The sequence below is a fragment of the Artemia franciscana genome, chromosome 12 (assembly GCF_032884065.1).
Source record: "Artemia franciscana chromosome 12, ASM3288406v1, whole genome shotgun sequence".
Lineage (NCBI taxonomy): Eukaryota > Metazoa > Arthropoda > Branchiopoda > Anostraca > Artemiidae > Artemia > Artemia franciscana.
In genome coordinates this window covers 40,329,034-40,473,212 of record NC_088874.1, presented here as the reverse complement: position 1 = coordinate 40,473,212, position 144,179 = coordinate 40,329,034, and the positions used below count along the sequence as shown (strand labels likewise).

The 144,179-nt window shown below is 35.3% G+C and overlaps 3 protein-coding genes across 6 annotated transcripts; 2 read left to right on the top strand and 1 right to left on the bottom strand.

Annotated features, from left to right (window-relative positions):
* Nucleotides 1-1,221: 1,221 nt before the first annotated feature.
* LOC136034125 (uncharacterized) lies at nucleotides 1,222-13,649 on the top strand. Its single transcript, XM_065715285.1, has 3 exons — nucleotides 1,222-1,354; nucleotides 9,625-9,898; nucleotides 13,396-13,649. Exons 1-3 carry the CDS (start codon nucleotides 1,352-1,354, stop codon nucleotides 13,578-13,580), a joined length of 462 nt encoding a protein of 153 aa, XP_065571357.1. The 5' UTR covers nucleotides 1,222-1,351; the 3' UTR covers nucleotides 13,581-13,649.
* Nucleotides 13,650-17,394: 3,745 nt separating this feature from the next.
* On the bottom strand, nucleotides 17,395-44,912 carry LOC136034126 (NEDD8). Its single transcript, XM_065715286.1, has 3 exons — nucleotides 44,798-44,912; nucleotides 19,500-19,612; nucleotides 17,395-17,546 (listed from the first exon to the last, which is right to left on the bottom strand). The coding sequence occupies exons 1-3, from the start codon at nucleotides 44,831-44,833 to the stop codon at nucleotides 17,432-17,434; spliced, it is 264 nt and encodes an 87-aa protein (XP_065571358.1). The 5' UTR covers nucleotides 44,834-44,912; the 3' UTR covers nucleotides 17,395-17,431.
* Nucleotides 44,913-55,002: 10,090 nt separating this feature from the next.
* LOC136034124 (cytosolic 5'-nucleotidase 3-like) lies at nucleotides 55,003-114,252 on the top strand. Of its 4 annotated transcripts, none has more exons than XM_065715284.1 (7): nucleotides 55,003-55,134; nucleotides 88,163-88,409; nucleotides 91,911-92,133; nucleotides 98,977-99,152; nucleotides 102,109-102,296; nucleotides 107,428-107,466; nucleotides 114,067-114,252. In XM_065715284.1, the coding sequence occupies exons 2-7, from the start codon at nucleotides 88,205-88,207 to the stop codon at nucleotides 114,172-114,174; spliced, it is 939 nt and encodes a 312-aa protein (XP_065571356.1). In that variant the 5' UTR covers nucleotides 55,003-55,134; nucleotides 88,163-88,204; the 3' UTR covers nucleotides 114,175-114,252. The 4 variants fall into 4 exon arrangements, with proteins under 4 accessions (XP_065571356.1, XP_065571353.1, XP_065571354.1 ...); XM_065715282.1 differs by having other exon boundaries at nucleotides 55,027-55,134; nucleotides 87,993-88,409; XM_065715283.1 differs by lacking the exon at nucleotides 107,428-107,466 and having other exon boundaries at nucleotides 55,029-55,134; nucleotides 87,993-88,409.
* Nucleotides 114,253-144,179: the final 29,927 nt, after the last annotated feature.

Sequence of the window (144,179 nt, the reverse complement as noted above, 5' to 3'; positions counted from 1 at the left end):
GCGCTAGTTTTCTGTAATTCTGCAAACATATGGAAATATCATCAGTTGATTCATTCGCATTAGTTTTATTGATATATGTTAGATAAGCTGTGAAGTTTTTAATTTTTGTTCGTTTTAAGTTCCAACTTTGCTCTTTACTTCCCTCGGAAAAACGTTGTTTTTAAAAATTAATCTCATTAAAAGGTGGATATTATGCTTCAGCCGAAGAGTTTAAAACAAAAATTCCCCCCAAAACTTCGGAAAAGAGAGTTCAAGACGTTTGGAAAGAAACCGCGCAAAAGAGAAAATATAACAATGAGCACGAAGGATGTATATCTCTTCCAGTTCTATCTCCAATACTTGAAATCGTTAAGAAATTTGGCAATAGTCCTTAACCTGAGTTGAGGTTTGTCCTCCTCCCTCTTTCCCTCAGTGGCGTAATTTTGTCAAACTCCTGGAGGTGAGGGGGAAAGTTGGAACCAATTTTCTCAAATCAAATGAAAATGACCGTGAAAACTTAAGATAGGCATAAATTTTAGCTGAGGCGGAGGGGCAAGCTGGTGACTGGGGGAGCAGTTGTCTCCCCTGCTCCATAGCAAATTACGCGCCTGCTTGCCCTGTTATGAAAATTACAATCATAGAAGCTACGTATCTTGTAAAGCCAAATCTTGATTGGCCTTACAATACTTGACTGGCTTTGGAATTGACATGGAAGACCTCCATGTGACATTTATGATTGCCCAAAAATTCGGTTTTCCAGAAAAACCCGTAGGTCGACATGTTTTCACCGTTCTACTTATTCGAGACAGTACAACCGCGTTTGAAGAGGTTTTGAACATTTTCATTTTTTTCAGAATAGAAGCCCTACCCCCTCCCCAACCGTATTTTTACATCACTGATCGAGTCTCTCCAAAATAGGGAACGTCAATGCATAAAATACTTTCGGTGAACAAGACCACCTTATTTTTTCAAAATTCCAAGTAGAGTAATTTTGGAATCTCAAAATAATTCTGAAAAAGCCCAATTTAAAGGGTCTAGTGTCGTCATTACCGTGGGTCCCGCCTTTGATGACCATGCTCTAAAACCTAGTTAATTAAACCAGCTGAAATTTTTAATTTGTTTGTGAAATTTAACGGATTAATGCTAAATCAAATAACTTGCATGTGTTAATTGAATCAAGCCCCAGCAATAAACTTGTTTTCGGCACCGCTTTTAAACAAGGTATCACGCAAATTACCGTTACAACCATTAAATATAACCCTAACTCTATACCGCATTGCAAAGATTGTTTCACATAGTCCCCTACCAGTCACTGGATAAACACAATTTGATAAGTTAAAGCGTTTTACACAGTAGAAACTGAAAAAATACCATGGTAAGTTTTATACTTTTATTCCTGCATTTCTTAGCTTGTTACTATTTACGTTGGTTAGTCAAAAGTTGCGACTTGAAACTTACATTTTGAGCAAATGGAACAAAGATATCTGCTTCTGAGGATATAGCCACCTTCTTCTAATTTCAAAGTGGGTACGTAAACAGGAGTTTCTTCGCCTTGTCCCTTCCAAGCAAAAATTTATAAGATTTTCTCAATGTTTTCTTATATCTTTCGTATTATTTGCCTAGTTTTGATGTGCTCTAAGATTTATGTCCCCTCCCTCTAAACCGTTAGTCCCCACGCATTACTCCAAACAGTACCATCACATCTATAATATAAGGTGTTCTGCACAGCATAAAGTGAAAGAATTCTTTAAAAATATTTCTATTACTCCATTTATTTTTGGTTTGTTATTATTTGCGTTGGTTAGAATCCAAAGATATGTTTTTGATTTTTATATTTTAGCAAAACAAAATAGGATCTCTTGTCACCAGATCTTAATTTCAAAGCTGGCACGGATACAGGGGTTCTTTTACTCTGTCCCCCTCAAAATTTGATTTTACGACTTCCATTATGTTTGCTTAAATCTTTCGTAAAGTTGCCTATTTTTAAATGTGCTTTAGGGTTTTTACCCCCCCCCCCTTCAGCTTCCGTTCCCCCCGGTCAACCTCAAACAGATTTTTGTGTTTGAGCATATTTCAAAACTAAGATAATAATGCCTTTATATATTCATCTCTTTATATTTTATGGATTCTATTAAAGAACAAAGGCGAACTTTACTTAGCTTATTGCAAAATAGAAAATTCTCTTCTTTTGGCTCTTATTAAACAGCGGGAGTTAAGGAGGGGGCAGCTCGTAACTCACTTCATACTTGAAATGATTTTTGTTCGTTCTGTTTTGACATAACTCTTTACTTTCCACTGATATTTTTGTATTTTATTTTTGTTCGTTTTCAAAACCATTTCCTAAGTTACTCTAAAAGATATAACAAAGCCTACTGCCCCCCGCCCGAAAAAAAATTCTTTAAATCAAAGCTTAAGTCTTGCAGAACAATGCTTGGAGAAGAGAAGCCTATTTAGAAAATAAAGCGCATTTTTCTAAAAGAATATGTTGTCTCTGCAATAAGTAACTCTTTTCTGCAAAGAAAGTATTAATTGGTAAACCCAGCTGGAGTTATTGAGAAGCGCATTTGTGATTTCACTACCGAATGCCAGAAGTCTTTCATCTTTGGTCATTTCTGTTTTTCCCTTGTTTGTAGTTGTCAAAGTGTGTTTTTATTTCTGTTGCCACTTTTTCGTTTTTTTCTTTTCTTGATTTTTACTCTGTCTTTTTCTGGGCTTTCTGCCAAGTTTTTAGTGATGGGTTATAAATAAAATGACGATGATGACTTATATATATATATATATATATATATATATATATATATATATATATATATATATATATATATATATATATATATATATATATATGTGTTGTATATATATATTAAATAAAAAAAACAAGTTTTTTTTAACTAAAAGTAAGGAGCGACATTAAAACTTAAAACGACCAGAAATTACTTCGTATATGAAAGAGGCTGCTTCCTCATCAACGCCTCGCTCTTTACGCTAAAGTTTGGCTCTTTCTCTCAATTCTTCTTTTTAAAACAGTAAAAAACTTTAGCGTAAAGAGTGGGGCGTTGATGAGGAAGCAGCCTCTTTCATATACGAAGTAATTTCTGGTCGTTTTAAGTTTTAATGTCGCTCCTTACTTTTAGTTAAAAAAACTTGTTTTTTTTTATTTAATTTCTGGACGTTTTTGAATCAAAGCATGTTTTGGCTCTCCGCAGAGGAATAATTAAAACAAAATTTGCATTTTTTTTTTTTGGCTAAATGGCTTTCTCATAATTTTGATCGAATGATTTTGAGAAAAAAAGAGCGGGGGAGGAAGCCTAGTTGCCCTCCAATTTTTTGGTTAATTAAAAAGGCAACTAGAATTTTTAATTTTTTACGAATATTTTTATTAGTAAAAGATCTACGTAACTTATAAATTAGCTTACGTAAAGAACTTTTGTATTCTCATATTTTTATTACATATATGAGGGGGTTGGCCCCCTTGTCAGATCCTCGCTCTTTACACTAAAGCTTAAATTTTGTCCCAATTCATTAAGAATGACCCCAGAATTACAAAAGCCGTAGAATAAATAGTTGAAATTACTAAAAATACTTTAGCGTAAAGAGCGAGGTATTAGGAGGAGGTGAGCCCCTCAAAGTGGTAATAATTTCTGTTTGTTTTAAGTTTTAATGCTGCTCCTTACTTCCAGCTGAAAGAACTTTTTCATATTTATTTTTTCATTGTTTTTCTTTTTAAATAATGCTAGTAAATCCTACACTCCCTTCATGGAGATTTTCTTCCCCCATGACAAACTATCGATGAAAAGTTCCCCCAGAATACCCCCCTCTTCTCAACCCCTCCCCCAACCAAAAAAATCCTCCTGAAAACGCCTGTACACTTCCCAATAACCATTACTATATGTAAGCACCTGTCAAAGTTTGTAACTTGTTGCCCCTCCCACGGGGACTGTGGGGGAGTAAGTCGTCCCCAAAGACAAAGTTATAAGGGTTTTTCAACTACGGTGAATAAAATGGCTATCTCAGAATTTTGATCCGTTGACTTTGGTAAAATAATTAGCGTGGGAGGGGACCTAGGTGCCCTCCAATTTTTTTGGCCACTTAAAAAGGGCACTAGAACTTCTCATTTCCGTTAGAATGAGCCCTCTTGTAACATTCTAGGACAACTGGGTCGATACGATCACCCCTGGGAAAAAAAACAAAAAAAAAACAACAAATAAACAAATAAACACGCATCCGTGATCTGCCTTCTGGCAAAAAATACAAAATTCCACATTTTTGTAGATAGGAGCTTGAAAATTCTACAGGAGGGTTCTCTGATACGCTGAATCTGATGGTGTGATTTTCGTCAAGATTCTATGACTTCTAGGGGGCGTTTCCCCCTATTTTCTAAAATAACGCAAATTTTCTCAGGCTCGTAACTTCTGATGGGTAAGACTAAACTTGATGAAACTTATATATTTAAAATCAGCATTAAAATGCGATTCTTTTGATGTAGGTATTGGTATCAAAATTCCATTTTTTAGAGTTTTGGTTACTATTGAGCCGGGTCGCTCCTTACTACAGTTCGTTACCACGAACTGTTTGATATATATTGTGTTTGTGTGTGTGAGTGTTTGTGCTGTGTTTACTGCGAATGTCGACATTCACCAGTGAATGTCCGAAATACCTTTTCTTCTTCTTGGATTCAGTCAGCGTTGCCAGTCAACTTTTTCAATTTATTGCAAGGTTTGATAATGACAGGTTAGGTAGATTTAGGTTATCTTGGGTTAGGTTTTTACCCCAATTCTGAGATTTATAGCCAAATTTAACCTAATTTTATCTTACCTAATCTAAGCTAACATAATCTAACCTCACTTTAACTTTTACTAGTATAGGTTGCATTACACTAAAAAAGCTGACTCGTGAAGCTAATTGAATCCAAGCAGAGTAAAAGGAATGTCGGTAATCCACCGGTGAATGTCATTATTACCCAGTGTTTGGATATTCACGGTAACATAGATAGATATATAGATATCTATGGGAACAAAATCCACTTAGGGGCCATGGTAAAAAACAACTAATAACACAAAATAATGCCACAAGATACTAGCTCACGTAACAGGGTATATAATAATAACTATGAAGAAGCATAAAAAAAGCAGATAATACCGTAAAACTCACACAATTACACAAAATGTCACACATAGGATCATATTTAAAATATGAAAAAAAAACATATTTTAAATGTTTTAAAGCTACATGGATCATGGCTACAAAAAAGAACAAAGAAAACGCTTGAAGCACACCATATAAAATAACCTCCAACATTCTTTTCTTGTCCCACCTATCGTCCATCCTCCAAAAATCTCTCTCTGTTCTGCATGGCTACACGCACGTACCTACCCACATTCTTAATATCAACTTTACACTTGCTTTTTAAAATTCCGATCATCCAATTTTTACCATTTATCCCAATCCAAAAAATTCCTACCCTTAAATCCTTTAACTCCTTACAATTGCACATAAAGAAAAACATATATACATATATGTCAGAGGCTAAATCCGTAATTATGTGCTCTTCGTAGATCCCCCTATAGGGGACCAGGAGTGACGTCTCCGGGGACACAGGAGACTTCTACTGATTTCAAAGATATACTATTATTAGTTTAAACCTACCCAAAGCTACGAACCTGAGAAAATTTACCCTATTTTCAAAAAAGGGATAAACAAAGGGTTTAAAAGCTATGATCCTGAGGAAATTTGCCTAATTTCCAAAAAGTGGATAAACACAAAAAGAGAAATATTGATCAAAATAAAACTATAAAATTCATAATATCAGAGAACTCTGTTGTTAAAGTTTCTAGCTCCTATCTGCAAAAATGTATTTTTCTTTTTTCAATAAGAATGATCATATATGCGTCTTTATTTGTTGTTGCTTTTTCAGGGATGCTACTATCAAACCAATGGTCCTAGAAAATCAGGACATGGCTCATTTGTACAAAAATTAAAGGTTCTATCCTTTTGAAGTGGCCAAAAAAATTTGCCACGGTAAAGTGGCGTTTTCTGCCATTTTCTTGTATCAAACAACGATTTTGTCCAAAAGAGGGCCAAATTGCTGTTGATGAAAAATCGTGCAATAGCTAATCGACCTAATGTATGAAAATACCGTATATTGAGGTTCCCAATCTCAAACCAATTAAAACCGCACGGTAGCGCATTCGTTCCTCAAAATTTACGAAGTCAAACAGTTCGTGGTAACGAACTGTAGTAAGGAGCGACCCGGCTCAATAGTAACCAAAACTCTAAAAAATGGGATTTTGATACCAATAGCTACATAAAAAGAATCGCATTTTAATGCTGATTTGAAATATATAAGTTTCATCAAGTTTATTTAGTCTTACCCATCAAAAGTTACGAGCCTGAGAAAATTTGCGTTATTTTAGAAAATAGGGGAAAACACCCCCTAAAAGTCATAGAATCTTAACGAAAATCACACCATCAGATTCAGCGTATCAGAGAACCCTACTGTAGAAGTTTCAAGCTCCTATCTACAAATGTGGAATTTTGTATGTTTGCCAGAAGGCAGATCACGGATGCGTGTTTCTTTTTTTTTCCAGGGGTGATTGTATCGACCCAGTTGTCCTAGAATGTTGCGAGAGGGCTCATTCTAACGGAAATGAAAAGTTCTAGTGCCCTTTTTAAGTGACCAAAAAAATTGGAGGGCACCTAGGCCCCCTCCCACGCTAATTATTTTCCCAAAGTCAATGGATCAAAATTCTGAGATAGCCATTTTATTCAGCGTAGTCGAAAAACCTTATAACTATGTCTTTGGGGACGACTTACTCCCCCACAGTCCTCGTGGGAGGGGCTACAAATTACAAACTTTGACCAGTGCTTACATGTAGTAATGGTTATTGGGAAGTGTACAGGCGTTTTCAGGAGGATTTTTCGGTTTGGGGGAGGGGTTGAGAAGAGGGGGATATGCTGGGGGAACTTTCCATCGAGGAATTTGTCATGGTGGAAGAAAATTTCCATGTAGGGAGCGCAGGATTTACTAGCATTATTTAAAAAAAAAATGAAAAAATAAATATGAAAAAGTATTTTTTTTTTTCAGTTGGAAGTAAGGAGCAGCATTAAAACTTAAAATGAACAGAAATTATTACCCATTTTAGGGGCTCACCTCCTCCTAATACCTCACTCTTTACGCTAAAGTATTTTTAGTAAAATCAACTATTTATTCTACGGCTTTTGTGATTCAGGGGTCATTCTTAATGAATTGGGACGAAATTCAAGCTTTAGTGTAAAGAGCGAGGTACTGACGAGGGGGCGAACCCCCTCATATATGTAATAAAAACATGAGCATACAAAAGTTCTTTACGTAAGCTAATTTATAAGTTACGTATATCTTTTACTAATAAAAAGATTCGTAAAAAATGAAAAGTTCTAGTTGCCTTTTTAATTAACCAAAAAATCGGAGGGCAACTAGGCTTCCTCCCCCACTGTTTTTTCTCAAAATCATTCGATCAAAATTATGAGAAAGCCATTTAGCCAAAAAAAAATATGCAAATTTTGTTTTAATTATTCCTCTGCGGAGAGCCAAAATCAAAACATGCATTGATTCAAAAACGTTCAGAAATTAAATAAAAAAAAACAAGTTTTTTAACTGAAAGTAAGGAGTGACATTAAAACTTCAAACGAACAGAAATTACTCCGTATATGAAATGGGTTTTCCCCTCCGCAATCCCTCGCTCTTTACGCTAAAGTTTGACTCTTTGCCACAATTCTAATTTTTAAAACAATTAAAATTTTTAGCGTAAAGAGCGAGGGATTGCGGAGGGGAAAACCCATTTCATATAAGGAGTAATTTCTGTTCGTTTTAATGTCGCTTCTTACTTTCAGTTAAAAAAAAAACTTGTTTTTTTTTAATTATTTAATTCATACAAGATCTATGGTTAATATGGACATTTATTTTAAAGCTTTATTTAACTAAGGTGATTCACTTGATATTTCACAAAATTACATAGAGTGGCATATCAGCTCTTATAATAGGCTGGTGGGTCATTGAAAACGGAGGGAGGGGTCCCCGTAAATTGTCTGACTCACAATTGTCCTTCAGGTAAATATGGAAAAGGTTCTGGGAGGGGGGGAGTATTTTTTTAATCTCTTATCTTCATTTTAACTTAGCCTAATAAGGGTGTTGTGGGGTGATAGCTTCCATCTCACGTATAAAAATGTTTCCTTTTGTCGCATAGGCCTACAAGAGTTCATTCGTATTCTTGCTGACAAAAAGAATAGAGGAAGACAATTTTTGGGGAGGTCAGGAGGAGGGGGACAAATTTTGAGCAAAATCAGTGATGTTTAAATTGAGGGAAATCAGGTAACTCTTTGTTTTTATTTATGTTTAGATAGAAATATCAGGCTTTATTTCTTAATTTTTAATTTTAATTTAATTTTATTTTTTAATTTTTTTATATATTAGACAGTTGGTGGTAACGAAGTGTAAGAAAGGAGCAACTCGTGCTGATCGTAATCAAAACTAAAAAAAAACAAAAAAAAGCAAAGGAGTTTTGGCTAAGAGCCTTAGAAAATACGCACAATTTCTGTAAAAGAGTGAAAGCAATCCAAAAAGGGCGAGTGATTTTAATGAAAATTACACTATCAAATTCATTATATAAGAGAAGAATATTGTAATAGTTTCAAGCCCTCGTCTACAAAAATACAAATTCTATTTATTTTTTTCTTTGAAAAGAATGTTCATGGATGCCTACTCATTAAAAAAAAGGACCGTTCTACTAACCTTTTTAATTACCAGAAAAGATCGTGCCGAAACAAAATATGATTTTCTGGTAATTTGTGGCGTAAAACAGCCCCCCTCTCAATGTGACAATCTTTCAAATGTAACATAAAGAAATATATTCACATGCCTTCCAGCACAGAGGTTAAAAAGTGGGGTGGCACATCATGAGCGTCACCAGGAAATTTTTAAGGTGGGTTTTAGTTGGGAGGTGCTACCAGGAGCTTTGTTTCTACAGAGTCTAAATGGTAATATTCCTCATCCTTATAAATATCCCAGGGATGCATTTTTTTTAAGGAATGAATGCCATTGCTAAAGAACAGTTTTGCAGATATTAAACTTGAATGTAAAAAACAAGAGTAATAACCCTCCTTCACATTTGAGTAAGCTCTGAACAGGTACGGGCAATAAACTAGAAGTGAAGAGTGACCCTCGTCAATTAAAATTGAAAGCGTCAGAAACTTTTGATTTCCGCATGTACAGCAATAAAATTTTTCTTATTCATACTGATTCTAAATATACAAAATGTATCAATTTTAAAATTACGCATAAAACCTATTAGCATTTCAAATTTACATAATTTTAGAAACAGGAAATAAACTCCCACAACAGCGGTATATGGCATAATGAATACTAAAGGTCCTATACCCCTCTCCAATTTCCAGACTGGACACTATGGGTACATTAGATTTGTTTCTCTTTGTTGAAAACACCAAAGGTGTAGAATCGAAATCCAGAATACAAAACAGTAGTTGGACACGCTCCAAGTGAAATTGCCTTGCTTCAAGTCCTATTCGGGCTATGATGGTTCATTCTGTACTTTTTCCGTTTTATTTCTTTTATCAAATCTTGGTATACTTACCTGCAATCATTTCTTTTAGGAAAGATATTTCTTCCTGTTATGTTTATCCGTTTTTATGGTAGCTGTTCTAGCAAAAAAAGAGGATGATGATTCCAAGGATTATAAGAAGACATTTTTCAAGAAACCTGACATGAGAGTTAATCCTTTCTTTGGTTACAATAAATACAAAGTCGTCAAATATACACCTCCCCTTTTACCCCCTACCCCATTGGTTGCATCTGTGGCTTACCCTGCATATACTTCAGATCAGGGGTATGATGACGAGTCAAGGTACTATGACTATCAAGGACAAGGTAAATCTTTTAATACATACCAGTAGATACTAAAATAACCTTGAAATATAAATATAACCTAGATATAATAACACTGCTTTTTAAATTGCAGTAAAATTCTGAATCCAAAAAGGTAAATTTTTTTTCGGGCTATTCTTTCATCAACATCATCATTTGAGTCTGTTTTACGGATATTAAGTTTGGTTTAGAAGATTCCACGGAACACTAAATTTACAGAAGATTCACAAAAGTAGATGCAACTAGCATTTAGGCAATGTCAGGAAATATACTTTTGGAATTACTTGTGTGATCAACAAAGTGCTTGAGGGAATTGTCGCTTCCGTATTCGTGTCTTGCCACCTTGAATTTCAGTTTTTTTCTTTATTTTTACAGCATCCTTTTTGAAAAAAGAACTAACACAATTACTGGAAAAGTACTTGGAAATTTATTGCCCCTTGCGAGGCCTAATACATGGTCTCTTCATTTCTTCTTTTCAACCAAACTAGTTACGAAAAAAGTATTTCAAGGAAATTATACTTTGGTATTTCCTTAATGCTTTAATTCTAGACTAAGATATTACAATAAATACGCTTACTTTAGATTGATGCTATCTTATCATATTTCAACTGTGGATAATTTTTTATTTCCAATATTTTTGTTGATAACTATTGATATTTTTCGTTGGGTGTCTATATATCCAACGAATATTGGATTTACAGAATATGTTCTGTAAATACATTAAAAAAAAATCTATCTACATTCAGAAAATATTGTTATGTTCACGATTAAATAATAAGATATTAGCACACGACCGCCAGGCTCGCGTAACCGTTGTGCAGAGCTGTCTGTGTTTCTTGGCTAATTTCACCTCGAGGGTCGCCTACAAAGAATATTGGAAACTAATGGCTGACAAATTTCAGTTTCAAATCTACGATTCATATCAAATTTCCTATTTTCTCAAGAAATTTAAAACTTGCCCAAATGTTTCTGACTTATTTTCTATTTATAACCATAAGGGAATAAAGCTTCGACTTAAATCTTTCTGATGAAAGTAAATAGCGAAGATGAAGCTCTAAACGAAATATTTCAGCGCACTTTTCATATAACTCCTTAAATAAATTACTTGTATTTTACTTGCATAAAGAACTATGAATTCTGTGAATTGTCATCCACAGAATTTATAAAATTACGTTTGTATAAATAGTTAGATATTAATAGGTAGGTGACTGAAAATGCGCAACACGTTTACATTTTTAGAAATTTTTTTACAAGATTGATGAAAAGAGTCCACAACATTTAAAATATTCAAAAAATTTTGGAGTAAGTACATCAAAAGTATTCATTAGAACCAAAAAATTAATTTTCCCCATTTTAGTCCATTTGTAAAATGTGCTTTTTAAAAGTTTTTTTTTATAAAGTATTTATTTATACAATTCTGAAAAAGGATTTTGCCAGCTTTGCCCCTCACTGAGACTATCTGTCTTGGCTTTACTCCAATTACCCATGGCTCTCAAGTCTTTCATCACTTCCATCAAGTTGATTTTAATTCAAAAATCAACAGACTCGGTCCAGGCCTTCGGCCCTCGACCTCGTTATTAGCCATCTCTAATTATTAACGGCATTTTTATATAGGGATTCAAGTACAATTCCCTTTTAATTGACACAAAAATTTAACTACTCAAATAGCTTTCAAAACGTTAAACTCATTTTGAGTCCTTCATTTGTATTGAGAATTATTTGATTAATTATTTATTCCAGGTTATTTTTTTTATTTATTTTAAAGTTAAGATAGTAGATCTTGAAAAGTGTTCACGTTGAACATTGCCCTCAAAAAGTACATTAGGCATCAGGGCCATATCCAAGGTGTGGAGGGGGGTTTACAACCCCTCCCCCCAAAAAAAGTTTGTCCAACTCGTGATAAAGTAACAAAATGCACATAAACCAATTTTGGATGTTTTGTAAAGTTAATTTTTGTACCCCCCCCCCGAACAAAATTTCTGGATTTGGCCTTGTTAGGCATGCATATCATTATTATCTTACGGCTTTAGGTTTTTTCAAACTAAATGATTTTTTACAAGTGATTCTTGTGATACTATTGAAATAAGTGACACCTCTATACTTTTCATAGTATAGACCTATGTGGTGCCAGGGTACTATTACACTTTTCCCAGATATGTTCAATCAATTAAGATTAAAAAAAAAAGGGCCTAAAAGGCACTGCTCTGTAACTAAGCAGACGTTAAGGTCCATAAACATATAAGATTCTTCACTAACATGAATTACGGCTTCATCAACTTAACAATAGGGCTCCTCCCTAGATGTACAACCACGTTATTCATTAAAAAAAAAATCAATTAATATTCAAAGACGAAAAACTTTGAAAACACATTTCTTAAAATAGAACTTAAAACAAAATTATTCCTTTGCAGTTTAATATATTTACAAAGCTAGTTCAACCAAACTGACTCATGATATTTCCTTAAATTCAAGAAATTCTGAAGAACTAGTACTTTAATAAAACTAAGTTTACTTGATTTACTTAGAGAATCTTAATTGCATACTAAAATTCACTGACATCACGGCTGGTAAAAGACTATTGGGAGCCTCATAAACTAGTGTTTTATTTTATGTAGGTTAGTCAAGACTTTCCTAATCTTTAGAAAATATCGTATTTCGGGTTTTTAGTAAAGTGCTAATTCTAAAAGGCGCTAATTTTACTAAGGAGCAGAATTCTAAGAATCTGGAGACTGTTTAACAATAATTTTTATTCGTTTTCAACTTAGCTCTTGGTAAATTTATGACAGTTCATATAACTGACTTACCAAAAAAGTTAACATACCATTCGATGCCTTTTTTTTGTTCTTTACGAATATAATAATCTCTTCTACCGCAAATTCAAATTTAAGCATTTTTTAGCCTAACCTAAACTAACCTTATTACAAATAATTTTAGCACTGAGAAAACGTAGCATTACTTTGTCGAAAACGACCAAGAAAACGGCGCTGAGAAAACGTAGTATTAATTTGTCGAAAACGAGCGATAACTCATACTTTAATTGAAAACTAGTCATTTTTAAGAGCTCGGAAAGTGCTTAAATTTGAATTTGCGGTAGAAGCGATTGTTATCGCTTCTAGTGCAAACTAGTTTTTTTGTAGAAACTAAACTTCAGCTGGGGGAGGGAGAAAAATAAGGTCTGGAGGGGGCAGTTGCCCCCTTCCCTCCTGCCCCATAGCAAATTACGCTCCTGAATATCACCTCATTATAATACACAAAAAATGACCACTTGTTTGCTGGAGTTATTATATAAAAGTAACAAATCATACTAGCCTATTTTAATACCAATAAAATAGATTTTACAGCAAAATTTGCCTATTTTTCTTTTTATATTCTGTTTTCCCGAATGATATATTAATAAAATCCAAGCCCTACTCCAATTAGCGTTTCTCATTCAGTGAATTAAAAAATTGAAGAGCGAGAAATTTTAAACCGCCTTAACTATTCGTAAATTTCTGTTCTAGTACCATATGTCCCTCCATCTACAAGCTACATCACCCCTGAGCAGGTGCCATATGAGGACACAAACTTGCGCTCTAATCAAGAAATGGGACAGCCAAGCTATAGAAGACATGCGATGGATCATATAGTGCTGGGCAAAAAAGCATATCCTGATATATCAAGCTTTATAAGAGGCAGCACAGTTTAATTTTGTTTCTTTAATATTTATTTATATTTTTCAGATTAAATAAAAACACAATTTTTCAGATTATTAAAATTGCTAGAGTAAAGAGCGACATTGAAATTTAAAACGAACAGAAATTATTCCATAGATGAGGGCATTGCCCCTTCCCCAAATCCTCGATCGTTACGCTTAGTTTTCATAGTGTTTTAAGAAAGCTTCTTATTCCAACTCAACGGCCCTCGTGTTTAAGCAGTCGTTCTTAATAAATACGGACAAAAAGTCAAACTTTAGCGTAAAGAGCGAAGAATTTATAAGGACAACACCCTCGTATATAGGAAAAAAATGTTTCCGAATTAAAGTTTAATTTTTCTCTTACTTTCAGTTTTGAAACTTTTTTTTAAAAGTGATTTTTGATCGTTTTTCAAATCATTTCCAGGCCTAATCGAGAAATAAATTGAGGCACCGGCCCCATAACTCCGATTTCCTGCTGATAAATTGCATATACAAATAATTTTAGATAGATTGCCAGTGTCCCACTCTTTCATTTTTCTGGCATAAGAACTTAAATTCCAGGTTGTAATTACAGTTTTGGACAAAATTTGAATGTTTAGTCAAAATTTTCGATGAATAGTAGATTTGTTGAAAAAGTCCTCAAAGCTATTTTTAATATTGAATTTTGGGTATACGAGAACGGGTATTATTGTTTTTATGGATAAAAATTCTGCGTGACTTCTGATCTTCTACGTCACTAAAGCCATCGCAACCTCTACAATAGGGTTCTCTGATGCTTAAATGCATAACATTGTATACATACGTTTAAATACACTGAAACATTGTATGCAAAAACGAAAAGAGAAATACAGCTATTTGAAATCACTGAAAACCAAACTTCTGACAGCACCCCCCCCCCCCTAGCAGCAATAATAGCATTTCCAGGAATCAAGTGGCAGAACATTTCAATTTCTATCGCCTCGTTTCCCAAAATTCATTTTATATTTGTCTGAAACCTCGGTGAGAAGTAGGATATTTAGGCGTTGAAATGCACTTTTTAAGGCACCTCCCCCCTAAAATGACCAAGCACCCATCCTTCATATTAGCTGATGCGCACTTACACATAATTGTTTAAAATTTTATGAAATATAAAGCAAATCAGTTTAGTTAAATGCAGCTTTAAAATAAATGTCAAAAAAATATATTTTTCTGGAATAAGAAAGGAGGTATCACTCCGTAGAACCCTTATTCAGGGTCCTAGAACCCTTGGTTCCCCAAACACACTACCATGGACAACGTGACTTTTCAGGAACGAATGCGCGACCGTGCGGTATTTCTTCCTCTACAATTAGGAAGCTCAAAACATAGTTCTTGATATTTTTAAATAGATTGGCTATCTCAGAATTTGCAATACAAAGCAAATTAGTCGTTTTTGGGGCAAAATTATAGTTTAGCGCCACAAATAATCAGACAGCGTCAATTTCCCATAGCATGATCTGTTAGGTCACTTAAAATCGGTATTAGAACTTATTAAATCCCGTCCGGTTGAGCCCAAACTCGATTTTCTAGGATCATTGGTTCGAGAAGATCGCTCCTCGGAATTTTTTTTTGAATTTAGCTAAAAAAACAACAACTAATTGTGCGATATTCACTAAGATCACTTGACCTTTAAGGGGTGCCCCCCTTCTGTGAAAATCAGGCGAATTTTCTCCAGCTCTCAGGTTTTGATAATAATATTAAACATAGTGAATTTTAAGTACCACATTTGGAATCTGAATAAAAAACTAGTTTTTAAAAAAATATTAATTATTGCCGTTTTTTAGAGCTTCGGTTACTGTTGGCCCGAGTTGCTCCTTACTTATTTCGTTACCACAAACTGTTTGACAGTAGAAATATGAGAATCTATCCTGCCCAGAACTAATGGAGCTCAGTGGCACAAATTTATACAAATATAAGGGGGAATTTATTTTTCAAAATCTAGGGGAACAGTCACTTCTTGTTTTTTCGATAGAAATACCAAAAAAAGAATTACTTAAAAAGAAAAAACATTTTTTTTAATCCAAGGGGCGAAGGAAAATCTCGTGGAGAAGGACTATATATCCCCCTCCCTTACATCCACCAAGTTGGCGCCACTGATGGAGCCTGGAACAATTTCGGAAAACAACTTTACTGACAACAATAGCTTATCTAAAAGTCTGCAAACTGCCTCTGTGCCCACAATGGTTATACCCAAGGAAAACACTCCATGGTTTAGGTCTAGTTTGATGTTCTACTAGAAATACTGAAAACTATGGCAAAACGATAGTTGTGACAAACCATGCTGGAGTCCAGAAAAAAAGAAGAAAAAACTATTATGCAACACTAATTTGCCAAATCTCAAGAGAGATTAACTCTTCCTAATTTTACTCTATACCAGTAGCTGCATTCGACAGCAAAGGTGATGCTTATATGGCTTTTGTTGTAGGCCAAGACATCTGAAAATATCGTCTTCAAATGGTATATTTAAAGCGATCTCCGTGGATTTGTCAAAATACGTCCAGAAAACGTTTAAAAAAAACAGATTTTTTTTTTTGAAATGACAAAATGAGTAGCTACATACTTTTGTCCTTGTGCTGGAACCTTATTTACGACATGTTTACCTATATTTAAAGAAAGCCTTTTGATAGGCGCTATTTCATAAAGGTCAATGTAGCATGGAGCCAAAAAGCTTATATAGAATGCTAGGGTTTTCTTCTTTAAGGGTAAAATGAGTAGCATCATATTGTGCTTCTTCTTTGCTCAAATTCAAGCGACAGTTTGGTACAATTTAATAAAGATTTCATTCATATGGAATAAATTAGTGAAGGAATTCAATTATTTAGAGAAGGCCAATTTCATGTGTAGCCAAAAAGATACCAGGGAAGTAATCGTTTGCTTAAAGGAGATACACATCGCGGTGCTCCTCAAGACACCCTGGATGTGACATTTTGGGCAACATTTAGTTTCCATACTTCCCTATAGAATTTCTCAAACTGCGTCCAAAATTCTTCCGAAACGAATACACAAGAACAAGGCAGTATCCACGGGGATTAAAGGATATGAACCTCCCCCTCCCCAAAATGTTTTTCCGACTCATAAAAATGTAACAAAATGAATAGAAACAAATTTTTGATTCGTTTTTTAAGTTTTATTGTAACCCCCATCCCGGAAATTTTTTTTTGTAAAACATCTGCGATAAAAAAAAATCTTGATACGACCCTGCAAAAGAAAATAATTTACTGCAATATTTTTTCTACATTTCTAAAAGCCTTTTTTTGTATACATAAAAAAAAATGTGTACACACTGCGTGAACTTCTTTTGCATATGTTCATTCTTTTCTATTTTCGCTTAACTGACATATCCAATCTATAATCTTTTTTATAAAGTACTAGGCACGTACGCTTTTTTTTACACCTATGTGCAATTATCTTGAGGCTGGCAAGCCAAAAACCCAAAACCAGAACACTAGGAAAACAGCCCATCGATCTGGAATGATTTCCTGAGGAAGTTATCTCCAAAAGATTCTTTACTGGTTCTTTCACAAGAAGATTCAATAGTCATCTAAAAAACCTCAATAAAAGACTAGCGACAAATCAGATATTTTATTGTACCTGGCACTGCAAATTTAGGGGAAAAAATTAATGAGAAATTCGAGTAAACTTAGGATTTTCGGGAACTGCCTTCCCCCCTTCTTATGTCCCTGCAATGGATCAGTAATATTTATGACCAAAAAATAAGCTCTGAAATGAGTATTCCCTTCTCCTAGAAAGTAAACTTTTACAAACAACCTATTTACTATCATTGACAATAGGCTGTAAAACAGTAAAGTATTATAAAAGAATGTATTATATTAAAGACTTTTAAATCACAGTAGCTCTTTGAAATAGATGAAATCAATATTTCCTCCTCTTAAAGCTAAAACTAGATGAAGAACAGATCCTCCTGTGACCTTATACTCCGCAACCGTCTTATCGTCATTCCTGAAATAAAAGGAGCTATAATTTTCATCATATACGTTTTAAAATAGGCACAAGCGGCTTATACTAATAGGGGAGGGGGAGAAAATATTTGGTACTTGTGTATCATTCAGAACAGACTCAATAAGTGAAGTTAGGTTCTTTCGTGAAACAAACTACAATGGAGGTACATTTTAATTAAATATTTGGTACTTGTTCATTATTCAATTGATTATTCAGAACATACTCAAGAATTTTCTGAGAGAATCCGGTTTCACAGCCACAAAGACAAAACTCACTTTAGTCTGCTACGCATAGTGATAGAAGGCAGTGTCTGAACATGGATTTTGAAATGAAAATTTGGGATTTGTCACCAAAGACTGAAAAAGAGGCAATTATATTTTTCCAGGATAAGGGGTTGTTGCCCACAACAAAACAGTGCGTCAATGGACACAACATGACTTTATACTCTTACAAAGAAACCTCCTTTTAACGCAATTCTTAACAACATTTCTGCGTTCTGGGTACATAATTCTAAGTTGTAATTTTACAATATTCCTAATAAAGTATTATATTTCATCATATTTTGTTTTATTTCATTAGTTTCATCAAAAGTTTGGGCTATATATTTGCACATTAAGGGGGGGTGGGGTGCATTATATTAAATACCTAACTTAACCTAACCTAACCACCTTTATATATAAAATATTTCATTAAAGTGTACCTGCATTGTAGTTTGTTTCATGAAAGAACCTAACTTCACTTATTGAGTGTGTTCTGAATAATACACAAATGCCAAATATTTTTCCCGCGTAGCGCTTTGTTGCTGCAAGGCAAGTACATTTTTGCGCTAAAATATTTTGGCTTCTGCATCTTTCATTTTTTATCACTCTTTTTTTTAACGAACAGGCAATTTGTTCTTGGAAGGGGATGCCCCGCTCCCCTCAAAGCCTATAAAACCCAATGGACAAAGAATGTGGGCTTGGTTTAATCCTTAAAGTATTCAGATTAATAAGCATGACTAATTCAGATATTGCAATTTTCACAGGTGATTAAGATATATTTTTTACAGATACACACTGAATTCATTATTCTTTGCAGTTGTGTCGAACAATAACTGTAGGCAAAGTTTACTCCGTTTTTTTTTTTACCAAAATAGGGATTGTTGTTTCTAATTCTAACCTTAAACCTAAACTTACCAAGGCCCCTGAATATTACAGATCATTGTAACGTCCTTGCTTTCCTAATTAGACACATTAATCTCTTCTTCTAACAGAAAAAAGTAAATTCAACTTCCTAATAAATTTCAAAATTTGTCAGTGTGAACTTAGAAGTGGGGAATAATTTTCACCGGATTAATTTTCTACACCGGAATAATTTTCCGGTGTAGGACTACATGAGAAAAAAACCCTGCAATTTTAACCACTTTTACTTTAGTTCGTCTGTTTAGGGCATCATGTTTTCACGTAAATCACATAACCGTTTAGAGTTATGATAGGCTATGTAGATGTTGGTTGTTTGGAATAGAGATAGACGTTGTAGCAGCAGTAAGTTTAGGGAGTAAAATTATCAAAGATGATTCCAATAGGGAATTTTGTAAATTTTGTAAATTCCCAATAGGGAATTTTGTAAATTTTGTAAATTCCCAATAGGGAATTTGTGTTAATTTATATAACTAAACTACTAAAACTAGAAATGCACTATCAACCTTATTATTATAGCACAGATACAAAATACACATATGCAATATATTATATTTACCTTTGCTTTCCAAAACATTAGATAACTCTTGCAGATCTTGGAAAAGAGTCACAAAGTATTTCCAATAATAGTCCCAACTGAAAATTGGTTTCAAATATTGGTACACCCTAATTTAAGAAGTAATTGGGGCAGACATGTTGTTCACTATGACTACTAAAATCATAAATGTACTATAGAGCTTGTTGTAGCAGATATACAATATATTATTATACTTACATTTGCTTTCCCGAAAATATTAGACGCTGTTGTTGGGGAGGAATCCCCTCTTTTTCTTCCACCCTTTCCTTGATTCTTTCCACTTTATCAGTGGGTTCGATATCAATCTCAATCTAAAAGATGTAACTTAAATTAGAACCGTCCTCACTTATATACTTTGACATATGAAGGGAGAGCACAATAATTAGTTCGCCTATGTGAGTATAAAAAATCACTTGGGCTGATGATTTCCAAATGACTATGCTTCCATAATCAACCTTCATCTTTAAGGAAATGTTGAGAGTGATGCCGAACACAGTCAAACATACTTTGTCCTTGTTGGTTCTGAAAAAGGAATATCAGCAATATCTAAGCGACGGCTAACGGTATTAGGTTGAAACTTTCAATGTGTGCTAAGAGAAAGTTGACGAGTGATTGGAAAGCAAAACCCCCCGGAAGAAATTGATACATAACCCTTATTGATTTCTGGCAATATTTCTGGTCTATATTGTTATTATGAAAGTAGAGAGTAACATTAAACCTAAAAATGGGTAGAATTTATTCTGAATAGGAAGCGGCTAGGCCTTTCCCATCCCCAACCTGTCCCTCATGGTCGTAGAAACCTCACAGGATGCTCATTCGACCAGAAATTAAAATTTCAAGACCTTTTTTTTAAATCTAAGCCGACTGGAGACCAGCCAGTCTGTCCTAGAACCGTTTTGATTTCTGACCCTTTTTGATACCCGGAAAGTAATCACACATCCAGGATTTTTCTTTGGTCAAAAACAAACAATTCCAAACATATGTAGATGAGTTTTAAAACATCTAGAGTACAGATCTCTAATTGTTTTGTTGTTAGGAATGGGGACAAATGCCCCAAAGGGTACATTTTAATGCTAATACATCCTAACTCTCATTGAACCTTCAGTTAAATACATAATTAGTTAAGGAAAGGGCAAAGGGGGAATGGTGGATGTAGAAATTGTTATATAATCCCTCCAGAATTTTCAAAATATTTCTGGTCGACGCTGTTCTTATGAAAGTAAACAGTAACATTAAATTCCAAAATGAGCAGAATTTAGTCCGTATGGGAGGAGGCTGACCCTTCCTCATCCCTAACCTCATGGTCATAAAAACTTCGGAGGACGCTCGTTTGATTGAAGATTGAGGCTTCTAGTCCTTTTTTTATAAGTCCAAAGTGATAGAAGACCAGCCAACCCCTTTCCCGAAACTGTTTTTGATATTTGGCCCTTTTGTTACCCCTTAGGGAATCTCATCAACATTTTGAGGTACCTATTTTTGTACTTTCTCTGTGGCTGCACAATTATGCGTGTGGGGGATTTCCTGGGAGAACTTTCCGCGGGGGGTGCCGGCTCTCATATCTACAGCCATCAGAGGAGATGACGGTGCATTGTCAGAAAGAACAACCGTAATATCTGGAAAGAGCGTGAAATGACAAATATTCAATTGTACTACTCTTTTTGTTTTGAAATTTTTTCAAGGCAGAATGGTTTCCATAGTTGAAGCATATAACAAACTTGTTTTAATAAAGGAGACATGATGCATCATAAGATGATACATACAATGAAAAAAAAATCATATGCAAAAAGAGTATGAAACAAGGAATATAATGGTAGACCTATTTATATTATTTTATTAAGATATTTCCTTGTATAGGACCACTAATCTAGGATGTCACCCTCAATTTTGCTAGTAAATTACAAATTAAGGCAACAGTCTAGAAGCAATACTCTTCTGAAGAAAAAATCTGAATAAAATTAAATTTATACTATTAAATACCTTGGTACTTATGTATTATACCGTAAACACTCAAGTTTACGATGTATAAAACTCGAGAAAAAACCGGTTTCATCTGTCTGTAATTAGCTACACTTAGCTTATGCTCAGTGGAAAATATGTAGTGGGTAAACGGATACATTTGAATTATACAATTTTGGCTAGACATTTTCACACTGGGGGAGGGGGGGTATTTAGACAGTGTGTAGTTAGGAAACAATTCTTACTTCATAATAGGCAGAACAATTGTAGCTAACACATTTTGCATACACACCCGCTATACTCCCCCCTAATACGTAAATATACACACCGAATTTGTTTCTAAAATATTATATTTCCATCAGCTTTTGGTGTTTTTTGGGATTGACCTAACTTCACTTCTTGAGTGTTTGCAATATAATATATAAGCCCTTGTTTTATTCTCTTTCCAAATATCAAGGTTGCTTTTCTGACAATACAAACCCCTCCCCAGCCCAACCCACTGATAGTCCTCAGGTTAGCCCTAGGATATACAAAAAAACCTCTAGAACAATGAAACTTTTACTTTATGATATACACCACATATCTTTTGATCAGATTATCCTGTTTTCTTTCATTGTTATCCAGTCCTTAAAATCATTTCAAATAAAATTTGGTGAACATAATACTTACAATAAAGATAGATTTCAGGCTGCATTAAACCAGTTTTGACATAGGACTTATGCTGTTTGACTGGATTGAATTAATTGAGAAATTTATTATTAAGGCTATATATAGGACCATCAGGGAGAGGATGCATTGTCAGGATAATGACTATTATATTGAAAAGTACCATAAAATAAGGAGTATAATGGTTCTACTTTTATTTGTTCAGATGTCTCCATCAGAAGAGTAGTACTCCTAGACTCTTACCCACATTAAGGTAAATAAGGTAGACCTGGTAGGCCTATGGTATACCATGCTTGAGAGAACATTCTCCAGTGAAAAAGTTTTCATAAAATTGGTAACAACCTAGAAGTATTAATCTTCTGAAGCCAACATCCTAATAAAATAAAAGTAGGCTAGCCCAGTACCAATGGATCCCTAAGTTTATGTTCCTTTTTAATATAACTTTCATTACCTTGACAATGCACCCCCCCCCCTGCTGGCTCTATACATAGCTATAATAATATACTTCTCCATTAATTAAATCTAGTCATACATCGTTAATCTTTAGTTGAACAGGTTTTTCTGCAGTTTGGAAACAATCTTTATCTGTGATTAAATAAAAAAACAAGTATTTTTTAATGAAAATAAGGAGCAACATTAAAACTAAAAACAAACAGAAATTACTCCGTATATGAAAGGGGATTTTCCTCCGCAACCTCTTGCTCTTTACGCTAAAGTTTGACTCTTTCTCACAACTCTACTTTTTAAAACAATAAAAAACTTTAGTGTAAAGAGCGAGAGGCTGCAGAGGAAAAGCCCCTTTTATATATGAGCGATTTCTGGACGTTTTTGAATTAATGCATGTTTTGATCTTGGCTCTCTGCACATAAATAATTAAAACGAAATTTGCATGTCAAGATTTTGAGAAAAAAGGAGCGAGGGAGGAGGCCTAGTTGCCCTCCAATTTTTTGATTACATAAAAAGGTAACTAGAACTTTTAATTTTTTTTACAACCGTTTTCATTCGTAAAAAATGTACATAACTTACAAATTAACTTGCGTAACAATCTTCTATATTCATATGTTTTTATTGTGTATATGAAGGGGTTCATCCCTTGTCGATACCTCGCTCTTTATACTAAAGCTTAAATTTTGTCTTAATTCCTTAAGAATGACCTCTGAATCACAAAGGCCATAGAATAAATAGTTGAAATTACTAAAAATACTTTAGCGTAAAGAGTGAAGTATTACGAGGAGGTATACCTCTCGTATGCGTAATTAATTTTTGTCGTTTTAAGTTTTAATGCTGCTCCTTACTTTCAGTAGAAAAAACTTTTCATATTTGTTTTTTCATTATTTTTTCAAATAATTCTGGGAAACCCTGCTTCATTGAAATTCTCTTCCCCCACGAGAAGTTCCTGCATGGAAATATCCCCCCACGTAAACCCCCTAAACCAAAAAAATCACCCTGAAAATGTCTGTACACTTCCCAGTAACCATTATTATATGTAAATACTGGTCAAAGTTTGTAACTTGCAGACCCTCCCACAGGGACTCAGGGGAGTAAGTTGTCCCCAAAACATAGTTATTAGGTTATTCAACTATGGTGAATAAAATGGCTATCTCAGAATTTTGATCTGGTGACTTCGGGGAAAAAATGAGCGTGGGAGGGGGCCTAGGTGCCCTCCAATTTTTTGGTCACTTATAAAGGGCACTAGAACTTTTAATTTCCGTTAGAATGAGCCATCTCGCGACATTCTAGGACCACTGAGTCGATACAATCACCCCTGGGAAAAAAAACAAACATAAAACAAATAAAACTCACATCCATGACCTGTCTTCTGGCAAAAAAAGCGAAATTCCACTTTTTTGTAGATTGAAACTTCTACAATAAGTTTCTCTGATATGCTGAATCTGATGGTGTGATTTTTGTTAAGATTGTATGACCTTTAGGGGGTGTTTCCCCCTATTTTCTAAAATGAGGCAAATTTTCTCAGACTCTCAGACTTAAAATGCTGATTTTAAATATATTTGAAATCAGCATTAAAATGTGATTTTTTTTATGTAACTATTGGTATCAAAATTCCATTTTTTTTGAGTTTCGGTTACTATTGAGCCAAGTCGCTCCTTACTACAGTTTGTTACCATAAACTGTTTGATTAATTAAAAAAACTTTCTCACAAAAGAGGTTTTTCAAAGAACAATAAAGAGCTACATGAAATCAAAGATGAGGAGAAAGAAAGTAAATAGTTTTTTCAAGTGTTAAACGACTATAAATTACCATCATCAAAAAATAAATTTAATAAGGATATCCCTGACTGAAAACTCTGACGAGGATAGGCTGGGTCTAAAACGTTGGAGCTGTGCCAGTAGTGTAAGATGGTTTTGGGTCTCTGCTCTGTCATAAACTCCTTTCTCCATCCCTTCCCAAACAGAGAAATCCTGCTTGTGTAGCCTCAGAGTGGCATCAGGGTGGACCCTTCATGAGTGTTCTTAACCAAAACTGTGACTGCTAATAGCAATGCAGGGTAACTTTAAGGAGTGGCATCCCTCAAGGAAATTATAGTCTAGTAAACGACACAACATTTGCACTGTATTCTGATGAATGGATAATCCTTTTGGGTTTGGGCTTTTTTTAGCGTTTTGGTGGGCATTTTTAAGCTGAAAAACCTCTTCCTAGCAAAGTTATCTATTATGGGTTGCCTCTCTGTAGTAGAATAATATTTGTAGGCATGAATATATGATGAGTTGGGGGTAATAAACTTGAGATTGTCTGTTTAGTATTTTGCCTCTTGGAGATACAAGAGCATTACCAGATGTGAGATACCATGTTGTGACCAAGATGGGCCCAGTGTTTTACAAAGCTTCCATTGAACTGGAGGTCTCAGGGAGTTCTTGCTGTCCAGTTCTAAGCCAGCTTAAGTGCTTTGTGCAGACTTGAAAAGATGTGTTAGTCCCTATCCTCCACTGTCTCTGAGACCATTACTTTTTCTGAGGCCATAATCATTTCAATGATTAAAAGAATATGAAATTTCCAAATTGAAAAGTTACATAGTTAAAAACAACTATTGTAGCAGCATTTTGACTGACAAATTAAGAAGCTTCAGACTTACTAGGAGTTACTTACTAGGACTTACTAGGAGTTAGAAGACAAATTAAGAAGCTTCAAGCTTACTAGGAGTTACTTACTAGGACTTACTAGGAGTTACTTACTAGGAGTTAGAAGACAAATTAAGAAGCTTCAAGCTTACTAGGACTTACTAGGAGTTACAAGACAAATTAAGAAGCTTCAAGCTTACTAGGAGTTACTTACTAGGACTTACTAGGAGTTAGAAGACAAATTAAGAAGCTTCAAGCTTACTAGGAGTTACTTACTAGGACTTACTAGGAGTTACTTACTAGAAGTTAGAAGACAAATTAAGAAGCTTCAAGCTTACTAGGAGTTACTTACTAGGACTTACTAGGAGTTAGAAGACAAATTAAGAAGCTTCAAGCTTACTAGGAGTTACTTACTAGGACTTACTAGGAGTTAGAAGACAAATTAAGAAGCTTCAAGCTTACTAGGAGTTACTTACTAGGACTTACTAGGAGTTACTTACTAGAAGTTAGAAGACAAATTAAGAAGCTTCAAGCTTACTAGGAGTTACTTACTAGGACTTACTAGGAGTTAGAAGACAAATTAAGAAGCTTCAAGCTTACTAGGAGTTTCAGAAACTAATATCCCAATGGTAGAAAACAAGAAACTAGGTGATATAGTATTTCTATTAGGTTCTGATATTATTATGCCTTTACAAAATGGTTCTGATATGGGCGTATTATCACTTTGAATCTGATATACCCATTCCAGTAATGCTGCATCCTAAACTTCAAATGTTGAGCCTATCATTGTCTTCTATTTTCTCATTGCAGATGAACTGTCTGATGATGATGCAAATGAAATTAGTTTGTCCTTTGGTTTATCAATATCCTGTACAGTTGTTCTACTGATCCCATATTCAAGATACAACTGTTTATTTGAGATGTCACTGTCAATCTTTTTTTTTTACAATTTTTAACTTCCTTGAATAAGCCTAGGTAAAATGACTCTTTTCTATTTAGCAGATATTCTTTTGTGATTGCACATAATAACAAAGCACAAGGAGAAACTAGAAGCCACCTCAAACAACTGCTTTTGCATGACTGATAAGATAAGAAAAATGAGAATAAAACAGAGTACAAAGTACAAAAATAGGTACCTCGAAATGTTGATGAGATTCCCTAATGAAGGAAGGAAGGAAGAAGGAAAAATGAGTGGGAATTTTGCAGAGAGGACCATTGATAAAACTACACCTGCTGCTGTCAGAACAACACAAGAATCTTCTCTGCTCTGACAGACAAATAATCCCAAGGTACATTCACAGCCAAGATGTATTTTTTTGTGAAATATGTAGTAAGTAGGACATACAGTTTTATTATAAGCAAAGTGCCTTAACATGATTTTAAAACTATTATTCCTTTAAAAGTAAAACAAATATGTTTTCTTTGTACTGTATTTTTTTGCAATTTTAGTATTAATAACTTTTTTTTATTTACATTGCTGTGGTTCATACACATTGTGGATAATCAAACCATATATAATTGGGAGTTGACTGAACAACAATTTTAGATTGTTAATTTTATTCCTTCCTCTGTGACTATACACCCTATCCCCTTCAAATGGTCCTAGATATATCCATAGATTATATACAAAATAAGAATTTAAACTGATGGAACTCGTACTTTATAATATGCAACAAGTCTTCATTAAACACATTAACATCCTTTTTGATTTTCATGCATATTTCTAGATTATTTTTTGATAATATAATTTCATTTGACTTTATACAAAACATAGCTGTCAGATTTTTTTTTTTAAATGATGCTCTGTTATAAATTTTTAATAGTCTATATCTTCTGGAACATTTCAAAAATGGTGTTATGATTAGACCACAAATAATTTTGTAGATATGTCAAATGTGATATTTGTCTTGTATTTTGTATAAAATGAAATTACCAAAAATGACCTAAAAATTTCTACAAAAAGGTAAGAAATATTAAAATGTAATCAATTGAAACTTGCTACCAGGGCTATATGCTGAATTTTGTTTGGGGGCTGGGGGGGGGGTACAACAAAATTAAAAAAGTTTATCCAAGATTTGCTTATATGAATTTTTGTTATGCTTTTACAAGTTTGACAAACATTGGGGAGTATGTTGAGGCCCCCCCTGGGATACAGTCTTGCTTGGTACATCTTGTAAAGTCAGAACTTCATCATTTTTGTAACTAGCCTGTAACTAACTGATAAATATATATGAGACCCATAGCTGACATATTGACAAGGTAAATATGCTACTCAATTTCTTGTTTTATGGTCTTTCCATATCAAATAATCAATTCACTTATAATGCCCCTCATCTCCCAATGCTCATGCATATAATCTAAGGAAGAATAAAAAATTAATAAAAAAAACTAAAATAAAGAAATTCTTACTTCATAATTCACAGCATGTTTTACTAATCAGTCCATCATTATACACTTTTAAAATCAAACAAAAAATAATTTTGTAAATTATTTACTCAACTCAATTGCACAAGAAGGTAAATTACAGACTGAGAACATAATTGGTTTAACACATGAGCCATAACTTACAACACACCAATATAATAAAGAAATATATTATTTGGGCTATATATGAGACTATTAGAAGTGGAGGGGTTCATTTACAAGTGAATTCATTAGTATATTTGGAAAGAGAATAAAAAAGGAATCAAGTAGTGTGTTCACATTGTTCCTATATTAATGGTGGAATCTTCAATATTAACTCTTTAACAATATTAAATAAAAAAAACTAATTTTTTTAGCTGAAAGTAAGGAGCAACATTAAAACTTAAAACGAACAGAAATTACTCTGTATATGAAATGAGTTGTCCCCTCTGCAATCCCTCGCTCTTTACGCTAAAGCTTTTAATTGTTTTAAAAAGTAGAATTGTGGCAGAGTCAAACTTTAGTGTAAAGAGCGAGGGATTGCAGAGGGGACAACTCATTTCATATACGGAGTAATTTCTGTTCGTTTTAAGTTTTAATGTTGCTCCTTACTTTTAGCTAAAAAAATTAGTTTTTTTTTATTTAATTTCTGAACGTTTTTGAATTAATCCATGTTTGGTTTTGGCTCTCCACACATAAATTATTAAAATGAGATTTGTATATTATTTCTTTTTTTGGCTAAATGGCTTTCTCTTAGTTTTGATCAGACGATTTTGAGAAATAAGGGGAGGAGAAGGAGGCCTAGTTGCCCTCCAATTTTTCGGTTACTTAAAAAGGCAACTAGGACTTTTAATTTTTAACAAACGTTTTTATTAGTAAAAAATATAAGTAACTTAAGAATTAACTTACGTAACAAACTTTCATAACCTTATATTTTTATTATGTATACAAGGGGGTTTGTACCCTCGTTAATACCTCGCTCTTTACACAAAATCGTAAGTTTTGTCCCAATTCTTTAAGAATGACCCCTGAATCAGAAAGACCATAGAATAAATAGTTGAAATTACTAAAAATACTTCAGCATAAAGAGCAAGGTATTTATCTCCTCCTAAATACCTCGCTCTTTATACTAAAGTATTTTTAGAACCCCTCATATGCGTAATAATCTCTGTTCGTTTTAAGTTTCAATGCTACTTCTTTCTTTCATTTGAAAAAACGTTTTCATGTTAATTTTTCATTGTTTTCTTATAGTAATGCTAGAGAATCCTGCGCCCTTGTCATTAAGTTTTTCTTCCCCCATGACAGATTCCTTGAAGGAAAGATCCTCCAGGATAGCCCCCTCTCCTCAGCCCCGCCCCCAAACAAAATAAAATCCCCCTGAAAACGTCTGTACACTTCCCAATAATCATTACTATATGTAAACACTGGTCAAAGTTTGTAACTTGCAGCCCCTCCCCCAGGGATTGTGGGGGAGTAGGTCACCCCCAAAGACATAGTTATTATGGTTTTCGACTATGCTGAACAAAATGGCTATCTCAAAATTCTGATCCGTTGACTTTGGGAAAAAAATGAGCGTGGGAGGGGGCCTAGATGCCCTCCAATTTTTTTGGTCACTTAAAAAGGGCACTAGAACTTTTCATTTCCGTTAGAATGAGCCCTCTTTGCGACATTCTAGGACCACTTGGTCGATACAATGACCCCTGGGGAAAAGAAAAAAAAAACAAACAAATAAACACACACCCATGATTTGTCTTCTGGCAAAAAATACAAAATTCCACATTTTTGTAGATAGGAGCTTGAAACTTCTACAGTAGGGTTCTCTGATACGCTGAATCTGATGGTGTCATTTTCGTTAAGATCCTACGACTTTTAGGGGGTGTTTCCCCCTGTTTTCCTAAATAAGGCAAATTTTCTCAGGCTCATAACTTTTGATGGGTAAGACTAAACTTGATGAAATTTATATATTTTAAATCAGCATTAAAATGCAATTCTTTTGATGTAGCTATTGATATCAAAATTCAATTTTTTAGAATTTTCAAAATATTATTGTATTTTCCAAATACATTTTTTTCAAAATACTACTGAGCCGGGTCGCTCCTTACTACAGTTTGTTACCACAAACTGTTTGAAAAAAAGGATATAAAATTAGTAATTTAAAAATTGCTACTGTGTTTGACTTGGCCTGATTCTTTCTGGACAGTCATAACTATTAAGTTTCACCAGAATGTTTCAAAAAGTTGGTAATTGCAACAGAATTACTGATGTTAGGTTTAATTTAACAAAATCTGTCTGCATCTGGTCAATTTATTTCACACCTATCCATGTCATACCAGTCATAACTATTAGGTCTCACCAAAATGTTTCAAAAAGTTGGTAATTGCAACAGAATTACTTATGTTAGGTTTAATTTAACAAAATCTGCCTGCATCTGGTCAATTTATTTCACACCTATCCATGTCTTACCTATAGTCCAAAGTTACTTCACATGATCATTCAATTATTTTTCTATTTAGAGATTTCAACATGTATAATGTTGATTGGGTTGAAGGATTATCAACCTCCTGTATATCCTCATAAATATCTTATCATACTGCTCTTGGAAATAGTGACCATGTCTGTATCTTGACTGAGATACAAGTAAACAAGATGAGCAATAAGATAACGAGATCTTTCACTGATTATGAGCAGATAAGGTCAGACCTATGTAAAGTTAAATGGGAGGATGTACTTGATAGTGAGGGGATAGGCAAATCTGGCAAGTGCCTGAGAGACAGAAATGAGTTTAAACCCTCAGTAAATTGGTCTTTACCACCCAAAACATTTCCATACCTGCCAAAAGAAGTAAAAATAGCAATGAGAGAAAAAGAAAAGAATGTGTAAGCATGTAAAATTTAAATGTGATAACCACCATGACAGGTTCAAGAAATATAGAAACAGACTAAGAAATTTGACTTGGAAGATTGTGAGGGACCATGAAGAGGTATTTGAAGCCAACTCTAAACAAAACCCAAAAATATTTTGGTGTTATATCTCTGTAGCTAACATGTCTAGACAGGAGATACCTGATCTAATGAAAGAAGATGATAAAAAAGGGTAAAATTCTAGTTAAGTGACTTCTTGCTATCTCAGAAAGGGGTTAGGTTAAAAAAAATGAAACTTTTGAGGATGGGTCTACAGGCTAAAGTATATCCCAAAAAGGTATTTTAGAGTACCCACCTCTACTCCTTCTCCCTCTAGAGGGTACTGAAATTTGCCTACATGACAGGTCTATACCTATTGAAATTTTGACAAAACAACATTTTACCTTAATTTTCAGTTATCAGTTGCTTTTTCTCTGCCATTAGTTCTGAAAATACAATTCCTGTATTAGAGTAGAATTCTGAGTCATACTGATGTTTTTTTCAAAATTTAGGAAATGTATTTGCATATCTTTAAAACCTTATAAATTAGGATTGAGCAAAGTTTTGAAGCTGAAAATTGTAAAATTTTGTGAAGCTGAAAATCTTGTTGTAGGGTAAGACGACCGGTACTCGGTCACTTTGTTCACTCTTCACAGTTTTTGACATTCAATCTACTATAACTACTTTATTATACCACCTAGAAATTTGATTTTTCTACTGTTAGAATTGTCTCTGTTTTTTGAACAAGTAGGTCATTAATTTGAATAGTTTTGCTTATACAGCGCTACATATTTTTGAATTTAGCAAAAGCTATCAGTTCAGCTAATACTCGTCATATAGTTTCTCCTATTGACAAAGATATTACGCAATAATACAGTATCTAAGTCAGAGCCTTGCTATTTCTCGGTCACTTCCAAAAAACCCGTTTAGACATTCTTTGCTGAGATCTATGACTCAGGCCCTTTGTCTCGTTATTAGACATTTTAATGTTTTGAAATTTGTTATTTCAAATTGGATTTTCAGAGCGAAAATAGTGGATCCAGGATTTACTTTGGGGGGATGGGGCACATAATAGGTGCTTTGATAAACTTGCGAACAAAGAAATACCTGCAATTAAAAGGGAATCTTGACAATTATGCGTCATACATAGGCCTAGGTAGTGGAAATGGTCTAAAGTGGTAAGGAGTTTGGCCTTTATTTTAATACAACCGGTTATATTTAATACATTATTTAATACAAACCGTTCAAACTGCTCAATGCATCAGCTCTTTGTCTCAATACATATTAATTTTTAAAAGGTTAATTATTTTTGGATAAATTTGAGAAATATGTTATTTTAAATTGGATTTTTAGAGAAAAAATAGTGGATTCCGGAATTTTTTTTGGGGGCGGGGGGGGGGGCGCATAATAGGCTGCTTGGATAAACAAAATTTTTTTAAATTTTCTCAAACTCGTAACTTTTGATGGGTAAGTCTAAACTTGATAAAACTTATGTATTTAAAATCAGCATTAAAATGCAATTCTTTTGATGTAACTATTGTTATAAAAATTCAGTTTTTTAGTTTCGGCTACTATTGACCCGGGTCACTCCTTACTACAGTTCGTTACCACGAACTGTTTGATTAGCCATGGTTTGACGTCAGCAACTATTCGATTTTAATTCATTGGATCTCTTGAATTCTCTTGAAATTTTTTCTTGAATTTACTGGTCATTTTGGGATACACATGAAAACAAGAGCTAAGAGCTCATATGGCACTTGTGACAAGGTCGGAAGAGCCAAGAGCTCATATCGCATGAGCTCTAGCAAAAGTCTAAGAATCAATAGATTGTTTTAAAAGGAAAATCAGAGGCTTAATGCCGGTTGGGATTTAAAATAAGAGCTCTGAGTCACGAGGTCCTAAATATCAAAATTCATTAAGATCCTATCACCTACTCGTACGTTAAAAATACCTCAATTTTTCTAATTTTTCCCCTCCCTTCAGCCTCCATATGGCCGAATCGGGGAATCAAGGAAATCAAATCAATTTGTACTGTTCCCTGACGCGCCTACCAATTTTCATCGTCCTAGCATGTCCAGAAGCACCAAACTCGCCAAAGCACTGAACCCCACCACCTAACTCCCCCAAAGAGAGTGGATCCAGTCCGGTCACGTCAGTCACGTATCTACGACATTTATAAGCGTTTTCCAAGAATTCCGGTCTCCCCCTAATATCAACAGATTTGGTCAGGATTTGAAATAAGAGCTCTAGGACATGAGTTCCTTCTAAATATCAAATTTCACTAAGATCCAGTTAAAAATACCTCAATTTTTCTAATTTTTCCAAATTAATAATCCCCAGCTCCCCCAAAGAGAACGTATCCGTACCAATTATGTCAATCTCGTATCTATAACTTGTGCATATTCTTTCCACCAAGTTTTATCCTGATCTCTCCGCTTTAATCGTTTTCCAAGATTTCCACCCCCCCCCAATGACACTGGATCCGGTCGGGATATAAAATAAGAGAATTTGAGTTTCAAGGTCCTTCTAAATATGAAATTTCATTAAGATACGATCACTCTTTCGTAAGTTAAAAATACCTCATTTTTTCTAATATTTTACAATTAAATCTCCCCCCCCAACTCCCTCAAAGAGAGCAGATCCGTCCCAGTTATATCAATCCCGTATTTAATACTTGTGCTTATTTTTCCCACCAAGTTTCATCCTGATCCCTCCACTCTAAGCATTTTCAAAGATTTTAGGTTCCGCCCCCCAACTTCCCCTTCCCCGGATCCGGTCAGAATGTGAAATGAGATCTCTGAGACATGATATCCTTCCAAATATAAAATTTCATTAAGATCCGATCACTCCTTCGTAAGTTAAAAATAATTCATTTTTCTAATTTTTCAGAACTAGCCTCCCCCCCCCCCCGCAGCTCCCCGAAAGAGAGTGGGCCCATTTAGGTTATGTCAATCATGTTTCTAGGACTTGTGCTTATTTTTCCCACCAAGTTTCACCCCAATCCCTCCACACTAAGCGTTTTGCAAGATTTTAAGTTCCCCTCTCAATTCCCCCCAATGTCATCGGATCCAGTCGGGATTTAAAATAAGAGCTCTGAGACACGATATCCTTCTAAACTTCAAATTTCATTAAGATCCGATCACTCCTTCGTAAGTAAAAAATACCTCATTTTTTCTATTTTTTTTAGAATTAACCCTCCCTCCCAACTCACCCAAACAGAGCAGATCTGTGCCGGTTATGTCAATAACGTATCTTGGAGTTCTGCTTATTTTTCCCACCAAGTTTCATCCCGAACCCTCCACACTAAGCGTGTTCCCAGATTTTAGGTTCCCCCCTCCAACTCCACCGGATCTGGTCAGGATTTAAAATAAGAGCTCTGAGACACAATATCCTTCCAAACATCAAATTTCATTAAGATCCCATCACACGTTCGTAAGTTAAAAATACTTCATTTTTTTCTATTTTTTACGAATTAACCGGCCCCCACTCCCCCCCCCCAGATGGTCAAATTGGGAAAACGACTATTTCTAATTTAATCTGGTCTGGTCTCTGATACGTCTGCCAAATATCATCGTCCTAACTTACCTGGAAGTGCCTAAAGTAGCAAAACCGCGACAGACCGACAGAATTTGCTATTGCTATATGTCACTTGGTTAATACAAAGTGCCATAAAAATATAGGCTATCAATGATAGCAAGACCGAACCCAGGAACCAGGACTAGGTCCCCTCCCTCTCCCTCCAAAAAATGTTTATCCAACACAAAAAGATGTTTAAAGCATAAAACGTGTGAAATCCAACATTTTATGTATAAAACATTTTATGGTCGGGTGGAGGGGGATACGTGGGAGGATCCTTCTAAGGGGTGGATTTATCACGGGGAAGCGCATTTCCAAAAAGGGGATGCTGGATTTTCCAGCTTTATTTGAAAAAAAAAAAACATTTTTGGTTACTTTTTAAGTAACCAAAAAATTCGAGGGAAATTAGGCCACCTCCCCCGCCCCTTATTGATCAAAATTGTCCGATCAAAAGTTTGAAAACACAATTTAGCCATACAAAAATAATATGCAAATTTCGTTTTAATTATTCAGTTACGATGAGCCAAAATCAAAATCTACATTAATTCAAATGCGTTCAGAAATTAAATAAAAAAAGTTTGTTTCCGTGAAAGTAAGGAGCGGCATTAAAACTTAAAACGGATAGAAATGACTCCGTATATAAAAGGGGCTGTCCCCTCCTCAACGCCCCGCTCTCTATGCTAAAGTTTTCTATTGTTTTAAAAAGTACAACTGTGACAAAGAGATAAATTTTAGCGTAAGGAGTGGGGGCGTTGATGAGGAGACAGCCCCTTTCATATACTGAACCCATAAAGGAGGATGAAGGGATTAGACCTTCCTGCTCCCCCAAAAAAAATTTCTCCAACACAAGAGACGTATTAAAAATACATTTGTTTTTTAAGGATTCTTTTTGCAACCCCTCCCCCCAGCAAGCCTTAAATGGTATTAAAGTTAAAATAAACCAACCCAAGTTTTTTTTTAAACTTTTAATAGACTTCTAAATTGCATTTTGAGATCCGATGACAGGTTATGGTTTTAAACCGACAAGACCGGAAAGATAACGAATAAAGTTTGTGCGTAATGTATCAAGAAATAATAAATATTAGGGTGGCATTTCGGGTTTGGTCAAAGCACCTGCTATTGAAAGTTGTGAGAGAATTAATAGTAGATCTGAAAACGCTTTGACTGTGTAATTGTTTTGAATATGGGAAGCAATTAATTTTGGGTTTACTCCCAAAGCAATTAATTTACGTGCACGGAATAGTTCGTACAGTCGAGAAAATACTAGGGAAATTATTGAAGAAAAATTATCGTTAATACAGGAAAGTTCGAGAGATCTGGAGTGCGTGTTGATGGGGGATTTTAATGCGAATACCGGTATGGAGGCTGAGATCTTAGATGTGTTGATCCCAGATTTAGGTGATTTTGTCCCAATTTGTTGTAGAATACCACGAAGTAACAAGGATGAAAAAACAAAAATAAATATATGGCGAAGAAAGCTCCTGGCGCTTTGTGGGGAACATGATCTGATGATTACTTGCCTTTCGGGACCAACTCCTAGTGTTGTAGATTATGCGCTAATTAAAACGCAATTTGTACCTGAATCAATTAATATGGGAACATTAGCTTTAGTTAGATCTGATCGTAGAGCTATTAAGCTTCAGCTGAAGGTTGGGCAGTTTCAGGACCGCGTCCCACGAGTAAGAAATTTCTACAATGTGGGGTTTAGAAAAGTAGGTTTAGAAAAACGAATTAGAAATTATTTAACAGATAAGATATTGAGGCATTTAAAAGAGAGCTCTTGGAATCGCATGTAAAAAATAAGTTGAAAGCGTTAGAGGACAATGAAAAAGATGCACATGGTGTAATTATGCAGTTAAATGAAATAAATGAGCAGTTGTGTAGAGTCGTGTGGCCTGCCAAAAAAATATAAAAAAGAATGAGCCATATTTTGATTTGAATTGCAAGTTAATTAAATTAAAAAAAAAACTATTTTTTAGTAACTGAAAGGAAGGAGCCACATTAAAAGTTAAAACGAGCAGAAATTAGTCCGTGAATAACAGGGGCTGTTCCCTTCTCAACGCCCCGCTCTTTACGCTAAAGTTTGACTCTTTCTCTCAATTCTGCTTTATTAAACAGTAAAAAACTTTAGCGTAAAGAGCGGGGCGTTGAGAAAGGAACAAACTAGTTTTTTATATTTAATTTTTGAACATTTTTGAATTAATGCATGTTTGATTTTGGCTCTCCGCACATAAATTATGAAAATGAAATTTGTATATTAATTCTTTTTTTGGCTAAATGACTTTCTCTTAGTTTTGATCAGACAATTTTGAGAAATAAGGGGTGGGGGAGGAGGCCTAATTACCCTCCAATTTTTTGGCAACTAGAACTTTTAATTTTTATCGAACATTTTTATTAATAAAAAATATACGTAACTTAAGAATTAACTTGCATAATGAACTTTTATATTCTTATATTTTTATTCCGTATATGAGGGGGTTTATCCCTTCGTTAATACCTCACTCTTTACACTAAAGCTTAGATTTTGTCCCAACTCTTTAAGAATGACCCCTGAATCAGAAAGGCCGTAAAATAAATAGTTGAAATTACTAAAAATACTTTAGCGTAAAGAGCGAGGTATCTAGGAGGAGATGAACCCCTCATATATGTAATAATCTCTGTTCGTTTTAATGCTATCCCTTACTTTCAGTTGAAAAAACTTCTTCATATTTATTTTTTCATTGATTTTTTATAATAATACTAGAAAATCCTGCGCCCCCTTCATTGAATTCAACGAATTCAATGAAATACAAAGTGATGAAATAATGCATGCAAAATTCAAAGATGAAAAGTACAATATATGGAAAACAACCGACATTGCTACAAAGTACCCTTTGCTTTTCCTATGTCTTATCTTGTTGAAGCGGCATTTAGTCGTGTTTCTCAAATGTTATCAAAAGATCGCAATAGACTTGACATTGTGAAAAGGGGTGATCTTCGACTATCATTAACATCAATAGAACCAAATATAAATAAACTCGCCGAGAAGAATCGACCACTGGGATCTCATTGAATATTAAATTAAAAAAAAGTTTATTGTAACGGTAAGTAAGGAGCGACATTAAAACTTAAAACGAACCGAAATTACTCCGCATATGAAAGGGCTTTTTCTCCTCAATGCCTCGCTCTTTACGCTGAAGTTTGACCCTTTCTCTTAACTCTACTTTTTAAAACAGTAAGAAACCTTAGCGTAAAGAGCGGGGCGTTGAGGAGGAAAAGTCCCTTTCATATACGGAGTAATTTCTGTTCGTTTTAAGTTTTAATGTCGATCCTTACTTACCGTTACAAAAACTTGTTTTTTTGTATTTAATTTCTGGACGTTTTTGAATTAATGCATTTTTTGATCTTGGCTCTCCGCACATAAATAATTAAAACGAAATTTGCATATTAATTAATTGCAATTAATCGGAAGATTTTGAGAAAAAAGAAGCGAAGGAGAAGGCCTAGTTGCCCTCCAAGTTTTTGACTACTCAAAAAAGCAACTAGAACTTTTAATTTTTTACAAACGTTTTCATTGGTAAAAAATATACGTAACTTACGAATTAACTTACGTAACAAACTTCTATATTCGTATGTTTTAATTGCGTATATGAGGGGGTTCAACACTCGTCGATACCTCGCTCTTTACACTAAAGCTTAGATTGTGTCCCAATTCCTTAAGAATGACCTCTGAAACACAAAGGCCGTAGAATAAATAGTTGAAATTACTAATTTACTTTAGCGGAAAGAGTGAGGTATAACGAGGTTTTAATGCTGCTCCTTATAGACATATCTGCATGAGCCCCTCAACGAAATACAAAGTGATGAAATAATGCATGCAAAATTCAAAGGTGAAAAGTACAATATATGGAAAACAACCGACATTGCTACAAAGTACCCTTTGCTCTGGGATAAAGCGCAGTTCTACGTTATTGCTTTTCCTACGTCTTATCTTGTTGAAGCGGCATTTAGTCGTGTTTCTCAAATGTTATCAAAAGATCGCAATAGACTTGACATTGTGAAAAGGGGTGATCTTCGACTATCATTAACATCAATATAACCAAATATAAATAAACTCGCCGAGAAGAATCGACCACTGGGATCTCATTGAATATTAAATTAAAAAAAAAAAGTTTATTGTAACGGTAAGTAAGGAGCGACATTAAAACTTAAAACGAACAGAAATTACTCCGCATATGAAAGGGCTTTTTCTCCTCAATGCCTCGCTCTTTACGCTGAAGTTTGACCCTTTCTCTTAACTCTACTTTTTAAAACAGTAAGAAACCTTAGCGTAAAGAGCGGGGCGTTGAGGAGGAAAAGTCCCTTTCATATACGGAGTAATTTCTGTTCGTTTTAAGTTTTAATGTCGCTCCTTACTTTCATTTCAAAAAACTTATTTTTTTTTTATTTAATTTCTGAAAGTTTTGAATTGATGCATGTCTGAATTTGGCTCTCCATACATAAATTATTAAAATATAATTTGCATATTAATTTTTTTTTTGCTAAATGGCTTTCTCTTAGTTTTGATCAGACGATTTTGAGAAATGAGGGGTGGGGAAGGAGGCCTAGTTGCCCTCCAATTTTTCGGTTACTTAAAAAGGCAACTAGAACTTTTAATTTTTAACGAACGTTTTTATTTGTAAAACATATACGTAACTTAAAAATTAACTTACGTAACAAACTTTTATATTCTTATATTTTTGATTATATATATGAGGGGATTTGTCCCCTCGTTAATACCTCGCTCTTCACACTAAATCTTAAGTTTTGTCCCAATTCTTTAAGAATAACCCCTGAATCAGAAAGGCCGTAGAATAAATAGTTGAAATTACTAAAAATAATTTAGCATAAAGAGCGAAGTATTTATCTCCTCCTAAATACCTCGCTCTTTGTGGTAAAGTATTTTTAGAACCCCTAATATGCGTAATAATCTCTGTTCGTTTTAAGTTTTAATGCTTCTCCTTACTTTCAATTGAAAAAAAATTTTCATGTTTATATTTTCATTGCTGTTTTTTTTTAATAGTAATGCTAGAAAATAATGCGCCATTTTCATTGAATTTCTCTTCCCCAATGAAATATTCCTCCAAGGAAAGATCCTCCTATATAGCCCCCTCCCCTGAACCCCACACCCAAACCAAAAAAATTCCCCTGAAAATGTCGGTACACTTCCCAATAACCATTACTGTATGTAAACATTGGTCAAAGTTTGTAACTTGCAGCCCCTCCCCAAAGACGTAGATATGGTAAGTCATCCCCAAAGACATAGTTATTATGGTTTTCGACTATGCGGAACAAAATGGCTATCTCAAAATTTTTATCCGTTGACTTTGGGAGAAAAATGAGCGTGGAAGATTCCCTCCGATTTTTTTTTGGTTACTTAAAAAGTAACCAAAAATGTTTTTTTTTTTTTTTTTAAATAATGCTGTAAAATCCAGCAACTCTTCATGAAAATGCTCTTCCCTGTGGTAAATTCACCCATAGAAACATCCTCTCACGTATCCCACTTCCCCTGACCATAAAATTTTTTATACATTAAACGTTGGATCTCACACGTTTTATACTTTAAACGTCTTTGTGTTGGAGAAATTTTTGGAGGGAGGGGACTGTTTTTCTAACTTGTTTTTCTAAGAAAATTTTTTTTCTAGCTTGTAATTCGATTTCCCGAAAATATTTGTCGCACGTTGGGATCCCTCATGATCTTAAAAAGGATCACAACTTAAGTGAAAACAGATCTTTCTTCAAATATAAGTATGCTACAAGAGTAGCCTATGTTTGAGTTGGAATCGTAGCCTATGCAAAAAAAAAATATGGAAGGAATTAACAGCTAGAATTTTTTTATCAGAATGTTTCAATCCAAAATTTGAGATAGCATCCTGCTTTCTATGGCTGTAATGAGAGAAAGGTTAAGATGGCTAGGGCACGCTTTGTGGAAAAAGGATGAATTATTACCAAATACAGTCCTTTTTGGCTGGCCGTCTAGGGCTAAACAGAAAGCTGGTCATCCGCGGTTGGTGTGGGAGGATTTCATGAAGAAATATGGGGATTCATGGGGAATATGGGGAGGATTTATATATATATATATATATATATATATATATATATATATATATATATATATATATATATATATATATATATATATATATATATATAGCAGGCACGTACGCAAGAAATTTTTTTCGGGGGGGGGGGGGGAACCTCGAAACAGCAGATATAAAGTAGCAATTTTTTATTTAGTAATGCAAAAAGCACGTATATCGGAAAATACAGATTAACTTTAATTTGTAGTATTGTAGCGGATGGGGGGAAGAAGACTGGAGCCTCAAAAGTACGTTTTAGGCTCAGGTTGTGTTCATAGCGATTTAGAATCAGTGATTAATCTATTATATCCCACTGAAAGGGAAATTTTAGGGTTAACAGTGCGATATGGGTGTTGCAGGGGGTAGTTCTCCTAATGCAAAAACGTAGATTTTAATGAAAAATAATAGTTTCCAAAATTGATCCATAAAAGCTGTACTTTATCCTGAAAAGGGGGGATAAACGCCCTAGTATCAAGGATAATTCTATTTTGCCGTGGAAAGCAAACTCTCTTTACAAAAAAACAACAACAGTACAATTGCTAATTACTTCAAAGAGGGTAAAAAGTTGGACAGAAAACGTATTAATAATTGGGCAGTGACTTGACCGGATAATTGCATGCTGTAAAATCCCCCAAAAAAGGCTTCACAAATGTATCTAATTCTTAATAAACGTCCTATTTTTGCCAGAAATCCCAAGAAACCATTGGGAAATTAAAAATTTTACAAAGTTTCAGGCTAAACAAATGAATTTCAATTAACCTAGGAAATGACAACAAGCTACTGTTGTCATTTCATGTGCAATTATTTGGTTCCTTGTTGGGTTTAAAATATTCAATTAGCATATCACCCGCGAGGCGATTAGTTATCTGATTGTTTCGTACTTAGACAGGGAGATGATTTACAACAGTGCATTTTAATGTCAAAACATCCCAGCTCTCATTGAACCGTCAGATAAATAAATAGGGTAATTAACTTGAGTGAAAACAGATCTTTCTTCAAATATAAGTAGGCTATTTTTGAGGTGGATTCGTAGCCTATGCAAAAAGAATTCTGGAAGGAATCCACAACTAGAATTTTTTTTATCTGAATAGTCCAATCAAAATTTTGAGATAGCATCCTGCTTTCTATGGCTCTAATGAGAGAAAGGTTAAGATGGCTAGGGCACGCTTTGCGGATGAAGGATGACAGATTACCGACGATTGTCCTTTTTGACCAGCGGTCTAGGGCTAAGCAGAAAGCTGGTCATCCACGGTTGGGGTGGGAGGATTTCATAAAGAAAGCTTTAAATGAAATGGGAATTTTCTGGGAGAGTGTAAAGAGGGAAGTTTTGAATATATTGGATTGGAAGAGGACTGAGCTTAGCCGTGTTGGCCTCAGAGGGCTTGGTGCTGCGGTAATTTGTTAGTAGTAGAAGTATTTTTTTGTTCAGAATAGTTGAAAGGCCGAACAATTATACCTTTCGAGATACCACGATCCTTCTGGGAATAGGTCTAAGTTATTAAATTTGCCCGTCGCTTACGTAGCCTATTACAGGGAAGTATACATACATTTTTTGAATGCGGGAGTATTTTCTGCAAGTGAAATTTTTTACAAGGAGAATTTCCCATGGCAGGTAAGTTACTAGGGGGTAAATTTCTCATGACAAAATTTTACACCAGGGGAATTTGCTAGAATTCTTACACGACGTTTTGCCGTAACACCACGATCCTCCTGGGAATATGTCTAAGTCATACCTTTTGTCTGTTTCTTACGTATTCTATTATAGGGAAGTATACATACATTTTATGAGTGGGGGAGATTTTCTGCTAGTAAAATTTTTCACGGGGAGAATTTCCAATGAGAGGGAAGTTTCTAGGGGGTGAAATTTTCAGGAGAAATTTAACACCAAGGGAATTTGCTAGAATTCTTATACGAAGTTTTACCGTAAAAAGCAGGGCGATGAGGGAGGGACAATCCCTTTCATATACAGAATATTTTCTGTTCTTTTTAAGTTGGAAGATATACTATCAACCATAAGTTGTCGAGCCAGCTCTTACTAGGTTTTATTTCTCGTTTAAATCTCTTTAATTGCATCTTCAAGATAGATCATTGGCAGGTGGTGAGAACTCCTTGATGTGGCTGAATTAGCGCATTGGATGTTTCCTAAATTTGTGAAGATACATTTGTTATATGGTTTTAAGATATATTAAATAAAAAAACATTTTTTTTTACTGAAAGTAAAGAGCGACATTAAAACTTAAAACGAACAGAAATTACTCCATATATGAAAGGGGCTGTTCTCTCTTCAATATCCCGCTCTTTACGCTAAAGTTTGACGCTTTCTCTCCACTCCATTTTTTAAAACATTAAAAAGCTTTAGCGTAAAGAGCGGGGTGTTGAAGAGAGAACAGCCCCTTTCATATACAGAGTAATTTCTGTCCGTTTTAAGTTTTAATGTCGCTCCTTACTTTTGGTTAAAAAAAACTTGTTTTTTATTTATTTAATTTCTGAACGTTTTTGAATTACATCATGTTTTGATTTTGGCTCTCCACACTGGAATAATTAAAACGAAATTTGCCTATATATTTTTTTTTTTGGCTAAATGTTTTTCTCATAGTTTTGATCAGATAATTTTAGAGAAAAAGGAGCAGAGGAGGCCTAGTTACCCTCCAATTTGCGGCTACTTAAAAAGGCAACTAGAACTTTTAATTATTTACGAACGTTTTTGTAACTTAGGAATTAACTTACGTAACGAACTTCTATATTCGTATGTTTTTACTACTTATATGAGGGGGTTCGCCCCCTCGTGAATACCTCGCTCTTCATACTAAAGCTTATATTGTGTCCCAATTCCTTAAGAATGGCCCCTGAATCACAAAGACCGTAGAATAAATAGTTGAAAATACTAAAAATACTTTAGCGTAAAGAGCGAGGTATTAGAAGGAAGTGAACCCCTCATATGCGTAATAATTTCTGTTCGTTTTAAGTTTTAATGCTCCTCATTACTTTCAGTTGAAAAGTCCTTCAGTCTTTGTTAAGTTTTACTAATGTCGCATACCGCCAAAAATTATTTAATTAAATTTAGGTTTATCAACGGAATCTGTCCGTATTACTACAAAAGCCAACTGCAAGGCAAAGATCTTCATTTTGTAGTAACAAGGAGGAGAAATTAAAATCATAACTTCTTTTTACTGTCAAAAATTTGTTTTTGAGTCTGTCTTGCTATGGCACTAAGGCAAAGAAATTGATAGGCCTATCATTACTTTTTTGGTAGTCTGTTTTGGTTTTTTGGGTTTGCTTGTTTTGCAAAGAGGGATGGCTTTTACAACACAGCCTAGTAGTTTTTTATCGAATTTGTATAATAGAAAATAAATGCACGAGAAGCGCAAAATTTATTAATTTAAGTTTTTGTGAGAAATGATGGCCACTTTACTGCCTATTTTCATCTAATCAAAGCTCCGCATTATACAACATATCACCTCCTCTGTTCATCTTAAAACATTAAAATAAAGGCCAAACTCTTTAATACTTTAGACTATTTCTCTACCCTACAACGCATAATTGTTGAGGTTCCCTTTATTTTGCGGGCATTTTTTTGTTTGCAAGTTTATCTAAGCAACCTATTATGCCCTCCCCCAAAGAAAATCCTGGATCCACTATTTTCTCTCTGAAAATCGAATTTAAAATAACAAATTTCAAGACATTAAAATGTCTAATAACCAGACAAAGAGCCTGAGTCATAGATCTCAGCAAAGAATATCTAAACAGGTTTTTCGGAAGTGACTCAGAAATAGCAAGTCTCTGACTTGAGAGACCGAGTATTGGGTGCTCAGAGACCGAGTATTGGGCATGTTGCAATCCAATCAAAGATTCTGCCCGGGATTTAGTCTGTGACCGACAACCGGTGGGTTTACCCTACTTCATTCAAGCAGAAGATCTATTTTGCAAGGTTTCACTTTTGTAACACACATATATTTTTAAAGGTCAGGGCCCTCTAGAGGGAGAAGGAGTGGAGGTATGTACTTCAAAATACCTTCCCTAGACATACTTTAGTCTGTAGACGCATCCCTGAAAGTTTCATTTTTTTCCTAACCTAACCCCTTTCTAAGATAGCTAAAAGTCACTAAACTATAATTTTATCTAAAAAACATCCAAAACATCTTGAATGGAATGACTAAAAAACAAAAAATGAAAACCATAATTTGTAGTCTTACAATTTGGCAGTAGACCCATCCCTGAAAGTTTCATTTTCCTAACCCAACCCCTTTCCAAGATAGCAAGAAGTTACTTAACTAGAATTTTACCCAGTTAATCTCTGAACCAATGTGCAAACAGTTCCTCTTAGTCTCTTTTGTCTAGTTGTTGTTGTAGAGAAAATATAGTTGGCTTTCACTCTCTACCTCTGCATCCCCTGTTCTGTCCTACTCTAAAACTAGGCTACCTATCTGTAGCTGTCCAGTCTCACACCCTAGAAGCCTTCAAGAAAGGAGTCAATAAAGACTGAGACAATGTTGAATGGAGGGTGAATTGGGATGTCTAATCATAGCCTAGAAACAACACCACCAAGATTTTTACAGGAGCTTCAACACTACCTTATCTTGCTGAACACATGATTTAAAGTTATTTAGGAATAATAATAAAAGGAAACATGATAGCCTATTCAAGTTATAAAAACATCCTTCAGTTAAAAAGTAAGGATTTCCTTATTTTAGTGTAGCCTATTTTTTACACTAATCATAATTAGGCTGCTTAATCATATACACCTAGCCCACGCCAAAATTTCAGGTCCATGGCCTAAAAATCAATTTTAGACTGATATTTTAATCAGATTTAATACTCACCTCTTTGCCAGTTAATGTTTTCACTTTGATAAGCATTTTAAATTTCAGGGAATATGCTTACTTTCAAAATGCTTATGGAGTTTCTTCCAAGGAGACATCACGGGCGTTATCCAGGTTTACCGAGGATTCAAGGGATTGGGTAATTGATGCCGAAAAGAATGACTTTCGCTATGAAAACTGTGAAGTGAATAATTTGCGCACACCCTATCCCTCCCACTCTTTACTTCTGGCCACTGATATTTCATCTAGGAATTGCCGAAACTTTTCTTATCATCAATACATGTTAAAAAACTTACTTTAAACTTTAGTTAACTTTACTCTGGTCAACTCAATAACCGGAGTTCCCCGCACTCCCCGCGTCCTGCCGTAAATAATTTTGGACAACTTAGTAACCTCTTATTACATTTTCGAAGTGAATTTGGTTGTTTTTGGTGGGAAATTTTATTGAGAGGAGATCTATTAAATCAAAAAAATTGTGTGCAATATTTGGTTTGTATGTTTATTCTAATTTCTCTTGGAGACGGCACACCAATTTATTTGTTTCAAAAGTAGCTGTAGAAGTTGGACCATTTGTCGTTATAAATAATTTCCTCCAAATATATTACACTTCTTTTAGATCATGCAATAGTTAGTCCTTATATTTTTTATAGTTCTGTTTTATGGGCAAGTAATTTTTGCTCTAAGTACTAACGTAAGCTGAAACCAATTTTGTTGTACTCCATTCAAGCAGAAGATCTATTTTGCAAGGTTTCGCTTTTATAAAACACATATTTTTAAAGGTCATCAAAGGTCAGGACCTCTTAGAGGGAGAGGGAGTGGAGATAGGTACTTCAAAATACCTTCCCGGGACATACTTTAGCCTGTAGACCCATCCCTGATTTTCCGAATCAGTTTCAATTTCCTAATCTTACCCCTTTCTAAGATAGCTAAAAGTCACTAAACTGGAATTTTACCTAAAAAATATCCAAAGCATCTTGAATGGAATGACTAAAAAACGAAGAATAAAAACCACAATTTGCTATCTTAAAATTAAACTTCTGGCCACACAAATTGTATTAGGCTACCCAGATCTAAAATAATTGCTAAAGGTGTTTTTGCATGTACAACTAGACACAGGCCCGAAGTCCCAGCCTTTTCCTTTTCAGAACTTCACATAGCATTCAAACAATACAATATATTTTACATGTGATAATCTGAAAAAAGTAAATAATGTAAATAATCTGAAAAAAGTGTCCATACCAGGATACAAATGCTATCGAAAAGATAGAGATTCTGGCAGAAAAGGAGGTGGAGTGCTCATTTTTATAGCTGATAAAATAGTTCACTATCCATTACCATTAAAGCAACATGACCATGAAATAGATGTGGTAGGAGTATCAATCACTTTAAGCTCAGGAGACACTTTAATAATTAAATCTATGTATAACCCAAAGGGGGATACTGATATATATAATATTTTATCAACAGAAGCAGAGGGTCACAACTCCTTTATTTTTGGTGACCTAAATGCTCATAGCACTCATTGGGAAGATATTGAACAATCAAACCGAGCTGGGAAAAATGTTGAAAGATTACTGTTAGAAAATAATCATATAGCAGTTCTAGCACCATATAATTTGCCAACTTATTATAATATAAAAAATAAAAAATTTTCAACCATTGATATTCAACTAGGTCCTGCTGCTGCTGTTGACCAGGTTTCAATAAGTAGAGTAACAGATCTACAGAGTGACCACTACGCTATTAAGACTACAATCTCTAATATGTCTCACCAAACTAAACCTGGAAAAAGGAAATTTATCAACAAGAAAGGTAATTGGCCAATGTTCAAGCAAATCCTGCAAGAAGGCAATTATAATTCACTTGAAGATTTTTCCCGAATTGATGATAAAGTAAAAATACTTAACAAAATTATGATGGACGCTGCTCACAAAGCAATTCCCAAGACAAGCACCAACATTTGGACTCCAACTGGCAATAAGAGAATTAAAAATTGGTGGAATGAACTATGCTCTACTGCAGTGGAAGCTAAGACTGTAGCAAAAAAGGCATTTCAAAGACATCCATCAATGAGCACAGCAATTGAATATAAGCGTAGCTCAGCAAAAGTAAAAAAAAAACATGTTTACAGGCCAAAAGAGAGGCATGGGAAAAATTTATGACTAACATAGATCATCAAACTGCAGTATCTAAGATTCACCAATACGTAAGCAAGATGAACGGCAAGAGAATGAGACTTGATGATCGCAAATATGAAATAAAATACCAGGGTCAACTAATAACTTCTGATTTCCTAAAAGCTGATATTTTTGCAAACACATTCATGAAAAAACCTCTAGACACTGTTTTGCCAAATCCACCTGTATGTGTCCTCCCTTCTGTAGCACAACATAAGAAGTCGTTAATGTTACCCTTTTCTTTATCTGAGTTACAGACAGCTATTGAAAGATGCAACTTAAATTCAGCCCCAGGATATGATGAGATACACATCAAATGGTTGATTGAAACACCTGACATTTTTCGAGCTAAGCTCCTGGAAGTATGTAACAACTCATGGAGAGAAGGGAAATTTCCTACCCCCTGGAAAATTGCACTTATTTACTCAATCCTCAAACCTGGAAAACAACCAGAAGATCCTATATCTTACAGACCAATATCAGTTCTCCCCACAATGGGCAAAATATTTGAGCGAATGATTTTAAGGAGATTAGAATGGTTTGCAGAGGTAAATCAAATAATACCCCAATCTCAGACAGGTTTTAGAAAGAGTCATAGTGCAATGGACAACATAACTAGAATAGAAACAGATATGACAGATGCTTTACAGGAGGGCGAAGTTGGTATTGCTGTATTGTTTGATTGGACAGATGCATATGGGAATGTAAAACGTAAAAAGTTACAAGAAATTATGCATAATAAAAATTTTCCACCTCTGGCGATCTCAATTATAATGGATTTATTATGTGATCGTTCCTTTCAAGTACAGATTAATGAAATACTGTCTGTAAGAAAACAAGTTGAAGATGGTCTCCCACAAGGAACTGTCATAAGCCCTCTTTTATTTACACTATATATTTCTAAACTAAAACTTAGAAGCCAGTCAAAATATGGAGAATTTGCTGACGATCTCCTTGTGTGGAACAGACATAAGAACATAACTTTACTCCAAAACATCATTCAGGAAGATATATATGATGTGTGCCTGCTTTCTAAAGCTTTTGGACTGCCCATTTCTATACCAAAAACAAAAGCAATTGTGTTCCATAAACGACAAGTAACCCTTCCGAAACCCTTAAGGATAGAGGAGAGTGAGATAATCTATGAGCCGTCAGTTCGGCTACTGGGCATGATTCTTGATTCTTGTTTAAAATGGCAACCATATTTAATGATGTTAAGAATGACAATTTTAAAACGGCTAACCATCCTCAAACGACTTGCAGGATCTAAATGGGGATCTTCACCAAAGTTGATTATTGACTTTTACAAAATGTATATTCGGTCATACAATTTCTTACAAATATCCCGGTTACTTTGTTCAATACCCTTGAGACACTCCAAAATTCAGCCATCAGAATTGCTTTGGGGCTCCACAAACATACTGCAGTGGTTAAGCTCAAAGAACTTTCTGGACTACCTGCTCTGAAAGACAGGGCTACTATGCAGAGAAACTGCTACTTCACCAAAATACAAACATATGGCAAAATCCATGCAGTTTTTCCTTCCACTTTTGGAAATCCTGCTAAGCCCCAACACCTACTATCTTCTTTTAGCCAGTATCTAAAAGATTACCCAAATTGGAAAAATGAACAGGCGGATAGTTACCCTTTTCCAAAATCTCCACCATGGGAAATGGTGGCTCCTGATTGTCATCTTCAGTTAGTTTCTAAAGACAAGTCACATTATTCAGATCAGTATGTCTGTCAACTCTTTGCTAATAAGATATTCTCACACTTTCCTGAACATATTCTAGCTTTCAGGGATGGTTCAGTAAAAGGATCAAGAGCAGGAGCAGGGGTGTGTATTCCTCATGTTTCCTTGAATATATCAGCAACTCTTCCATCCCACACTTCAATTCTGTCAGCAGAGTTATTTGCTATACATAAAGCACTTGAAACTATGGCCAGACTAAACCTTTCGTCAAAGAATGTGTTAATCCTTACAGATTCAAATTCTGCAATTCAATTAATAAGAAAAATAAATTATGAGGCTGCTGATTCAGATTTAAAATTAATAAGAGATGATCTACAAAGATTAAATAAATGTGGTATTTTTGTTTGCTTCCAGCATATTCCTAGTCATAAAGGACTGATTCATAACGTGACTGCTGATAGGCTAGCAAATGAAGCAGTAAATATTGACCCCCAACCAGAATCAAAATTGGGGAACCTACGAGATATTATGAAACGCCGTGGACAAATAAAGTGTCTACCATTTCGAAATTCCCCATTTCGTTCTAGAGAAGACACAGTGTGGTACTATAGACTGAAAGCAGGATATATTTTTTTGAATTCTGTCCGATTTCAATGGAATTTGTATCATTCTCCACTATGCAGGTGGTGTTTAACAACAGAGGAAACTCCCCAACACATATTTTTTGATTGCCATATACTTGCACCCGAAACTAATAAGATTAAGATAATTTGTAAAAAACTAAAGATTGAAGAAATGTTTGACTCCATCATTAGTTTTCAACTACCTCCTAATACTGAAAGGCCGATCTATAGGGTGATGATCCAAATTATGAAAAAGACAATGGAAAACGAGCTAATTTAGTAATGAAGATCTACTGTGCAGAAGAGAGCGAGAATGAGTAGGAAGAGCCGTATTGGTACCGGCCGGCCTCTTGGCCTTAAACTGCTGGGGACAGGTAGCTCAAGTACTCGCACTTCCCACAAACCAAACAGAAGAGAAGAAAGGATGAAAAAAAAGGATTGCTAGTGCCATCTTGAAGTCAAAGGGGTGAAAGGACTGTATGCAGTCTGTATACCCTCATACAAATTATGGAATGGAAATGTGAAAAATGTTGTTATTCTCGTAGTTATACATAGCGTTTCAAGTGAAACGTGATTGGATAAGTATTTGTTGTTATCTTTTAGGGGTTAGACCCAGATAAGTGCAAAAGTAATCGGACAAGTAAAAGAAAACGGGGTATATCGCTGGTTTTTTTCAAGGGCTATGACTTTTTTCTCGCTTATTTATATTATTTCTGGCTTACTGGGGCAAAACATTGTCTGGTTTATTTGGCTTGAGTCTTCAAAGGCTCTAATTTGCGCACACCCTATCCCTCCCACTCTTTACTTCTGGCCACTGTTATTTCATCTAGGAATTGCCGAAACTTTTCTTATCAGCAATACATGTTAAAAAACTTCCTTTAAACTTTAGTTAACTTTACTCTGGTCAACTCAATAACCGGAGTTCCCCGCACTCCCCACGTCCTGCCGTAAATAATTTTGGACAACTTAGTAACCTCTTATTACATTTTTGAAGTGAATTTGGTTGTTTTTGGTGGGAAATTTTATTGAGAGAAGATCCATTAAATCAAATAAATTGTGTCCAATATTTGGTTTGTATGTTTATTCTAATTTCTCTTGGAGACGGCACACCAATTTATTTGTTTCTAAAGTAACTGTAGAAATTGGACCATTTGTCGTTATAAATAATTTCCTCCAAATATATTATGCTTCTTTTAGATCATGCAATAGTTAGTCCTTATATTTTTTATAGTTCTGTTTTATGGGCAAGTAATTTTTGCTCTAAGTACTAACGTAAGCTGAAACCAATTTTGTTGTACTTTATTCAAGCAGAAGATCTATTTTGCAAGGTTTCGCTTTTATAACACACATATTTTTAAAGGTCATCAAAGATCAGGACCTCTTAGAGGGAGAGGGAGTGGAGATAGGTACTTCAAAATACCTTCCCGGGACATACTTTAGCCTGTAGACCCATCCCTGATTTTCCCAATCAGTTTCAATTTCCTAATCTTACCCCTTTCTAAGATAGCTAAAAGTCACTAAACTAGAATTTTACCTAAAAAATATCCAAAGCATCTTGAATGGAATGACTAAAAAACGAAGAATAAAAACCACAATTTGCTATCGTAAAATTCAACTTCTGGCCACACAAATTATATTAGGCTACCCAGATCTAAAATAATTGCTAAAGGTGTTTTTGCATGTACAACTAGACACAGGCCCGAAGTCCCAGCCTTTTCCTTTTCAGAACTTCACATAGCATTCAAACATTACAACATATTTTAGATGTGATAATCTGAAAAAAGTAACCATCTTGCCATAAAATCCTTTTATAATCCATGTGGGAGTAAGGACATCCAAAGTATCTTGGAAACAGAATTATCAGGTAATAATACCTTTATTTTTGGTGATTTTAATGCCCACAGTCCTCTCTGGGAACAATCAGCAGGTAGCAACAAAGCAGGAAGAGGAATAGAGTATATATTGTCCAATTTTCCTGACACCTTGATTTTCACTCCATTTGACTTTCAGACCAGGTATAATATTTCTTCTAACTCTTTCTCAACTATAGATTTGCTTCTAGGTCCTTCTTCATATTATGATTTAGTTCAGATGGTAAAGGTATCGTCTCTTCAATCTGATCATTGTGCAATTCTTACATCATTTCAAGATTTATGCTACACTCCCAAACCCTACGTCCCTACATTTATCAACTCCAAAGGTAATTGGTCCCTTTTTCGTGAGATATTAAACGAAGTAGATTTTTCCTTTGTTTCTCCTAATTATGATATTAATACCATTGAGTCTAAGTTGAGATCAATCCTGCTGGAGTCAGCTAAATCGGCAATTCCAATGACTAGGGTACGTTTTACAATGGCTCCAAAAGACCCAAGAATTGGTGGAATGATGAGTGTAGGGTTGCAGTTCTGGCAAAAAGAAAGGCTCGTAAAATGTTTCAAAAGCACCCATCTCAGTCAACAGCAATCCTTTATAAGCAGTCATGTGCTAAGGTGAAACTAATTTGCAGGAGAGCTAAACAGAGTACATGGCTGAATTTCAGCTCAAGTATCAGTTTTAGAACCCCAATTTCAAAGGTCCATAATTTCATTAGCCAACTAAATAGTGGAAAGCAGCCTAATGATGACCGTAGATATGATATCATTCAGGATGGATATCCAATTGTATCAGATAAAAAGAAGGCAGATCTGTTTACCAATGTTTTTAAAAACGATTGCTCAGATTTTCATCCCAGCCGACCTCCTTTTTGTAATCTCCCTCTTACCTATTCTTATAAGGGTACTCTGATGAAACCTTTTTCCCAAGATGAATTTTGTGTAGCACTTAATTCTCTTAACATCAAGTCTTCCCCAGGTTATGATGGTATTTTATGAAGTGGATTCTTGAGTCCCCAAAGGTGTTTCATACAGCCCTCTTAAGTCTTTATAATCTTATTTGGTCAAGTCAAAAGTTCCCAGATGTCTGGAAGATTACTCAGGTATTCCCAGCTTTAAAACCTTCTTATTCATCTAATGATCTCAAGTCTTACCGTCCTATATCAGTATTACCTTCCTTTAGTAAAGTTCTGGAAAGGCTTGTCAAATCAAGAATTGAGTGGTTTTCTGAAGTCAACAATCTCTTTCCTAGTGAACAAACAGGTTTCAGAAATGGACATAGCTCTTTAGATAACATTACCCGGCTAGAAATTGATGTTTGTAACTCTCTCAAAAAAAGACATGTCACAATGGCTGTTCTGTTTGACTGGTCAAATGCCTATGGAAATGTTGTTCACAGTAAATTATTGGAAATCCTAATAAATCTTGACTTCCCGTATCCTTTTATAAGGTTTATAAAGTCTTTTCTAACTGATAGATATTTTACGTTCAAGTAAATCAGTCTAGAAGTGAGCAATGCCCCATTACGAGAGGACTTCCTCAAGGTGCAATATTGAGTCCTCTTTTATTCAACTTGTATGTTTCTGAATTTCAAGTATCTCATGCATCATTTGGCCTTTATGCAGATGATTTGATCATTTGGAAGTCAGGAAAGGATATTAGCCTTCTTCAATGCCTTATTCAACAGGATATAAGTCTAGTCCAGAGATTCTCTTTAGCATTTGGCTTCCCAATATCAATCAGTAAAACTAAAGCCATTATATTTACTAATGGTACTCTAGATCCTCCTAATCCACTGACAATTTTCTCAAGGGAGATCCCATATTGCAATTCAGTGAAGTTACTTGGTTTATTAATGGATTCTAAAATGCAGTGGCATGAACATCTTAATTCTCTGAAATCTCTGATTATTCAGAGACTTTGTATTCTAAAAAGACTTGCTGGAAGTAAGTGGGGATGTCACCCAAAAATTACTTTGGATTTTTACGAATTATATATTCGTTCAAATATAGAATATGGGATTCAAATATTTTCAGCTCGCCCCCCATCCTCATTCAAAATCCTTGAATCTTTACAAAATTCTGCTATTCGAATAGCTTTGGGTGTGCTTAAGCATACTCCTCTGTCAAAGTTAAGAACACTGTCGGGGTTGGTGTACCTAAGTGAAAGAGCATCTAGCCTAAGGATAAAGTATTTCTCGCAAATCCAGGCTTATGGAGCCAAGCATGCTGTATATGCACATACCTTTGCTGAGAAGTCAGCCTGTCCCAATGCCCATTCATCATGGAATCAGTTTCAACTGGAGGTCCCAAACTGGAATCAACATTCGCTTTATGCATATCCCTTTACTGAGTCCCCCCCCCATGGGAAATGAGTCCTCCAAGCTGTCAAGTAGAACTTATCTCTATTAGTAAAGATTTGATTCCTAATTATGAGATCCAGACTATTTTGGCTGAACACATCTCAAAGGCTTACCCCAACTATAGAAAAATATATACAGATGGATCTGTCCAGAGGGAAAAATCTGGAGCAGGAGCATGTATCCCATCCCTGAATTTGAATATTTATTCTCCTCTCCCATTAGGATCTTCTATCTTGTCTGCTGAATTATGTGCCATCCGCCTGGCCTTGGATGCTCTTATAAATTATAACATTGAATCTGAAAATATACTCTGTCTCTCCGACTCTAAATCAGCATTACTACTGATCCAAAATATTAATAGAATTGCTAATGACAAAGATTTATATAATATTAGAAGACAGCTTCTTAATCTTAAGATCAAGGAAAATGAAGTTTACTTTCAACATGTTCCTAGTCATAAAGGTATAAAATATAATGATATGGCTGACTCTCTAGCAGCAAAGGCTTCCATGTTATCTCCTAGTCCTTCCTCTGTCCTCAATTCACGAGATATAATCAGGCAAAGATCCAAAGTTAATCACAGTACATTAATGTTATCTCCATTTCATACAAGATTAAATACAGTGCTATATTACCGGCTGAAATCAGGTACCCTACTTCTAAATAGCTTTTTATTTAATTGGAAGCTACATCATTCCCCTTTATGCCGAATCTGCTTTTCAACAGAGGAAACAATCCAGCATATTTTATTTGATTGCCAGGCTCAGAGTGAGGAGACTGTTGCTCTTAAGCGTCTCTGCTCCTTGGATAAGATTCCAAATACTTATACAGCTATCCTGGATTCTAACCTGCCATGGGAAATTGATCGTAAGATATTTAAGGCAGCAATTGATACCTTAAAGAAGAGAAATATTGTTTAATAAAGATTAAAGCTTGAAGAAGTCAATTTTAAAGGGACGCGATTTATCCATAGTTTTTGATTGTGCAGAAGAGAGCGGGAATGAGTAGGAAGAGCCGTATTGGTACCGGCCGGCCTAGTGCCTTAAACTGCTGGGGACAGGTAGCTCAGGTACTCGCACTTCCCACAATCAATAACAGTGTAATATTGTTTCATAATCGTATATAGCCATTGCTCGCAGACTGGAGGAGAATAGCGCTTCCAGTAGCTAGTTTTTTTTTCTGAAGAAGAAGTCAAAGAGGTGAAAGGACTTGTTGTTAGTCCATATACCTCCCTACAATTTTTGGAACTGGAACTGGATGTGAAAAATGTTGTTATTCTCGTAGTTATACATAGCGTTTCAAGTGAAACGTGGTTGGATAAGAATTTGTTGTTATCTTTTAGGGGTTAGACCCGGATAAGTTGAAAAGTAATCGGACAAGTAAAAGAAAACGGGGTATATCGCTTGTTTTCTTCAAGGGCTATGACTTTTTTCTCGCTTATTTATATTATTTCTGGCTTACTGGGGCAAAACATTGTCTGGTTTATTTGGCTTGAGTCTTCAAAGGCTCTGGGTTTTTTTGGCTTGTTTTTAAGGCCCTGGCATATTTTTTCTTCATTTGGCAACACTGTATGGTATTGGATTAAAAAATAATAACCTAGGACTTAAAAATGTATGTTATTTGCTTCTTTTTTTAAATTGCTATTAAAGAAAAAAGTACCGAGATAATAATGGTTTTCTCTTATTATTTAAAAAGGTGATATGGCTTCAAAACTATATAACCTAGCCCAACTTATATATATACATTTATATATATATATGTATATATATATATAGGCCTATATATATATATATATATATATATATATATATTTATATTATATGGTGAAATTCTAGTTGAGTGACTTCTTGCTATCTTGGAAAGGGGTTAGGTCACAAACAAGAAACATCCAGGGATGTGTCTACAGGCTAAAGTATGTCCCAGGAAGGTATTTTAAAGTACCCAACTCCACTCTTTCTCCCTCTGGAGGGCCCTGAAATTTGACTACATCACAGGTCTACACCTATTGAAATTTTGACAAAACAACATTTTACCTTAATTTTCAGTTACTAGTTGCTTTTTCTCTGCCTTTAGTTCTGAAAATGCATTTCTTTTTATTTGAATAGACTTTTGAGCCATATCAATTTTTTTTTTTTCAAAATTTAGGAAATGTATTTGAATATCATTAAAACCTTATAAATTAGGATTGAGCAAAATTATGAAGCTGAAAACAATTTTATTGTACTTCATTTAAGCAGAAGAACTATTTTGCAAGGTTTCACTTTTATAACACATACTTTTAAAGGTCTGGGTCCTCTAGAGGGAGAAGGAGTGGAGGTAGGTACTTCATAATACCTTCCCCAGACATACTTTAGCTTGTAGACACATCCCTGAAAGTTTCATTTTTGTAACCTAACCCCTTTCTGAGATAGCAAGAAGTCACTTAGGTAGAATTTTACCATAACCTCCATTACTTGATATTTATTCTAGGCTATATGTCATAAATATTTGAATTGCCTATTTTTTTTCTTTTCAATGGCTTGTCAAAACAAAGATCACATTTAGAATCTATGATTGCAAGCTATTATTGAAAATTTCACCAAGAAGGCAGGGATTCTTGGCAGATTTTCTGCCAAAGAAAAGCAGACTTTCTCCAAAAGAGATCTATACCCTACTCTTTACTTCTTACTAATCTAACAGTAGAATTAAATATCAGCAGAAAACAAAGAGTTGCACTTCAGAAACTACAGTTAATTTTCAGAATTTGGGCTGTATATTTGTTCATTGAGGATTGGAGGTATATAAAGTGGTGCAGGGCCAGTACAGACTTAGGAATGAGAAAAATAAGTGAAATATATTGTTTCAACATAGGATAGTTTCCAAATTTTTATAGTGTTTCCATTGTAAAGGTAATATACAGTAGCAAAAAGTCCTATACTATCCATTGAAAATTTTTGACACAGACCTAAAACCACACAAGCTTCATTTACATGCAATAAAAATGTTTCCAGTAGAAAATCAAGCAGCAACTGAAACCATAGCTCTGACATATATGCTTAGAGCTTAAATATGTACTAGGAAATATGTAGCATGTTGGAAAAAAAATTGCTGCTGGTATATACTTATGCTGTGGGTGTTTCCTTCTGAATGTTAAAAGTACTAAACTGATACCCATTTTTATGACCTCCCCTGATGGTCCCAGATATGACCATTAGATAGCAAAGGCCTATATACACAAATAAAAGAAAGTAATGCTTTTCTCATAAAATTACTACTTTAGCTACTTTTTGCTGTCTTGGAAAGTGGTAGGTTAGGAAAATGAAACTTTCAGGGATGGTCTGAAGATTGAAGTATGTCCTGGGAAGGTATTTTGAAGTACCTATTTCTACTCTTTCTTCCTCTAGAGGGTGGTGATCTTTAATGACCTTTAAAAATTATTGTATTATAAAAGTGAAACCTTGCAAAATTAATTCTTTGTTAAATGAAGTACAAAAAAACTGTTTTCAGCTTAACAACATTGCTCAATTCGAATTGTTGAGGTTTCAAAGATCTGCAAATACATTCTGTAAATTTAGAAAAAAAACTCACTGATATGGCTTAGAATTCTCCTCAAACAACAGGAATTGCATTTCCAGAACTAAAACCAGAGAAAAAAAGACTTATAGCCTAAATGAAAACTAAGTTGAAATGTTTTTTTGTCAAGTTTTCAAAAGGTATACAGATAAGTCAAGCAGGCAAATTTCTAAGACTTAGAAATAAGAAGAGTCTTAATATGGAAGCTTGGCAATAGCTTCCCAGAGTATGTTTTTGGCCCTGGATTCAGTAATGAAAGTTTCATTTTCTTAACCTAACCCTTTTCAAGCTAGCAAAAAGTAGCTAAACTAGAATTTTATTGCAATTCCTACTTTATAATATGTAGTATGTGTCTATTATTCAGATTGTAATGTTTCATTCCGTTATACTCATTCTTAAAATAATTTATGAAATATTTTTATCCAATAGCCTCTTAGGAAGATAAGTCTGTGAACCAAACTTAGAATATTGGAAGTTATAGTCATGACTATGGTCAAATACAATTGTCAAGCATGGTAAAGGATACAGCATTAGACTTTACAGTACATACCAGTGGTGCTGATCTCCGTTTCTTGGCCCTTCAGCCAGGAAGTGCAATGGGGGGTTGGGGGCCAGCCATCCTGTGCTTTCGCACACCCTTCCTGTTTACCTTCCTCAGATTTCTCCAGGTACCCATTTAGAGCTGGGTCGACTCTGGCTAAGCTTACAGAGTCACGCCACTGACACCCATCCTAAACTGAAGAATTGGGTACACTGGGATTCGAACCTGCATCCTCTCAGACAAGGGATCTCGAATCCATCACACCAACCCACTCGGCCAGGATGGCAATTGTCCCACTCGGCAATTGTCAAGCATGGGTGCTCCTAAAATGGGGATACAACTGACTGACCACTTTTCAAACAGTAAGCTGTTCAAAAATTGTGGCTCAACCCTGCTTTCTAGGCCTATAAAGAGAGAAAGGTTGAGATGGCTTGGGCTAGTTATGCAGATGAAGGAAAACAAATTGCCAAATATTGTCCTTTTGGCCAACTGTCTAGGGTTAAACACAAAGCAGGTTGTACACAGTTTGGGTGGTATGGCATTGTAAAGAAAGACTTAAGGGAAATGGAAATTCCTTGGAAGGATGTAAAGAGGGATGCTTTGAATAGATTAGGATGGTGGTGGAGAATGGATACCTGTTCTGGCAGCTTGGTGCTCTGGTGAATTGTTAGTAGTAGTAGTAGTAGTAGTAGTAATATTACAAATAGTAACTCAGGTAAAACTGCATTTTACCAGGTCAATAGCATGACAAATCCATTTGACAGAGGAAAATGTGATTTATCATAAGATGCAAAGGAACAGAGTTACACATTGTGAAGGCTGTATTTAGAATTGTCAAGGGGGCTAGTGTCCCCCCTTGTAGAAAATAGCCATGATATTTGGAAAGAATGGAAAAGAAGGAATCTGATAGCATTATTCTTTTGTTTTCTAATGCTTGCCTTAGAAGATATACTAAGCTGCAGTTTTACCAATGCAATTGCCCCCCCCCTGAATAGGGCCAGATATAACCCTGGATTTTTTTCTTAAAATATGCTGATTAAAAAAAAAAAAAAAACCAGGAACAGTGAACCTACCATTGATGAGACATGAGCACAAACTGTAATTGTTATGACCCATGGCACATTCAAAGGAAGCTCTTTAAATGTTCTGAAAACTTCAGAAAAAGTACTACTTTAAATCAATCATAAATGCCTATTTATTTTCTTCATGGGAGCATATTGCTTTACTTCACTCTCCCCCCCCCTAACAGAGAAACTTGAAGCCCATCATAGGCTATAAAACCCCATTAGAAATACCAACTAAAATATTGTATGAATTTTAAGTTCTGCTCTAGCCAGATTCAGCAAAAATTTGTAACATTTTTTTGTTTTTTTTTGCTTCTGGTTATGGCACTTGGTATATACCAAGTGACATATAGGAATTGCAAATTCTGTCTGTGGGTCTGTCTGTCTGTCTTTCCTGATTTTGCTAGTTTAGGCACTTCCAGATAAGCTAGGATGACGAAATTTGGCAGGCGTATCAGGGACCATACCAGATTAAATTAGAAATAGTTGTTTCCTCAATTTGATCATCTGGGGGGTGGTGGAGGGAAGGCTAATTAGGAAAAATTAGAAAAAATGAGGTATTTTTTTAAACTTAGGAACGGGGGATTGGATCCCAATAAAATTTGACATTTAGAAGAATGTAGTGTTTCAGAGCTCTTACTTCAAATCCCGACCGGATTCGGTGACATTGGGGGGAGTTGGAGAGGAAAACCTAAAATCTTGGAAAACGGTTAGAGGGGAGGGATTGGGATGAAACTTGGTTGGAAAAATAAGCACAAATCCTAGATACATGGTTGACATATAACTGGAACGGATCCGCTCTCTTTGGGGGAGTTGGGGGGAGGGTTAATTGTGAAAAATTAGATAGAATGAGGTATTTTTAACTTATGAAGTAGTGATTGGATCTTACAGGAATTTCATATTTAGAAGGGATTTGTAACTCAAAAGCTCTTACTTTAAATCCCAACAGGATCCGGTGACATTAGGGGGAGAAACCTAAAATCTTGGAAAACGCTTAGAGTGGAGGGATTGGGGTTGAAACTGGGTGGGAAAGATAAGCAAATATCCTAGCTACATGATTGACATAACTGGAACGGATCTGCTCTCTCTGGGGGAGTTGGGGGGAGGGTTAATTCTGAAAAGTTAGAAAAAATGAGGTATTTTTAACTTGTGAAGGAGTGATTGGATCTTAAAGAAATTTCTTATTTAGAAGGAACCTGTAACTCAGATGTCTTACTCTAAATTTCGACTGCATCCAGTGTCATTGCATGGAGTTAAAGGGGGGGGGGACCGGAAGTCTTGGAAAACCCTTAGAGTGGAGAGATCAGGATGAAACTTAGTGGAAAGAATAAGCATAAGTCCTAGATACATGACTGACATAACCGGACCGGATCTGAGCTCTTTGGGGGAGTGGGGGGGGGTAATTCAGAAAAATTAGGAAAAATGAGGTATCTGTAACTTACAAATGGATGATCAGATCATAATGAAATTTGATATTTAGAAAGATCTTGTGATTCAGAGCTTTTATTTTAAATTCTGACCTAGATTCAGTGATATTGGGAGGAGTTGGGGGGAAAACCGGAAATCTTGGAAAATGTGAAAATTGAGGTATCTTTATCTTATGAATGGGTGATCGAATCTCATTGAAACTTGATGTATAGAAAGTTCTTATGTCTCAGATGCTCCATTTTCAATTCGAATTGGATTCAGGAACATAGGGGGTTGGAGGGGGAAAACAGAAATCATGGAAACCAGACATCTTGGAAAAGGCTTAGAGTGGCGAGATCGGGATGTAACTTGTTGGGAAGAATAAACACAAGTTCTAGATACGTGACTGACATAACTGGACCATATCTGCTCTCTTTGGGGGAGTTGGGGGGGGATTTCCACTGCTTTGGCGAGTTTGGTGCTTCTCGAAGTGCTGGACAATGAAAATTAGTTGGCGTGTCAGGGACCTGCACACATTGACTTGATAACAGTCGGTTTTCCGATTCGACCATCTGGAGGGCTGGAGGGAGAGGCGAAAATGAAAAAAATGAGGTATTTTTAACTTACGAATGGGGTGATTGGATCTTGATAAAATTTGATATTTAGATGGACCTTGTGTCTCAGAGTTCTCATTTTAAATCCCGACTGTATCCGTTGATATTGGTGGAGCTGGAGGGGGAAACGGGAAATCTTGGAAAACGCTCACAGTGGAGAGATCGGGATGAAACTTGGTGGGAAGAATAAGCACAAGTCCTAGATATGTGATTGAAATAACCGGACTGAATCCGCTCTCTTTGGGAAATTTGGGGAGTGGTGTTAATTTGGAAAAATTAGAAAAGTTGATATAGCACTTGTGACAAGGTATGAAGAGCCAAGAACTCATATGGTATAAGCTCTAGCAAAATTATTAGAATCAACGGATTGATTATAAAAAAAAAATCAGAGGCTCAATGCTGGTACGGGATTTAAAACAAGAGCTCTAAGACACTAGGTCCTTCTAAATATAAAAATTCACTAAGACCCAGTTACCCACTCCTAAGTTAAAAATACGTCTTTTTTTTTAATTTTTCTTCTCCCTTCAGCCCCCCAGATGGTCAAATTGGGCAAAACGACTTTATCAAGTCAATCTGTACAGGTCCCTGACACGCCTACCACTTTTCATCGTCCTAGCACGTCCAGAAGCACCAAACTCGCCAAAGCACTGGACCCCCCTCTAACTCCCCCAAAGAGAGTGGATCCATTCCATTTACGTCAGTCACGTATCTACGACATTTGTTTATTCTACCCACCAAGTTTCATCCCGATATTCGTTTTCCATGGTTTCCGGTTTCCCCCTCCAACTCCCCCTAATGTCATCAGATCTGGTTGGGATTTAAAATAAGAGCTCTGAGACATGAGTTCCTTCTAAATATCAAATTTCATTAAGATCTGGTCACCAGTTCTTAAGTTAAAAATGCCTCAATTTTTCTAATTTTTTCTGAATTGCCCCCTTCCCCCAATTCTGCCAAAGAGAGCCAATCTGGTCTGGTAATGTCAATCACGTATCTAGGAATTGTGCTTATTCTTCCCACCAAATATCATCACGATCTCTCCACTCGAAGTGTTTTTCAAGATTTTCGGTTTCCTCCTCCAACTCCCCCCATTGTCACTGGATCCGGTCAGGGTTTAAAATAAGAGCTTTGAGACACGAGGTCCTTCTAAACATCATAGGTCCTTCTAAACATCAAATCTCATTAGAATTCAATCACCCATTCTTAAGTTAAAAATACCTATTTTTTTTAATTTTTCAAAATTACCAAATTAGGTACCTCCCCTCCCAACTCCCCTAAAGAAAGCGTATCCGGTCCAGTTATGTCAATCACGTATGTAGGACTTGTGCTTATTTTTTCCACCAAGTTTCATCCTGATACCTCCTCTCTAAGTGCTTTCTGATTTCAGGTTTCCAAGATTTCATTAAGATCCTATCACCCATTTGTAAGTTAAAATACTTCATTTTTTCTAATATTTCCGAATTAACCGTCCCCCCACTCTCCCCCAGATGGTCGAATCAGGGAAACGACTATTTCTAATTTAATCTGGTCCCTGATACGCCTGCCAAATTTCATCATCCTAGATTATCTGGAAATGGCCAAACTTGCAAAACCAGGACAGATCAACAGACTGACAGAATTTACGATTGTTAAACGTCACTTGGTAAGTACCAAGTATCATAAAAACTATTAGAATTGTTGTACAAAAGCCCTATTGTGTTGAAAATTAAAAACAATGTTCTATTACTTACCATGGAATATGTGAACTAGCTGACTAGCTGACCAAAACCAGGACAGATCAACAGACTGACAGAATTTACGATTGTTAAACGTCACTTGGTAAGTACCAAGTATCATAAAAACTATTAGAATTGTTGTACAAAAGCCCTATTGTGTTGAAAATTAAAAACAATGTTCTATTACTTACGATGGAATATGTGAACTAGCTGACTAGCTGACCAAAACCAGGACAGATCAACAGACTGACAGAATTTACGATTGTTAAATGTCACTTGGTAAGTACCAAGTATCATAAAAACTATTAGAATTGTTGTACAACAAGCCCTATTGTGTTGAAAATTAAAAACAATGTTCTATTACTTACCATGGAATATGTGAACTAGCTGACTAGCTGACCAAAACCAGGACAGATCAACAGACTGACAGAATTTACGATTGTTAAACGTCACTTGGTAAGTACCAAGTATCATAAAAACTATTAGAATTGTTGTACAACAAGCCCTATTGTGTTGAAAATTAAAAACAGTGTTCTATTACTTACCATGGAATATTTTGAACTAGCTGACTAGCTGACCAAAACCAGGACAGATCAACAGACTGACAGAATTTACGATTGTTAAACGTCACTTGGTAAGTACCAAGTATCATAAAAACTATTAGAATTGTTGTACAACAAGCCCTATTGTGTTGAAAATTAAAAACAATGTTCTATTACTTACCATGGAATATGTGAACTAGCTGACTAGCTGACCAAAACCAGGACAGATCAACAGACTGACAGAATTTACGATTGTTAAACGTCACTTGGTAAGTACCAAGTATCATAAAAACTATTAGAATTGTTGTACAAAAGCCCTATTGTGTTGAAAATTAAAGACAATGTTCTATTACTTACCATGGAATATGTGAACTAGCTGACTAGCTGACCAAAACCAGGACAGATCAACAGACTGACAGAATTTACGATTGTTAAACGTCACTTGGTAAGTACCAAGTATCATAAAAACTATTAGAATTGTTGTACAACAAGCCCTATTGTGTTGAAAATTAAAAACAATGTTCTATTACTTACCATGGAATATTTTGAACTAGCTGACTAGCTGACCAAAACCAGGACAGATCAACAGACTGACAGAATTTACGATTGTTAAACGTCACTTGGTAAGTACCAAGTATCATAAAAACTATTAGAATTGTTGTACAACAAGCCCTATTGTGTTGAAAATTAAAAACAATGTTCTATTACTTACCATGGAATATGTGAACTAGCTGACTAGCTGACCAAAACCAGGACAGATCAACAGACTGACAGAATTTACGATTGTTAAACGTCACTTGGTAAGTACCAAGTATCATAAAAACTATTAGAATTGTTGTACAACAAGCCCTATTGTGTTGAAAATTAAAAACAATGTTCTATTACTTACCATGGAATATTTTGAACTAGCTGACTAGCTGACCAAAACCAGGACAGATCAACAGACTGACAGAATTTACGATTGTTAAACGTCACTTGGTAAGTACCAAGTATCATAAAAACTATTAGAATTGTTGTACAACAAGCCCTATTGTGTTGAAAATTAAAAACAATGTTCTATTACTTACCATGGAATATGTGAACTAGCTGACTAGCTGACCAAAACCAGGACAGATCAACAGACTGACAGAATTTACGATTGTTAAACGTCACTTGGTAAGTACCAAGTATCATAAAAACTATTAGAATTGTTGTACAACAAGCCCTATGGTGTTGAAAATTAAAAACAATGTTCTATTACTTACCATGGAATATGTGAACTAGCTGACTTTAAGAAAAAAGAGAAGGACAGTGCAAAATTCATATAAAATTGTTTGAAGAGCACTCAATTCTACAGTCATACAGCGTTTAAGTTTTCACTGGTACTTTCAAAGAGCTTTTATCTGTCACAACGATGAAATATATAGTTTTACTTGGAATCCCATTTTAGGCAGCTTCAACTGGGCTAGTTCACTTTTGATGTTGACTCAATTTTTGATTAAGATGATCAAAATTGTGCGCATTATTAGTTCGTCAAAAGATTCAAATAATTAAAGAAAGGAAACATGCATCTTTATCTGAATCCTATTTTTGGTACCTGTTATAGGTTAGTCTGTTCCAGTCTGTGTTGAAAAGTCTACAAGACAAGTCACTAAAGAGTTATTTGGGGTAAATTGTTAGTTTGACCCTCTTGTTATGTGCAGAAATAAATCCAGTACACTGGTGTCATCTGGGGGGGATGCCTCCCTAGGTTTAAAAAATGCTCAAAAATGCTTTCAAAATTGCTAGGTTTCTGGGTATTTTAGACAAGCAATAAAAATGGCACCCCTTTAGATTTAATAAATACATTTTGCCCCCCCCCCCTTTAACTCTTGTCGAATCATCCAACAGATCCATAAAATATACAAAGACCATATTATAAAAGTAAATATGATTGAGTCTATCAAGAAAAGCTTGTATAAGAAAAATGGTACTTTTACCATGCTATTTTTTCCTTCTTGTTGTTACAACAAATGCATTCTCAGGCAGTTTGCCTGTTAATTCTTGCTTGAAAAGTTCTGCTTTTGTAAAGCCCTGTAAGTATTTTGTTTTGTTCTATGTTAATATGTACCCTATTTCTCTCTTAAAATGTATTTGGGAAAACTGTCAGTGAAAATTGATAACTCCTGAGCAAAGTCTTCGTAATTCTGCAGGTAAGTAGGTCTGTTCAGGCCCAGTCCCCTCCCAGATTCTCGTGGTTTTAACTGCAATTTCCAATGTTTTTGAAGTGTCTTAAACTACGCAATAAAAATATATTACTTTGAGATGTTCACTTCATTGTAATTTAACCCCTCCCCCTCCCACTTTGATTTTTACCCTTAGAATTTGAAAAGAGCATATTTTTGTAGCTATTTTCTCAAAATCTCCAGGGATGGGAGCTCCCTCACACCTATGTCCATGTATACTTTATCTTGTATATTTTATACAAGTATATTTTACTTATATATTTTATCTATACTTTATATTTTATCTTGCAAAGAACAACCACTAAATTAATCTAGATGAAGATGGGGGGACTGCCTCTCTTCAACCCCTCGCTCGTTATGCTTAAGTTGTTTTAATGGTTTAAAACAGCTTCTTATTTCAATTAAACTGCCCTTTAGTTTCAGCAGTCACTCTTAAAGATTTGGTGTAATAAGTAACGTTAGCGTAAAGAGCAAGGGATTGAGGAGGGGACACCCCCTCTCATATATTGAATGATTTCTGTTCGTTTTGAGTTTTAATGTTGCTCCTTTTTCAGATGATAGAACTTGTTTTGTTTTTTAATTTGAATTTACTTTCTAAATAAATAAATAAATAAAAACTGCTCCCTACTTTCAGTTGATTTTTTTATCTAACTTTTGATCGTTTTTCAAACCATACTGTTAAATCTCCCTTCGTGGAAAATTTTTCAGGGAACCCCCCCCCCCCAAAAAAAAAAAAAAATTCTCCCATGGATAACTCATCCACTTAAAATTCGTCCCGTATGATATAGCCACCCATAAAATTTCCCACCGGAGAATTCTATCTTGAAAAAAAAAAAAAAAAAAAAAAAAAAAAAAAAAAAAAAAAAAAAAAAAAAAAAAAAAAAAAAAAAAAAAAAAAAAAAAAAAAAAAAAAAACAACAAGAAATAAATGCGTATGCATGACCTTCCTTCTCAATAATAATAAAAAAAATTCCACATTTGTGTAGATGGGAGCTTGAAACCTCTACAATAGGATTATCTGATGTTTAAATATGTTGCATGTATGTGTTTAAGTATACTGAAACATTGTATATAAATGGGAAGTGAGAAATTATGCCATTCAAAATCGCTAAAAACAGAGCTATTGGTAGCATTCACTGTTGTGCCGGTTTTTTTGGCTTCCTGCAAAGTAATCATTTTGTAATATTCTGCGTAGATACCAAACGATTTTCAGGGAAAGTACGTTTCTTCTAAAATTTTTATTCCTCCCCCTCTTGATGGAGAAGTTCTTAGGGTACCTTCTGTAATTTTTGCTTTTTTTTTGATGGATCATGTTAGTATAAACGATTCTATCGCATTTCTTGAACAAGTTCTTGGTAATGAACTGTAAGTAAGGAGCGATCCGGCTAATAGTAACCAAAACTCTAAAAAACGCAATTTGAATATCAGTAGATTAATCGAAGAAATTGGCTTATTGTTGTGATTACAAATGTATATTATTCATAAAGTTTAGTGTTACCCATGAAAGGCTATGAGCCTGAGAAAATATGCCTGGTTTTTGAACAGGGGGGAAACACCCCCTTAATGTCAAGAATCTTAATGAAAATCGCACCATCAGATTCAGCGTTACAGTGAACCCTACTATAGAAATTTCAAGCTCCTATATGCAAAAATGTGGAATTTTGGATTTTTTTTTGCCAGAAGAAAGATTATGGATGGGTGTTTGTTTATTTGTTCGTTTTTTTTTCAGGGTGATCGTATCGAACCAAAGATCCTAGAATATCTTTAGAGGACTCATTAGAACAAAGGTTAAAAGTTCTATTATCCCTTTTCAATGATTAAAAAGATTGAAGGGCAACGAGCCCCCCTCCCACGCCTCTTTTTTATTCAAAATCGTCCGATCAAAATTTTGAGATAGCCAAGTTTGTTCAGCAAAGTTGAAAGGTCCAATAACTATGCCTTTGGAGATAATACGCTCCCCCACAGCCCCCGGGGAAAGGTCTTTAAGTTATAAAACTGGCCATTGTTTACGTATTGTATTTGTTATTAGGAAGTATGCATGCATTTTTGGTGGGGGGGCTCGGGGGTGAACTTTTCATGGGAAAATTAACACTGGGGAAATTTACCAGAATATCTTTACGAAATTCTTTTTCTTTGTCTTACTTTCTCATTGCCGACCCAATTTTACGTGTGGAGATGTCAAGGGCAACCGCCCGGGGTAAATTTTCACCGGGATTGAGCTGCCCAGATAATCTTTCCGAATGAGGGGATTTTTCCATGGAGGTTCGGTCGGATTTTTCGGCATTATTTAAAAGCGATCAGAAATAAAATCAAAAACAAGTTTTTCCAACTGAAAGTAAGGAGCAACATAAAATTTAAAACGGACAGAAATTACTATGCATATGAGGGGAGTGGTCCCATCTTCTGTATCTCGCTCTTTACGCTAAAGTTTGAGTTTTGTTCAAAATTCTCTAAGAACGACTCTGGAAACACAAGGGTCGTTTAATTAGAACAATAAGTTGCTTTTTTAAAAGTACACAAAAACTCTAGCGTATAGAGAGAGATATTGAGGAGGGGGCAACCCCTCTCATATACTTAATAATTTCTGTCCGTTTTAAGTTTTAATAATGTTCCTTATTTTCAGTTGAAAAAACTTGTTTTTTAATTTGATTCTTGTCAAGGATACTTATACCTTCTGAGTTTTCGTACATTTATGTTTACTGTGTTTGTAACTGTTCATGATAGTTTAAATTGTTTTATCGTAATATTTAACAAGTAATTTTTGTCAAACCGTTCAAAGAATATGGTACAGGATCAACATTACCATAAGCCAATGTTTGCTAAGATTGCAAAATTAGCAAAATTAGTATTAGCATTTCAATTCTTAATCATTTATGATGGTTTTCCCTTGTAATAAACCTTTGATGTAATAAACACAAAAACTCTAGCGTGAAGGGGGCAACCCCTCTCACATACTTAATAATTTCTGTCCGTTTTAAGTTTTAATATTGCTCCTTATTTTCAGTTGAAAAAACTTGTTTTTTAATTTGATTCTTGTCAAGGATACATATGCCTTCTGTGATTTTTGTACATTTATTTTTACTGTGTTTGTAACGGATCCTGTTAGTTTAAATTGTTTTATCGCATTCATGAACAAGTAATTCTTGTCAAACCGGTCAAAAATTATGCTATAGGATCAACATTACCATAAGCCAATGTTTGCTAAGATTGCAAAATTACTATTTGTAATTAAATTAGTAAACAGTATTAGTGTTTCAATTCTTAATCTTTTATGATGGTTTTCCCTTGTAATAAACATTTGGTTTTGTTTCTTTTTCCTCTATCCCTAATGAAAAGTGCTTAGGCCACAATTCCATTCTAAAACCACGCATTACTGCAAGTGCACATTTTTTTGCCTTTTTTTTGTTACTTTTCACTAGTAATCCCTGGTGTGTTTCTGTGAAACTCCTCTTCTCACCGGGGATAATTCATAGGCTCTATGAACTTGCTTAGTTCTTCAAAAGGCAGAGGAAGATTTGATAAGTGTTCCAGGGGAATTGTCTAAGAATATGTTTTGGTAATTATAATTATTAATAATAAAAATAGGCAACTATAATATAGTAATTAATAATTATAGTGTTTAGTAATGTAATAATTAAATAATTAAATTATTAAGTAATAATTATTGTAATATGTAATATGATAATCCCTGTTATATTGTTATATTACCCTGGTACATAATATATAATATAATAATATGTAATTATTATTATGATAGGTAACTATAATTATTTATAATAATAAGGTAATTATTATCAAAAATATTATTTGGTAATTTTGTTGGTGTTTTTTGAAATCAGATTGACTGACCGTATGTCAAACAACAACCTGTGCGAAAATGTGGGTTGATCCCTCTTTCTAGGACTAAAATGAAAGAAAGGTCATGATGGCTATCCAAGTTTTACTAATTAAAGATGGCAAATTGCCAAATATTGTTCTTTTTCTCTTTCCATCTGGGGTGGGGGGTATGAAAAGCAGGTCGGGACCAGATGGGATGGGACGAGGTCCTAGGGAAGGATTTATTATTCTCTCATGAGAGGGCGTAAAGAGGAAATCTTGGAGTTATTAGTAGTAGTAGGCCTAGTAGTATATTTCCTAATTAAGTGAATGTGGAATAAAAGCTCGGAGTAAAAGCAGTAGTGCTAGGATTCGCTCTGAATCCTCGCTATTGGCTTACTGAAATAAAAAAAAACAGCTTTTTTTAATTGAAAGTGTAGGGTACCAACAAAATTCAAATGAGCAGAAATTATTACGCTTATGGTAGGGGTTGCCCCCTCCTCAATACCTCGGTCTTCCCGCTAAACTTTTTAGTTTTAGAAAAACATTTCTTATTGTTTTATTAAATGGTCCTTGTTTTTTAAATAATGTCTTTTTCAATAATGTCTGAAAATCTGACTCCCCTCCATGGGAAATCCCCCCAATGAAAGGTCGTTCTAAATAAAATACCCCCCCCCCCGACGGGAAAATTCACCCTGGGTGATTCCATTCTCGCTGAAAATTACCCCCGGAAAATCTCTTGCAGTGAATTCCCTCTGAAAAATTCTTCTTAGCACAATTGCATTTAAAAACCTTTAATTTCTGATTATTTTTGAAAATAATGCCCGAAATCTGTCTTGGTGAAAAATTTCTCCTGGTCCCCCCGTCAGAAACTTGTCCCCTTAGAAAACTGCTCCATGGAGAATTTCTACCGTGGAAAGTTGCCCCATGAACACCTTTTCTCCATATTTCCCAATAACAAATATTGTGGGGGGGATGCCTCTATAAACGCGCTTTGCCACTTAAACGTCCTTATTCTCATTGACCCTTGAGGTATGTTTAGAATGGGGGGGAGGTGTTTGGAATCAAAGGACTCGTCCTTCTTCTAACATAGGGGCTCAAAAAGGGCCAATTTTTTGCGATGGGTTTGAAACCTATATAAAACATTGGGCTGAGGGAACCCCAATGCAGAAGGAAATTATATATATATATATATATATATATATATATATATATATATATATATATATGTATATATATATATATATATATATATATACTCTCCCTTTCTCACTTCAAATAGAAGAAGTTATCCTGGAAAGTTAGGAGAAGACTGCTTCGATATTCTTGTGTACTTTTGAAAGAAAGCTATTAGAGCTATGAAAGCTATTAAAGGGCAGATAACCCCCCTCTCGGTTCCTTTTCTGCTATCCGGTCTCCACCTAACCCTAACGAAATCGAATCAAAGTTTTAAGGTACTTGTTTTGTTCAAAGAATTTGCAATGTTTAATAAATTTGCCTTCGGGGTAGATGTCGCCGCCAAAGCCCCAGTAATAATCTTTGTCTTACTCTGCTATGATTATTCAATCCCCTAGAAAAAAGGAATCAAATTACAATAAAAATATAAAAATAAATACTACAGGTTATTCTGCACCATATATTTTTGCCTATACTTTGGAATGTTTGCAGAATACTGAAAATCATTCCTATTTTTCATTGTATTTGTCATACTTTTTCTGCAGCTGATCAATTTTAGAGGGGGGAATTTTGTACGGGGGAGGGGCACGCTTGGCACATTTCTTTATAATGCTTAAACTTCATACTTCTACTATAATTACCGTAAAGGGTAGGGCTCTTTTTCAAAAAGAGGTGTACACCCCCTCTCAGCATATGTTTGAACAAAACTATTTCTGTCTAGCTCCTAAATAGATTTTTATGACGCTGCGATTCTTTTTCGTTTTCGTGTGTTATTGCCCAATTATGTCATGAAGAGCAATTTTAATTTTTGAAACTGCTTAATTTTTTCTTTTGCGAAAGGAATTGAGCTTATTTTCGGCGAGGACGCTGCACTCAATATTGGGCCGAGTTTCAAACTCTTTGAATCTCGAATCTGGTTTGTCCGAATCCTGAACCTTATTATTCGAGAATTAAATGAAGTTGAAATTCAAGATTCGATTGAAGACTCACCTCTGACCACTGCATTAGATGATGCACACACGTGGCAATAAATGAAAACATGTCGAGTTTTCTTTGCTATTAAATAACAAAAAACAAGTTTTTCAACTGAAAGTAAGGAGCAACATTAAAACTCAAACAAAACAGACATTATTTCGCATGTAAAAGGGTTGCCCTCCTCGTCAATACTTTGCTCCGTTTTTAGCACTTATGAAAAAAAGCTTCTTACTCTAATTAAAATTGATGTTTTCTTTTGCAAAAGGAATTGATCTTATTTTCAGCAGCGAGGACGCTGGACTCGATATTGGGCCAAGTTTCAAACTCTTAGAATCTTGATTCTCGTTAGTCGGGATCTTGAACGAGAGTTCAAGAGTTCGGGATCTTGAACTCTGTTCGAAAGTTCGTCATGTTTCATTGTGTTTCACGAGTTGTTCTTAGAAAAATTGGGACAGACAGAGCAAGGTATTGAGGAGGACTGTGAGCTCTTCATATATGGAACAATTTCTACTTGTTTTGAGTTTTGGTGTTGCTCCTTGCAGTCAGTTGAAAAAACTTGTTATTTTTAAATTTAGTTTCTGGTCGTCTTTCAAATAATGCCTTTAAATCTGACTCACCCTACAAGAAAAATTCATTTTCTTCCCAGGTGAAACTCCTCCGGCGAAAGTTTCTTCCACGTAAAATATATCCCCCGTAAAATTGTCTCAGAATAATTCCATCCTCGCTTTCCCCTTCGTAGAATTATTTTGCCGAAGATTCAGCCTTAAAATTTTCCTTAGCATACTTTCATTTGAAAAAGACTAAATTCTAATCGTTTCCTCTGGCACTTTGGAAATACTCCCTTCCGCAGAAGTTTTTCACAGGAAATCCAAACCCGCTGAAAATTTCCCTGGACAATTGCTCCTCAACATCTTCACATGCAAAATTGAGTTCACAAAGACAAAGTAAAACAGATAAAAAAAAAATGTTGTACAGGAATTCTGTCAGAGCTTGTGGTGGAAACCGCCCCAAGTCTGTTCCCCCCCCCCTTAAAAGTGCCTGTATTCTTCCCAGTGACGAATACTGTAAGCAAACAGTGGGCAAATTTCCCGACTCACGGGCTTCTGGCAAAAAAAAAAAAAATGCAAAATTCCACATTTTTGTATATAGGAGCTTGAAACTTTTACAGTAGGATTCTCTGATACGTTGAATCTGATGGTATGATTTTAATTAATATTCCTTAATGGCGTTTCCCCCCATTTTAGAAAACGCCAATTTTCTCAGGCTAGTAGCTCTTGATGGACACTAAACTTGATGAATCTTGTGTATTTAGTAACAGCACAATAAGCGAATTGTATTGATGTACCTATTGATATCACAATTCTTTTTTATTTTAGAGTTTCGGTTACTAATGAGTCGGTCCTTACTTACAGTTCGTTACCACGAATTTTTTTGGCTACATTTGACGCCATTCGTTTAGAATAGAACAAAGACTTATTGAATGAAGTGCCTGAATTTACTTAAGATGGACAAACTTTTAACTGTGTACCCCTCAAATGCAGCCTAAAAAAGGGCAGAAAAGGCCAAAAACCTTTTTTCCGCCCACTTCAAATATCCATTTTGAAACTTTGGAGGGGACTATTTCGATTGGAAATTCAAAGTCGTGGTGCCATTTTTAAAGGCTGAAAGTAACTGGAGGGCAATCAAGCTCCCCTCGGTTCCTTTTCTGCTATCCGGCCCTCTTTTACCTCCAAAAGATCGAATAAAGATTTTGAGACATCTCTTTTGTTCAGAAACTTCGAAATGTCTGGAAAGTTTGTCTTTGAAGTTGATATCACCCCCATAGTCCCAGTGTTAACCTTTATCTATCCCTGCGAGGATAACTCAACCCCAAGAAACACGAAAAAAAGAATTAAAATAGTTTTAAAATCTGAAAATAAATACAATGGGCTACCAGGGGTCGGCAACCTTTTCTGGCTCCTTGTCAAAATCAATCGCAACGTGAATGTCAAAGGGACGTTTGGGTTAGCGACATTTATATTTTAAAATAGCGTTTTAGGGAACAATAAAAAATATTTATTAAGAAAATAATTACAATGTGCTTTTAAACTTCAATCATTATCATAAAAACTAAAAAAAGATATGTGGCGCGGGGCATTGGTTAGCAATCCCTGTTCTAAACCACTAATTTTACATACACCTTGTATTATAGACTGAGTATTCCAAATTTCTTCTTTTTTCATTATTTTTATTGTAGCCTACTTTCTCTATGGCTGCTCAATTTTAATGCGGGGAAATTTTCCCTGGGGGTATAATTCTAGCACCTTATGCATCTTTGTAATATTAAACATGCCCTGAAGACCGCTCATCAAATGAAAGAGTGGTTAAAAATGCATAATAGATACTACGTTGAAGACGCGTTGCCTTCACAGACAGTTTATTTCAGACAATGCTGTAGAATTACCTCTGATAAAAATTTAGAATAATATGTCTTACCCAGTTCTAATCTTGTATAGAAAATTGGTTGACATCATCAGTTGATTTTCCTAGGGCAACGAGCATTTCAATGGTGTACTTCGCGTTTTGACCCGGTTTTGCCATCATTTTGGAAGGGCTTCGGGCTATTTTTTTAGAAATTGTATAAATTGGTTTTCGATATAAGATTTTACTATTTAGAAAAATTAAGATAATAGTTAACATTCCTGAATAAGCTACAAATGTCGATTGATCCTCATTAGCCAGATTTTTGAAAAAAAACTTAAAACAAGGAAAAAAGTTGTTTTTTTTAATTTCTGGTTACTATGGGCCGTAGTTCGTTTTTTACTAGGTTGAAGCCGCCGTTGCAACCTTGATCTGGATTTAGAGAGCTAAAAAAGATGGAGCCAACCAACTTGCAAACACTTAAATGATGAAAAGAATCAAAATATGTGTAAAAACTGGCCCATCCCTCCGTGAGGGGGAATCTAGTACCTTTTTTGGTGGAGTAGATCATTGATAAAAACATCGGAAAATTTTATTGCATCCTCTTGTGTATATCCCCGTGGTAAAACTGTCCTTTAAGTTATTCCTCCCAGTTGTAGGGATATTAGGACAATTGTGGAGAAATGAAGCTAGGTATTTCAAAAGATAATATTTGCAAATACTAACAGCCGTAACTCTACATATTTTAATTTGTTTTTCAAATGACTCCCGATGGATGCGTTTTGACTGTAGATAGCGCTGCGCTGTTGACGCTTGCGTACTATGCTAATTTAGTTGTGTTTTTTTTTTGTGTTCGTGTTTCGGAGGGATGATTGCTAAACTATTGTGGTCATACTAATAGAAATATTACCTAAAATTGCAGCAGAAGAAGCCAACGCTAGTCCGGTAAGCTTTCTGAAAAACAAGCGTTCCATTTCAAGACTGCTAGCGCCGTCTATTATTGAAACTCTATTCGTATATCACCTGTACAAACCTTATGAAGATGTCACAACTTATTGGTTGTTTAAACAAAATTCAATATATATCTTTTCCAAAAGTGAAGAACAGATGGCGCGGGAAACGCGTAGGTAGAAAAGTCCGAGAATGCAATGACTACTGTGTATTTTATAATTACAATGTTTTATAAAATACAATTATACCAGTAATTTCTACAGTTTGCAAAGACAGTTCAGTTCCTTTTATTATACAACAAAAATATTTACAAGGGTACAATTCCAATAATCTCCATAAGGCTCCATGGCCCCTAGCATGGAGACTAAATAACACTAAACTTAAAATAAACAAAAGAATTTACTTCATTAAGTTAATACAATAATGCAAAAAACTCAAGCAACAAAAGAAGACACCAATCCTTGATCGATCCCCACATTTAAAACCTGTCGATCCTTTGACCCCATCCAGTGCATAGGGCAAAATACAGCTACTACCCAAGCCCCTGTAATAATAATAATTAGTTAAACAATAACAAATAAATTAAAACGGAACAAAAAAGCAAAAGAATGAGCAATACATGACGCACATATATATTGTGTATCCCTTGGAAACGATACCAGTATTGAGGCCTTATTATTTCGACTAAGCTTTGAACAACTCGGATAACCTCGTGTACTAAAACCTGTCATTCTAACTGTCAAAATGCATTTCCCCTGTATAATTCTATGCAACTCCAGATCACTGACGAATAAAGTGGACGAGGTAAAGCCTGTCTTACGCATCCACCTAAAAAAATTAACAATTAATTACTGAATTCTGGGATATTACAACGGAAATAGAACCTATTAGAGGTTACCTGAACTTCTTCAATACAAGGCATGACAGGCAAGATACATGGCGCGGAGGTTTTCCTGCCATTTAGACAACTTAGTAATCCCTCAGATTCGTGTCATAAAACAGTCTGGCTGTGGTGCAAGCCGAGAGGGTTACCAAAAACTTACGCTTGCATCATTCTTGCAGCAATATATTATCCTGAAAGCGCGCGTAAGAAACGTGAGTTAGTGACATCCCTACAGCGTCAAGTTTACAATTTCAGTAATCCAGTTATCATCATAGCTGGAGATTTTAACTAAGTGGATAAAAAGTGGATTTCACGTGTATTAGATCTGAAAGAAGTGGTTGATGTTTTTACTCATAAAAGTGGAAGCGCACTAGACCTCATACTAACGAATCTTGATATGTTTTACGAACCGCCAGTCTCCCTAGGACCAATCGCCAAGTCTGACCACAAGATGCTCTGGTGGAAACCAAAGAGTAGAAATCATATGTCGAAACCAAAAATGAACAATACATGAGGTGTACGAGCGTACGAACAGATTTGTAAAGTCTTCCGTACCATATTTTTTAAGAGTATTTAACAAATGACTTTTTTTTTCTCATTTTATATTTCTTTTGTGATTGTAAAAGTAGCATAATTTGGCGTTCATTTTTGAGTGCTACGATAGCTATTTAAATAAACAAATACAAAACATGAATGAATTTTGGGAGTACGATCCACCCTGTGTGTGTGCGTACAATTTGCCCTTTGAGTAACCTTATGACTTAACGAACTGAACCGAAAAAGAATGAAGGGATATGCTCTGTTTAGGCCTGGAGGTTGTGCTGTTAACATACTTGCTTTGACTTGTCTCAGGAAACATGCTCTTCGATTCTTCCTGGCACTGTGATCTGACAGGCAGCTGAACGTCAAGCTATTCGATCTTATGTGAGTCGTGCAGTGACCTCCAGCCCGCCAGTTGGCTTCAGGTCCGCCTTTTTGCTAATTTCCATATCGCTTAGTTTCTGTTAACATTGGTTCATGATTTTGAACGTATCGCATGGTCATGTAGATCTGCACACACAGATGAAGCATACGCTTTTTCTTACTTAGCTCTTTGACTATCTACCTTGGTTCTACTGCCCTAGCTATGACGCATGGACGGATAATAGATAGACATATCTATTGACAAATGAACTAGCAACCTTTTTGTACAATCCTAATAAGGGGGGGGGGATTAATGCCAGGTTTGCTTCTCACTCAATTGGACTATCTGTCTTGGTTTTGTCTACAATTAGCCATGACTTGATGCCCACAACTATTCCATTTGAATTCATAGGTCGGGTTAGGTTAGATAAATAAGTACACCTCAAAAGATTTATGTTTATGAATCAAAACTGCTGTAGTTTTGTACAAGTTTATATATTTGACAAGGCTTCTTGGAGGGAGGGGCAACCTCCCGATAAAATTTGTTCTAAGTTTTTCAAGTTTTTGAAATTCAATGTTCCTAATTTTAGTTGTTATTTTAAATAACCTTATTGTTTTAAGATGGCCTATATCTGCTTTCTTTTCATTCACTTTTAAGTATTTTTTTTTCTGATATTTTTGTGTATATAGCCTACCTGTATTCCATTCACGAGCTTAAGATCCTACTGAAGGTATTTTGGGTGTCAATAGTAGAGCAATACTGTAGCAAAACTATAGCAAAAATCTATAAACACCGAAGTGAAATTGGGTTACCGATACGTAGTTAAAGTTTTTGTTCTTAGAAATTCGCTCTAGAAGGCGTTCAACCTTAACTTTAGTTAACTATAGTTGAACTATAATCAACTTCCAGTTGTCTGCTGAATTATAACTACAGTCATCGTTTTACCCTCAAACTCCAGTTGATTTTTTGTAACTCCTGGCATCTTAGGTATTTAAAAAGGATCTTAGAATGTGGTCTTGGGAAAATTGCCTTAAGGTATTTTAAAAGATGGCCTTGGGATGTTCTAAATTTACTGAAAATTTTTCCAGGCGACCGGGCTATTGCCTCCATACCTGACTTGGCTGTATGTTTTGGGGGGCCACTAGTGACTCATTAAGATGTGCTGCAGTATGGTGCACTATTTAATCTATTTGCGTATCTACGCGTTGTGACATTAATGGGGGTAAAATCATAATCAGAACTTGGAATTTTAATTCGTTTCTTCATTAAGATTTAATGTTGTAAATAATGACCTGAAACCGTTAATAGTCTAAATTGTGCGCGTTTTCGGTGGTTATATTTATATTAGGTTAGTGGAACCTGGACTGTTTTAAATGGTGCTGGCTATAGAAATAAAATGCAGCACCAAAAAGTATCTTAGTTTTAATGGAACCTGGTCTGTTTTAAATGGTGCTGCCTATCGAAATAAAATGCAGCATCAAAAAGTATCTTACTTTTAATGGAACCTGATCTCTTTTAAAAGGTGCTGCCTACGGAAATAAAATGCAGCACCAAAATGTAGCACTTCGATAAGATCCAAAACACCCTCAGTGAGTCTTTTAGACAGTAAATACATATTTTGAAAAGTAATCAAATATTATTTTGACATATACCCTAAGCGCCTTCAATAATCAATTAAAATAAGAAACTTGATATAAAACTGATTACATTAAAAAAATTTCTATTTTTTTTTTTCAGATGAAAAATATGACGTAATTGGCAACGAAAAGGAAGCAGACTAAGGCCACCAATTTTAAAACGAATTTCTGCTCTTATTGGAAACAGCTTAATTAGTGATCAGAATAATTAAAATAATGAAGTGCAAAGAAAATTTAATATTGTTTGTAGCTTCAATCACCTATGCTTTTATCATATCAGTTGTTGCGAAACCAGTGGCTCGCTTAATTAGTGATAATCCCTCTTGGATTTTAAATTTAAGCTTTATAGTCACGACTTATTTTTTGGTTATTCTTCCTATTTATTTGATTGGAACAAATAACAGATTTGCCAACTTTTTTGGCCTTCACCAAGAAATTGAATATACTGAGGTTAAGAAAGAGGAAACTCAGAATAATAGGAAGGAAGATTCTAGAAAATCTAAATATGTGAAGTTATTGATGTGTTTCTTCGCTTTGCAAGCGTCTTATTTAACTTGGGGAATATTACAGGAGAAAATAATGACAACTGATTATGTCAAATTTGATGGGACAAAAGAAAAATTTAGGGATTCTCAGTTTATTGTGTTTATTAACCGTGTTCTTGCTTTTACCTTATCAGGGATTATACTATTTTTCCAAGGAAAGCTTAATGACAGAACTCCTTTGTATCAGTATTCATTTTGTTCTGTTTCCAATATTTTAAGTTCGTGGTTTCAGTATGAAGCTTTGAAATATATTTCATTTCCAATACAAGTTGTTGCCAAATCATGTAAGGTTATACCTGTCATGGTTGTCAGCACAGCTGTTTCGAAGAAATCTTATAAAAAATCGGATTATTTTCTGGCGTTGATCATTTCACTGGGAATGATTGCGTTTTTGAACGGAGTACCAAGTCAGTCTGACGTATCGACTGCAACCACCATATCGGGAGTGATACTTCTGATTTCTTATCTTGGTGCTGACAGCTTCACTTCGAGTTGGCAGTCCCAATTATTCACCACTTATAAACAGTCAGAAATCCAGATGATGTTTGGAGTTAACACCATGTCTGTGCTACTGACAACAGTGTCTTTGTTCCTCACAGACGGCTTTATGTATTCATTTTCATTTATGGAACGTCATCCCATTTTCATACTAGACTGTACACTAACAGCTATTGCGTCTGCTTCTGGGCAATTTGCTATTTTTTATACAATTGCCGAATTTGGTCCTATGATCTTTGCTCTGTTGATGACACTTAGGCAAGGGTTATCAGTGTTATTATCGTGTATAATTTATAATCATGTTATTGAACCTGTTGGTATATTAGGAGTGGTGATTATTTTTTCTGCTCTGATATATAAAGGCACAACATCAGAAAAGAAGGGGAAATCTGTTCAGTCGCCGCAGAAAGACGAAGTAGTCTGAATTCTGATATTTTGGTATATGGATTAGCCTATGTGTATGGATGCGGGTTTCTTGGAAACTCTGGTAATGTTCAGTTATCTAATATTAACCTCTGCCTTGTTATGTTGTAATTTTTTAAGGTAATTACAATAAATATTTTTAAATTTGAGCGTTCTTACCGTCATGTATCATTGTTGCAAGGATAGCTGTAACCTAGAAAGGGCAAACCACGACTCATAGGAACCGAAAGTTTAAAAACGAGTATGGAAACAAAAATCGGCAGAAAAATTCATTTAAATTTCATGGCAGAATGGTAAATACTACCTATTTTTATTTTAAATTATAATATTTGGGAAATTTGAAAAGGAGACTGAAACCCTTCGAACATACCGGCGGATGGAAATAAAAAATAAAATAAAATAATGTTGGAATCACCAATGCCAAAAATTTTAACCAGAAGACTTTCAGCCCCTCAGTAGAAAAAAAAACGAAAATATCCTGTGCGTCCACTGATATCTCCTTTTTCTTCTTTTTTTCTCTGGCGCTAGTGTGATAATAGGACATCTTAGGAAGGATCTTAGAAATTCGTCCTGATAATGCTATCATAAAGTGTCATATGGCACTAAATGTACTCTTTGTTGCCAATTTTGGAATGGAAAGGCTTGGAAGCGTAAACGGGATGCCATTAAAATCTACATGGTTGAAAACGCTTAAGCATTGATTTTGCAATCCTGTTGTGCTCGTCTTCCCGCTCCCCTTAGCAAATGAAAATGGGAAACGTGTTTTCGTAAAAACTTTTCGTTTTTATTTATCTTAATTGTAAACGTTAATTACGAAATTGATTTTTTAAGACTTTTGAAAATGAGCTGAAAATACAGATATGTCTTTTTTTTCTGTTTGTTGTGCACTAGCATGACAACGGAGTATTGTAGAGATATATACAAGAGCTCAGTTTAGAGCAGATGCCTACATCTAAGTTTATTTTATAGCCTAAATTATTCTTCATAAAGTCATCATAAACCGCCATGTGGCACCAAAATGACGCCGTTTCTGGTGCGGATAGCATAACAAATCTGTCACTAAAATATTTGCGGTTGAGACCCCTTGGCAGTGGTTTACAACCGGTGGGAGATTTAGTTCCCTTTATAAGTGAAAACTCAAAAGCGTGTTTGAAAAAAAACGGAATAATAACTTTATGTTTTATCTTGATAGTAAACGTACGTCAAGTTGAGTGAGGAGAAGTTGTCTTTCTGTCTTTTTGGGGGAGCCCTCTAGGCTGAGCCCTAACATATGTTTTATCATTGCAAATTTTCTGACGTGCTTATGCTAGCTTTTGTGCTATTTTAGCCAATAAATCGTATTCTGTTCTATTCGAAGGCTATCTTATAAAGACGAGTGTCATCCATACGTTCGGTGTGTCCTAGCCTTTTTTTTCTGCAGTTTTAATTTTTCGAAGATCGTAAGTTTAACCTTGCGGTTTCGGAGAAGCTTCATGTTGTAGATTCTATCGTGATCTCAGTGATACCAGTAATACGTCGTACTGACTTTCTTTCAAAGGTAGCGAGGGGGTACTGATAAAACGTTTTTAGAGTCCAAGGTTCACAGGCACAAATGGCGATAGGAGTGATGAGCGAGTTGAATAGTCTCACTTTAAGCATTTTTGACAAGTTTTTGTTCCTCCTGATCGGCATCAGAGTCTTAAAGTTGGATTCTTATTTTATCCTCTAGTCTAGGAATATTTAAAACCAAAAATTACTTGAAAAACAAATGATTTTTTGGGGAGTGGGGGGGTATAAGGCAAAATCATGGGACGCTAAAGCTTGACATCACCGAACCATCATTTGATTTGTATTTAAATGTCTGAGACAGAATTTTTTTTTCGTGTTTCGGTACTAGATGTGAATGATTGTTGTGTTTGAGTACCCCTTGTTAGAGGCTATACTTTTATAATTCCATCATAATTCAAAAGTTTTGTTTTAATTGAAAATTTCAGGTCCCCTCTCCAAAGAGATTTTTTTTTCCTTAATATGATCGGGCTAAAATTGTTCTGTCATACATTCTCTAGTCTAAAAATACCTCGAAGGAAAAAGATTCTGAAAACAGATTTTTTGTAGATATAGGCCAAAACAAAGATTTTAGGAACTGGGACCATTTTTCTGCTACAAATAAAAGATTCTAAAGGGATTTTTAAAGTAATTATTGCACTTGGAACGAGCGTCTAATGGCAAATCGAATGGTCTATTTATCTTTGAGCTAGCAAATCAAATCATGATTTGAACCATTTACTGGTGTTTTACTATCTTGAAAAGTAGTTGAATAAAGCTTAGGATTTATGAAAACAAATGCACACTGCTCAAAAGAAATACCTTTTTTAGTATGAATGACAGTTCAGCTTTCCGGGTTTTAGGGTTTGGCGCCTCCTTTCTTGTTTGTGCTAATGTCTGTTCATTTAAACATGTTTGAGCTAATTCTAGAAGGCCTCGTTTACCTTGCTTTTATTGTATTTAAAACATGGAAATTGTCTGCAGAGAACAAAAAGGGAAAGCAACAGTGAAAAGCTGCACACCTTTCAGGATTTATTAATGATTTTTGTTTATACTGGAGTATTCTTGCTATTCGCCTAGTTGTCCACAAGCGTTCAAGATGGCACGTTGCGGGATTAGTATTTGTTGTTATCCCTTATACTTTACATCCTGGGAAGTTAAAGCTATCTTGATCAGTCGGGTAGGGGTGCTTGAACATATAGAGCCGTGCAGCTAGCACATAGCCGGATTAGTATTTAGGGTATTTCTTACATCCTGGGAAGTTAAGACTAGTTTCATGTTCAAGTCAAGGGATGCTCGTGCGTACTCTCAGCCGTTGAATTTAGGCAATTGTCATATTAGACTGAATTCTAACGTCATTAAGAATGACGTTCTCGAAACTGTTTAAAGTCTAGCTCCCTTAGGTACTGAATCCATTAAAAAAAGTCTACCCTAAAGTGCTATTTTGAAGATAAATAGTCCATATTATCTATCTTAAAATTAGATATGACCTAGATACCTTAACGTTAATTTCAAAAATATCATTTGAACTTCTTGAGTGCGTACTGGAACTTTAGCACTTAAGGTTGGGGCTGGGGCTGGGGCTTACGTGTATATTTGACGGAACTTCCGAGCCTGACTAAGCGTATGGCCACGCATAGATCTCTAGGCGTAGAGATGATTTGTGGCACGGAAGCGTGGCATACATACATCTGTGTGTGGCACAAATATATATGTTGCCAAAATAAATGCTCTTTTTTGGCTTAAATCTAAGAAAACCGTACTCATTGCGTAGAAATTCCTTCCATATCGTTTACCTTTTTCAATTTGCCTTAAAATGAGAGTATTTATGGAAAAGAAATGAGTTTGATCATTTTCTATGTAGCCTAGCCTATTATTTTGTTTAGGATTAGTGCAATAGTCCTGAAATGAGGTGTTTGATTCTTAAAATTCATGTTGCTAAAAATAGTACGTTTCAGTCCAAAATATTTTTAAACTTTCCTTGAGACCCATTAGAGACTAAATAATGGAAGAACCTTCTCACTATACCTTGGTGTGTACCGGTATCGCCTAGCTTCCATCATCTCCGAAACAAAAAGATTATTCGCAAGATTTCAAATGGCAAGTTTTTCCCTCTCAAGCATGATCATATGATTCTGTAATAGCCTGGCCCTTAAAAAAGCACACAGGCATACCTCAAGACTATGGTTTAACAGATTTTTCCAAGGAAAGATTTTTTCGATGGGGAGAGAGAAGGATATTAAACAACCAAAAACCATTTAGGATTCAGTCTACATGAAAATAACAGCAAAAACTAACATCAAATGCCCCTCTCCCCCTGGAAGGCTCCATGGTTAGAAATGCAGGGAGTAATATGTATACATGTATATATACCAAACCAACACTAAACAATCTCTACCGAAATTCATACTTCCAGGATTCTCCCTGGTGCATTACACATCAAAGAACAGCCTCAATATTTCACTGTGGATTCCAAAAATTAGGCTATTTATAAGAATTCTTTGATTTTCTCTACCTTTTCTGATCAGCAGCTTCTGAGCACACAAACAAAATTGTGGACATTTGCGGAAATGACAAATAAGGGAAACACTTAATTGAAGAAAGGATTTTAGTTACATAAACTCGAATACATGAAAATCTGATTAAAAGGACTGTAGGATATTAAATGAAATTGATTTTCCAAAACCCAAATTTAAATAGCGGGAATTTTAGTCATTCACATATTAGTGTGAAAACTATACTTTATATTCATATGATATGGTCTCTTACTTACGAAACCATACTAGGCACACTGGATACAGGGGTTCTGCTAGAGTTTTAAGTTTGGAGGAGGGATTTAAAGAATGTGTCGACAAAATCGTCCAGTATGCTGACAAATGCGGACGCACAAGCTAAATTTCCTAGGTAAATAGATAAATATTCTAAGGGTTTGGCACGTGGTGACTACACCTTGGACCCCCCCCCCTCTTCCAACCTTACAAGACCCCTCTTCCCCTTAGCTGCGCTCCTGACTGGATATGACGGTTTTATCAGATTGAATCTTGGATCTTTCACCCACGCAAGTGAACACTCATTAAACAGAAATGTATGGTCAATTGTATTCTTGAAGTCACCATACATTTAGAGCGTTGCTGCACCAAGTGTGCATGACAAGTATTGATAACAAATATAATTTTTTTTTTTATTCAACTTAAGACCAACTAGGGCCACTTACATAGAAAAAAAAAACAAACAGATAAATCAATAAAACACAAAAACAATCAGAAAAAAAAGTTCATTCAAATAACAATGGTACGTTTAAATATGTCAAAATTGTTGTGTGTAAATCACACTTGACCAAATTAGCCAAGTGGCAGAGAGAGGCGCAAAAGCGGCTCAAATAGCACCAAAATCAGGGGATTATCCGAAGCAAGTATCCTTGTCTGGGTTGAAAGAGAAATCTTGCTAATTTGACTTCATTTGACTCATCTCTGCTCTCTCCACCATGGTCGAACTTAGTTGGTGGTTCCACCCCCAAAGACAAGACGAGCAAAAAATTGCATGAGGATGTCTGGTGCCCTCTACTGGACAAGCTGTGCACAAACAAAAATATTTGCCGATAACGTATATCTTTTTCCCGATATCTGATAATTACACTGACCCTCATATCGGCTTGATAATGTCGGTCGGGCCCTAATATATATATATATATATATATATATATATATAAATATATATATATATATATATATATATATATATATATATATATATATATATATATATATATATATATATATATATATATATATATATATATATATATATATATATATACATGAACAGGAGTTTGATTTAGCCCATAGAAGAGTTTCATTAAATTCTTTTCTTATACCGTATGCAAAATAAGTATATTAAAGTGTGAGAGCTATGTACGAGAATAATATTTTTGTGATTAATGTCGGAAATGAGGTTGGTAGCTGGTTTGGTGTTGAATCAGCAGCTATTAAGGGTCTTTTTCCATCCCTTTTTTTATGGATTGTTTTGACGGACTTCATCCCTAGGAACACTTCAAAGTCTATGAAGAGTGGTTAATCACATGGGAAGGTAAAATTCTCTTAGAAATAGATTATAGAGATGGTTTGAATGCCCTGGAAACAAATTCTAGCAAAGTGAAATAGTTTTTGGATGTTTGAGTGTTCAATCTGTAAGAATAGGTTTGAAAATTACCATTAAGAAGAATAAGTGTCTCGATAATAATGTTGGTAAAGATGGTAGATTCAGTGAAGATATAAAAGTAAAATAGCCTAGGCCAGGGTGTTCCATCATAATTCGAAAAGATTTGAAGAATAGGAAGACAAGTCTGTGAACTCAGATCAGAATATTTGAAGCTACAGAGATGACATCCGTCAAGTATGACTTTGAAACATGAGAGCTATGAAAGATGAAGGAGGATTTGTCAAATGTTTTCCAGAGGAATGACGTAGGGAACTTGGTTGACTGACCGCATATCGAACACCAAGTTGTTCCAAAAATGTGATTCTGTCCCAGTTTTTTGGGCTTTAAAAAAATAATTTTTTCTGATAGAAGTAAAGAACGGAGGTGAAACTTAAAACAAACAAAAAGTTATTGCTTCACTGATTATTCAACATGTATCTGCAAATTGGTTCAAATAAAATGACTCGTACTATTTCCCTTATTTGTAGAATTCTGAAGACTAGCACTTTACTGAAAACACAAAATTGACACAACAAAACACAATAAAGAGCAGAAAAGTACCCTGCAATGAAATATAAGACTAATTGCTTTCAATAGTCTTTCATTACCCATGAATTTGAGTTAATTGTACTAAACAATCAGTTAATTTTAGTTTACAATTCAAATTCTCACAAAACCTTTAGCAAGATCAGTTTGAAGCAAAGCGCTAATTTTTTAGAATTTTACAAATTTAGTGAAATATTACGTGTCGGTTTATTTGAACCAGTAGCGCCGATTCGCATCTCATAACCTGTGAAGCAATAACTTTTGTTGTTCTTAACTTTCGTCTGAGCTCTTTACTTCCATCAGTTTATATATATATATATATATATATATATATATATATATATATATATATATATATATATATATATATATATATATATATATATATATATATATATATATATATATATATATATATATATATATATATATATATATATATATATATATATATATATATATATATTATATTTATTTATTTATTCTACGTAGCTCTAAAACTTTCAAAACTTTAAACTTTCTCTAAAAAAAAAGAAAGTTTAGTTAAACAAAGAGTCCCAGGGTATATTATCCTGGGTATATTTGAGAAGTTAAATAAATGTTTGATATACAGTAAAAATAGTTTACAAAAATTTTGTCATTAATATTGTAATTTTTCCGGTGTATTACTGCCAAAGATTTGGTGCTTTTCATAATAAAGTTCATTTTTGTGATTTTTGCTTCTTGGACTTCAATATTTAAGGGGCCTTGAGGAACTCTAACCATTTGGCCAAAAAGGTGAAAAGGAATTGAAGAAAAAAGAAATAAGCAAAATGAATCAAGATTTGATAATTGTAATATAAAACTTAAGGCCTTTATTCATGAGCTGGAAAGTGAAGTCCAAAGAATATATAAATTTTATTTATCTTTGTGCTACCAATTAAACTCAAATTTTTACCCTAGATAGATGGATAGATACAATTTATTCATGATTTTTTAAGCATACAATGAATACCTGGTACTAATATTCCAAAGATTCCTAGGGTAAAAATATTTGTGATGGTTTAATAGTTGCCATTATCATAGTTACCATTCCTGAATGAGTTGAAATTGGCTCTTTTTTTTCACTGGGCAGTTTAAAAGAAACAAAAAAACACAATTTTAAACTTTTGTTTCCTCTGGTCCGTGATTCGCTCTTTACAAGCTTGAAGCTGTCGCTGCAACTGTGATAATGAAAAAAAGGTTGGTAGGACTAGGGCACTTTTTGTGGATGTCAAGAAGTCTGGAAAAAGGCTTTGAAAAGAACTGGAATCTTTTGAGAGGGAGTGAAGGGGGAAGGATTGAAAAAAATGGGATGCAATAAGAGCGTCTGCACCTGTGCTGGACTCAGGCGGCTTGGTGCTGCAGTGAGTTGTAAGCTCTTAAATTATAAACAAATTTCGTCTTTTATAGTGTCGTCTTTCACTAAGTTTCAATTTTCTTATTTTCGATCAATGGAAAAGTATGGAGACAAATAAAGGAATTACGAAAATTTAAAATTGTTTTTTTTTTATACTGTTAACTTTATATTTTGCCTTCAAGTGTCAATAATGCTCATCTATATATCAGTGTAAATTTATCCTTAGGCTCGACTTTTTGTTCTTATTAATTGGGATGATTAAGGTGAGCCACATATCATGTGCAAAGTTTTTTTTTACTCTCTTATCCATTTTCCCCTCTTAATTAATGCTTTATCGCCCCCAAAACTGGATATAGACCATTTTTTTTTTCAAACCATTCCAAAAAGAAAGAAAAAAATATGTTGTCTCTTTTCTTATTACTCTATGTTTCGTTTTGAATGTTTTTGAGCCACAGACTATTTGCAAAATGAGAAAAAATGCTGTTATCCATTTTTTCCCCATTAATTAATGCTTAGATATCCCATTGGCCATGGATTACCCATTCTAAGAAAAATCTGATACCTTATTTCTCGTTGCTAGATTTGTTTTTCAATAGGACGTTAGAGAGAATGGGTGTATCCAGGATTTTTATTTGGGGGGACGGGTATTTTTCTTTGGGGGGAGGATTACAACAGAAATTTCTAAAAATGTATCAAAGATTTGTTTGTATGCATATTACGTTTTAAGAGTTGGACTGACAATTTTTTAAGAGGGGGGTTGAAACCTTGTACCCCCCTGGAAAAGACCCTCGTAAAGAGCCATGAATTATTGCAATTTTGTAGGCTATGTATTTTATCAATTTCCTCTATTAATTAGTGATGAATTCAGCCTTAAAATCAGCAGTATACCTTAATAGGTATAGATAACGCATTCTAAAAAAAAAGGTCTGGTGTATTCTTGCTCATTGCTTGTCATTCACAGAATATTAATTTTATTTCAGATTTTGGAAAACTTGAAGGCGTGTATGAACTGTTATCTTCACTAATTAACTATTTACCTTGAAAAATCCAAATTACGCTGATAAGACTAAACCTAAATCCTAAGATCAGTTGTGTTTCCCACCTCAAGAAGACAATGTCATATAAAGTTTTAACGCGGTATTTATTGCAGAAATCTCCCAGCGTACAAACCCAGTGCCGAAGTAAAGTCATAATGACCCCCGGTGAAACGTTGCACGAATATTTACAAAATGGCCGCGTACCCAGTGGAAAGATATATGCTAAGAACCCTGCTATTGTAAAGGAAAAACTTATCTCTATTGCTAAAGGGGGTAGCAATCAGCTTCAAGTAATCACTGACTTTGATTATACCATGACTAAAGCATACCACGATGGAAAGAGAGGATTGACCTGCTATGGTAATTTTATTATATTGCTACTTTGTGATTGGTTTTTTCTCTCTTGTTTTTGGCGCTTCTTTTTTCCTTTTTTTGCTTCTTCGTGAATCTTTGATTGCTTTCTTTATGAAGAAATAAAAAAAAAACAATTTTTTTAACTGAAAGTAAGGAGCAATATTAAAACGAACAGAAATTACTCCGTATATGAAAGGTGCTGTTCCCTCCTCAACGCCTCGCTCTTTACGCTAAGGTTTGACTCTTTCTCTCAACTTTACTTTTTAAAACATTAAAAAACTTTAGCGTAAAGAGCGGGGCGTTGAGGAGGGAACAACTCCTTACTACAGCTCGTTACCACAAACTGTTTGACAGTAAGTTTTACTGAAAATATTGTTACACCACTGGTTTTAGTATGCTACTACTACTACTAACAACAAACCCCAGCACAAAGCCGGTTGAGGCCGACACAGCTACGCATACTCCTTCATTATCGGAATCTGTAAAAAGCCTACGTCTTTACACCCTCACAACAAGTTCCTATTTCCCTTAAATTTTTCTTTACGACATCCTCCCACACCAACCAAAGATAACCTGCTTTTGTTTAGACTTAGGCGGTTAGCTGCATTGTAAAATCTTGTGGCAATCTGCCATATTTCATCCGCAAAACGCGCCTAAATCATCTCAACATTTCTCTCATTATAGCCTCAAAAAGTGGGGTTGAACTACACTTTTCGTACAGCCTACTGTCTGGAATTCGGTCATCCGGCGGGCACCCAAAACCATCCGTTGTCAATTTCTCTGGAAAACATCTAGCAAATCTCCTTCCGTTTTTCGGAGCGCTCATGCTTCAGAACCACCACTGCCATCACAGTAACTTCCAATATTTTAATCTTTGGCATACTTATCTTCCTATTCTTCCAATGTTTTTCAACTGTGCGAAAAACCCTGGGCCTTGGCTATTCTACTTTTAACATCTTTACTACCCAAACCGTGCAAGTTATACGTTACGTAGGTATAATACTACCTGCCTAGGGGAAGCTGTCCACTTGATCGATCTTTTTCGTTACCCAACGTCGCCTTTTCATGTTCACTTATTCTTAGCCTCAGTGACTTAGTCTTCTTAACATTACTTTTCAAATTTATTCTAGCACCCTAAACTCACAAAACCTCCAAAAGTTCATTCATTTTGCTCACACTTTCATGTAGGATGCTTTAATTATGATCATGATCCTATGATATGATCATAATTATGATAATAGTCCGGGAAAGTTTTGCTTCTCCCATTTGATTCCCTGTTCCTCCATTGCTTTTGCTTTGCTCTTTATGAAAACGTCCATTAAAATGATCCATATAAACGGGGATAGAACACAACCCTGCTTAACTCCTGATTTAATACGAAACCAGCTACTAACCTCATTTCCTACCCTAACCGCAGCAGAAGTATTCTTGAACATGGCTCTATTCACTTTAATGTATTTGTGTGATATACCATACAAGGATAAGACCTTCGTTTAGATCCTCTATCAGCTAAATCAAACACTTGCTCATAATTTATAAAATCGAGAACTGAAGGGGTTTGATGACTCAGACGAAGCTCAAATGCTAATCTAAAAGTGAAAATTTGGTCGAACCATCCTCTACCCTTCCTAGAGCCACACTATTCTTCTCTCAAAGCTTTGTCTTAAGTATCAAAGTCTAAAAAGTATCATCATACTAAGTAATTTGCTACCTTCAGAAACCAGGCTTCTATAATTACCCCACTCACTCTTATTACCTTTCTTATAAACGGGTTTAATTAGAGTTTTCCCTAAAATCACTAGGTACTTCCCCTTTTTCAAAAATAATATTCATAATCTTCAGTAACTTATTTCTAACCTCATAACCACCATATTTAAGAATTTTATTTACCATGCTATCAGTACCTGTGGTCTTATTATTATTTAATCCATGTAGTACTGTCACTAATTCTTCCTGACAAAATAAATCTTTCTTCACACCCAAGGTGTCACAAATGTTTTAATTCTCCTCTACATCTTTTCCTGCAACTCTATCCCGCAGCACATTTACAAAGTGTTCTACCCAACTCTTTTTAACTCCTTGCTTATCACTAACTGTGGCCCCACTCCCATCTTTAACTGGGACAAGGCATGGTTGGTTAGTCCGTCCTAATTTATTAATATGCCTGTACAGTATTTTACTATTATGCCGCCTAGGTGCATCTTCAAGATCTTCTGTAATTTTATCTATGGCCACCACGTCACACCTCCTTTGTTTATATTTTAATACTTTTTCCTCGTTAGTTACATTTTTCTTATTTTCATATAATCTATCACTCAAATAGCTCTTGTACCAATCCCTCCTCCTCTCTATTAAACACAAATAATTTTCATTAATATTCCTAGTTGCAGTCTTAACTTTCTTCCTTAATATTTAAACTCTCCAGTTTCCTATCCAATTTAAACTCTCCAGTTTAGTATTCAACTGTTCATGGAAAGTTTCTCTCAAATTTTCATCCTGGAGTCTACCAACGTCATAGATTTCCGGGGAGATGGTTACCCTTCCCAAAATTCAGCTTTATGGTGATCTCTACTTTTAACATCAATAACAGAACTCCTATATACCCTAGTATCTTGTATCCATCCTGCCAGTCTTCGGTCAACTATAACATAATCAATACGGTTATCTAACCATCATGTGAACACCATGTTAACTTATGAGCCATTTTATGACCAAACACTGTATTGGTTATAGCTAGATTGTGATACGTAAGCCATTGCTATTTTCTTTTCCTACACCAAATTAACCTGTGTTAGCATATTATCTATCCATATTTCTACTGACCTGGGCGTTATAGTCTCCTAATAAAAACAACATATTTCTAAAAACGTCTATCTGTTCCTGTAGCGGTAAGTAAAATTCATCTGAGTTACTACTATCTCCGTCAGTCGGTTCTACAGGAGCATATACTATTATGACTGATATCCTGCAATTTTTAGTCATAAAATGAGCGGCTAGAATTCTGTTATTAATGCATTCCCAACTTAAACAAGACTTAGCAGCATCCTTATTCATCATGAGTCCTACTTCCTGTCTATGTACCCCATCCTTACAGCAATTCTATATCTCCTAATTTCATGTTTTCTACCCCTGAGAATTCAGTTTCTTAATTCCTAAAAAGTCCAGTTTGAAGCGCCTGCATTTTTCAAAATCTAAAGGGGTAATTTTGTTGTTTTTCTATTTTCACCGGAAATACCGAAAAAGGTATTTGTTGATGAAGTAACCAAAAAGTCTGTTTCTAAAATTTAGTGGGCATTTCCCCCCATAGACTTTTCAGCTGATGCTTTTGCATCTATCTCCCTTTGTGCAGGTATTTTAAGCAGAATAAAAATGGAATGAAAATATATAGTAAGTTTTATTATGTAGAAATCTTAAAGATTTTACCCAATATTATATGTTTCTCATTTCATTTTAATTGTAAATAGAAAAAGAAATGTAGCCTAACAAACTTTTTTCTGTTTTTTTTAGGCATTGTGGAACAAAGCAGCGTAGTTACTCAAGAATTTAGAGATGAGACTAGAAGATTATTGCATCAGTATTACCCCATTGAGGTGGACCCTCACATGACACCTAAAGAGAAAATTCCTTTAATGCTTGAGTGGTATAATGGCGCGCATGAAGCTTTGAAAAAATGTGATATCTACAAGAAGGATTTTGAAACTATGGTTCAAGAAGCGGATATACATTTCAGGTTCATTCCAGACAAAATAAACTTTAGTGTCATAATTTTCTGGTTTCTCATTGGTTGTTACATCAGCCAATCAACCGATTCCAGTTGGAAAGGCTAGCGCTTCTGTCTCGGGCTTTTCTTTGTTTGTATATTGCGGGTTTGACCCATTCGTGGTCAAGGCTCAGGCCGAAGAGCATGAATAACTTATAAGAATGGAAACTTACGCTGGTTTTGACAAAAGAAAACTATCAATGCCATCTAAGTTCAGGCAACACTTGGAATTTTTACAAACTTTGTAATCGTTTTTCTGTCAGGAACTGAGATCAGACATTTATTACTAATCTAATTTTACCAATTTAACTAAAGACACATTTTACCAATATAATCTATTTTACCAAAAACACATTGATTATTCTTATTATTAAACTGAAAAAAAATGCCAAGTGTTGCCAAACGCTAGATACTGTTGTTTTTTTTTTTTTTTGTTGACAGAAGTGCCAATTTATGTTCTTATAAACACCATATTCTTCGGTTGAGTCCTTAAAGGCCCACTGCCTCTGCACCCCTAATAAACAATTACTAAATATTGGCTGAAAGAACCCAAACTAATTTGATTCCTCCACCCCCACCCTTACCATATTCTCTGCGGGCCGTCAGATCCATACCTCCCCCACAATATCCTCCGACTTAAGACTGAAAAAATAGAAAAACTCCAGCTAGTGTCTACTCTACCCGAATAATCTTCAAACAGATATCTCCTTGTTTTAACGGTCATATCGCATTTTTGGCATCAAGGCAAATCAACCATCCTCATTCTGGGTCTGCGCTTTCCAAAACTCCTATTATAGCTTCAGTTACCTTTCCTATCTCCGACCTTGTAGGCGCAGTATGTGTTTAATCAGCGAGGGACTTAACTTTGGAAGTACCTATTGCTTCATTGTATTCCACCTTCCAATTCTAGTTTTTTCTATTTTCTCATTGCTCCGTCTCTTCACTACTGCTTTCCAGCAGCTTGTGAAATGGTGATTAAAGGTTTTGGACCATATTCTTCAGTGATGTTCCAGCCGTCACTGCTTCATCTGCCGTCCCACTACCATTGATCCAAGAATATACTGGGACCTGCATCAGAATAATTTGACGTCCCTTGGTTGCTAAATTGTTCAACTTCATAGCAACTCATTTCACTTGTGATTATACTCTGAAGAGCCTTACAACATCATTGATTCTCTATTAGAATACATGATTTTATACCAGCACAATCCTTTTGTATCAATGTTCTTGCTGCTCGTTCTTTTCCAAACATTTCAGGTCAGAGCACCGTAGCACAACTCCCCAGATGTATACTAATTATCTCTCCATCCAGATCGGGTGTGCTGTGTTATATTAGATTGTTAGTTCTTGACTTCGCTTCAAATAACAAACCTTTCGTGAAGTAAGTTATCGTATCTATTTTGTGGAGCGACTCCATCTCCTGCTGTATTTCTTTCCACTTAAAAAGGCACTAGAAATTTTAATTTCCGTTATAACGAGCCCTATTGCGACATTCTAGGACCACTTGATCGATACGATCACCCCTGGGTGATCGTATCCCAGGAAAAAACAAACAAACAAAGAAAAAACAAATAAACACGCATCCGTGATCGGTCTTCTGGCAAAAAATACGAAGTTCCACATTTTTGTAGATAGGAGCCTGAAACTTCTACAGTGGGGTTCTCCAATACGTTGAATGCGATGGTGTGATTTTCGTTCAGATTATATGACTTTTAGGGGGTGTTTTCCCCTATTTTCCAAAATAAGGCAAATTTTCTCAGGTCCGTAACTTTTGAGGAGTAAGACTAAATTTAATGAAAATTGTATATTTAATATCACCACAAAAATCTGATTCTTTTGGTGTATTATTATCAAAATTCTGTTTTTATAGGTCCGTTTACTATTGAGCCGGGTCGCTCCTTACTACAGTTCGTTACCACGAACTGTTTGATAAAAAAGATAGTCAAAGAGATAATAACAATATTTTGTTTCAACCTCCAATAGGCTATAAATAAAAGACAAGTTCATATAAAACAATTAGTCGCCATAAGTATTACTGAAAGATTGGTGCACTTTTGGCTAATTTCCAACATAATCAACGAAAAGATTGAGACATTTTTCATATAGGTGGACGAGCTTCCCAATACCTTCTTTAAAGAATGTTGCCTCTTAAGAATTGAAATGATCCTTGACGTTGGTTTGAAGGTCCTCATTGGTTTGAAGGTGCTTCCTTCCAAGCCATGTTTTCAGTTCAGGAAAAAGATGCAAGTCGCTTTGTGCTAAGTCGGGACTTAACGCAGGACTGACAAAAATGTCCTATTGAAATTGTTCATAAAGTCATTCAGCTGAACCGGCAGTGTGCGGACGAGGACTGTCATAGATCAAAACAGCTCCAGCAAAAATTTTTCCTCTTCATTTATTCTGACTATCTCTATGCAAACACTGTAAGACTTCACACAATTTACATCTGAAGTGATTGGAATTATGGACTCCATGAATTCCACAAGGAACACACCTTCTAGGTCCGAAAACACAATAGCCACGGCCTTTCTGTTGTTGAAGGTTTGTTTGAATTTGTTAGGTGAATTTGAGTGCATCCATTGTTGTGATTGTCGTTTTATTTATGGTGTGTTGTATCAAATCTGGGTTTTATCTCCAGATTTGATCGATTTTGAAAAGTTCTCTCCTTTGTGGTGATAACGTTGACGCCATTCGACGTTGACGCTGACACCAAAGTTGACGCCATTCGACGAGTTTTGTGTCCGTCCATCAACATACTTGGGACCTAACGTGCACATAGTTTTTTGTAGCCTAAACCTGTTAGTAACCATGGAGTACAAAACGAACCTTGAAACTTCCAGGAATTACTTAGACAAAGGAGTTATAGTGAATCGGCCGTTTTCTTTAACTATTCTGGCAACTCGTTCAACCAGGTCATGTGAAATGGCAGACTTGGGTCCTTGGTCCCCTTCATCATGCTTATTGTTTTGGCCATCTGTAAACTTTTGTCACCGTTCACACACAACACCATCACTCATGAAGTTTTCCCCATACGAACAACTCTTTCCAGCACTATGGCCTTCTGCCTGTAGAAAACAAATCACACTTCGCAATTCACACTTGGCGGGAAAATGAATCATGGTGGACATGTTCAAGTGGCAGTAATACGATAGTGACTGATGCCTTGATGTAAACAGTGGCGGAGTACGCAGCGAGAGAGTTGTGCAATGTATGCCCTCTGTCTGTCGCTTATCTTGCGCATGCATGGAGCGAATCAGAGGCTGAAAAGAAAAACCCCTATAGCATAAAGATAGTAGTAGTCAAAAATATTATCTAATGTATCTACTATAAATATTATCTCGCTATCTGCTTTGCAACTACCGTCCCTTCGTATACATTGTTTTAGTTTGATTTGCAATGTGGTAAATTTCTTCTCAGTAATAAACATAAAAATATATTACTTGACGATGGAAGTAAATGCTTGGTCAGAAAAGAAAGCAAAGGAGTTTACAATTAAGAAACTAATGACGACAAGAGATAGGTTAGAACCCCCAGCTGTCCAAACGGAACCCTTCTGATATTAATTTGTGCATTACTGTACGTCAGTGTTTAACGGGGGCTAGTCCTTTTTTTGGTGTAGGTACGTGTGCCATTTATCTGAATTTTATTCTTGACTGCGATAGCTTGTCAGAATAAAGTGATTCCTAATTCAATGCAAATTACACACATATAAGCAAACTAAACAAATAAACTAATTAGTTAAACAAAATTAAATTACTTATATAATATAACTGAAGCTTATGAAATATTTGAATGTACACTTATATAACAAGGGTTAAATTTTTAGTTATACTAATCCAGAACTTGAAAAAATATCGTTTCCTTTGACTTTTATAAAGCTATAACTACTAATACAAGGTCACAGTGGCAAGGTGTCTGAGGTGGCCTTATGGGTGGCCTCTTTAATCCGAGCCCACATTAGACCTTCCAGCTGGCAAAATAATTCAGTCTGCCTGAAAACAGTGGGGTAGCAATGGTGGATTCGAGTTTGGCTCTTGATGTCTTTTCATATATCTAACATCTATCCAATGCCGGCTCTTAATATATATCCATAAAAATTATAAATGGACCACGCAATGTGAGATCATTTTTTTTAACTTGTGTAAAAGTAGTGCTGGGTAGTAGTGGTGAATTTTGCAGTCTTCCCAAAGTCTTCTTCGCAGTAACATATTTTTGATGAAATTTTTTCTAATACACTTTTTTATTAAAAATACTTTGTACCATAACTGTATATGCAAAAAAAAATCATGAATCCTGCGAAAAAGCTAAAATATTCCTCCTCCCAAAACGCTAGTATTCCAAAAGTCCTGTTCACGTGCCCCAGTGGTTCAGTAGGTTATGATTCAATTTTTTGTGAATGTCTTATGATTGTATGGCAAGTGTTAGTAGGAATTTATAGATGTGTCTTAAAATTCAAAATGTCAATAACAATGTGTTTTTTAGTCGCTCAGATTAAAAAAAAACTTTCTACTGTAAGAATGAAAATGTCATCCAAGATGAAAAATTGTGTTTTGTTGCATCCTACTCTGGCAAAACAATCTTATTCCCTTACTCATCCCTTTCACCTACGCCCCTACCCTTTACTCCTTTAGTCTTTTGAACCATCTCATCCCTTTCCTCTTCATTCCCAACACCTACGCCCCTACCCTTCACTCCTTTACTCTTTTCAAACATCTCTCTCATTTATTCTTCGTTCCTTAAACCTACGCCCCTGCCCTTCACTCCTTTACTCTGCATCCCTTACACATACGCCCAAACAGGAGATCAACTATGGTAATATATAATTTAATGTCAGTAAAATGAATCTATAGTTAGAGATTAATCATTATCAACATTTAACGTCTCTTTTTAATCAAGGATTAAATAAATATTTGATTGTTGTCAATTACTGATATTTGCTTGAACAAGCCTATTAACAGCTCAATCCTGATTTCATAAGTAAAATATAACTGTTTCATAACAGCTTTTTTTTATCTCACGTTTTTTTTAATGTAACCAATTCAAGGTTGTTTGTTTAGAGAAAATTTACATAACGGATGTCTTTTATATACAAGAAAAGGCGCCTATTGGTATAGTCTTCACAATGAATTGGATGGAAAATTTGTGCTTTGATTAAAGAGGTTAGATGTCTCAGCGAAGGTTTCTTTTTTAATCCCACATTTTTCATTCCACCTTGTTCTTTCCTCCCCCCTCTCTCATGCAGGTACGTTTTTACGCCCCATTGTCCCTTTTAATAAAGATCTACTACACCTTTCTTAGGTCATATTTAGAGTATGCTGGCCTAATATGGCATTTTAGTTTAATTTATGGACAATCTTACCATTTCGCAAAAATTCAGAAATTTGCTCTTGTTATTATTTCCCATGGCCCAGAAATTTCGTATTCTCGACTATTACTGAATATGATTGAATTTCGCTGGAGCAAAGTTGAGTATGGATTTTTTTTTTTAATTTGCCTAGATACCCATTAACACCATGATGTCCTTCCCTCAAAGTTTATTCCGAAACGATCTCCAAGGGTTGTTGTTGGGCCAGTCTCAAAGCTTACAGATATAAACACGAAACGTGTGCAGTACGAAGAACGTTTGTCCTGACTGTCTTTTACGAATACAATGTCACCCTTTAATTAAGGTAAAGAATACAGAAATAGACTTAACAATCCTAACTGGCTGTGCTGATATCCTTTTCATGGTCCTTCAACCAGGAAGTGCAATGGGGGGCTACGGACCAGGCATCCTGTGCTTTCGCACATCCTTCTTGATTATCTTTCCAATATTTCTCCCATATAGGGCTAACTCTGACTGAGCTTATAGAGTCGCACCACTAACCCCCATTCCAAATTAAATAACCAGATACCCTATAACTCGAATCCCAGTCCTCACGGACAAAGGATTTTAAGTCTAGTGTACCAATCATTTGGCTAGGACATCCTTAATAAACTTCGTATTTTTAAGCTTTTTTTTTTACTCGCAGGTTACATTAATTGATAATATGTATTTATGGTATAAACCCTGGCTAAGGTGCGTGGTGCAAAGTGGCACAAGCAATGGCCATGAAAGTATTTTTTTAGAATAAAATGATTTGGCTTTGTTCAAAGTGTTTTGTAAGATAGTAGAGTGAAATTTAACCTTATTTTTCCATCTATCCTTTTATTGCCTGTGAACAGAGCCGTATCCAGAATTTTGACTCGAGGGGACGGATAAGCTCCGAAATTTTTCTTAAAAGTTTGACATCTTGTAATTAAACAGCCAGAAGTAAGTTTTCATATTTTGAGGGAATTGTTTTAACTCCCCTCCTCCTGGTCCCCTACCCTTGGGTATTTATTTCCTTCTTAAAAATATCTTCATTCCCCTCTCTCTCTCTTACCCCTCCGCCCGTCTACCTCCTTGTGTATTTTTTTTTTCATCTTCTATATCTTCTAAAGTTCTTTCAGTAATAGAATAATAAGTTTGTTCTTGATACATATCTTTCTTTGCCAATATTAGTTTTTTTTTTAGCTTATATTAACCTATGTTTGAATATTCTTGTAGATATGACGTTCGGGCTTTCTTTCCTTCCATTTTTGTCGCTCATTCCTCCCACTCTTCTGTCTTTCTATCTCTCTCTCATCCTTTGTCCTCAATTTTTATTCTTCCTATATCTATGTCTCTCCCTTTCTCATCCCCTTTATTGATTTCTGTCTCTTTTTCTTGCTCTTCATCTCTTGCAAAGTATTCCCATAATTGTGAACACTCATCGTCGTCTTAAGCTTTGTTTAATATATTTTTTTTTTCAGAGACGGACTGGACATATTTGTTGATTTGACATTCAGGATGAATATACCTTTTCTAGTCTTTTCTGCTGGTACTGGAGACATAATAGATGCATGCCTAGCTCAATACGACCTGAAACGGCCGAACGTTCATACTATTAGTAATTTCGCCACTTTTGCACCTGATGGAAAGCTCATTGGTAAGTAATTGTTACAGTAATTAGTGAGTTACTCACTAATGGGTAAGTTACTCACACATGGGTCTAAGCTATTCGAAAAACTAAATGAAGACTCGCTTTTTCTTTTGCTATAATAAAATAAAAATTCGCATGCTGACCAATGGTGTGCGTTGTGCAGGTACCGATCTCCTGATTCAGTGCCTTCGACCAAGAGTGCAATGCATGGTTGAGGGCAATTCATCCGACGCTTCCCGTGTTTACCCCCCCCCCCCCACCAGATTTTACCAGGTACCCTTTTAGAGCTGTGTCGACTCTGGCTGAGCTTGCAGAACACACTAATGACCCCATTACAAATCAAATAACCAGCAATACCAGGACTCGAACCCCTGATTTCATGTCCGGAGCGCTAACTAATCTTTTGCTATGGCATCAAAGAATCTTGTCCACTTAGATGTCTGCCACATCAAGCAACGTTGGTATAATTTCTATGGTTCTACAAATTTCCGTTGTGTAATTTCAAAAGCGTCTTAAATAGCGGACATAATGACACTACAGATAAATAGAGTGTTCTTATAAAGAGTACTGCGACTCTAGACTATACGTTCTTTTGGCTTGCTTTTAAAACTAATCGAGTTTTAAAAAGATGGAGTTATTTGCCTCGCTGGAATTGTATTTCCTTGTCAGTTTAGATTTGCTGCTCAACGTTAATTAGCTTGGTTTTTAATAGACAGGGTAAATTTTTTCTGTCAGGGTAAATGTTATTGGCTTGCAAAAATACGACAAAAAATAAACCAATGGGATCAAAGCATATTTCTTACCATGGAATACCTTCTTACCGTCGTGGGTAAACTCAGCACGAGAAATCGAATAGTGCAGTCGGGATTATCCTAGCTTGTACCGTTACGAAGATAAAAAAGAGAATTAAGCTAGCTTTGATAGAAGAGGATTATCTTGGAGCTATAATTGTATTTGTCCCTTTTTTTGTCAAGGAAAAAGGAAACATACGCCAAAAATAGATTAATTCGCCCATGATACTTTTAAAAGAAGAGGATTATTTCATCTATAGGAAAAAGTACACATATGCCGTAAAATGGAATAATTTTGAATTCGCTCCGAATATTTAAATTTATTTATTTAAATTTTTTAATTTATTTATTTAAATTTATTAAATTTATTTACTTAAATTTATTTATTTAAATTTATTAAATTGAAAATATTTAAATTTTCCGAATATTTGAATTTAATTTATACCATTGAAAAGAGCATAAAAAGTGTGTTTAGAATATGTTCCCTTTATCTCCATTAATCTCATCCTTCAGAGCGACACCAGCCGATTTTTTTTTTTTTTTTGCTCTCCTAAAACAGTTACAAAAATGGCGTATGTCGCACTTTTAATTAGCACAGCCGAAAGATAATGCGTTTCTCAGGGCTCAGTTGGTACTTAAAACAGTCTAAAGAGTATAAGCAGCCGATCAGAAAAATCTCAAGTTCATCCTTGAGAAAAAACCACTTGATGTCATCCATTGCTTTCTAGTAAAATCATTAGTTTAGTTTAAATCATGACAAAGATGATACTGACTTTTCGTCATGCACCTTCAGCGAAACGGGAAAGTATAACAAATTTAAAGTAAATCCTTGCTTTTAATATTGGTTTTGTTCTTGTTTCCCATAATTTTACCATAAGTTGAATTCTATCTGTAGCCTATTCCGCTTTTTTGTTTGCTAAGAATGGCTAATAAAGATGACTAAAGACGACTGAACTAATCTCAAAGTGTCCAATATTTGTAACATAAAATATTTAGTGCGGAGTAAATAAAGAGGTAAAAGGATACGACTTAGAACTCCCTTGAAAAAGTACTGCTCACCTTGACCCCTTCCATACCCCTACGGGATAGTGTGGAGCAAGATTTCACGCTGATTTAGTTTGGTACTTTGTAAGGAAAGGTGCTGGGCAAGATTCAAAATACATGGTAATATATCTAGAACTTAACCTTATTAAATACTGCTCTCCTTCACTTTGTGAAAGAAAGTCAGCTTCGATATCCAAAAGTTTCCTGATTTCCTTGACATTTTTTATTCAATTTTATTTTATTATTGCCCCCCTCCCCACGAAAAAATCTCTATGCATTAACAAGGTACCTATTTTGGACACTTCTGTAGCTATAAGTCCGTAGTGGGTAGGGATGATGTGTTTCGGAACTCCCTCAAGAAAGTTCATCCCCTTTAATCCTCCAACTGGGAAGTGAAGAACAAATGCGTTTTTGGCTGTTGCAGTTTTGTACTTTGTAAGGTAAGGTACTAAATAAGGTTCAAATACACATAGTTGAAAATGTTGAGCATAGGCTAATTACATGCAATTCCCATTAATTTCATGAACTAAAGACTCAGAAAACTTTAAATTGCAACGATTCTTGATTTTTTGCCACGTCTTATTTAAATAGTCGTATGTATTTTTTCTTAATTATTGCACTCCCTTTCCGAAGGGAATTTCTCCTATGAAACGGTGCATCTTCTATTTACATTGTTAGGTACGAGACTCTATTTGGGTAGTGAGCTTGTGACTTGAAACTCCCTCAAATAAGTCCTACTTAGCTCAGTGCCTGTAGTGCTGTTATTGGGTAGTAGGGAGCAATGACTGATCTGTTTCAGTTTGTCGTGTATCAAGGAGTTTGTAAATTTTAATGATGATCGTAATTAAAGAATAATTAATGAAGTTTTACTAGTATTACTTGTTGGAACCTGATTTCATCCACATCCTCTTTTTTGGATTTGTCTTTTGCCAATGCTCAGAACTTAACTTAAAAAACTGTTTCACATGCTGATCAATTGACTCCGCAGATACCGATCTACTGATTCAATGCCTACGACCGGGAGTGCAATGCGTGGTTAGGGGCAAATCACCCGACGTTTTCCATGTTAACATAACGTATTGTTGCTCTGATTTCCTTGCCATGGTCTTAAGCTCTTCTTGTTCTAGGCTATGAAAAAACGCTCATCCATATGTTCAACAAGAATGAACACGCCATTGCTGCCACATCCTATTTTGGTGATATCAAACACCGTAGCAATGTCATAGTTATGGGAGATGCATTAGGCGATGCTGATATGGGTGAAGGCGTTCATCAACCTGGAACAATACTGAAAATAGGCTTTTTGAATGATAAGGTAATTAAAATTGTAAAAGAAAAGGTAATTAAAGTTAATAAAGGTAATTGAAAATTATTACTTGCTGAACACTCGCTGAATGCTTACTGTTGCAACTCAGTAAGCTGCTACCTACTGACAATAGTAAGCTACTGATAATGGTAAATCAGTAAACTGCCGCGTACTGAAAATATGGCTGTGGGACACTTACTGAATGCTTACTGTTGCAAATCAGTAAGCTGCTGCCTACTGATAATAGTAAGCTGCTGATAATGATAAATTAGTAAGTTCCTGCACTCTGAAAATATCGCTGTGATAGACTTACTAAATGCTTACTGTTGCAAATTAGTAAGCTGTTGCCTACTGACAATGGTTTTCTGCTGATAATGGTAAATCAGTAAGCTGGTGCCTACTGACAATAGTAAGCTGCCGATAATGGTAAATCAGTAAGCTGCAGCATATTGAAAATTTGGCTGATGCCTACTATTGCAAATCAGTAAGCTGTTGCCTATTAATGGTAAGCTGATGATAATGGTAAATCAGGAACACTTACTGAATGCTTACTGTTGCAACTCAGTAAGCTGCTACCTACTGACAATAGTAAGCTACTGATAATGGTAAATCAGTAAACTGCTGCGTACTGAAAATATGGCTGTGGGACACTTACTGAATGCTTACTGTTGCAAATCAGTAAGCTGCTGCCTACTGATAATAGTAAGCTGCTGATAATGATAAATTAGTAAGTTCCTGCACTCTGAAAATATGGCTGTGATAGACTTACTGAATGCTTACTGTTGCAAATTAGTAAGCTGTTGCCTACTGACAATGGTTTTCTGCTGATAATGGTAAATCAGTAAGCTGGTGCCTACTGACAAAAGTAAGCTGCCGATAATTTTAAATCAGTAAGCTGCAGCATATTGAAAATTTGGCTGATGCCTACTATTGCAAATCAGTAAGCTGTTGCCTATTAATGGTAAGCTAATGATAATGGTAAATCAGTAAGCTGCTGCATGCTGAAATACGGCCAATAGAACACTTACTGAATGCTTACTGTTGCAAGTCAGTAATCTGCTGCCTGCATACAATAATAAGCTGCTGATAATGGCAAATCAGTAACCTGCTGCATAGTGACATACTGTAAGCTGCTCATAATGGGAAATCAGTATGCTGCTGCTTACTGAAAGCATGGCTGTGGAATACTTACTTAATGCATCAGTTAATCAGTAAGTCGCTGCATGCTGACAATAGTAAGCTGCTGGTAATGGTAAATTACTAAGCTGCTGCAAACTGAAAATATTGCCTTGGACAGCTTAATTAATGTTTACCAAAGGGATTGCTTAGGCAGTCGCTTGACTGACTGTATATCGAACACTAAGCTATACGAAAAATTTGTTTTTATCCCACTTTCTAGGTCTACTGGGAAAGAAAATATTTGTTGGCTGGGTCATATTTAAAAAAAAAATGAAAGATTAGAGATTGCCAAAGATTGCTCTTTTTGGCCACCAATCTGTTGCCAAACGAAAAGCAGGCTCCCTCTTGAGGGGGTGGGGATTAGTCACAAGAAAAGATTTTTAAAAATGTAAGGCAAGGGCAAGTTGTAAGGACAAAAATAAATTTTATTATTCCAGTAGAGGAACGTACAACAACTATGTATGATATGACGGTCAGCAAAAACAAAACAGTGAGCATCAAATGCCAATGTTTTGGGCAAGGCTCAAACGGTAAGCATTTATCAAGACTCTAAGACAAAAAATGCAAGGATAAAAGACAAAATTAAAACGAAAACAAACTAAAGACAAAAAAAGATATACTAAAAAGAAAAATAATAATTGGCCACCCATCATTAAGTTCCAATCGAAACTTAAGTTAGACCTAAGTGCACGTGCGGTAACGGCTTTTTAAGACCTATGACCGTAAGCAATTCGGAGGTCGCCGTGGAGAGGTACAGTTCTTGCCTTATGTGCCACATGGCATAATAGGAACTAAGTCTAAGTAAGTATATTGGCTGTACTATACAGAATTGTAGAGTTCTCAGCTCAGCTCCTAAGGACATTTGCAGGTGCTTCCTTCGAGTTACTCAAGTGCGTCCCCAGGTTGTCAATAGGGAATTATTCTCTGGATGGGGAGGATGACGTTGATTATCAAATAAGAGTGCATGGACCAGGGGAGAATCCTGGGGGGACTTTTCTGGGGGCTTGAAATAGCTGTTGCAACCTTATCTGGGGGATAAATACAGACAAAGGTGAAGGTGAGCTGCTCTAATAGAAATCTTTCTGGGCTCACCGACGCGTGGATACGTCCCGAAGAAGATAAAACTCACCTCCAGCCGATGAGTAAGCTACCGTGTTCGGAAAACTGACGGACAAGCTACTGCATCCAGGGTTGTTCAAATATTGACAACCAACAGCGAAACCTATTTGAACAGGAAACCCATCTGAAAAATGATTTTATCTAACAAAATTTACAACCAGAATAGGAATATTAAACCTTTGGGTTCTTGCAAAGCAAAGAAGGAAGGACAAACTCCTCCACGAGGCAAACCAATACAAGTGGCTACCGTTGCTCTCTCAGAGGCGCACCCGCCCTATACCAGCGCAGGACAGATAGGCGATACAGCCCATTGCTCTCTGGCAGAATAGATGGAACACACAGACAAGGAATCAGCTTTTTACTTGCGAAAACAGAAAGAAAATCGGCTGTCAATGGTGTCTATTTCAGAAAGATTTAATAATGGTTTAGACTCAAAAGCAAGCTCAACAGCCTCTCCATATCAAAGGTCTACTATCCCGATTTGTCAATGTCGGACGAAGATTCTGAAGATTTCTACTCTTAGCTTCAGAGCCTTGTTGACCTCATTCCAAGAACAAAAACATCGTTATAGCCCTTGGAGACTTCAATCCCGTCATGGGAAGTGGCAATTACGGCAGTGAAGATATCATGGGTAAAGTTGGAGTTGGACATATGAACAGTAGAGAAGAGCGACTCATTTAAGTCTGCCGAGCTAACGAGGAGTTTGTAACAAATATAAAGTTCAAACACTGGCAAAAGAGGAAAGTCACTTGGTTGTGTCCTGATGCATGGGCGCTCCGAAAAGCGGATGAAAATTTATTAGGTGTTTCCAGAGAAATTGCCTACGGATTGTTCTGGGTACCCGGCTGACTGACCGTATTTCAAACAGTAGGTTGTACGAAAAATATGGTTCAATCCCGCTTTCTAGGGCTATAATGGAAGAAAGGCTGAGATGGCTAGGCCACGTTCTGCGGATGAAGGATGACAGATTGCCGAAGATTGCCTTTTTTGGCCTTCCGTCTGGGGCTAAACCGAAAGCAGGTGGTTCTCGTCTGGGGTGGGAAGATGCCATATACAAAGATTTGAAGGAACTGGGAAGTTCCTGGTAGGGTGTAAAGAGGCAGGCCTTGAATAGATTGGGTTGGAGGAGGAGCGTGCGTAGCTATGTTGGCCTCAGATGGCTTGGTGCTACAGTGAGCTATTAGTAGTATTAGTAGACTCTGTCCGGGGGATATTTTGACAGTGATCAGAATCTCCTCATGTCGTCACTTTACCTAAGATTAAAGGCCATTATCAAATAAAAGCAAACAATCCCAGAATCCTGAATGGAAACCCTGACAGACCAGAAGACGAGACAAGGGTATGGGGAGCAGCTAAACGAACGACTAACAAAAATTATTCACGGAATACCTGATCCATTGAGCTGAATTGGCATTTATCAGCTTGTGTTGCAAAATAGCATGGCTATAAATTAGACAATGAAGCTTGTCTTCGGTCGTAAATTGGCTGGAGAGAGGGTATGGATTACTCACTGAGATGCGCAACGAAAAACAAACCTTCCAAACAAGCAAGATATTTTAAACTCGCCACCCATTTAAAAACATGGTAGCCGATGTCGACAGTGCGAAGATGAACTACAAAAGGGTTACTCATGCTTCATGTTTGAACGTGCTAAAGATCTAGCCAATAGCAAAGTTACGAAGTGCTTGGATCTCTTGGATAAAAATGGGCACAAAATTATCACTCGGGCTGGAATACAAGACTGTCGGAAAGAACATTTTCAGGAAAAGCTTATTCTTGCAGTAAACCCAGACCGTGAAGGTCTTCAGAATTTTCTAGCGTAAAGAATGAGGAACCTCCACTAAGATCAGAAGCATAGTCATCCTAAAATTCCTTTAACTAATAAAACACCCGAAATAGGCAGCATTCAAGCAGAATTGCTCAAAGTAGAATCTAATCTTTTCATTGATTCATACCACAGAATGGTAACAGCTGTGTGGAACACCAGATACTACCCCGAGTGTCTTACTTGCAAACCCGCTAAAGTACTCACTAAAATACTCCTAGATCGCGTAAGGACCCTGGCAAGACATATGATACTGGAGAATCAAGCTGCATTCCGAAGGAACTAATCTACCGTAGATCAAATCTTAGTCATCAAATAAATAATGAAGCGGTATTTGGAATTTGGCCAAGAAGCATACAAACTGTTCCTTGACTTTAAGCAAGCCTTCGGTCTGATGTGGCAATGTGGTATTTGGTATATTTTGGCTTGGTACTCTTGATTAGCAAAAAATAACATTAAAAAAGTAATATAGAAAATGTAAAAAAGTGATAATAAAAGACGACTTTCCTTAGATTTCCGAAGCCTGAACTTTTAAATGATTACCGTCTTGTGCAAAGATCGGCTTTTATTCCTAGTATATTTACTTGACTAGATAATTCATTTCCCTGTTCTTTCTTAGGCTTTGTATATTATACGACTTTTCAAACGTTGGGTTTCAATCTTCCAAAATATCGGAAATGTTTTATTTCCAGGAGAAAATTGTATTATCAAAATAATAATGAGGACAGTTAAGAAATGCATGAAATCGGAAAGAAAGTCAGTTGAACACTCCAGTAGGGTGTTTTTATTTTTTAAATAAAAGAAGAAAAAGACACACTTTCCATGACTTGAGCCTATAAAAAATTACTTTTTTGTTTATATATCGCTTTGGCAACTTCACCTAAATAAAACGTTCTGTTTGAGAGCTGGTGTTCTCGCCAGGCTAGACGAAAAAAAAATTCGGCACTGCGTGATGGTGGAGGGTAGGAGGGTCTTAGTCTAGTTGCTCTATTTTGCTCATTTGACTTTTATTTTAAGGGACGTGAAGGATCCAAAAGTATGAAAGTTGCTGACTCGGTAAGTTTAAATTGCGGAGAAAAGGGAGTCGGTAAATTTATAGCAAACCATATAACTGGCTTTCGTATAAAGTGAATATACCACTCGATGCCTTTTTTTTATGCTCTTTACGAATATAATAATCGCTTCCACCTTAAATTCAAATTTAAGCACTTTTTAACCTAACTTAAACTAACCTTATTATAAATAATTTTAGCACTGAGAAAATGTTATTTTGTCGAAACACAGTGTTATTTTGTCGAAAACGGCGCGGAGAAAACGTAGTATTATTTGTCGGTAACGACGGATAACTCGTACTCTAATTGAAAATTCGTCATTTTTAAGAGCTTAAAAAGTGCTTAAATTTGGATTTTTGGTAGAAGCAATTATTATATTCATAAAGAATATAAAAAAAGGCATCAAGTGGTATGTTTGCTTTGTTGGTAAGTCAGTTATATGAACTGTCGAAATTTTTTGAAAATGTGTCATTTTCAAGAGTTACAAAAGTGCTTAAATCTGAATTTAAAGTAGAAGCGATTATTATATTCTTAAAGAGCATAAAAAAAGGCATCGAGTGGTATATTCACTTTATACCAAAGCCTGTTATATGGTTTGCTATAAATTTACAGGGAGTCCATGTTGTCAGTTGAAAATAGAGGGTGTCTTTAAGTGGTGTTATAAATTTTTCATTTGCTTATAGTGCTTCCGTATGTCCATGCTATGTGATAGTCCTGCTGTCTATTTTAAAGAAAGATGGGAAGTTTATAGATGTCATTGTATGTTTTTTTTTATTCTGTGGTTAATTTATTCACTTTGGAAAGCTCTGGATCGGGAATTGTTACCAATATCAGCAAACCTGAATGCCTGTTTATGGAAAAATCTCAAGGCAGTAAGAACATCAAAATAAAAGCTGTTTTACCCTCCAGGTCCATCTTAGATACATTCATACCTGAAAACAAGGATTTTTCAAGGAAAACAAAAAAATTCGTTTGGTTGTGTGAAAACTTTGTACTCCCAAAATTTGTTGGATTTTACAACCCTTGTCGATCTTAAAGATCAATTGATTCCAAAAGACAACTTCAACCTCACAGGATAGCTTACCATCTTGAGTGTTTTGGGGCCATATGTTTTTAGCTTATTTTTTGTCGGTTGTTCACACGTGTTCTTATGGCACTTGGTATTAACCAAGTAACATATAGCGATTGCAAATTCTGTTGGTCTGTCTGTCCCGGTTTCGCTACTTTAGGCACTTCCAGGTAAGCTAGGACGATGAAATGTGGCAGGCGTATCAGGAACCAGAATAGATTGAATTAGAAATTGTCATTTTACCGATTCGACCATCTGGGTTTTAACAAACGGATGATCGGATCTATGAAATTTTATGTTGGGAAGGATATCGTGTCTCAGAGCTCTTATTTTAAATCCCGACCGGATCCAGTGTCATTGGGAGGGGGGAGAGGACCGGAAATCTTGGAAAACGCTTAAAGCGGAGAGATCAGGATGAAACTTAGTGGGAAGAATAAGCACAAGTCCAAGATAATTGACTGACAGAAACGGACCGTATCCACTCTCTTTGATGGGGTTGGGGGGGGGGGGGATAATTCGGAAAAATTAGAAAAAAAATGAGGTATTTGTAATTTACCAACGGGTGATCAGATCTTAATGAAATTTAAAATTTAGAAGGATCTTCTGCTTTAGAACTCTCATTTTAAATCCCGACCAGATCCAGTGACATTGGGGGGAGTTGTAGGGTGAAAACGGAAATCTTGGAAAACGCTTAGAGTGGGGAGATCGGATGGTAATTGATGGGAAGAATAAGCACAAGTTATAGATACGTGATTGACATAATTGGAATGTACCCGTTCTTTTTGGGGGAGCTGCGGGTTGTTAATTTGGAAAAATCAGAAAAATTGAGGTATTTTTAACTTAAGAACGGGTGACCGGATCTTAATGAAATTTGATATTTAGAAGGAACTCATGTCTCAGAGCTCTTATTTCAAATCCGGACCATATATTTTGATATTGGGGGGAGTTGGAGGGGGAAACCGGAAATCTTGGAAAACGCTTATAAATGTCGTAGATTCGTGATTTACGTAAGCGGACTGGATCCGCTCTCTTTGGGAGAGTTAGGGGTTGGGATTCAGTGCTTTGGCGAGTTTGGTACTTCTGGACATGCTAGGACGATGAAAATTGGTAGGTATGTCAGGGAGCTGCACAAATTGACTTGATAAAGTCGTTTTCCCTGATTCGACCATCTGGAAGGCTGAAGGGAGAGGAAAATTTAGAAAAATTGAGGTATTTATAACTTACGAGTGGGCCATCGGATCTTAATGGATTTTGACGTTTAGAAGGACCTTGTGACTCAGAGTTCTTATTTTTAATCCCAACCATCATTAAGCCTCTGATTTTACTTTTAAAGCAACCTATTGATTCTTAAAATTTTACTAGAGCTCATGCCATATGAGCTCTTAGCTCTTAGTTTATGACCTGGTAAATACAAAATAAATGGGTGGATCTAGAGATTTTTTTGCTGTTGAAAAGTGAATTCCTTATATTTTGTTTCAAAATTTTCAAGACGTATACGATTTTGTAAGTTTCCTCTTAATCAAAAAAGTATAAAATTTCGTTTTCACTGTGCCTACCGCTTAAGGGTTGAGTCTGCAAGTTCAGCCACCGTGAATCTAGGATGCTTTTGGTTAAGCAAATTCACGGACACGAAGAGCTTAGTAGTCAAGAACCGACGTTAATCCAGTGAGATACAGATAGACGCCCTTTTTGACAACCTGCATACGCAAAAGTGCCCTTTGATATGTTGTTATATCCTCCTAAACATCCCCTTTTACTTTCAATTAAATACCCTCGGATGTTCCTGTGATATTGCAGATATGACCCTTCAATAATTTAAATAAACATGGTGTCTTTTAATTAAGTCTACTATCCCCTCACTCAAGATTCCCTGAAAATTTCAACCCAATACCCTTAGGCGTTCCTGAGATATTGCATATAAACCATTCTGAAAACCTTGATCATTTCCTGGAAATCCAAACACGCAGAAACTAATCCCCGAAACATCTCTGCATGCACAAGTAAATAGGCAAAGACAAACTGAAACAAATAAAAAGAATTCTTAAAACAATTCCATCAAATCTCCCCAGCGTAAAATTTTCCCTGGAAAGTTCACTCCCCGGAAAAATCACTCCACACGGAAACTGTCTCAATTGAAATTCATCGCAAGTGCAGAATCTCCCTATTCCCTCAAAAAATGTCTGCATACTTCCCAATAAAAAATACTATACGTAACCAATTGTCAAACTTTATAATTTAAAGAGCTTTCCTCAGAGGCTGAAGGGGAGGGTGAAGTCAAGTTATCTCTAAAGATATTATTTTGGACTTTTCAACTATGCTAAACAAAATTTCAACTATGCTATCTCAAAATTTTGATCAGGCGATTTTGGGGAAAAATGGGGCGTGGGAGGGAGGCTAGTTACCCTACAATCCTTTCGGTCGCTTAAAAAGGGCACTCGTACTTTTAATTTTCGCCCAAATGAGTCCTCTACCGTTGTTCTAGGACAATTGTTGATGCCATTACCCCCGAGAATAATAATTGAAACCTCTACAATATGGTTCTCTGATACGCTGAATCTGATGGTGTGATTTCCATTAAGATTTCTTGACTATTAGGGGGTGTTTCCCCGCTTTTTCGAAAGTCTGGCAAATTTCCTCAGGCTTGTAGCCTTTTATGGGTAAAACTAAGCTTAATGACTCATATATTTATTTGGAATTAGCATAATAAGCTGATTCTTTTGATATATTTATTAGTATCAAACTCCGCTTTTTAGAGTTTCGGTTTCTATTGAGCCGTGTTGCTCCTTACTTACAATTCGTCACATTAAACTGTTTGATCTTTGTTAACGAGATTTCTTTATATTTTTATAAATATATTTCGACATTATTATTTAATTTAATTTTGATTTTGTTTATTGTATAAGTGAAATTTCTTTTTAATTTTTTTTTATTCAGTTTAGTCCAGAAGAAAGGATATTCCGTTGGCTAATGCTGGAAGTTAACATAACCGAAATCACGAAACTAAATATATTCTTATTTACCGTTCCCAAGATAAAATTTTTAAGAACGTTGGTAAAAATAGAATCAACTTTTTTACCCAAAAATTTGGGCAAAAAAGTAAAAAAAAAGATCCCACTACTAAAACGTTTAACCGGAATGGAAGACATAATTGACCCTCCAATCATTGGGTTTTAATTATATATAATTAAGTAATTTTTTCCACCATGAATAATTAAACGACTGGATGAAAGTCATTTAAAAGCTTTTTTGTCCGTAGAGAGGTTTGCGGATTTAGGCCTACTTTACTAGCAGGGCCGTAAATTTGTATGGGACAGGGTATGCAACTACCCTCCCAAACCCTGGTTAGCCCCTCCCCCTCCCCAGCTGAAAATTAGTTTCTTCAAAAACCATGTCAAAACTAAGGCATAATTCAAGCATCCACAGAAAGTGTTCAGTTTTCTTTGGAATATCTTTGCCTTTATAGTACCATTATATGGTTCAATTTTGGGTTTTCACTGTCATTTTTACTTGATTTAGGAAAATTGGCTCCGAATTTAACCCCCCCCCCCTTACACGTGCTTTGAACCCTATGTTTTTAAATAATGCAGTTTACTCCATCAGTTCCTCCGTAAGAGGAAAGATGACAACCCCAAAGCATCCATACTCCACACTTAGCCTGAATATATTCTTGGAAATAAAAGGAGGGTATGGAGGAAGTGCCCTCTGGATAAATCTTAAGTGCATCTATCTGACCTTTTGAAAATTTGGCTATGTAGGAGAATAACAGTGCTGCGGTCAATGTAGGAAATGAGGTTAGCAGCTGGTTTCGTATTAAATCAGGAGTTGAGTAGGGTTGTGTTCTATCCCCCTTTATATGGATCATTTTGATGGATTTTGTCTTAAGTAGTACAGGAAAGACAATGGGATACCACGGAATCAAATGGGGAGGAAAAAATCTCCTGGACTTAGATTATGCTGATGATTTAAGCATCCTAGATGAAAATGTGAGCAAGATGAATGAATTTTTAGAGGTTTTGGGGTTTCAGGGAGATAGAATAGGTTTGAAAATAAATGTAAAGAAGACTAGGTCACTAAGGCTAGGAATAAATGAAGATGAAAAGGTGACGTTGGGTAACGAAAAGAGTGATCAGGTGGACAGCTTACTTACCTTAGTAGTATTGTTAGTGAAGACGGTGAGAGCAGTGAAGATGTTAAAAATAGAATAGCCAAGGCTCAGTGTGTTTTTTGCAGTTATTAAAAAAGTTTGGAAGAATTGGATGATAAGTGTGCAAACCAAGATTCGAATTTTGGAATCTACAGTGATGACCGTGGTCAGATGGCTCTGAAGCATGGGCTATCCGAAAAGCGGACGAAGATTTATAAAATGTTTTCCAGAGAAATTGCCTACGGGGTTCGGGGTACCCGGCTTACTGACTGTTTTTCAAACTCTTGTTTTCACGGAAAGTATGGTTCAATCCCGCTTTTTAGGGCTATAATGAGAGAAAGATTAAGATGGCTAGGGCAGATTTTGCGAATGAAGAATACAGATTGCCGAAGGTTGTTGCTTTTGGCCAACCGTCTAGGGCTAAACGGAAAGCAGGTTGTGTCCGCGGTTGGGGTGGGAGGACGTCCTAAAGAAAGATTTGAAGGAAATAGGAACTTCCTGGGAGGGTATAAAGAGGGAAGCTTTGAATAGATTTAGATGGAGGAGGAGCCTGCGTAGCTGTGTTGGTCTTAGGTGACTTGGTGCTATGGCTAGTTGTTAGTAGTAGTAATAAATGATAAGGTACACGTATAAGAGAAAAAAAGGATGTAATAACTAGATATCTGCTTTTTTTTCAATTATACTTCGAAAACAATTTTGATTTCTTTTTGGATCTCAAATCGGTTGGAGCACAGGGAAGTGAAAAAATCACAAATAGTGGCAGGTGGTCAATATCATGATCATCATCATGGACAGTTACACAACTTGGTCAATGTCAGTAGTACTTCCAGAGTGATGGATAGAGGTGAAAGGTAGAGGTTTAGGTATGATGCGGTATAGCGGGTGACAATCAAGAACACAATCCTTTTTAACACTAATTAATTAATTAATCTAATTAATTAATTAATCTAATTTTAATACTAGTATTGATATTTGTGTTATGATCACTGATTACTATGTAATTGAGGGATTGAGATACTAAGCGCTAATTAATTTTCTCCGAGAAGCTAAAGCCTTCGCACAAATTGTAATTGAACGATTAGATCTACTATCATGTAAAAATATGAAGGGATGTTTTCATATTTGAGTAGGGGACAGCCCCTTTCATATACGGAATAATTTCTGTTCGTTTTCAGTTTTAATGTCGCTCCTTACTTTCAGTTGAAAAAACTTGTTTTTTTTTATTTAATTGTTGGAAAGGTAGGAACCTTTGAATTATAGAAAAGAATTTTCTCTTTATTTTTTATGCCCGATAAAAAGGTTATATGTACATATAGGCTATGCCTAAAATTGCTTTTTTTTAATCATTTCAAGCGTAGTTTATTAGAGATGAAAATAAAATTCTTTTTTAGATTGAAGAGAGATTGCCAATATTTCTGGAAGCATTTGACCTTGTTTTGACTGATGACCAGACATTCAACATACCGCTGGAGATCTTGAGCACTGTCACATCTGATTAGTTTTTTTTTTATTTATTGTCATCATGGCCCACCATTTTTGTATACAGTAATCTAATGATTATATGTATATAATTTGTATTTTTTTTTCTCAATAAAACATTTTAGGAGAATTTATAAGGACATGCTCATCACAACATTTTCTTACTGGGTCTGGGGATACAGGACCGCCACTCGCGGTGTTAATTTCTCATATTTTGAGTTTTGAACAATTATATTCTTTGCTTTTTAAAAGTTGTAAAAAAGGGGATTTCAAAAGCTGGTGTTGAATTTGCTGAAGATTGATAGTATGTGTTTAGTCTGAATTCCATTTTTCTTGAGAGAACTCATTGAGGGAGTAAAGTACAATAACGATAATTTTACATGTCGTTATTATGTAATAAAAAAGCAAAAGTAAATTTTGCACCATTCATTAATAAAACCAGTGAGAAATAGTGAGAAAGCTTGTAAAAAATCTTGTGACTCAGGAACATTAGCTTTCTTTACTGATTTGATTTTACCCAGGATAAATGATATCAAGTGGTTAAAAGGTGTGGCTATCTGTCTGTTCAGGGATTAAGGAGCAAGATGATTGGCTTACTATTGGAGTGGTAAGCCTCACGGCCACCACTACCGTATTGTAAATATAGGGTATGGTAATACTTAGTTACGGTTTACCCTGTTCCGGGGTATAGTAACGTGATCGAACGATCAAAAGCGCAAAACTTTAGACCAAGGGTGCCACCACCTGGGTCACCCCTGGTATCTTTAGCTATCTCTTTGGAGGGTAAACGGACCCCCCTGTCGATATACTAATGACGGTATTTCTCGTGAACTCGTTTCCTACCCTGTCTGGGTCGTGGAAAAAAAATCTAACATGGCTGTAGAAAATAACTCACTTGTATTTCCCCCACAGGTTACTTACACCACACATATATGTATCAACTCTGAAAATAGACTAAAACCAAAATCACCACAACTGTACAAAAGGACTTTGTGTAAGGACGGACTAGGAATTATAGTCTTTAATTTGCACTGCGTATCCTCTGTGCAATTTACATGGATTGCATAATCTACACTTTTCCTCATACTCGTCAACAAAAGTACCGTTCTTAAAGAATGACCAGCTGCTCAATGTATACAAGCATAATAGACATGTGTAAAGAAAATTCCGATGTTGCCTTTCTCACTTCCATAAAGAAATTGACTGGGAAAATGAATGTTTTCTAGGAGGAGGAGAAATCGAGTTGTCACAAATCAAATCAATTAAACCAGTTTAGACAGCATTTTCTTTTATGTCGATTTATTTCTTGTTGCCTTGCAAAATTGCCGTCTAGGTAGTGCTTAAAAGCAAAACCACAATATAGTTTTATTTTGTTTCAATTAATATGACTATAAATTAAGTAAATGTATTCCGGCCACAGCGTCAAAGTTTAATACAATAGTGCAAAGAGGGAGAGTCATTTCTCCTTATGTCGTTAAGCATTCTTTGAGAAAATATTTTCCTTTGAAGAGATAACGCTAGAAAATCATCACCTAGAATCAAACATTTTTCCAAAGTCACTTGATTTCGCATGTTTTTTTTATTTCTAAATTCTAGTCATTTTAGTCTTGACACTTCACCACCGATTACACACTAGCAATAGATCTCAATGGTAGCAAACTTACTCGTTTTTGTAGATTGGTTCAGATCCAGATCGTGGTCTTCAATATATCTCACTAATACATTTAATCCATCTTGTACTCTTTGTATATGCATTATATTCACCTTTACTATAAAGCATGACTGTTCTTCTGACTTTTATCTGCTTAATGATATAACACATAATGCAAACATCTCATCCCATTCTAGGGTTAGCCGGCAACCTTTTAAAATTTCTACTGCAGCATTATGCACTCTAGGTTTCATTTCGCCATTGTTAGTGCCTTCAATATTCAATAGAGTAAAAGCACCCATTACTAAAGCATAATATCCTTGATGTTGGCATACTGAAATCTTTTTTTCAATACTGAAGGAAATCATATGATCCAACAAGTTAGGCAACATTACGCAACCCTCAACTGCAATTACGTTATTAAAACCTGTATCTCTTAGAAAATTAATAACCCCTGCGTCTTGAGGGGGTCTCTGTTCAAGTTAAATCGTTAAAGGAAGAAAGGGGTAGTTGCTGTGTGTCATTTGAAAGTTTTTGAGGCATCACTACTGTGGTACAATTTTCTTCAAAATTGTAGGTCAAAGCAAGTTAACGGTCTATTTACTTAAAAATTTCACTAACGGTTCATGAATACTGTAATACTGAGCTGAATATTCTTCTAATAAAAAATGAAATAATGGTGAATTTATATTATATTTATCATCTTGTTCATCCAAAAGCAAATGAAATGTTGCTGATTCCGAAGTTGGTTTGTTATCCCCATATATGCGACATCGCTTTTTTTTCCATGACCTCACTGTCTTTTCTATGATGAAGCAACCAAGAGTTCCAAATAGGGACAGGTCCTATTATTAGACAGGGAAACAAAAATATGAACAAAGGCTCTAAACATTTTGATGAAACAGTCGTTCATCATCATCAGTTCAGTTAGTAACGTATCAAAGCAAACTATATTTATACTAAATAAAATATTCATTTCAGGTCAAAGCAAGTTACCGCTCCATTGACTTAAAAAGTTCACTAACTGTTCTTGAATTTTTTAATATTGCGTTGAATAAAGGTGGTACAATTTTCTTCAAAACTGCTGTTCAAATCGAGTTGCTGGCCCATTGACTTAAAAAGTTCACTAATGGTTCGTGAGTACTGTAATACTGAGCTGAATATTCTTCTAAGTAAAAATAAAATAATGCCGAATTTATAGGTGCTAATCTTATCGTCTTGTTCTTTTAATAGTAAATGAAATGTTGCAGATTCTAAAGTTGGTCTGTCATCCCCATATAAAAGAAGTTGGTATTTTTTTTTCCTTGACCACACTGCCTTTTCTATGACGAAATAAATGACAGTTCCAAATAGGGACAGGTCCTTTTATTAGACAGTGAAACAAAAATATAAAAAAGGCTCCAAATATTTCGATTACACAGTTGGTCATCATCATCAGCATAGTTACCAACCTATCAGAATCAAAACAAACTATATCTATACTAAATAAAATGTTCATTTCAGGGTCAAAGCGAGTTACCGGTCCATTGACTTAAAAAGTTCACTTACTGTTCTTGAATTTTTTTAATATTGCGTTGAATAAAGGTGGTACAATTTTCTTCATAACTGTTGGTCAAAGCAAGTTGCCGGTCTATTGCCTAAAAAGTTCACTAACGGTTCATGAATAATGTAATACTGCGTTGAAAATTCTTCTAATTAAAATGAAATAGTGCATAATTTATAGCTAAATTTATCATCTTATTCTTATAATACCAAATGAAATGTTGCTAATTCTAAAATTAGTTTGTCATCTCAATATTTACAACGTTGGTATTTTTTTTTTCATGGCCACACTGCCTTTTCTATAATAAAATAAATAACCGTTTCAAAAAGGGACAAGACCTTTTATTAAACAGCGAAACAAAAATATAAACAAAGGCTGTAAATATTTCGATGACACAGTTGGTCGTCATCATCAGCTTAGTTACCAACGTATCAAAATTAAAAACAAACCATATTTATACTAAACAAAATATTCACTTCAGGGTCAAAGCAAGTTACCGTTCCATTGACGTACAAAGTTCACAAACTGTTTTTGAATTTTAAAATATTGCGTTGAATATTCTTCTAATTAAAAATGAAATAATGCTGAATTTATAGGTGCTAAATTTATCATCTTTTTCTTCTAACAGCAAAGGAATTACTGTTGATTCTTAAGTTGGTCTGTCATCCCCATATATACGACGTTGGTATTTTTTTTCTCCCTGATCACACTGTCTTTTCTATGGTGAAATAAATAAGGGTTCCAAATACGGACAGGTCATCAATATTTCGATGACATAGTCAGTCATCATCATCAGTATAGTTACAAACGTATCAAAATTAATACAAAATATATTGATACTAAACAAAATACTCTGTTTAGGGTCAAAGCACGTTACCGGTCCATTGACATTATAAGTTGACTAACTATTCTTGAATTTTCTAATATTCCGTTGAGTATTATTCTAATTAAAAATGAAATAATGGTGAATTTATAGGTGCTATATTTATCATCTTGTTCATCCAAAAGCATATGAAATGTTGCTGATTCTGAAGTTGGTTTGTTATCCCCATATATGCGACGTCGGTTTTTTTCCACGACCTCACTGTCTTTTCTATGATAAAACAACTAAGAGTTCCAAATAGAGACAGGTCCTATTATTAGACAGGGAAACAAAAATATAAACAAAGGCTCTAAACGTTCTGATGAAACAGTCGGTCATTATCATCAGTAGAGTTACTAACGCATCAAAATTTAAAGTAACTATATTTATGCTAATAGTACTTGCAACATTGCAACAGAAATAATTTTTACACCATGTTGAAGAGAAAAAAAGTTAAACAAAATATTCAAAGTTGTGTATTCTAGTTCGACGCAAAACTAGTTTTTTCTTGCGCATCGTGTCAGTTTTCTCATTTTCCTAAATAAAAATTATTGTCCGGTAGTTGTTGGTTTTTCTTGAACTGAAATATTATTCCGATGTAAAAAGACGAAATGAGTGCGAAAATGGAGTCAAATTTGGTGTACGGTATACATAAAAAAAAACAGTTTCTTAGTCATCAATATGAAATTTTTACGCTTCTCGTCGTTGTGACCCCCCTTTTTTTTACCAGACTATCTTTTGCTGGCTGAATTGTCGGTTATACGATCTAATTATTAGTTATTCTGAACCTGGTCGTCGCTGGCTCCATCACCTGATGCGTCGGCCTAAAAACAAGGGATTGTAAGATGTTTATTAAAACGTGAAAAATATTAGAAAAGTGAAAGCATCTGTGAAACTACGGTGACAGTGACCAGTTACAGTGACCGACATTTAAAATCCCTGTTAGAATAAACCATTATCACTGACTAGTCTTCACAGCTGATAAAATTATCGAATCAAATTCATAAACATTAGAAAGACAGAATCAAACTCCGCCTGCTATTCACAACTTATTCTTTTGATTCAGATATCTAGGCATTAACGTTCTCCTCATCGTTACAGCTTTCGATGCTTGGAGAATCAGAACATGCTGTCCGTTTACACGTTTTACACGCTGTAGTGTATGGTAAGGCGTTTTTAAGGCAGCTACATCGCGTTGAGCTACATTCCAGTTGACAGGAGCACTTCACGATTTTTAGAATCAAATGACTTAAGATGGCGTGAGCGAAAAGAATCAGATGGCATGTCTCTTGGCCTAGCTTCTTTTTCAATTTGTGAATATCTCATGATCGGGGAGCTTTTTTCGACTTTGGCTCAGGTGCAAAGAATAGTTTCTTGCTTGATAGGTCACCATGATAACACCCTTTAACTAAAAGATCAGTATCATCTCCGATGACGGCAGTATCGTAATACTGGGAAGAATCAACAGTATCTTGCTCAATTGGGACATATCCATCACCTGGTGCCTGGACTACTACGAATCCCATTGATCTGAGATAAACAGCCAACGCGCAGAAAAACCAGGTCTTGTTTTTCTTGCAGGACAAGAACACATGCTTTTTTACCTTCAGCTGAATATATGCTGCGGAGAAAATCTTAGAGCCGGTTATACGACTTCTCTTCGACTGGGCCATATTCTTTATGGTAGCTCCGCCATCATAGATACTTGTGGGTCACGTAGGTAGCATAATGGTCAAGTATTTCTGAATATTGTTCGTTTTTAGCCCGTGTAGTTCTGTGCAGAAAAGTTCCACCCTAGATGATATATCAAATGCCTTTGGGAAGGGGATTGGAGCGCTCCTCGAGATTGCAAGTCTGTGCTATAGCCTTGGCAAACCCTGGCTTGTTAGGAGACTGGAGCATGCAAAAATTGTCAAAAAGTGATTCCAGGTAGGAACACAGGCCGTGTTGAAAACAATCAGATTCCGTGAGATTGATCCTCTTTGCTAGCGTGACGCTAGCAAATTAAGCTCCTTCTGACAAATCAGCTCCTTCTGACAAAGGAAAGTTGGGTACAGTCTTTTGCAGACTGGAAAACAAAGGAGGGTTTTCCTGGGTGATTTCCGAACATGATTATTTGATGTGCGCTATTCCAACCCCGTCTTGGAATTTTCAGATACCAGGATGAAAGCCATAGGTGTCACGAATGGAGCAGACAACTGTAGGTTGTAAATCTTTTAGACCTTGGCATTGGGCGCGGGAGAGTACTGTATCATCTAATTTGTGATGGACAACCCGTATTTTGTGTGCATCCTCTATGTCATCGGTTGTGGAGTTTATTCTGGGAATAGGAATTCTCATTGTAGTTGACACTGGTGTCAGAGAGGTAATGATACCCCTTCCCTGGGAAGTATTCTTGCCGTCAAGAGTGCAGATATCATGAACCACACTGTCGGCAATGTGGTGTAGAATTTCATCCAAATCTTTAACTGTGCGGACGTCTGAGAATTTAAAAAATCTAACTTCATGACAGTGTGAACAAAATTTCATTGCATTATGGGTGTTGATAAGATATCGTGACACCAAGTAATGATTCATCTCTAAACCCAGACCCAGTTGTAGGGATGCGATTACTACTCGGGGTCTAGCTACTTGAATAATTCCACGACCGCTGCTAGCAATCTTGAGTTCTACATCCTTCCCAACAACCATTTCCCGAAGAACAAGTTTGAGGCTTTCAAATATAAATTTTAAGCTTCTAAAGTAGCGGACAGCGTTTCCAGAACGTCGTAATTTTCTTTGTTTGTTTGTAGACCTTTTATATAATTTTTTAACAATTTCGCTGCAGCGACAAGTAACTGCACTTTTCCCTTCTGGGGATCTCCGGACCTTGCCCCTGAGTGATACTGATTTAAGATCGATGAGGCAGCTTCCCTGAAGGTGACTACGTTAGACTTCCAAAGTGCTCAGATATTTTCTTTTTCATATAAACATCGCTATACAGTTCAGTATTCTCCTGGAGAGCATCACGCATCTTCTGAACTATATCGCTGCTCGTCGTCTATTCCTCGGCGTTGTTTTATAAGAACTGCGTTGTCCTTAGGAAAGCATCGATTCTATATCGTCCTTTGGTCTTCTCGACCTTCCTCTCTTTTTCTCAGGCTCACACTAGGTGTTGTCATACTTTGTTGGAGACGCGCGCGTTGTTCAAAAACTATTATTACAAACATGATGGTATACAGCGTCAGCGCCATGAAGATCTAGCACCGTATATATTCTTCGGTAAACCGCGAGTGCCCAGTCATCGTTTCGCAATCCGCAAGTTTCTTCGGGTGTTTTGTCAAAGTCAATAATTCGAACGTAGAAGATCTCAAAGCCTTTTCGACATGAAGCCGAGGAGTCAACCGGACAGCCACAAAATAGGTGACACTCTTTATACAGGAACTATCAAGTGTTCGACCTTATTTCACACTTGTCAGTGGAAATCTTGGCTAGCCACTTTTCCTTCCGCCTTTGTTGTCGAAGTTTTTTTCGCTTGTGGGTATAATTCCGTCGGCATACAACATGGACTTTTTGCCCTACAGTGACTACAAGGGTATCCTTTCATATCTGACTAGTGTCTGTTAGCACATGATGCTTTTCAAGGCACGATTGTCTTCTCAGTAGATGTCGCTGTGAAAAGCAAAAAGAAAAAACAGTTCTTTGATATAAATTTTCAAGAATTTTACTACGTACGGTTGGATGCATTAGGTTACCATTTCAGACTGTAGATCTTCGGTTTAAATGAGGACACAAACAAAACTAATCTCTTACTGTTAAATATGAAGTCAATAGGAAAGGAGACCATTCGTAGTGAGACTTTTTTAGCTTGCTAGATGGCGGATATACCGAATGAATTTTTTGTGACTATAGATGGCGAGATATCAAATATGGGCATTAACGTTACTCAATAAATGATTACTCGGGACAATTTTCAATTGTGACTTTTTAGCTTACGGCTTTATCTGAGAAATCACTTAGACAAAGCATGGGGAGAAACGTTACAGTTTACGCGGAGACAATACCAATTGTTCAACAATATGGTATGCTCCCGATTATGGTTAACATAGTTGAAAGTAAATAATTTGGCATTACATCAATTAGTCTCATACCTGCTTGACACCGATCCTTCTGCCGAAACTGATATACCATATTTTAAGAACAGCAATTTTTCAACTAATTCACGCCCACGCATGAATTGGACCATAAATGCATATTGATAGTTTCCCAAAATGTCAATCAATATTATAGACTTTACAACTTTCTTTATTTTTGATTAAATTGCTACTTTCATTAAATTTCAAACTAATGTGACGATTTTAGCAATCAACCCTTGTCTTGATTAACTTTTGATTTACTCTTCTTTCCAGTTTCTTTTTCCTGATTTTTCCTTCTCGCATGAGTTTGTTTGCTTTTTTGAGCAATCGAATTTAATTTATTTTTTTTTAGTATAAGGTCATATTTACTGAGCAAAACAATTGGCTCTACAAAATTAAGATGATTTATGTATTCGCCGTTGTATGTACCAGCTTTTTTGGTAGAGAATCGAAAAACAAGAGCTTGTGTACCTATTAATTTAAACAACTTTTGCAATGTGTCTTTTTCCTATTACCTTTTGCTTGCACTTTTGTAACTGGCTATTTGAAAGCAGATCGCAAGGGAGCTTTTGTTGTTCAGCGGCCAGGAATAAAATGACGGACTCCAAATATCCTTTGAAAAATCTATGAAAAGTCCATGTAAAAAGTTAAAAATGGAGGGTAACGTTAAGTCAGAGTCAAACACACAAACACAAAAAGACAGACACAGAGACAAGCAAACAGTTGCTCAGACACACCGGCACAGAGAGACAGAGAGAGAGAGAGAGAGAGAGCGAGAGAGACAGAGAAAGGGAGAGAGAGAGAGAGAGAGAAACACCTAGAGTTAGACACATAAAACTATCATCTCTAGAAATGTTGCTCTTGTATATCCACCATCTTAAAAATTGAACCTTATCAGCATTCCAAAGGATTCTAATCTCTCACTGTCATGACAAAGAATGCATACATTTCTAATAATGTTACCACTAGTAGGTGTTTCGTAGTTCAAATATTTGAATTACGTTGCATCGTTGCATTCAACGCAACGATAACTTTTCAATGTGCCAAAATGATAACTTTAAAATGTTTCAAATTTTTCAAATATGTTGTAAGTGTTTATCCTTCCAGTGCAAAATTAATATTGATCAAAATATACAACAAACCATTTATCATCAATGAACAACCATAGAGCACCATGGGGGCGGCCGCATAAAATGTTGGAAACATAACAATGTAATTCAATGAAATATTCGTATTGAAATAATGGCATATACAATACTACATATTTACATTAGGAACTTATATGGCATATTGTAGTACTCCACAAACTTGTATCATCCTCAAACAAAAAATATTAACTTTCCAGTGGTAACATTCATTTTCTTCATGTTTCACAGTCAAAAACAAAAATGCACATTTAAATATAATATCACAAGATGATTCTTTCAAGCCAATAGCAAAAGAAATTAACTTTTGAAATGCAGATCAAAATTTTATGCATATGCTTCTCGCGATTTTTTATTTAAAAAAACAAAATTTATAGTGATATTTTTTGAACTTTGGTTTTTTTCAATTTATTTAAATGATATTGGAATTCTATTCCAGGCGCCTTTCATTATAATAAATTTAAAATCCTGCCTTACATTCGCTCAGTAAAGGAAACTTATGATAAAAATAGCGACGAAGACCACACTGCCTTTCCATAACAAACAAATACAAAGTAGAAACAATAGGGAAAATCTTTTAAAGACAGTGGAAATCAGTTCTGTGAATATTTCGGCCCTATGTCCAAGGGCCGTCTTCAGCACAATACGAGAACAAGAGAGAAAATATGTATATATAAATAAACTTACATTAAATTGTGAGAATTAAAACTAAATAATGTTATTTAAAAACTTAAAAAAAACAGCCCTAGCATCCTTACATCAACGAAGTTCAACCAGGACTGACAAAAAGAATGAAGTGAGAATATAAACTCATTCAGACTAAAAAGAACAAGTGATTAAATGCAATTTCTGAGAGTCAACCTTTCTTTTTTAGCAGCCTGTCTCAAAGACCTTTTCGTAGCTGGTTCAGTGCTACTATAAATCGGTTTAGTAAAATATTTTGTTAGATCGTTTTTAATTAAACTTGAGTATAAAGAATTTAGTGAGTATTCCCCTAACTTTTTACTAATAATTTTAACTTTTACTAATAATTTTAAAATCATTAATTTCTTAAATTCTGGTAAAGATAAGACCCCAGTTACTCGCCAAAGAGGGGTCTATCAAATACCCTGTGATTGTGGAAATTACTATGTCGGCAGGACCCATCAGAATCTAGAAAAACAGTTACAACAGCATAAAAAAGACATAGACACGGCATTAATTTCAAATAGTTCCAACAACTCCTTTGATTCTGCTTTAGGTTGGCATATATTTAATATTCCGTCCCATACGATACTTTTTGTAAAATCTTCACTCATCAGTAATGATTTGGGGATAAAATAGATGGTTCAAGAATCAATCAAAATTAATCTCAAAATAAATAATAATATTTATTTGAACAGGGACTTAGAGGAATAATCACTAAATTCTTTATACTCAAATTTAATTAAAAACGATCTAACAAAATATTTTACTAAACCGATTTATAATAGTATTGAATCAGCTACGAAAATGCCTTTGAGACAGGCTGCTAAAAAAACAAGGTTGGCTTTGAGAAATTGCATTTAATCACTTTGTTCTCTTTAGTTTGAATGAGTTTGTATTCTCACTTCATTCTTTTTGTCATTCCTGGTTGAACTTCGTTGAGGTAAGGATGCTAGGGCTGTTTTTTTTTTTTAAGTTTTAAATAACATTATTTAGTTTTAATTCTCACAATTAATGTAAGTTTATTTATATATACATATTTTCTCTCTTATTCTCGTATTGTGCTAAAGACGGCCCTTGGACATAGGGCCGAAATATTCACAGAACTGATTTCCACTGTCTTGAAAAGATTTTCCCTATTGTTTCTACTTTGTATTTGTTTGAAACCTATGATACTGTAACTGGCTTCATTCAAACCGAATAAAAATTTATTCATAGAATAGAAATGAAAAAAAAATCTTTTCTGGGCACCTTTCAATATGATAAATTTGAAATCCCGCTTTATATTCACTCAATGTAGGAAACATATAAAAATGTAAACCGATTTCATTTAATCCGAATAAAAATTTATTCATAGAATTGTCACGGGTTTGAAGACTATTAAGTACTCATATAAGCATGCAAATGAGGTTTTTGCAAGATGGAATTTGAGAATATTAAGTATGTACCAGCTGGTATATGCAACTGAGGTTTAGGGTATATGCAAAATTTGTTCCATCTGGAGTAAAGCCAATCTGGTTGCTAGTGGAGGTTTATGACCAGATCCGGTTGCTAAGAAAACTGGTTATGCAAATTTCGTCCCCGCTGTGGTATTGCTTACCCCGGGGTACTTACCATTCATGTTTGGGCCTGCAGAAAGCTCAAAGTAAGCGATGTGATATCGCTGTTGGAGTGCCCTCCTAAAGTGTTATTAGCTTTACTACTTATATTATGATCTCGACTTTGCCAAAATTGGTCTCTCTCTCTCTCTCTCTCTCTCTCTCTCCCCCTCTCTCTATCTCTCTATTTTCTCATGATCTAACTTTAAAACAACATACGCATGTCCCCCCTCCTCCACGGGTCGTTGATTTTTAATGATCAGTGAGTTTTGGTTATTTTCTTAGGAATTCATCTTACGAATTTTCAAGGAGCTTCTGCTTTTTTTATACAATTATACCAGTCTGGGAACCAAATTTTCTACTTTGGAAAGGAATGAAAGCGATCTGAACATATAACCATGCAAACGCTTTTATTTTCATCATAAGACATCTGATTAATAGGAATCGACAGTTTCGGCAACATGGAGGAAACGGTGCATATATTCGAAGCGATATTGAGGTTTTGGTAAGAAATGACTTAGTAGTATACCAGGAAATGGTTTTTGAACCATTTATTCTTCAGCCTAGGCCGAAACCTAAAGATGCATTTGTTATTATATTGTATAGGCCGCCATCTGGCTGCATACCAATCTTTATGGATCTTTTGGATAAGCAGCTGGAGAAACTAGCAACTAGTTCACATCCATTTATAATGCTCGGGGATTTTAATATTGACCTAAGTGAGCTTGATGCGAGTGTTTCTATAGATTTTTTGCGGCTTTGTATGTCCTATGGTTTATTTCCAACTATAAATATATGCACACGAGTAACCACCTCATCATCAAAGCTAATTGACAATATTTTTTCAAATTTGTTTTTTTCAGCTCCAAGAGTTATTATTACAGATGTATCCGATCATTTTGGGATTTCAACAAGATTTGATCTCTGTATTCCCCAAATGTTAGCAACAATAATTCCTAAGAGTCCAATGCACGTATTTAGCCAGAGTAACCTTCAAAAATTTAAGCAGGCAATTGCAGAAGTTTATTGGAATAATTTAATAGACCTTACGGATGATATAAATACGAGTTTTCAAAGATTTTACGATAAACCAATTTTGTTAGTGACAAAAACATTTATAATGGTTCGTTCGTCATCAAGGAAAAATAATCCTAAGAAGCCATGGATGTCGCCTAGCTTGTTGCGCTGTATTAATAAAAGAGATAAACTTTATAAGAATGCCATAAATAATGGAAATGATCCGATCTGCTTAAGAATTTATAAAAATTATAGAAATGCCCTGAATAAATTACTGAGAAATGCAAAAAAAAATATTTCGTAAATAAATTCACTGAGACTTGTGGTAACGCTGCAAAAACATGGAAAATAATTAAAAGTGTGATATCGACAGAGAACTCTATTATTTCCGATGAAGTAGTAATGCAGAATGGCCTACCAACGAAGGAACCCGAAGAGATATGTAATGCTGTTTCCAAACATTTTGCTAATATTGGCGTAGATTTATCTTTCCGTATAGTATCTTGTGATGATGATCCTCCCTTGGAGTTTTTTTATGAAGACTCCAATTGATATTTCTATGTATATGAGACCCTTCTCTCGTGATGAAGTAGAGAAAATTATCTTTGGGATGAAAAATACATCGGCAGGTAGTGATTCACTCAATCTTCTGGTGTTAAAAATAGCGTTTCCTTATTAACACTAGAGTTTATGATCATTTGGAACTGCATAATCTGTTAAATCCAATTCAATTTGGCTTCAGAAAAGGGAGAACCACAGAGATGGCATTATCATATATAACTTCGATAATCAATGGAGCTCTTGATAATAAGCTTAGAGTAGCGGGTCTGTTTCTTGATTTGGTTAAGGCATTTGACACTGTTGACCACCAATTATTACTTCGAAAATGTGAATTTTATGGACTAAGAGGGGCTACTTTAGCTTTGATTTGTGATTATCTCCAAAATAGAGAGCATTATGTTCACATTAATGGATTTTCTTCAAGTAAGAGTCTTGTTAAATATGGTATCCCCCAGGGTTCTGTGTTAGGGCCTACTCTTTTTTTGATTTTTATAAATGATCTGCCAAATGCTGTTGCAACTACTTCTAGAATAGGGGATATAGTGAATCCCGCACCTTCGGGAACCAGGATCACTACACCCTTATTTGCTGATGATGCGACATTGATGTGTGTTGCCTCAACTGAACAACAACTTATCTCAACAATTAATGCAGCAATGACTATGACATGTCTTTGGTTGAAGATAAACCGCCTTGACCTAAATATAAATAAGTCAAATTTTGTTATTTTTTCACGGTCCCCAAATTATCATCCTTGGATTATGGAAATAGCTACACCGAAGGGAATTGTTAAGCGGTCAAAGTCCGTTAAGTACCTTGGGATTATTATTGACGAAATTTTATCATTTAAGTGCCATGTAAAAGCTATAAGTAGAATATTATCGCGGAATTTAGGGATTATCCGTAAACTAAAACATTTATTTCCTTCAAATGTTATACGGTTATTATATTATTCTCTTATTCATCCGTATATTTTGTATTGCTCGTCTGTATGGCTTGGGACATTCCCCTCAATACTTCGCCCAATCTGCGTACTGCAGAATAATGCCATTAGATCACTTTGTGGAATAGGCAACCGGGATTCGGTCAGGTCAATGTATAGTATGATAAATATAATGCCTGCAGCCGGATTGCGTGATTTTTATACACTGGTTTTTATGTATAAGCACCATTATGGGTGCGTTCCAGAATATTTTACAGGAAGTTTTCGGGATAGGTCTAATATTCATGATCATAGAACTCGAACAAGTGGAGATATTGAGGTTCCTCGCCTAGTTTCCAGTAGGACTGCTTTTTCAATTATTTATAGAGGGGCTAAGCTATGGAATAAGCTTGTTCCAAGTATTAAAGAATTGCCCATTAATCAATTTAAGGCCGTGCTGCGTGTGGGGTTTCTTGGTAGGTATACCTTTGAAATAGATTGAGATTGATTGATTTAGTATTGAAAATAATTGTTTATTGTTTTTTTCTTTTGTTTTCTTTTTTTGCTTCGGGATCATGATATTATGTTGTTTGATTGTGTATGAATTATTTATATAATTTTTTTTTCTCGGTACACGGTTTCACCTTTCTGCTCATTTTAGATTAACTCATTGTTTTTCTGTTTTTGTTCTTTTTTTCTTCTATTTTTTGTTCTTTTTGTTAGTAACACACCCTCGCAAGCAACGCTTTTGGTGTGCTACCGATTGATTTTGTCTGTGTTATTTCCTTTGGTTAATAAATTAATACTACTACTACTACTACTACTGAGGTAGATCATTTCTGAATAGTATTAAATACAAAAACAAGTATTTCTTACTGAAACTAAGGAGCAACATTAAAAGTTCAAGCGAACAGAATTTATTAAGAGTACGAAGAGGGCTGCTCCCTCCTCAACACCTCGCTCTTCATGCTAAACTCTTTTAGTACTTTTAAAAAAGTTTATTGTTCTAACTAAACGACCTCTGTGTTTCAGAAGTCATCTTTAAAGAATTAGAATAAAATTAAAACTTTATTGTAAGGAGTGAGTTGTTGAGGAGGGGGAAGTCCCCTTCATATACGTAAAATTTCTGTTCGTTAAAGTTTGAATGTTGCCTCTTACTTTCAGTTGAAAAAGGTTTTTTTATTTAATTTCTTATCATTTTTAAATAAGCCAGGAAATATGGCCCCACCCCCACGGAGAAATCTTCTTCCCCATAGAAATATCCTCTAGACAATTTAATCTCGGTGAAAATTTACACCGGACAATTGCCCTTAACAACCCCACGTATAAAATTGAGACGGGAAAGAGAAAGCAAGACATACGAAAGGAATTGTGGATAGGAATTCTGGCAAATTCTGCAAGTGTATAATTTCTCCAGACAAGTTCACCCCCTGGAAAATCCCCCATGGAAAACACCCCCATGAAGAAATCCCCATCAGAAAATTCGTCCCCGCCCCCCACCCGAAAATGTGAGCGCATACTTCCCAGTAACAAATACTATGCGTAAATGATGGGCAAATTTTATAATTTAAAGAACTTGCCCCTTGGGCTTTCGGGGGCTGAGAGTCATGTTATCTCAAAAGGCATAGTGACTGGGCTTTTCAACTATGATGAACAAAACGGCTATCTCAGAATTTTGATCGGACGATTTCGGGAAAAAGATTGAAAAAGGATGTACTTAGGATAGAAAGCCATCCTAAGCACAAAATATACCCTCCCCCGAAAAATGTCTGCATATATTCAATTAAAAAATACTATATGTGAACAATGGACAAATTTTATAGATGAAAGACCTAGACCCAGGGGCTGGTGGGTGATGATGTCATGCTATATCTAAAGGTACAATTTTGGACCTTTCAACTATGCTAAACAAGATGGCTATCTCAAAATTTTAATCAGACGGCTTTGGGGCGTGAGAGTGGGGCTAATTCCCTAATTTTTTTTGTCACTTAAAAAAGAGCACTGGTACTTTCAATTGTCGGTCAAATTAGTGATCGGGAGAGGATATGAGAATATCCTCTCCGATATTCTAGGACGATTGGTTCAATACTAACACCCCTGGGAAAAAAATCTAATACTAAATCTACAAGCATCCCTGATCTTTCTTCTGATAAGAAATACAAAATTCTGCGTTTTCTTGAAACTTCTACAGCAGGGTTCTCTGATACGCTTAATCTGATGATGTGATTTTATTTAGGATTCCTTGGCGTTTAAGGGGTGTTTCCGCTCTTTTTCGAAAGTCTAGCAAATGTTCTAAGGCTCGTAGCCGTTTTTGGGTAAAACTAAGCTTAATGAATCTTAACATAATAAGCTAATTCCTTTGATATATTTATTGATATTAAAATTCCACTCTTTAGAGTTTCGGTTACTTTTTAGCCATGTTTCTCCTTACTTACAGTTTGTTACCACAAACTGTTTTACATTTTCACTTGATCTATGTTAACAAGATTTTTCAGTTCAATTTATGTTTATTTATATTTCGACATGATTATTTAATTTAATTTTTTATTTCTGTTATTGGTTAAGTGACATGTCTTCTTAATTTTTTTTTTGTATCCAGTTTAATCCAGAATAAAGGATATTCCGTTGGGTAGTGGTGGAAGTTACTGAAATCAAAAACTAATCATATTCTTATTCCCGTTCTCAAAATAAAATTTTAAAGAACGTTGGGAAAAATAATATCAACTTTTTAATTTTTGTACAATAAGTTTTTCCTAAAAAAAATATGGGGAAAAAATATTAACTCTTTATTTTCAGAAATTTTATAAAAAGATATATTTTATTTTTTTAAAGATTCCCATCGCTGAAACATAATTTACCCTCAGAGCACTGGACATAATCATATATAATTAAATGAAAACATTTTTCCAGCATGAATAATTGAAAATTAAGACGATTTGGTAAAAACTAAGTTATCTAAAAGTTTTTTTTCAGTATGTTTGTGGGTTTAGACCTTATTAGTATAGCCGTAAATTGATATTGACTAGGGGGAAGAACTGCTCGTTCAGGCCCCAGTTTAAAGCCTGCAAAATTCAAGCATCCGCAGAAAGGGTTCAGTTTCTTTGGAATATCTTTGCCTTTGTGGTTCTATATGATTCAGTTTTGAGTTTCACTATCATTTTCACTTGATTCGGGAAAATTGACTCCTCCCCCTCCATGTATTTTAAACCCTATATTTTTGAACAATGCAATTTACTCTATCCTTCCCTCCCTAAGAGGAAAGATGCCAACCCTATAGCATCCATATTCCACACACAGTCTGAATACATTCTTGGAAATAAAAGTAGGGTATGGGGTAAGTGCCACCTATATAAATCTTAAGTGCATCTATCTGACTTTTTGAAAATTTGGTGCCTTGAGAATTTCTGTTTTGGAATTCTTCACTCCGTTACTTGCATGCATTTGTAAAACATGTCTGGACTAAGCGTGCAATATAAAAGCTGAGTAAGATAACAGTCCCCCCTCTCATTTTAGAAACTATAGCCCTGATATCTGGACGTATTCTATTCTCTAACAATTTTTATTAGATTTTTCAGTATTTAGAAAATAACAACATTTTACTACTTGTGGAAATTACTATGTTGGCAGGACCCATCAGAATCTAGAAAAACAGTTACAACAGCATAAAAAAGACATAGACAAGGCATTAATTTCAAATAGTTCCAACAACTCCGTTGATTCTGCTTTAGGTTGGCATATATTTAATAATCCGTCCCATACGATACTTTTTGTAAAATCTTCACTCATCAGTAATGATTTGGGGATAAAACAGATGGTTCGAGAATCAATCAAAATTAATCTCAAAATAAATAATAATATTTATTTGAACAGGGACTTAGAGGAATAATCACTAAATTCTTTATACTCAAATTTAATTAAAAACGATCTAACAAAATATTTTACTAAACCGATTTATAATAGTATTGAACCAGCTACGAAAAGGCCTTTGAGACAGGCTGCTAAAAAAACAAGGTTGGCTCTGAGAAATTGCATTTAATCACTTTGTTCTCTTTAGTTTGAATGAGTTTGTATTCTCACTTCATTCTTTTTGTCATTCCTGGTTGAACTTCGTTGAAGTAAGGATGCTAGGGCTGTTTTTTTTTAAAAGTTTTAAATAACATTATTTAGTTTTAATTCTCACAATTTAATGTAAGTTTATTTATATATACATATTTTCTCTCTTGTTCTCGTATTGTGCTGAAGACGGCCCTTGGACATAGGGCCGAAATATTCACAGAACTGATTTCCACTGTCTTGAAAAGATTTTCCCTATTGTTTCTACTTTGTATTTGTTTGAAACCTATGATACTGTAACTGGCTTCATTCAAACCGAATAAAAATTTATTCATAGAATAGAAATGAAAAAAAAAATCTTTTCTGGGCGCCCTTCAATATGATAAATTTTAAATCCCGCTTTATATTCATTCAATGTAGGAAACATATAAAAATGTAAACCGATTTCATTTAATCCGAATAAAAATTTATTCAGAGAATTGTCACGGGTTTGAAGACTATTAAGTACTCATACAAACATGCAAATGAGGTTTTTGCAAGATGGAATTTGAGAATATTAAGTATGTACCAGCTGGTATATGCAACTGAGGTTTAGGGTATATGCAAAATTTGTTCCATCTGGAGTAAAGCCAATCTGGTTGCTAGGGGAGGTTTATGACCAGATCCGGTTGCTAAGAAAACTGGTTATGCAAATTTTGTCCCCGCTGTGGTATTGCTTACCCCGGGGTACTTACCATTCATGTTTGGGCCTGCAGAAAGCTCAAAGTAAGCGATGTGATATCGCTGTTGGAGTGCCCTCCTAAAGTGTTATTACCTTTACTACTTATATTATGATCTCGACGTTGCCAAAATTGGTCTCTCTCTCTCTCTCTCTCTCTCTCTCCCTCTCTCTCTCTCCCTCTCTCTCTATCTCTCTATTTTCTCATGATCTAACTTTAAAACAACATACGCATGTCCCCCCTCCTCCACGGGTCGTTGATTTTTAATGATCAGTGAGTTTTGGTTATTTTCTTAGGAATTCATCTTATGAATTTTCAAGGAGCTTCTGCTTTTTTTATGCAATTATACCAGTCTGGGAACCAAATTTTCTACTTTGGAAAGGAATGAAAGCGATCTGAACATATAACCATGCAAACGCTTTTATTTTCATCATAAGACATCTGAGGTAGATCATTTCTGAATAGTATTAAATACAAAAACAAGTATTTCTTACTGAAACTAAGGAGCAACATTAAAAGTTCAAGCGAACAGAATTTATTAAGAGTACGAAGAGGGCTGCTCCCTCCTCAACACCTCGCTCTTCATGCTAAAGTCTTTTAGTACTTTTAAAGAAGTTTATTGTTCTAACTAAACGACCTCTGTGTTTCAGAAGTCATCTTTAAAGAATTAGAATAAAATTAAAATTTTAGTGTAAGGAGCGAGGTGTTGAGGAGGGGGCACTCCCCTTCATATACGTAAAATTTCTGTTCGTTAAAGTTTGAATGTTGCCTCTTACTTTCAGTTGAAAAAGCTTTTTTTATTTAATTTCTTATCATTTTTAAATAAGCCAGGAAATATGGCCCCACCCCCACGGAGAAATCTTCTTCCCCATAGAAATATCCTCTAGACAATTTAATCTCGGTGAAAATTTACACCGGACAATTGCCCTTAACAACCCCACGTATAAAATTGAGACGGAAAAAAGAAAGCAAGACATACGAAAGGAATTGTGGATAGGAATTCTGGCAAATTCCCCAAGTGTATAATTTCTCCAGACAAGTTCACCCCCTGGAAAATCCCCCATGGAAAACACCCCCATGAAGAAATCCCCATCAGAAAATTCGTCCCCGCCCCCCACCCGAAAATGTGAGCGCATACTTCCCAGTAACAAATACTATGCGTAAATGATGGGCAAATTTTATAATTTAAAGAACTTGCCCCTTGGGCTTTCGGGGGGTGAGAGTCATGTTATTTCAAAAGACATAGTGACTGGGCTTTTCAACTATGATGAACAAAACGGCTATCTCAGAATTTTGATCGGATAATTTCGGGAAAAAGATTGAAAAAGGATGTACTTAGGATAGAAAGCCATCCTAAGCACAAAATTTACCCTCCCCCGAAAAATGTCTGCATATATTCAATTAAAAAATACTATATGTGAACAATGGACAAATTTTATAGATGAAAGACCTAGACCCAGGGGCTGGTGGGTGATGATGTCATGCTATATCTAAAGGTACAATTTTGGACCTTTCAACTATGCTAAACAAGATGGCTATCTCAAAATTTTAATCAGACGGTTTTGGGAAGTGAGAGTGGGGCTAATTCCCTAATTTTTTTGTCACTTAAAAAAGAGCACTGGTACTTTCAATTGTCGGTCAAATGAGTGATCGGGAGAGGATATGAGAATATCCTCTCCGATATTCTAGGACGATTGATTCAATACTAACACCCCTGGGAAAAAAATCTAATACTAAATCAACAAGCATCCCTGATCTTTCTTCTGATAAGAAATACAAAATTCTGCGTTTTCTTGAAACTTCTACAGCAGGGTTCTCTGATACGCTTAATCTGATGATGTGATTTTATTTAAGATTCCTTGGCGTTTAAGGGGTGTTTCCGCTCTTTTTCGAAAGTCTAGCAAATGTTCTCAGGCTCGTAGCCCTTTTTGGGTAAAACTAAGCTTAATGAATCTTAACATAATAAGCCAATTCCTTTGATATATTTATTGATATTAAAATTCCACTCTTTAGAGTTTTGGTTACTTTTTAGCCATGTTGCTCCTTACTTACAGTTTGTTACCACAAACTGTTTTACATTTTCACTTGATCTATGTTAACAAGATTTTTAAGTTCAATTTATGTTTATTTATATTTCGACATGATTATTTAATTTAATTTTTTATTTCTGTTATTGGTTAAGTGACATGTCTTCTTAATTTTTTTTTGTATCCAGCAGTGCTGTCACTTACTTGAAGTACTTTTACTTGAAGTACTACCTAAGTAAAATTTTCCATTACTTGTACTTGTACTTAAGTAAAAACTCTAGGGTGTACTTATTACTTGATACTTAAGTAAGATTACGAAATACTTATTACTTAAGATACTTTTAATGTACTTGTTTTTTCAAATACTTTACCTTTGACACGAAAATTTTGTGTCTGTGTGCTTTGGCAATGTACAAGAAAACATCACCTTTATATTTAGAGCAAACTCAGATATAGGTTTTGTGTGTGTGTGCTTTGGCAATTTGCATGAAAACATCACCCTTTAGATTTAGAGTAAACTCAGATATAGCTCCATGCTCTATTTTTGGATATGAAATAAGGTATTTGTTTTTGACGAAAAAAATTATAGTATGATTAACACTTGGTTTAATTTTTGTCTAAAGTTATATAACAAAGAAAATTGAAATTATTTTACAGTTCACTGGTCGACAGTGAGCTAAAATCCCTTGTTTTGTGCTAAATGTTGCATACTGCAGTCCATTTGGGCTTATATTTCTGACATTAGTGTTTAAGTTTTGTTATCTCGTCAACTGAACCAGATTTCTACCATCTCATCATCTTCAGGACCGTATTATTGGTAAAACTACTGAAGCTATGAATCTTTGCCCATCTAAATTTTGTCTGCAATAAACAAGTCTAGGTAGTTCTATCTGGATCCAATGCAGTGGCATTTTGTCAAATTCGTTCCAGTAAATTCAGGTATTCAGACGAATCTGACTTCAGATTTGTCACTCCATTCATAAGTCATAGGCCCTACTAAATTAAACGAAAACTCAAAGACTTGAAACCCTCTCCCCCTCGCCCTATTTGATATAGGGTTTGTGATACCAGAACTTGAACCAGATCTTAGGCATCTTTTGTCTAGTTTTCATTCGGATCCGTTGCTCCATTTGCCAGTTATACTAAATTAAACATAAAACTTAAATTTTTCAGGATTTAAAACCAACTCCCCTTTGTTAAATTTGAGCTAGGGTCTTTATCTCAAAACTTGAAATGTGTCATGGTCTTAGGCCTCTTTGGTTCAACTTTCATACAGATCCATCACTTTAGTTTCAAGTTACTCTGAATTAAACGAAAAACTGTTATTAGCAGGTAAAGCCCTCTCCCCCTGTTTTATTTAAGCTAGGGTCTTCATCTTTCAACTTGATGTGTCTTATGATCCTTGGCAACAAATCTGGCCATCAAAATTTTCATCCAAATTCAACCAGCGGTTCTCCCCCTATACGTGATCACACAGACGGACGGAAAGACAGACAGACGGACAGACGGATTTTGCAACGTCTTAGGTAGCCATGTTGGCTCATTGGATCCGAAAAAAGGAAAACAATAGCATATCATCATCCAAGCATCATCACCTATTTGGATAGCGGAAAATATCCATCAAGATAGGTTTTTGAGATCTGTCGGTCTATCCGCCCGTCTGTGCAATGGAGTATAGCAGGAGAACTGCCAGTCAGATTTGTATTAAAATTGAACTATTTGGATTGAAATTGAGCTTAATTAGGGCAATGGGGCCTTAAGTGTTAAAAAAATTCGAGTTTTTCATTTAATTCACTGTAACTTGCAAATGGAGAGATGAATTTCGATGAAAATTGAATAAAGATGCCTAAGAGTATGATATGTATTGAGTTCTGGGATGGAGACCCAATCTTAATTAGGGCGACGGGGAGGGGGCTTTAAGTGCTAAAAAAGTTGAGTTAATTGTTTGACTCAGTTTAACTTGCGAATGAAGTAAAGGATCTCAATGAAAGTCGAGCCAAAGATGCCAAAACCATAAGACACATAATGTTTGGAGATGAAGACCCTAGCTTAATTAGGGGGAGGGGGCTATAAGTACTTAAAAAACGTTTTTCATTTAATTCAGTGCAACTTCCGAGAGATCGATGGATCTCAGAGAACAGTGAGCCAAAGGTGCCTAAGACCGTGACAGGCATCATGTTTTGAGATGAAAACCCTAGCTCAAATAGAACGAGGGGGAGTGGGTTTTAAGTGCTGAAAGCTTTTGGTTTTATTTAGTATAACTTGCAAATGGAGTAACGGATCCAAATGAAAGCTAGACCAAAGATGACTAGGATCAGGGCTCATATCGAGCTCTGATATCACAAGCCCTGTCTAAAATAGGGCGAGGGAGAGGGGGTTTCAAGTTTAAGAAATTCGAGTTTTCCTTCAGTTTAGTAGGGCCTACAACTACTTCCACCCATGGCTTGCCCGAATCCTGGTAATAGCCCTTTTCCAAAATAAGTCAAATTGAAGCTAACCTTCAACCAAATATTCCATTCCCAGAGAAAAATTACTTTGTATGGCACTTGTTATTTACCAAGTGACATACAGTTATCGCAAATTCTGTCGGTCTGTCAGTCCCAGTCTTGCTAGTTTAGGCACTTCCAGATAAGCTAGGACGATGAAATTTGGCAGGCGTATCAAGGACCAGACCAGATTAAATTTGAAATACTTGTGTCCCCGATTCGACCATCTGGGGGGGGGAGTGGGAGGAAAAAAATTAGATTGGATCTTAATTAAATTTGATATTTAGAAGGATATCATATCTCAGAGCTCTTACTTTAAATTCCCACCGGATCAGGTGACATTGGCGGGGGATACCTGAAATCTTGGAAAATGCTTAGAGTGGAGGGATTGGGATGAAACTTGGTGCGAAGAATAAGCACAAGTCCTAGATACATGATTGACATATACAGAACGAATTCACTCTCTTTTGGGGAGTTGGGGGGAGGGTTAATTCTAAAAAATTAGAAAAAATGAGGTATTTTTAACTTACGAAGGAGTGATCAGATGTTCTTGAATTTCATCGGATGAAATTTTATATTTAGAAGGACCTCGTAACTCAGATCTCATGTTTTAAATCCCGACCGGATCCAGTGTCATTTGGGGGGGGGGGAACCGGAAATCTTGAAAATGCTTAGAGTGGAGTGATCAGGATGAAACTTGGTGGGAAGAATAAGCACAAGTCCTAGATACGTGATTGACATAACTGAAATGGATTCGCTCTCTTTAGGGGATTGTAGGGGGTGTTAATTCGGAAAAATTAAAAAAATTGGAGTATTTTTAATTTAAGAGCGGGTGACTGTTCGTGAGGTATTCTTGAATTTGATATTAAGAAGGAACTCATGTCTCAGATCTCTTATTTTAAAACCGACCAGTTCTGGTGACATTGGGGGAGAGTTGGAGGGGGAAACCAGAAATCTTGGAAAACGCTTAGAGTGAGAGATCGGGATGAAACTTGGTGGGTAGAATAAGCCAATGTCGTAGATACGTGATTGACGAAACCGGACTGGATCCACTCTCTTTGGGGTAGTTAGGGTTTCCAGTGTCTTGGTGAGTTTGCTACTTCTGGACGTGCTAGGACAATGAAAATTGGTAGGCGTGTCAGGGACCTGCACAAATTGACTTGATAAAGTTGATTCCCCGATTCAAACATCTGGGGGGAGGGGCTGAAGGGAGAGGAAAAATTAGAAAAATGAGGTATTTTTAACTTGCGAGTGGGTGATCGGATCTTAATGAATTTTGATATTTATTAGGACCTTGTGTCTCAGAGCTCTTATTTTAAATTCCGACCGGAATTAAGCCTCTGATTTTCCTTTTAAATTAATCTATTGATTCTTATAATTTTGCTAGAACTCATGCCATATGAGCTCTTGGCTCTTCCGACCTCGTCACAAGTGCCTTATGAGCCCTTAGATCTTGTTTCATTCCTTTTTTTTCAGAAGATTTTCGACTTAGTCTCATAGTTTTCGCAACTTCATGGCGTGAAAACTGCTGCTAGACATAAATAGGTTGCAACTTCTGCGATATCGTCTTCTAGTATATTTAAATGTGTGCTTGCATCATGCCTGCGTCCCCCTAAAAGTTCTATTTCTTATGGCAATATTGGTTTGTCTTCTGTTGCATATGCAGACGATGTTCTTCTTGTTGCCTGGACTCGCCGTGGATTGCTTTCCAATTTTACTATATTAACCAATGAACAATCTATAAGTTTGGACTGTCAGTTAATGCGTCTAAATGCGAGTTTATTTGTTTTAATAGCCCTTATGCTGTCGCTCCATTCGTTGTTGGGACTGCAATTCTGCCTTGTTCTTCTTTTGGCTTGGTCTGTGTTTCGGCCCACCACTTTCCACTACCTTTTCATCCCTAGTGAATCAAGCCGTGAAAAACCTACGCGTCGTTTACGGAAAATGTCCCCAAACAAAAGCCGTTACAACCGCAACGGTTTGTGCATGATTTATAACGCTTTTTGCACCCCTGTGCTTTTGTTTTTATCAGGCATGGCTCATTTATTTCGTAAGAAAAATCGCCATACTCTACGTGCGGTTTATTTCAGATATTGCATATTCCTCTTCCGGCTTCCTAGATGGCACCGAAACAAAAAATTAATTGCTCGATTTGGTTTAATTGATGTGCCTTCTCGGATTCGGTCTTCCAGTGATGATTTATGTAAAAAGACTATCTACTTTATTCACGTTTACGACCCTCTGCAGCCTTTTTTCCATATTGATACTGGTTAATTAGTCCATGTTGTCTTTTGTCAGTTTGATTTTTTTTTCTTGCTGTTTATCGTTTTTGTTTTTGTTTATTTATAATACTCCGTTCTTTGTGTTTCTTTTATACTTTTACGGATAATAAAGTTCATAATTCATTCTTTCTGTAGTTTGACCAGCCGTATGGAATGCGTCTGAATCAACGGGCTTGCTGCAGGCCCGTGATTTTATAATATATGTTTGAAGGGAGTTTTACCGACCATCTGAATTGACCACACAGCATGCGGCTTGCTTGAGTGAAAACCATCCAAAGGATATAGATGCCATACATTTTCATAGCGTGTTTGAAATTTAACTTGAAAACTTGTGGCAGTTTCCTTGTAAAGGTGCCGAGGGCGAGACATGTCATCAAAGTGTGAATCAAAACTTCATTTTCATACTCTTCTTTTCTTTCAGCACGCTGAGAGCCAGCGACCTTCAACTAGCTGCCAAAAGTGTGGATTTTTGCTGCTACTTTTTATTGAGCTTTGATTTCTCTTATTAAAAAAGTCTGCAACTGACTCACTTGGCTCCTTACTTTTAAATTTGATTTTTTCTTTGTTGCTAATGTTTTTACTTATTGAATCAGAGAATGAACTACTTTATTACCTTATATCTGTTTTAAAGCCAATCCAGAGTTTGTTTTTCTATTTTCAATATTTTTTCCACCATTCCGACATGTTTCAGAATAACCCTGTATTTTTCAAACGTGCCAGATTTGATTGAACACTAATCGCCAGAAGTTCAACTCTATGTGCACTGTATTAATCCTGTCATGTGATCTGTCTGATCCAATCAGAAGTTTTTTGGCTGCACTTCATTGTTTTGAAAGTCTTTTGCTTTCAAGCTGTTGTGTTGAAAATTGGTTCAGATTATTTTTTGGACTTCATTAGGTGTGTACCAGCCAAACAATGGAAAACAATACTTTCAATATTTTTTCCATCATTCCCACATGTGTCAGAATAACCCTGTATTTTTTCAAGCGTGCCAGATTTGATTGAACACTAAACCCCAGAAGTTCAACTCTACGTGCACTGCGTTAATTCTGTCATGTGATCTGTCTGATCCAATCAGAAGTTTTTTGGCTGAACTTAATTGTTTTGAAAGTCTTTTGCTTTCAAGCCGTTGTGTTTAAAATTGGTTCAGATTATTTTTTGGACTTCATTGGGTGTGTACCAGCCAAACAATGGAGAACAATACTTTCAATATTTTTTCCATCATTCTCACATGTTTCAGAATAACCCTGTGTTTTTTTCAAACGTTCCAGATTTGATTGAACACTAATCGCCAGAAGTTCAACTGTACGTGCACTGCGTTGATCCTGTCATGTGATGTGTCTGATCCAATCAAGAGATTTTTGACTGCACTTAATTGTTTTGATAGTTTTTTCCTTTCAATCCGTTTTGTTGAAAATTGGTTAAGATTATTTTCTTGGACTTCATTGGGTGTGTACCAGCTGAACAAGGGAAACGGTTAAAAACGATAAAACGGAAATTCTGGATCTTGATTAAGATTTCCAAGAGAGGAATGTCAGGGGACATTTTTAAGGCAAGAGAAGGGCTTTTCATAATATATATATATATATATATATATATATATATATATATATATATATATATATATATACTAGCTGTTGGGGTGGCGCTTCGCGCCACCCCAACACCTAGTTGGTGGGGGCGCTTCGCGCCCCCCCCAAGCCCCCCCGCGCGCGTAAGTCGTTACGCGCCATAATAGTTACGCGCCATTGTAGTTGTGTCCCTATGTCCCACCTGTGAATATAGATAGATATATATATATGGTTTTAACTACGTAAAACTTGCGAATATACAACATTCTTTGCTGTCCCATTGTCTTTGCATATAAATAGATTGTCAGGTTTACCGACTCTTGAACATGCAACATATAATGGTCCATGGGAAAACAATCTGTATTCAGATCTATACCTCATGATTCTAATGATTGCCCTTGAGCTTTGTTGATGGTGATTGCTAATCGACCATTCCCTGTCCCGGTGTCCCGGTCGTCATTTACATCCCCCTGTTTCCCCCGGTGTCCCCGTTGTAGTTGTGTCCCTGTGTCCCGGTCGTCATTTATATTCCCTGTGTCCCGGGTCCCGGTCGTCATTTGTATCCCGGTGTCCCGGTCTGTATATACATTCGTTTTTTAGTTTTGTTTTTCTCCTTTATTTTTTTCCTTTTTTTTTCTTTTTTAGCTTATTTAGATTTTTTAGTTTTGTTTTTCTCCTTTATTTTTTTCCTTTTTTTTTCTTTTTTAGCTTATTTAGATTTTTAGATTTTTTAGTTTTTTTATTAGTTTTTAGTTTTTTTTTCTTTTTAGTTTTTTTGTCCCGGTCGTCATTTATATCCCCCTGTTTCCCCGTTGTAGTTGTGTCCCTGTGTCCCGGTCGTCATTTATATTCCCTGTGTCCCGGTCGTCATTTGTATCCCGGTGTACCGGTCTGTATATACATTTGTTTTTTAGTTTTGTTTTTCTCCTTTATTTTTTTCCTTTTTTTTTCTTTTTTAGTTTATTTAGATTTTTAGATTTTTTAGTTTTGTCCTGGTCGTCATTTATACTCCCTGTGTCCCGGTGCTTTGTTGATTGCTAATCGAACATTCCTTTTGTCCTGGTCGCTTTCTCTTTGAGTGTCGTCATTTATTTTTTTCTTTTTTAGTTCTTTTAGTTTTTACCTTTTTTAGTTTTTTTTTAGTTTTTAGTTTTTTTAGTTTTTTACCTTTTTTTAGTTTTTTTAGTTTTTTTAGTTTTTTAGCTTTTTTAATTTTTTTATTAGTTTTTAGTTTTTTTGTAGTTTTTGCCTTTTTTTTAGTTTTTTTAGTTTTTTAGCTTTTTTATTAGTTTTTAGTTTTTTTTGTAGTTTTTGCCTTTTTTTAGTTTTTTTAGTTTTTTAGCTTTTTTATTTTTTTTATTAGTTTTTAGTTTTTTTTGTAGTTTTTGCCTTTTTTTTCTCTTTGAGTGTCGTCATTTATTAGTTTTTTCCTTTTTTTTTAGTTTTTTATTGGATTTTACCTTTATTTTAGCTTATTTTTCAGTTTTTTCCTTTTTTTTAGTTTTTTTTTATTTTTTATTTTTTTTAGTTTTTTACCTTTTTTTAGTTTTTTTAGTTTTTTTAGTTTTTTAGCTTTTTTACTTTTTTTATTAGTTTTTAGTTTTTTTTTGTAGTTTTTGCCTTTTTAGTTTTTTATTGGTTTTTACCTTTATAGTTTTTTTAGTTTTTTAGCTTTTTTATTTTTTTTATTAGTTTTTATTTTTTTTTGTAGTTTTTGCCTTTTGTTAGTTTTTTCAGTTTTGACGTCACCTAATCCAGTTTTTTCAGGTGACGTCACCTGACACATCCATCCACACATCCACAGACAGACAGACAACTTATTTTTATATATATAGATTTAGTTTTTTAGCTTTTTTATTTTTTTTATTAGTTTTTAGTTTTTTTTGTAGTTTTTGCCTTTTTAGTTTTTTATTGGTTTTTACCTTTATAGTTTTTTTAGTTTTTTAGCTTTTTTATTTTTTTTATTAGTTTTTATTTTTTTTTGTAGTTTTTGCCTTTTGTTAGTTTTTTCAGTTTTGACGTCACCTAATCCAGTTTTTTCAGGTGACGTCACCTGACACATCCATCCATCCATCCACAGACAGACAGACAACTTATTTTTATATATATAGATATATATATATATATAGTAAATACTTGAAGTAGTACTTGAAGTAATACTTAAGTACAATTTTGGCAAGTACTTGATATTTGATACTTAAGTAAGAATTTGGAAAGTACTTATTACTTGATATTTAAGTAAAAAAACAATGAGTACTTAATACTTGATACTTAAGTAAAAATTTGGAGTACTTGTTGCAGCACTGGTATCCAGTTTAATCCAGAATAAAGGATATTCCGTTGGGTAGTGGTGGAAGTTACTGAAATCAAAAACTAATCATATTCTTATTCCCGTTCTCAAAATAAAATTTTAAAGAACGTTGGGAAAAATAATATCAACTTTTTAATTTTTGTACAATAAGTTTTTCCTAAAAAAAATATGGGGAAAAAATATTAACTCTTTATTTTCAGAAATCTTATAAAAAGATATATTTTATTTTTTAAAGATTCCCATCGCTGAAACATAATTTACCCTCAGAGCACTGGACATAATTATATATAATTAAATGAAAACATTTTTCCAGCATGAATAATTGAAAATTAAGACGATTTGGTAAAAACTAAGTTATCTAAAAGTTTTTTTTTCAGTATGTTTGTGGGTTTAGAACTTATTAGTATAGCCGTAAATTGATATTGACTAGGGGGAAGAACTACTCCTTCAGGCCCCAATTTAAAGCCTGCAAAATTCA

What these genes read in the sequence shown, in the direction of transcription:
- LOC136034125 (XM_065715285.1), top strand. An exon ending in CTATGACTATCAAGGACAAG is followed by an intron (nt 9,899 to 13,395) that starts GTAAATCTTTTA and finishes TTTCTGTTCTAG; the next exon opens with TACCATATGTCCCTCCATCT.
- LOC136034126 (XM_065715286.1), bottom strand. Translation starts at nt 44,833, where the DNA reads ATGCTTATCAAAGTGAAAACATTAACTGGCAAAGAG. An exon ending in AAACATTAACTGGCAAAGAG is followed by an intron (nt 19,613 to 44,797) that starts GTGAGTATTAAA and finishes TACATCTTTTAG; the next exon opens with ATTGAGATTGATATCGAACC. An exon ending in ATATTTTCGGGAAAGCAAAT is followed by an intron (nt 17,547 to 19,499) that starts GTAAGTATAATA and finishes CTTTTATTTCAG; the next exon opens with GAATGACGATAAGACGGTTG.
- LOC136034124 (XM_065715281.1), top strand. Translation starts at nt 78,118, where the DNA reads ATGAAGTGCAAAGAAAATTTAATATTGTTTGTAGCTTCAATCACCTAT.